Source organism: Pholis gunnellus, assembly GCF_910591455.1.
Source record: "Pholis gunnellus genome assembly, chromosome: 6".
NCBI classification, from domain to species: Eukaryota; Metazoa; Chordata; class Actinopteri; order Perciformes; family Pholidae; genus Pholis; species Pholis gunnellus.
The window spans coordinates 6,043,447-6,176,211 of NC_136532.1; the positions used below are offsets into that span (position 1 = coordinate 6,043,447).

The 132,765-nt window shown below is 42.6% G+C and overlaps 9 protein-coding genes across 11 annotated transcripts; 3 read left to right on the forward strand and 6 right to left on the reverse strand.

Moving 5' to 3' along the window:
- Positions 1-1,845: 1,845 nt before the first annotated feature.
- Positions 1,846-3,441, forward strand: cldn5a (claudin 5a). Its single transcript, XM_079161811.1, has one exon. It carries the CDS (start codon positions 1,894-1,896, stop codon positions 2,539-2,541), a length of 648 nt encoding a protein of 215 aa, XP_079017937.1. The 5' UTR covers positions 1,846-1,893; the 3' UTR covers positions 2,542-3,441.
- A 13,035-nt stretch (positions 3,442-16,476) lies between these two features.
- cdc45 (CDC45 cell division cycle 45 homolog) lies at positions 16,477-21,414 on the reverse strand. The gene is made up of 18 exons (XM_079161150.1): positions 21,261-21,414; positions 21,062-21,121; positions 20,643-20,735; positions 20,374-20,511; positions 20,057-20,206; positions 19,921-19,979; positions 19,781-19,829; positions 19,584-19,645; positions 19,431-19,481; positions 19,186-19,305; positions 18,923-19,054; positions 18,735-18,833; positions 18,468-18,629; positions 18,176-18,314; positions 18,004-18,087; positions 17,765-17,883; positions 17,068-17,144; positions 16,477-16,724 (listed from the first exon to the last, which is right to left on the reverse strand). Exons 1-18 carry the CDS (start codon positions 21,309-21,311, stop codon positions 16,660-16,662), a joined length of 1,710 nt encoding a protein of 569 aa, XP_079017276.1. The 5' UTR covers positions 21,312-21,414; the 3' UTR covers positions 16,477-16,659.
- An 888-nt stretch (positions 21,415-22,302) lies between these two features.
- plpp5 (phospholipid phosphatase 5) lies at positions 22,303-29,130 on the reverse strand. 2 transcript variants are annotated; one of them, XM_079161157.1, is made up of 8 exons: positions 29,021-29,130; positions 27,906-28,046; positions 27,678-27,786; positions 27,383-27,473; positions 27,219-27,282; positions 26,984-27,108; positions 26,529-26,699; positions 22,303-25,318 (listed from the first exon to the last, which is right to left on the reverse strand). In XM_079161157.1, exons 2-8 carry the CDS (start codon positions 27,974-27,976, stop codon positions 25,149-25,151), a joined length of 801 nt encoding a protein of 266 aa, XP_079017283.1. In that variant the 5' UTR covers positions 27,977-28,046; positions 29,021-29,130; the 3' UTR covers positions 22,303-25,148. The 2 variants fall into 2 exon arrangements, with proteins under 2 accessions (XP_079017283.1, XP_079017282.1); XM_079161156.1 differs by having other exon boundaries at positions 28,999-29,124.
- Positions 29,131-34,245: 5,115 nt separating this feature from the next.
- nsd3 (nuclear receptor binding SET domain protein 3) lies at positions 34,246-50,185 on the reverse strand (the record flags this gene model as incomplete). Its single annotated transcript, XM_079160667.1, has 23 exons — positions 34,246-34,523; positions 35,333-35,537; positions 35,630-35,736; positions 35,847-35,988; positions 36,066-36,182; positions 36,995-37,117; positions 37,229-37,375; positions 37,470-37,582; positions 37,707-37,909; positions 38,466-38,622; positions 41,419-41,565; positions 42,497-42,676; positions 43,829-44,029; positions 44,124-44,250; positions 44,374-44,499; positions 44,928-45,058; positions 45,180-45,225; positions 45,717-45,817; positions 45,904-46,732; positions 47,641-47,795; positions 47,893-48,055; positions 48,164-48,418; positions 49,367-50,185. 23 exons carry the CDS (start codon positions 50,183-50,185, stop codon positions 34,246-34,248), a joined length of 4,872 nt encoding a protein of 1,623 aa, XP_079016793.1.
- Positions 50,186-55,079: 4,894 nt separating this feature from the next.
- On the forward strand, positions 55,080-67,486 carry letm2 (leucine zipper-EF-hand containing transmembrane protein 2). The gene is made up of 11 exons (XM_079161688.1): positions 55,080-55,299; positions 56,083-56,151; positions 57,164-57,749; positions 60,267-60,410; positions 61,426-61,569; positions 62,002-62,205; positions 62,401-62,520; positions 62,833-62,952; positions 63,753-63,851; positions 64,089-64,157; positions 65,132-67,486. The coding sequence occupies exons 2-11, from the start codon at positions 56,105-56,107 to the stop codon at positions 65,186-65,188; spliced, it is 1,590 nt and encodes a 529-aa protein (XP_079017814.1). The 5' UTR covers positions 55,080-55,299; positions 56,083-56,104; the 3' UTR covers positions 65,189-67,486.
- Positions 67,487-68,167: 681 nt separating this feature from the next.
- Positions 68,168-75,077, forward strand: LOC306696941 (uncharacterized protein; the record flags this gene model as incomplete). Its single annotated transcript, XM_079160668.1, has 3 exons — positions 68,168-68,254; positions 68,942-70,586; positions 73,868-75,077. The coding sequence occupies exons 2-3, from the start codon at positions 68,950-68,952 to the stop codon at positions 75,075-75,077; spliced, it is 2,847 nt and encodes a 948-aa protein (XP_079016794.1). The 5' UTR covers positions 68,168-68,254; positions 68,942-68,949.
- Positions 75,078-80,114: 5,037 nt separating this feature from the next.
- sprn2 (shadow of prion protein 2) lies at positions 80,115-81,054 on the reverse strand. Its single transcript, XM_079162053.1, has one exon. It carries the CDS (start codon positions 80,762-80,764, stop codon positions 80,261-80,263), a length of 504 nt encoding a protein of 167 aa, XP_079018179.1. The 5' UTR covers positions 80,765-81,054; the 3' UTR covers positions 80,115-80,260.
- Positions 81,055-83,787: 2,733 nt separating this feature from the next.
- On the reverse strand, positions 83,788-91,013 carry rassf2b (Ras association domain family member 2b). 2 transcript variants are annotated; one of them, XM_079160942.1, is made up of 10 exons: positions 90,913-91,013; positions 89,440-89,513; positions 88,568-88,643; positions 88,109-88,260; positions 87,149-87,267; positions 86,385-86,527; positions 86,094-86,247; positions 85,868-85,989; positions 85,669-85,766; positions 83,788-85,491 (listed from the first exon to the last, which is right to left on the reverse strand). In XM_079160942.1, exons 2-10 carry the CDS (start codon positions 89,490-89,492, stop codon positions 85,422-85,424), a joined length of 987 nt encoding a protein of 328 aa, XP_079017068.1. In that variant the 5' UTR covers positions 89,493-89,513; positions 90,913-91,013; the 3' UTR covers positions 83,788-85,421. The 2 variants fall into 2 exon arrangements, with proteins under 2 accessions (XP_079017068.1, XP_079017069.1); XM_079160943.1 differs by lacking the exon at positions 90,913-91,013 and having other exon boundaries at positions 89,440-89,538.
- Positions 91,014-100,714: 9,701 nt separating this feature from the next.
- On the reverse strand, positions 100,715-117,671 carry slc23a2 (solute carrier family 23 member 2; the record flags this gene model as incomplete). The annotated part of the gene is made up of 15 exons (XM_079161603.1): positions 100,715-100,998; positions 101,272-101,367; positions 101,783-102,050; positions 102,633-102,738; positions 102,839-102,986; positions 103,407-103,563; positions 104,072-104,192; positions 104,699-104,880; positions 106,199-106,266; positions 106,533-106,621; positions 109,900-110,057; positions 111,677-111,793; positions 113,016-113,114; positions 114,575-114,795; positions 117,623-117,671. 15 exons carry the CDS (start codon positions 117,669-117,671, stop codon positions 100,715-100,717), a joined length of 2,163 nt encoding a protein of 720 aa, XP_079017729.1.
- Positions 117,672-132,765: the final 15,094 nt, after the last annotated feature.

Sequence of the window (132,765 nt, forward strand, 5' to 3'; positions counted from 1 at the left end):
GGTTTCTATAACTATTCGCCCCAGTAGAAGGCATTTTCCCCCTGTCGACCCATGACTTCGTGGGAATGTTTGAGGTTGAACTATTTTATATAAATTGTACATTTAAAACCGGCAAGCTATATCTGGCTTAGTGAAGAAATATATTTTACTAGATAACACTTTATATATGACCACAAAGTGTACATAGCTACAATATTTAAATGCTCTGGATATCTTATGATATATCCTGGAAATCAAGTCGCCTACTAGGCCTATTGTTAAATATATTACACATTTTGTACTATTTTAGATCCTGGTATTTCCATTCCGTTATTTCATTTTATTCTACTTCACTATTTTCAGAGGAGTAGCCCACTTTATGCATGTGTTTGACAATCACACATTACTTTACAGATAACATTTTGCATACGAAACACAACCAATGATGAGCTTTTAAAAACATAATTATAGATGTTTAATGGATAGGCCTACACAGCTAGCTACCCAATAGTAAATCAAGCATTTAAAATCAATTTAAATGAAATGATTGTTACCAAAGTATGACTTGAATAACAATTTGAATGCAATTACTTTTACTTTTAGCAAAGTATTTTTACATTGTGATAATGCCACGTATATCTCTTGTAATTACATAAAGCATATCCTGGTTTAAATGTGCAGGCTAAGTGGATTGTATTCTGAAATGTATAGGTTGTGCAAAAACACCATCAAGGGCTCGTTATGGGATATTTCCGGTGTAAATTTGAACAAAATATAATTAATAATAAAGTTCCTGACAAGTCATTACATTTCAAATTATTTTTTACTTTGAGTTAAACCCACCCAAATATATATATTCAAAACATAATAATAATAAAAACATATTCAATAGCATGGTAGAAACACATAATACATAAACAATAATCACAAAATCATTTTTATGAATTCTTATATTAAAAAAGCAAGAAACACTTGATTTCAAGAATCTAATAAAGAACATTTTGTATAATCCAAACGTTTTAGTGAATTTAATGTGTGATGGCAAATTGTTGAAGGGATGCCTTGATACTTGTTAAATGTTTCTGTGGGACAGGGACACAGAAGAACAGTGTTTACCAAGAGAGCCCGACCCGGGCTCTCTTGGTAAACACACTGAGATAAAGCTGTTAAGGCTGCTTCAATTTAAAGTGAATAGCCTGCATTTAAAATAAATATGACAGCTTCTTTTCTTTCTTCCCTTTTGTGTCATTTTAAGACAGACAATTAAGAGCCTCTTACATAATTGGGTGTGAAATGACCATTTTAAGCTGCGTGTACACCGCAGAGAAGTGGCATTAGCCTCCATGTCTGAAAAATCAATAACAAGTGCCGTGATTCACCCAACCACTGCATTTCAGCTGCTCCGCAGCCTTAAACCCCCCTCCCACCCCACCGTGCGCCTTCGACCCCTCTCCTGCCCCCCTATTCATTGTAAATAACTGTTCAAACGCACAATGCGCCCTGGACCGCTTTATTCAGCCTCACAACTTCCCTGCGTTTTCATTGGTACCCTGAGGATGCGGCGACAGCTGATTGGATGAAAAGTTTCTCCTCTAGTCCGTACCCCCCCCCCCCCCCCCCCCCCCCCCCCCCCCCGCCCTCCCCCACCCCCCCCCACCACGCAGATATTCGTGATCCGGTGCTACTGTGATTCCAGTTGTTTTCACATCGCCTCAACCAACAAAGAGACCCGGAGCTGCCGTCTCTTACATCTCCAATGTGGTGATTGATGCGCAACTAACGACCGACGCTCCTTCACGTCGAGGCGAGAACTAAGAGATAAAGAGCAGAAATATATCCTTGCACTCCAGAAAATAAATTTGGGAGAGAGTTTTAAAAGTTCCACACGGACTTGACTGAACGCAAAGAGCGAAAATGGTGTCGGCCGGACTGGAGATCCTGGGACTATCGCTGTGCGTATTGGGCTCGCTCCTGGTGATGGTGTCGTGCGGGCTGCCCATGTGGAGGGTGACGGCGTTCATCGAGGCCAACATCGTGGTGGCTCAGACGATCTGGGACGGCTTGTGGATGTCGTGCGTTGTGCAGAGCACCGGCCAGATGCAGTGCAAGGTGCACGACTCCGTCCTCGCGCTCAGCCACGACCTCCAGGCGGCCAGAGCGCTCACCATCATCTCCTCGGTGATGGGCGTGCTAGGGCTCATGGTGGTGATCGCGGGGGCGCAGTGCACCAACTGCATTCGCGCCGAGTACGTCAAAGCCCGGGTAGTGAACGTTGGAGGGGTCATCTACATCGTCAGCGCTCTGTTCGTGCTGGTGCCCCTCTGCTGGATGGCCAACAACATCATATCTGACTTCTACAACCCGCAGGTGCCCGGGTCCAAGAAGAGGGAGATCGGCGCCGCGCTCTACATCGGCTGGGCGGCCACGGCGCTGCTGCTGATCGGGGGATCGATGCTGTGCTGCTCCTGTCCCTCCAGCGGGAACTCTGGATACTCGGTAAAATACGCACCGACCAAGAGAGCCACGCCGAACGGGGACTATGACAAGAGGAATTATGTGTAGCGTATGTGTGGCGCGCGGATGGCGGTGCGTAAAAGTGACCTGCAGCTATTGGAAAAACTTAATCTTTGCACCTGCAGTTGTTGTTTTTGTTTTTTGTTTTAGAAATCTGAACTTTGAAAATCAATGGAGGCACATCTGCTGTTTTTTATACACTGGCCATTCAAAACGCTCGGACCACACATTCACAAATCCTTTTTGTATCTACAAGAGATTTTTTTAATAAAGTCTGTCGACTACAAACCGTGTGCTCTCAACAAAAAGGAGGATCTTTGTTAGGTACCTGCTTTTGTATCTTAGAAATTATTAGTGTTTTGACTTGTTTACCGCTGTAACGGCAACGTTTTTCTTGTCTAGAGGAGCTCTTGCCATCGAATATATACACTCTTCTTCTTTTTTTGCCTTGATGTGCATTGTCAGCACAAACTTGTACAGTAACCGAGAATGATTGCACTCCCACACATTCAAAGACTCATTTCCTCTAGTGGAACTATACGCCGACATGTTGAGGACTCCAACAATGTCTAACAGCAATAAAGAACGAGGAGGAAAAGTGCGTCCCAATGAATCTCGGCCAGGCTTTTTGTGTTGTTTCAGAACTTGATGGCGGTGACTGTGAGGTTTTGCAGTCTATCATTTTGGACCTGTAGATTCGGGGAGAGTGTGGGATCTGTGGGTCACAACATGAAATGTTATTACAGTCCGCTATCCGGCTGCACTGAGCACCTGCGACGTTTTCTTTTTTTTTTGCAACACTGTCACAGGACGTTTTTTCATAAATCTTCCGAATAAACTTCTTGTTTTCTGTTTTGTTCGTTAAACTTTGATGCAATGATTCACTATTCGTGTATATGAAGATGCAATATTGTGTCATTTTATTAAGATTAAACTGAATATATTGTCTTGAAATCTTCCAGTTAAAGTGTGTTCTTGAGTTGTGATGGTCCGCAGACGGCTGCGTATACGAGCCCTCGCGCGGCTGTGCGTAATGCGTGCCGTTCCCACCGTGGATCCATAAACCCCCACGGCGGGAGAAAGTATTTTGGTTAGCCATAGAAATCCAGATGACAATGCCCATTCAGCCAGAGTGGGGCTCTGCTGTTCAACTCACAATACTCCACAACCCCCCCCCCCCCCCCCCCCCCCCCCCACCCGCATGCAGTCAATGAAAGGCGTTCAAATCAGAGCTGTGGAGAAAGTTCCTGGAATCGTCTTCCCGCGAGTCACTTCATTCATCCGTCGTCGCAGCTGCCCATCTCCCTCTATCAGGGCGGTGCCAGGGTGGATAGATGCGGGCTCCACCACAAAAGATTACACGCCATCACTCTTGCTGCAATTAGTTTATCCACTGCTTCATGGGCACCGCGTTTACGCATACACTGAGCGGTAATTTACAATATTGAGATAAAAGCCGTATACAAACATCAATGGAAAAACAATAGGGAAAAAAACCCACAAGATATTTTAGTCTTCCAGTAACAGTCCTCTGATTTAACATTGTGACTGGATTACAGCAGCTTATACATACTTGTTTTGCTGGTCTCTTAAGAATCTTAGCAGGTCATATGCCTTCTTAAAAGATGAAAACAACAGCAGAAAGTCTGATTACAGCCGGGGGAGTGTGTGACTTCACAACAGAACCTCAAATGCAACCAATGCTCAATACGTTTTATTCTACTCTAGGCTCACTGTATTATTTACCAGAGAGTATGCCCCTCATTTCCAACAAATACTCATGCAATAGTGTCCAGAGCTTTCAACCAATTCACACAGTCTTCCTCAGCGGATGGGGTTTGCTCAGTTGTCGTGGAGATGGATCAGTTGACACTGTTAAACTCAACCGTTGTGATTTCAGCACTTCTAGGTCTTCTCATGGGTTTTGGCCAAATAGTAAAAAAAAATGAAAGTTCCTTCTCGACCTTGGAAATAGTTTGACGAAACAATCACAACTCAAGTTCCTCTTACAAGCTTTTTGTAGTCGTGGAATTCTAACGAGCCAACTCCAGGCGCTGATGACCATGGGATTTTGGATGAAAGGTCTGGGGGGAAAAAGTGTCGTAAGGCTTGAGTGTACGCTTGAGTTGGGATTGTTTTGTCAAATCATATCATAATCATAAACAAAATTATTTTGCATTTATAGATAGTGGATTAATCGATCAACAAAAAATGAATCCTTGAAGTCATTTTATAGGGGGAAAAAATGGCAAAAATGTATTTATTCCAGCTTCTAAAATGTGAATATTTGCTGGTTAATCAGTCTTATTTAATATTGAACTGAATATCGTTGGGTTTTGGACAATTGCTTAAACAAAATAATTAAAATATGTTAACCTGGGCTCCAGCATCTGACACAACCAAACAAATAATCGATGAATTGAGCACACAATTGACAGAGTAACTGGTTGTGAAAAAAAATGACTTGTATACTTTCATGCTGGAGTCAACTGAGAGATGATACCGTTTTTAAACTAGTTAGATTGTTGAAACGACTACACAGGGTGATGTCATTAAGAACACTGAGTATGTGATTTTGTCTCCGAGGGCTGCAGTAGGCGTTCCTACTTTGGGGTCTGTATGGGTTTTTCTACACAAAGACACTCCCTGGAAGGTCCAGTCTGGTCCGCCTCACTGAGATGTTTTTGTGGGATTGTTAGTTCCACTCCTCTAGTCACCACACAGAGGGGTGACGAAGTGCAGGGTGTGTGTTTGGGGTGAGGGGTGTGTGTGTGTGTGAGTAAGGGGTTAAGTGAGTGTATGTGTGTGTGGAGAGTTGGGGGGGGGGGGGCACCTTTAAAAAAGGGCCCTCATTCCAATGAGGAGAGAGGCAAATAGGGCCTGCGACGTCACTCAATGGGTGCTCGCCATGGTAACCAGCCAGAACCTGCAGTTGCCTGGTTACGGGAGCCTATAATGTGGTGGTATGGATGAGCCTAATAAAAGGCCTGGCCAGCAGACATTCCTGCAAGCATGGACACACACACACACACACACACACACACACACACACACACACACACACACACACACTATGCACAGCAGTCTAGAAGATGATGGGGGGATTTACTTGAAGCCCGTAATGGTCACCGAAAAAAAAAGAGCTGTGACAGCAGAAACACGTTTGTTTCATTGTGTTGTGTTCCAGTGTTGCCGTAAAATGTTGCACGTTAGAAACACAAACATTTATTCTGGTCGAAGCGAGGAAAACCATGAATGGGAAATAAAAGTGGCTGATATCTCAGAGAGGACTCATAGAACCCCTTTGACCTTTAAACTTGAACCTCCCTGAGCCCGGTGGAGCGGGGGAAACTCGGTTACGGTCATGTCAGAAGAGGGTCAGGTTGCGACGCTGGTTTCAGATTTCTGCTGCAGCCAGTGAGCGTTGTGTGTGTTTTTTGGGAGGTTGGGCCGGGGAGTCCTTTCTCATGACGTGAACTTTCAGCTCTGAATCTGGCCTTAGGTCGGGCGGGTCGAAAGTCACTCCCCTCGACCGACCAGGCATGATCTCATCGAAGCAGAATCCCCCGCATCTGATGGGGGGGGGGGGGGGTCACAACCCTCAACCCCTGGAGCTCGTCACACCAGCGAAGAAGCAGCTACACAGTCTGCTAACGGAAAGTTGGCCAATTTGAAGTTTGAATTTCATTTAATCACAGAGATTCGTCAAAACAACCACAAATGTAGCAGTTAGTCATTATAACGGAGACTGGGTCAGTGTCATTAATGACTGACTGCAGGTGCATACAGTCTGCAGACATCCCAGCTGGATGGAGCTTAGTCACAGATAGCGAAGCCAAGAGTCAGCAGGTGGTTAAACACGGACAAAAAGTGGCTTTGTATACAAAGTTAAAGACCCCATGAGCCGTTTGTTTGAGAAACAATGTAAGAGGTAAGAGATCAGACAAAAAAAAACTCAAAACACCACCACGTTTCTTTTCTCCTGCATGTCCGCAAAGCTTATGGCTCGGTGACTCACACGTTTTTGTTGCAGCCCAGTAGCACGACCAGGCTTCCTGTGCAGCGGACAGCGGAACAGGAAACAGGAAGGAACATGGAGGGGGTGGGAGAGGAGGAGGAGGAGGAGGGGAGTTTGTAAAGTGTGGTGGTTAAAGCACTCCCAAACACACACACACGCACACACACACACAGGTACAAGAGAATTATGTAGGATTCATCATTCATCAGTAGGATTATGAAATGATTCCCAGTCAAATTTTTCTAGGCTGTCTCAGAAAATATGTGATTCAACAAGCCAATCAGGTTTGTCCCCCCCCCCCACCTGGAGATACGTAGTTAGGACATAAACAACATGCAAAATACATATCACCTTTTTATTCTTTTATCACATGTGAATAACCATTTCACATCAGAATAAAAGCTTTTCTGTGAGGGAATGAGGAACATCAAATATTATATATTAAGTGCTTTACACACGTCATTTTTTAAAAGTGGATTTAAGTCGGTTCAAATGAATGATAACACTACGTGCAGTATCTGCCAGATGTGAAAGTGTTTGCTCACAAGTTCGTCATATCCAATTCATATATGTCAACGTGGCTGGTTTCCAAATGACCTGAGAAATCATCGTTATTACATCGTTATACACTTGAACACCCTAACATAACCTTATTATTTATAGACGAATTCTGCCAAATCGCACTTCCCCAAAACTTAACAGAATCCAAGTGTTGATGTGTAACGTGAGACAGGCTAACAGTAACAGACAAGTCTTTTCTCCACAGAGTGATGGAGTGTGCCGTGAAGGTTTTATCTCAGAGATATGAGAGAGGAGTAGTCAAAAACAGGGAGTATCAACTCCTTTCATGCCTGACTGAGTGAGATCATGTTTCCATACAGTACATCATCATCGGGAGGCAATTTCAAATAGATACACACACACACACACACACACACACACACACACACACACACACACACACACACACACACACACACACACACACACACACACACACAGACAAAGAGGTGAATGACAGCCCTCTGCTGAGATGAAGAGGAGGCCTGGCAGCATGAGAGGAATGTCTGGGTGGGATCAGGAGACATTTCTGATTTGGCATGGTTTGCCAAAAATGTATGTGATGTCAGTCAGGACGGAAAAAACCCCTCCTCTAACACCAGTGTTTATACACCAATCACAGTGGCACAGGTGGTGTTGCTTTAAGATAAAGATAAAGATAAAGAGGTTTTTATTGTCATTGCAGTGATACAACGAAATTCCATTTGGTAGCCCTCAGCCAGCAGCAGCGAACAGCAGCAATGATAACAAACAATATACGAGATAAAAATACACAAAAGGGAATAGGGTTGGTTATTTGGAGTCCCATATTAACATAGGATACGGCAATCAGTGGCTAAGCAACCTAACAGCCCGTCTAAAACACACACACACACACACAAACAGGATTTGGAGTTGTACTAAGTGTATTGTTTCCACACTAATTGCATCTTGCAGGAACACTCTTGCTTGTTCTTCTCAGGATTCAACACATGAAATGTGGTAACAGTCACATATACAGCAGAACAAACCCACGTTTTTCTTTTTCTCTGTCTTTGTGCATGGGACCGCAGTGTATTTTTCAAGAATGAAAGTTGCAGTGCATGTCGTCCATTAAAGGGAGTCCAGCATGACTGAGCCACCTACCGCTGAGAGTGAAAGAAAAGTCACCCAGCTGCAGAATGAAGCTGTTGTGTTTTCAGCCTGGCCTCCTTCGCCTCTTCCTCCCTGCCATCCCAGTGTCTGTGTAAGCTTAAATTAAATTTGAGCAACACGCCAGCTCAGGTTTTCCCCCACTGTGGAATAAAAAGCAATCTGTGCAAAACATATTTACGCATAAACATACTCAACTTAAATGAAGAAGAAGCCACTGCCCAGAGCCCAAGGACCCTAAAAGCCTCATATGTGGCAGTGAGTTTATGTTAAAATCATTAACTGTAATGCTCCAGAAGTACGGGGATAGTTTACACAGGAACAGACAGGAACAGCTATTTATTGGGGTCACGGAGCGCGTTAATCCAGCCATTAAATATTAGATATTCACATAGGATTTTCTTTAATTGGCAATAATGACGTTATTGATATAAATGGGAAATGCATCAGGATCACAAAAAAAACATTTGGATTGCCAGCAGGTTGTTAGCATTATATATATATATATATATATATATATATATATATATATATATATATATATATAATGATTAAGGATTGTAAAATATCAATAATAAATCAGTAATAATGGAACTTCCAGGCGGTCTATGTGAGGGATTCTTTTTGATATATTCAAGCCAAGTTACTTTCCCAGAGGATAAACATCAACTAAGGGCGTTACTTCACTTAATGTTGGGGTTGGTAATGTTGAGAAACTAGTCAACTAGATTACAAAGAATTATCCAACCAAAAACCCAACTTAGTTTGGCCAATTGTTTTGCAATGAAAGTAGCTCGCAGCACTAGCTCGAAAAAGTCACTAAATCTAGCGAGAAAGTTGCCAAGTCGGCAACACTGACAACCAGTTGTCATTCCCAGGTCGTCAAATACCGACGTTTTGTCAAGTTCCTCGGCATCTGATACCAACGCACACGACACCCTTTGGCGTCTATATAAGACGCTCGGGTATTTCAAGTAACTACAATGTCAACCGATCTGCCTCATTATTAGACAAGCAGAGAAAATACTCCGTGATAGGGGGAGGGGGGGGGGGTTAAAGCAACACCGGACTTTCACCCAGGAGACCGGCGTTCGCGTTGTTGTGACGTGTTGTCAGTACTTATGTTACGTTGTGTTCGCTTTACTTCGTTTACGTACTTATTTTAAGCCCAACCATGACGTTATTTTTCCTGAACCTAACTAAGTGATTTTGTTGCCTAAAACCTCAGCAAGTGTTTTTGTTTGAATTCCCAACGTTGCCCACTGCGTTTACTGCGTTTACTGCGTTTACTGCGACTGTGCGCTGGGCTACCCAGTGTGTCAGAAAGTGCCGCCAAAGAGTCTGACCAAGCGTCAGTATGTGACGAGTAGGAATGAGAACGTGTTGTTCAGGCCTCTCTCTTAAGCCAACGCCCCCCCAAAACATTATAACTATGAACATACATAATGAACATGGCTATTGTTAGCACTAACAGCAGACAAGCTAGCAGCTAGTGGAAGACTTCTGGGACTCGCAATGAGTGCGTCTCTCTTTTTTTTTAATTCGTCGATTGCTGTCTGGATGTACATGTCACAGCCTGGCCACTCAACATTTATGGATTATAATGGATTATCACTGATCCATAAACCATCATTTGGTCATAATTTATGTACCAGTATTTAAAATAAAACATATATGAAAGGTGGCACAGTATTTGACCCTCTGAGACCCATGGGAATGTGGCATTACTGTCTTTAAGAGGCTGTCTGACGGCTCAGACTTAAAGCTAGAGTGAACATACTGGGATCATATGAAACTACGCGACCAAAGGAATCCATCGTACCAACCAATCAATCAATCATGTCGTGCTAGCTTGTAGGAAATGGGGCCAAATAACACCCCAAAGTCAGGCAAAACTTTAGTGAGGGAAAACTGGCGTGGTGATTTTGGAAGGGGTCCCTTAACCTCTCACCTCAAGATATGTTAATAAATATGGGCGTGTCTTCTTTATAGACATGCCCACTTTAGGATAATCTCATGCATTCATATTTGAATATTTCTTGGAATTGCAAAAGAATACAAAAGAGAATTGTATTCCTGTGTGATGAAGTTAGTCCCAATAGTAGCATTCAACTTGAAGTCACTGTATAAAATGATCTGTTGTGACCTCTAGGATAATCACAGCCTCATGGAACTTTACAACCACAAACTACAGATTTAGGGCATTCAGAGGATGTATTGCTCATCTATGTACATTGACAATGAGGGGGTTTCTGAGCAGTTTCCAAAAAAGAAGTGCTCGCCTTTCAATTGTCAAAAAATGAAATTCTTGCAAAAATCTCTAAATGTCAAAGGTTTTTGATACCAAATCACAGAATGACTTTTTCTTTGGTGTTCCTCGAGGTCTCGGTGTCTTAACGTGGCAATATAAAGAGATCTTTGATCATTTTTATCAATTCATCAAGTGGTAAAAAAAAAAAAAGAAGGTTCACAGCTTTCAGAGGATGTATGTGGCTTCTATGTGGTATCTACTGTTGTCCTGTTATCTCCCCCTAAAGATCCACTCTTCCCCCTAAAAGAAATAAAGAAACGGTCTCCGTGGGTCAGAAAAATCCATAGAGATTACAAGCTTTGCATTTACATGATATAAGTATGCATTTCTGATGGTATTATTATGTATTGGTATTGACACCTACACAACAGCTTTCAGTGGACTTGCGGCATGACGGAATTAAGCCGATTCAGCCACAGAATTCCGTCAACATCAACAAGTGTCAAATTCATGCGATTTTTCCAGGCAATGCTAATCTCTTTTGCATGAAGGCACTTTGTAACAATGGAAGAGAGGAGAGCGATTCGGGGCACAACACCCCAACTGTGAGAGGTCACGAGGGGTTAAAGGTCACAGGGGGTTAGGGATCATTAAGGGCCTCTGTGGGCCGACAGGCTGACATGAAGCTACCAGCAGCAGCAGGTCGGAAGTGGGGATGTTTTTACTGGTTCTAAACGTGCACGGATTTTAGAGAAATGTTTGTAGTTTACCGTTTACTGAGCCTGTGTGTGAGCGTATATATGCGTGTGTGTGTGAGCATCCTCTCACAGCATGACGGGGAGACGGTCAGCTGTAGGTCTTTGTCTCCGGCTGTCCGGTAAATCTAATCCTATCTGGAATCTGGGATTGTTAGAGACGCACGAGAGGAGCAGGACGAAAATAGCTGAGACTGTTGGAGAAGGATGAGAGAGGAAAAAAGGAAGTGGAGCAATTCGGAGTAATTCTTATTTCACGGGACATATTACAAAACTCCAGCTAAGAGATAAACTGAACTGTCCACAGATTGTATACTCACAGGGTGAACATTTTAATAAAGGAGACTGTGTCTTTGTCACCAGCGGCAATAATTACAAGTTGTAATAGCGGCAAACATCTAAGCAGATTGTCAAGCTTAATATAATGTTTTATAATACAAAAACACACTAGTTGCTAAACTCCGTTATTGTTGAACAAGCAGAGATTTTGAGTTTTAGTGCAAATATGTCGAAGATATGTTTTAGGTCATTGAGAAACAAAACTGATTATTTTTAGATTGTTAAAAACATGTTTCCCTTATGACACATTTAGTGTTTTGCTTTTTGTCACTTCAGTGTTTGAGCTTCACAGTGCAAAATGACGTGTGAGCAGATTTTGACACTAGAGGGCTGTTTTTACATTCATCATCTGCTGAGGGAGGAAAGTCTGTGCTCACCTTTTAAAGGAACACTGTGCAGCACTTCAGAGGCGCTCTTTTGGCAGAAATGGAATAGAATATTCTGATTAGTGTATAATCAGAATAGTGTTTTCGTTACCCCAGAATGAGCCGATTATATCTACATACGGAGCGGGGACTCTTCACCTTTAAAAGGACAAATATTTGTTTATCTATAGAGAATAGATTGTTTTCAAAAAGAGATGAAGCTGTTATGTAATTCTGGAATTGTTTTACCAGTTAACTGAACAATTTCTGCAGAAAAAAAACATATATAAATAAATAAATCACACACATTATTATTCAACATGTTTTATGTAATTTTGAAACATGTCTAGAGGGGATCTTTAAGAAATCCTTATCAAACAAGTGTATCGGTTATGCATTTATTAGAAGAAAAAAAAGAATAAAAGCTTCTATATGGTGAGATTTATGTAACTGTCAAATGTCAACATCCGTCTTAACAATCCAGTATCGGCTTTCCAATATTTGTATTTGGGTAAATCGAAGTGATTTTGAAAGGGACGGTTTATGGAAGGTTCAGTGACATACAGTAACTTTTACTCACGCTATCAAAAATGATGACGATGATATACAGTATATATATATATATACACAGTGTATATATATATATATACACAGTGTATATATATATATATATATATATATATTTAAAGATGTATGTATGCTGTAAAAGGAGAAATAAAATCATGTATCCCCTATATAAGACATTTATTGTGTTATGGGAATTGTCAGATTTTTGTGAATATTTATATTATGCAAGGACAAAATCGTAAGTATTAAGCTGCGTTGCAAGTTGCAACTATATAACAATAACATCAGTTGTCATATACGACTGCTGCAGCCTGTGTGAAAGAATATTATAATTAACATTCAATCGCTCTTCATCTTACCCTAAACTAAACCCAACAGGTTTTTATGCAGGTTTCATACAGATCAATATGTATGACAAGTGGCATCTAGCGATGTATGTATGTACAATATCAAAGCGCAGACTGGTAAGTGCATATGGATAACATGGTGAAATACTGCAAAAATAATCATATAAGCCACAACATACTGCATCATTACTTCCCACAAACATCCCCTAGAGCTCCACTCAGCAGCTCACGCTCACCCCTGAGGAGCAAAAGGCAACGCACCCGTTTGAGTGGGAGGCCTTCAGAAATGCCACTCTGCACATCTACACATCGGCTGTATGATCCTGTGCCGGCAGGGGGTGGGGGGTGTGGGGGGGGTATGTTTCCCTCAGTGTGTGTGTGTGTGTGTGCTGGGCCTGTTGCATGCCACATTCCTCCAATGCAGAGCGGCGGAAAGGCCAGCGGCCCCACTTCACCAGAGGTGCAAAAAAAAGGGGGGGGGGGGGGAGCAAAGTGATTGATGGCTGAGGAAAGAAGACCAAATGATGGGCTGAAGAACAGGTGGATCTCCTCACTGGGACACCGACCGACGCTATGTCTGTGCTCACTGGTCAGGCAAGAGTCAGGTTGAAATCAGCAGTCGTTCAGTCAAAGAGAGGACTTGTAAAAACACAGCGCGACACTGAGGAAAACTAAAACATGAGGTTCAAAGTTCACTCTTGACCTCAGAAACTGCATTTGAGAAAACAACCTCCAGACGCCACTGTATTTGTGCTGCTGCCATACGTTTGAACGTGTCACAGATCGACACTTCTCGTTGCGAAAAGTGAATACATTGTGTCAAATTGTACGATGTATTTTGAGATTTATGGCCAGAGTGGCCGCTGTTTAGCAAAAGTTACATCGCCCCAGTTTAAGGATTTCTCACCCGTGTTGGTTTATAAGCTTAGCACGCCCCTAACTGAAGGGACCCTGTTCTCTACTGCAGCTTCATGAACTTTGAACCTCAGATTTTTAGCCAACACAAAAGCCTCAAAAGTGCTCCGAAAAAAAAAAAATCGACTTTAACATCCACAACATTGCGATTCCATCAGCTGATGAAGATCATATAATATGATCAAAAGCTCCAGAACATACTGAACTCCTTTCTAGTCTAGTTGGAGTTAATCCAGGAGTTTGGCCTCCCTGGATCCAGTATTTGGCAGTTACCACTGTGGTGGTCTCTCAGAGAGAAGGCCCTCAACATCCTAGCCTGCTCTCTGATACCATGAACATATTTGGACTGGGTCATGAGTTGGGGAAAACAATCAAATCATGTTGAACCGAGGTTCTGATTATCTAAGATTTTAAATCGATTCGTGACTTCCAAAAATCAATTTTTTTGGAAGTGTTTGATGGACACTTATCCTAGTCACAGTTACAATTTATTTTTGAAACTGGCAAGTTTCTGAGAAATAAAAAGGCAGCTAACTTACCAATTCTATTAATGCCACAGGCCCCGTGTTTATTTTTTGTATAACTTGGGACTCCTGAAGTCACAGAGTTGACAAATACTGGAAAAACCTTTTTCGTGAAAAGTGTTATTGCAGTTGCTTTAACTTTTTCAAATCTAAATATCCTGTAATCTTGTACCCACTTTACTCTACTTTCCTGCCATGATCTGCCACACCGGACTAGATGTCATTATTTGTTTCTATTATATTAGTTTTTCAGAACTGTGTTGTCTTAAAAATTGAAAAATGCCAAAAAAAGCTCCAAAACAGCTCGCAGTGGGATTCTCTCGTCTAACTAAAATGTTCAAATTACAAACTTAGCAGAAACAAAGAAAAAAAATAAGAGGGTTAAAAATAGAAGAGATAAAAGGGGATGAGCAGACACGTTTCTCAGCAATCATGTCTCTAAAAACAACCCTCCTCTCCGCCCTCGTTAATGATATAAATGGGTCTTCCTTTCAGTTGGGGGCATTAATTCTCCTGGATAACATCACGCTGCTGCGACTGTAAACAGCATCATTATGGATGTAAATAGTTCTCAAACTGTTGACCCAGAGGAAGCGACCAGACGCAGGCATTCATACACAATTAAGTGATGATAATGATGATGATGAGGCACACTAACTTGACCTCCCCTTGTCTCGGCTTGACGCGGATCGCGGCACGTTTCAGTCCCGCCGCTGTCGCTCAGTCCAGGACTTTCCCGTAAAAAAACAAACACGCCCCAAAACCCTCCGCTCTGTAAGGTCACCATCGCATCCTGATCCAAGAGTGATAAGGATCTTAAAGACACCCCAGAGAGAGAGAGTGAGCTCAGGCTCCAGCTCTCCAGTCGCTCTCTGGACCGACGGCTAAATCACCACTGGGAGGCCCTCGGACCTGCTTTCTCCAGCGCGCACGAGGGCCCGCGGCCCTCACCTTTGCCCCACATGAGCGGATTGAAGTTAAGTTCATTAAAGCTAAAATAGTTTCACTCGGAGTCTCTCACACACACACCCACACACAATTAATTTTCGTGGAAATACACAAGTCGTGTCAGCAAAACATGAGATTGGCTCCAGATGAAAAGACGGTAATCGGTTTGGATCGCTCTCTGCCACCGCACGCTGTGACTGCCAACAGAGGACACTCACTGCCAGATCTTTGTTTTCACGACGCGAGAGAAAAAGTTCAACCTCACTTATGACTAATAGATTAGGTCCTTTTTGCCCACAAACCAACAATGGTGCTTCTTAACATGGCTCAGTGGGACCATCAAAAAAAAGAAATCTCATTTCCTATAATAGTGTTTTTACTTGTGGAATACTTCCGTCTGGAGGAAATTACCTGGTTCAACAAAAAAACTGGTGTTTTTCTATTTAAGGTATACAGGTTCAGGATTATTGGGTTTAATACATCATATACATATCAAAGCAGCAGCGCTGGTAAGTGTTGGATGCACCGATCAGACACTTCTAATGCTGACTTTAGGAGGGAATAAGGGGAACAACACCGCGACAACTAGGTCTTTTTTTGTCAATATTATTAGAAAACAACATCCTTGTTCTCATGTCACCTAATACAAATGATTATTCCAATTGATGAGGTTTACAGATTTGTATTTGGGGAAGAGAGAGAATACTGAGTTGAGGTATCAGAATCTGTATCGGGAGGAAAAAACTAAATGTCTCGGAAACATGCTTCAGTAACTCTATATTTACATTTTGGATCTCCGTCAGCTCGTCTCACACACCAGGCCATGTTTTACTGACGGGCAGGAGAAACTGTCACCTCATAGTTCCTTCTTACAAAATGTAAGTTTTGCTCTTTTAGCACTATAATTTGTAGGTGACTAGAAGACAGGAAATGAACAAAAGGACATGATTTGGAGTATTTGACATTATAACTTCTGTCCAAAATCTCTACACTGCAAGCCTCATTCAGAGACTGGCCAGCAAAAAAAACACAACTATAAAAGGCGTGTATAAAGAGATGATTAGAGGACCTGCTAACAATATGAATCTAAAAAGCAGAGCTTGAGTCACATTTATACTGGACACGAGAGAAAAAGGTTTTCCACATTTCACAGCTCTCATGTCTCAAAAACTCCAAGAAACAACATTCAAGTAACTAACTAAGATTTATTAAACATGTTTAAAATGTAAAAATGTGACGATCGACTCACATACAGACGGGAATAAAAAAGACAAACGTGACAAGAGTTTAAAAGCAAAAATAAGACTTCCACACATTTACAAAGACTGTACAATATACACACACAAGTTGAAATCATGGAGAAAGTTCTCTTACGGGTGGCCCCGTACATGCCCGACACCAACTCTGTTCAAGACCCAAAGCTAGACTCAGGCTCACGTTCCCTCTCACGACAGGAGGGTGATGAGTGCGTCCAGAAACTTGCTCCGGTCCTCCGTCTTCAGTTCAATTACTGCAGAGAAACAAAACACGGGTCAGAATGAATGAATGCTGAAGGAAACAAGTGTTCACGTATAACAGCAGCCAATAAGGTAGTTTGGGATAAAAGATTCAGACGGGAAGGAGTCGAAATACTCAACAAATCTTATCCTGCATGTGTGAAGTTACATTAACGTTACAACCTCAACTAATGCACATCACAAACATCTCCTTTGTGACATGAGCGATAACTGAAGCTCTGCTTGAATTGAAGACGAGGCTGCCCCCTAGTGTCTGACGAAGAGACAACTCCCCCGTGTAAGGACTTTAATGAGGACCAGGACACGACACATGAGAAAAGTAAATGTCAGTCTTACTTGAGGTGTCGAAGTTGTCGTGAAGAGTTCTGGAGCTGGTGCTCTCTGCGGCTTTCTCGAACGCTCGACCGAAGAAACTGTGAGAGGACGGGGACACAAAGGTGGAGCGTTGAGGGAATGAGGCATTTCAGCCGCACGCTACACAAAGTGAGTCGATTAAATGATTAGTCCATCGCCAGAAACGTCAACTATCGTTTCTGTGATTCTTTTTAAGCAAAAATTCTCTGGTGTCAACTTCTCCGATGTGAAGACTTTCTGCTTTTCTCCATTTTATTTCATTGTATTTCTTTGCGTTTTGGTCTGAAGACGTAACCTTTGGTTCTTTACATCAACAGAACTAACAATCAAAATCTTCATTCTGTCTTGTATTTATTGAAGTCTAAGGAAAGGGAAGGATATTGGGGTGATTTATATTGTTTCATTATTGCAATACCAACTTAAAACACAGAACAAATCAGCAAAAGATGTGAGACAAAAGTATTATTTTATCTCTAAAGCATCACATTACATAGCAGGAACAGAATAGCAAAAACTATACCAGATATGTAATATTTGACTATTTAGTAATCTAAGATTTCGGGGTTATATTTTACACAAAAAAAAAATGAATGATGACAGATATTACCTATTAAGAATATTCCTTGCTCTGCTCACATCCCACATATTTAAAAAGAAAAAAGAAAAAGTGAGGTCTTACTTCTTCTTGTCAGATGTCTCAGACTCTGGCGGGATTCCCACGACAATCACGGAGCCCTTCTCCACGTCCTTGGGAGCAGCCATGATGAGAGGAAGCAGTTTGCAGCGCTTATTCCTCGTCTAGGCCACACAACAAAAAAAATAACACAACGAGTGAGGCCACCAGCGGTGCGTTTTTCAGAGCGAATCAAACCTCCTTCCTTCACAGCGCGATCCAGCCGACGGCAGTAAGACACTCACGGAATGGACAAAAGCCTTCAGGAGGTACTTGCAGAGCAGAGTCAAGGCCATGGGCTTAGAGAAGAGCTTCACGTCCGGTGTTCCCTACACGTGAAAGAGCAGCAGGGGGGAAAAGTGTTGAGTCGAGCAGCACGGATCTGCTGTTACAGTCGCATCATTCGGACACTCGTACCTCCATGAGGTAGCAGTAGAGGAAGGGTCCCTGCGACACGATGAGGTTGGTGCAGATGCAGCTGGCGACCGTCTGCTGGATGGCCATCAGCTTCTTCTTAGCCAGGTCAATGCCCGAGTGTAGACGGTCGAGGTTGCTCCTAAGAGGAAAAACACACCAATAGTTCATCTGACACAAGTATCCCCCCCCCCCCCCCCCCTCCTTCTTATATCAAATCGGGTCATAAACATTTAGACACGTTTACAGCTTTAAACCACTCGTCCTGGTCGTCTTATCAAACGCGGCCACAAACCTGGAAAGAGAGTCCAGAGCCTTGATGAAGTTGTCGCTGGCGCTCTCATCTTTCTCAGTGCTCTCCAGCAAGGCAGCGGTCGCATGCACCATGTCACTGGCCAGGAAGCGGTTCTTGAAGCCAAAGTGAACGCCAAATGTCTGGATGCGGATGTCCTTCATGCTGATGGAGGAGGGGGAAAAAAAAAAAAAAAAAAAAGACTAATCATTTCAGGCTGTCGGTCAATAAATGCTTCAGAGTGTCTTCAGGTAATCTCTGGATTCATACCCGTATTTATTGGAAGACTCCTCAATGACGTCCCTCAGGTTCTCTTTGATCGACATGTCCATGGAGTGGAATTTCTGCCTCACTTGCTTCAGAGGCAGCCTGTTGAAAAGCAAACGTCAGCCATTAAAACAAGCGAGGCAGCGCTACTTCACAAACAACGTACTGATGTCCAGGCAGCGGCCCTTCACCCCATGTCAGCGAGGAACTCCTGGAGCTTCTTTTGGCCGTTTAACGTCCACAGCTTGAAGTTGCACGACGTGTAGCAGGAATTACAGATGCTCTCGTACAGGGACCAGTGCTGGTAGAGGGCGAGACGGAGGCTGAAGAAGAGCGTTAAGGAAAACTACAAAAAATGAAATATAGTGATTTCTGCCACTAGGACACTTGAACGTAAAAAGGTAAACACTATAAAAGATCCACACCGACAACATGTCGGGTGATTTAAGGATACTCGTATTCAAAGGAGATCCTCATACAGTCGATGGAGAGCGAGTTCTCCTCGTCCTCGTTCCGGTGGTTATGTCGGGAAACGTGGCGCTGCATGGTGGCGATGTCCGTTACATACTTCATACTAGAAGATGAACCAGGCGGACAAGAATAACTCACATAAAGCAAATGCATCTTGCGATTCAATTCTAAGGAAAATCGATTGATGTTTTGGAGAACTACGTTTTGAAATATTGAAGATATTCTTACTGTGTGATTTTATCATGAACCCACTGGTCCGTCAGGCCAATGACGGCCCACCTGCAAAGACAAAAAACAACAACAAGATAGTCCACATCTAAAAGTCTGTGCAGTGCGCTTTCACAATTTGTATTACATTTAAAATAAAATCACATAGCTTACCACAGCATGTCCTTGGTGTCTTTGGTCAATACCCACGCCAACTCAAAGAACATCAGAGCAGCCTGACACGTGAAACACACGATTAAAACATCAGTATTAAAGGAATAATAACAGGATATGTAAAACATAAGTCAACATACAGCTGAGCATAATGAACTCTCAATTGTGTACAGAGATATTTAAAAAGGTCTACTCACAGAGGTCCCGTGATATTCATACTGCTCATAGTCAAACAAGATCTCCCTCCTGAGAAATGAGTGAAACATTAGTGTCAATTCAGAAATTGTAACGACTGTAATATGACAAACACCACTCCGCCTCCTTAAAAACACTTCACCTCCGTGCCTCCCACTCCCTCTTCGCTCGCTGCCTGTCGATTCTCCTCTCAACCGCCCCCTGCAACGACAAACGCAGTCACACAACCATTAGAGCCGCGTCGACACCCTTCTGAGTTATGTATTCAAAATACGCACTTCATCAAATCTCCGCCGTTTCCCAGACGGCTCCGAGCCTTCGGCACTCTCATTTCCAGAGTCTCCTCCTTCCTCGTCATCTTCATCTCGAAAGATGTCATCGTACGGAGGAACGCCGAGGTCATCGTCCTGTTTGATTAGCAGCTTGATCTGCGGATGAGATGACGGGGGTTTTCCAACAGAGTAAGCATGAAAGCACGATTTCCTTCCTTTGTTGTATCGCTCACAAAAGATAAAAACGGGAGGACGTGCTTTGCCACCGCACAAGCTAATAAAGACAAACGGCTGTTTGAGCTGAGTCGATCATTATGCATCACCTGGGAGTCATTGTAGACATTGACCACATCTACAGGCCGGTGAGTGTCACAGATGAAGAAGACGGAGTCATCATCCGGCTGCAGCGTCTCCAGAAGGTCAACATTCGCCCCGCAGTTGATGAGAACAAAATAGCGGAACTACAACACAACAAACACCAAGATTATACACTTAACAGTTTAAAGTGACAGTGGGGGGAAAACCTGGGTTCTCCCTTGCCCATCCTTCTGTCGTTTAGTCACACGTATGTTCGGGTCCGACTTGATCTCACCTGCTCTTTGTGTTCGAGGAAGGCCGTGCTGAGGTCCTGCCAGCCTGTCACTGGCACCAGTGTGTACTGGACCTGGTCACAGTGGAACAGCCCCTGGTGAAGAGACAACAACATTCAGCAATCACTCTTTCATTTACCAATTCATATCTGCAGTAGCACCGAGGATAAACTTTTTAACGTGTTTTTTAAGAGCTGCTAAAGTGTCACAAATAACTCATTTAATCTAAATGTATGAAGGGATAATACACTACTAACGTTACTTATCGATGAAGTAAAACGAAATACTAAACCGGTGGTCACTCATACAGCAGGATACATGAGTGACCATGTTATTCAGGGTATAACAGTAATGTTATGTTATCAGTGTGAACAGAGGTAGCAGGAGCTAATGTTTGCTAACAGTTAGCACGTTAGCTTACCTGTAGTATCTTACAGGCGCAGAGAGCGTCGATGTCTGACGCCACCAGGAGAGCGACTCTCTGAAAGCAAATGTTTAGTTAAAGGTAAACTATGAAATATAAATACGTTGCGTCTCAAACGGACTATAAAGTCCGCTGAGTAACGTTAACGCAAACAATACTTCATGGTTCAAGTTTCAGTTACCCTTCAACAACTCACCTGGTTGGCAACAACTTCATAGAATTCCTTCCTTATGTCCGTGATAAACATTTTCAAAAGATAAAAAAAGCTGTTAAGATGAGGACAGACCGGGTAAAATAACGCTAACGCGGCATGAACAGCGGGATGTTTTCGGGTTGCTGTCAGACACTGAGCTTTCTTTGCTGTTCCTTGTTGGAAATGTGGCGCCAAATCTGCACGTCACATCCAGGTCAGATTCCAACCAATCACTGAGAGGAAAGTAACGTACGTCATGTGTTTGAGGCCACGCCCCCCCAACTGAAGTCAACAAAGAGGAGAAACCGAGAAACCTGTAAAAAAAAAACACGCAACCAGTTTGTACTGATTACCGCGACAGTATTCCCGGTACTTGTACTTTACTCAGGTATTTCAAATGTGGTGCTACTTTATATACTGCACAAACATTGTACTCTTTACTCGACTACATTTATCCGACAGCTTTAGTTTGACTTTGTATAATACATTATTAATACAAAAACATAGATCAACTTATAATTATGACATAGAATTATGGGGTAAGCTACACATCAGTATATAAAGTAACTAAAATAGTCTCCACCTTTACCAGCTGCATCAATAGAGTTAAGAACATATGAATGCATCATTAACTATAATCAAGTAATTTAATATGTGCGATTGTGAAATGGGCCGTCCTACAGGAGTACTTTTAGTACTCAAATACTTTAAGTGTATGTTGCTGCTAATACTGTTGTACTTTAACTTAAGTACAATTCAATCAATGCACTTTTACACTGTAGTATTGCTATTTCTACTTTTTAAACTATTGGAATACTTCTTCCAGGACTAGCTAATCCTGATTGTCAACAGTCAGAGGACTCCATCTTCCCCCCAATGCACCCCCACTCCCCTAAGAAATAATCCCACATTAAATGTTAAAACTATTGCTACTGCTTACTTACAAACGTGACATGAAAAAGTTGCCACAGTAAATTTCGTAGTGTCTTAACAGGTGCCTGTAATCATCACACATTTCTGAAAAAAATACGCAAAAGACAAGGTGTATTGCAAGATTATTTAGAAACATCGTTTAGTGTCACCAAAAGAGTCATTAAAAGCATCACAACATGTACAATCAGGGTATGGTTTCAGCACGAGCGGCTGCTATATGGTCCTACAAGCCAAGGCAAATCATGATGAGCGTGATGTAAATGAAGCAAACGGGCGAGTTCTAGCGTCATCCCTCGTCACGAACAGAAGCTCTGAAGGAGTCCAGACATAACTAACAACCCGATGCAGTATTCATCAACTGAAAATCACATCAAATCAATAGAAACCGATGGAAATGTGGGGATTTGGAAGAATTTAATGAAGAAAATATGTTGCTATCGAGCTGTAAAACATGCAGGATTTTTCTAATGGAATTTGTCTGAAAGAGCCCTCTAGAAAGCCAAGTGCCAACGAATATGATTCATTTTTTCATTAAATAACACAACCACATTTAATATAAACAAAGAAATATTCAAAATTCAAGTAAACTCCTACATGCCCCAAGACTAAACACACGTAGACCTGTACATCGTGTCATAAATACCAGTAAGATGGAGCAACTCGATTCAGAGATTAGTTGTCTCAGTTTGTAAAAATGTTTGATTTTTTTTACACTCTCTGTTGTAACTTTTACATGTTTCCACACAGAAATCTTCACATTTGACTCCATCGACTATAACATTTATGGAAACTACAGGTTTTTTTTCTGAGGTAAAGAAAGGCAGCATGCCACATTTAAACATCATGTCGTATCTTCCCAACTGAAAAGAAAAAAAAAAAAAGATGTAAAGATTAAAAACAAAAAGTTGTGTCCGCAACGCGACAGAGCGCTTACACCGTAACCTGCAGTCCACACTTCATTCCTTAACAAAGTCAAGTAGTAAACAAAGGCACGCGGTCATCTGTTTGGTCGGAAACCTCTGTGATCCGGCTGCTCTCAGCCCGACTCACAGCGGTGAGCTAAAGTGCTCAGACCCTGCAAAACCATGTCATGTCTGCGGGACATTTTGATGTTTTCTTTTACAATTGAAAACCAACCTAACAAACACAAAAAATATTAAACAGAAAGGCGAGTTAACATAAAATCATAACTGAATCACAGTTAAGTGTTCACTGCCTTCAATGAAAGTTGATGAAAACTACCAGGAAACTTTACGAGCCAATAAAATGAACAGGATAGAAAACCTGACCAGCAGGAGCACTGAGAGGCTAGCACCATCACCTGGAGAGGTTCCAGTCTGACCTCACTCAGGTTCATCAGAAAGACCCCCCCCCCACCACCACCTTCCTTTCCAGTCATATTGGCTGATGGTGGCAGACGTGCTGTCCAGTCAGAGCAAAGGTGGGATCATTGTTCTCGTTTATCACGACGCAAGTGCACAGCAAAGCAACGCAGAAACCGTGAGAGGAGCTGCTACATCGGCACGATATACTGAGGGCTGAGCATGTGAACCCTGTCCAGATATTAATCAAACAATCTGTGCATGGAAACATTCAGCAGAATATAATACAGGACGACAGACAGTAGAGCGATGCTCAGATCAAAGATATGAAGCTGACCGCGTGGATTTGATCAACCTGCTGAACACATCAAGGTGCTTTCAGAGAGGCGGGGGCCTTACGTTGATACGTGTATTTACATTTCACCAAACATTCTGGTGATATGAAGTATTTCTGTCGTTGTTGTCAACAAGTCAAAAAACAAACCAACGAATGAATTGATCTTTCAAACAAAGCCCGACATGTCTTATTCATCGGCGCCATAGACCTCCATTGTTAATGTCAATGTATATTACTGCGCAGCTGAAACTAGTCCCCAACAAATGCCCTATTTACTCCTGATTGCGTAATGTTTACTCACAACTACAGTGCCCAGCTGGTTTAGTAAATTACGCAGGCTTTTTTGATTTGTTTTTAAGATATGAAATATATCACATTCAGGTCTCGTGATCCCACCTGAACCAGCTCCATCTGCTGAAGAAGACTTGGAGATGCAGCTGGAAGCTCTCAGTCATTAACAAGTGGATATTTTTAAGCTTAGACTAAAATTACAATTATTTTCCTCATCCAATATATCAATTATGTCTTAAATTCATTGATAACTTAATTTAGTCCGTTAAATGTCAGTAAATTATTTAAAAAAACATAATTTTTAAAAGATACAAATTGTTCGTTTTGTGTTACCAACAGTCCAACCCTTGATTATTAAATTCCCAACAATAAAAAAGCAGCACAAATTATTACATTTCAGAAGCTGGAACCACCGAGTGTTTGGCATCATTGGTTGATAAATAAAAAGAATAGAAGAACATAAAAGATCGAACAATCATCAAAAGCATTATCGATTAATCGCCAAATCGTTTTTTCGGCAACAGGTTGAGCTCCGATTCTCTTCTCTCTATATTGTTTCCCCGAAAGGTCTGAACGAACATCAACGCATGGACGTCAAACACTGAAGACTTTCCTTTAACCTGCTTGTTGAAAAAAAGAAAAAGAAAAAACAATCACCAGATAAGTGTCCTTACGCGAGAAAGCCGCTGTTGTGAGTGCGAGTGTGTGTGTGTGTGTGTGTGTGTGTAGGGCCTTATGCAACATAATAAACGTCATGGTATTCACCAGGCCCTCCAATGCTAAGAACCTTTATATGGAATATGACGTCTGTTCTTTATGTAATTGTTAAACTGGGGGCGTTTCTTACAGCAACTCTCAAGTGTTTCACACATCCCCACGATACAGTTAGAATGACGGACGACAAACGATAGATATTGGTGAACTGGCCGGCCGCGGGGCGATAGGATGCAACGATAAGGATTACCAGGTAACCCGGTGTGAGTGACACCAGTAGCGGTTGCGGCTGCTCTAAAGAGGCAGGATGTAGTTGGAGTTGGCCAGCTTGCGCTCCTGCGCGGCGGGAACAGTCTCTCTGTGACGCAGAGGTCTGTGGCAGTCGGCGTCCTGAAGAGGAGGGTAGTGCTGACGGTAACACAACCAGGCGAAGAGGAGGCCCAGCAGAGAACCCACCAACACGTCTGAGAGAGAGAGAGGAGAGGACACACGCGTGTGAGGAGTTTCCTCCCACAGCTTCACAAGAATAGTTCTAAAATATATATATATAAATATTTTCTAGCTAACGTTTTGGGAGAGTATCAACTCTAAGAGAGACGTTTGAGGCTATGAGATTCAGTTTATGTAACACTTAAGACAAGCTTCAAGTTACTTAGTTGTTGTCGTACACACAACAATCTCAGAAAAAGCATTTGTCGTTGGAAACGAAAATCATTGATCTCAATATTCATTAAATATGTATAAAGACAAATTAAAGCAAATAAAAAAAAACTGAATCTAAGACATAAAATAGTGCGAGTTACAATATAGGGATAAGACAATAGATGGACATAGTGTGAGATATACATTGGACTCAGGGGGACAAGTTCAAATCTGAGCCTGCCGCAGACTTTCCCTGAGCTCACAAACCCTGAGATACACAACGTGTAATGAGCATTCAACACATTACATATTCACGTGCAACTAAATGCTGATACAAGAGGAGTTAGATTTCTGAGCGGCAGCGAGGACGCAGAGCTCAGTGACTGGAGGGGCACCGAGGGTTTTATACGGGCTGCCTGTCGGGAGAGAGGTCGTGTGAATACATGGCAGCAGGATACGAGTGTAATAAATCTAAGAACAATGTGGACATTTCAACATTTGACTTTTAGTCCTTCCTGGTTGAGTTAATGTTTTACAGATTTAAAAAGGTAAACACTCTGGTTTCCTTTTCAAAAAGGTATCAAAGTTCAAGAGTTTTCCCATCTGGAATGAATTTCATATTTTAGTAGATGGATATGTGTCGTTACAAAATAATTGCTGCATTAAAGTAAAGCAAACAATGATAATAATAGCAATATTAATAATAACTCAGTATAAATCTTATGTTCAACGCCACAAAGGTTTGTAGCCATAATGAGGCGTTGCATTTGAACTGAGAGCAGTTACCAGAGTCCAGAGACAAGTCGAAAAAATAAAAGGTCACCAGTGTGGATGAGGTAATACTGCCGTACAGGCTGGTGGAAGTCGACTAAAGGAAATAACAACTCTCATTCAAATGATCCCAGCAATCGCCCCCGGTGAATTGTGTTGCCTTTCTTCACACATGCTCTTTCACCGTTTTCCCTTTGAATCATCGTCCTTTTTTTTGTTTTCTGTTGTTTTTACATGACTGACGTTCTCTGTGACTCTGACCTTGCCAGTGGTGTTTGTAGTCGCAGGTTCTGGAGAGGGCGATGACCGTAGCGACGAGTAGCGGCGTGAGGAAGGCACACAGCCGCCACGCTCGGCCTTGGCCCGCTGTGCTGAAGCAGCGAAGCTTTCCCGCGACGTACAGCGCTGTGAAACCCAAACCTGCAAAGGCAACTGGGGGGCCGAGGAGAAAGGAACGAAAGGGGCGATCAGAGCCGGAGGACGTTATTTTACACAGAATCAGGGAGAACACAAAGAGAAAACAACAGAAAAGAGGAGGATTACAGATGGAGATTGGGATTCTCTCATGCTCATGTAACAAGATAAGAGCCTGGAGGATAAAATACACTTATATACATGAACCACTGTCCCTCCCACTTTGTGCTTTCCTCGTTGCCTGCTGATGAAAGCGTAACAGCTACAGTCAGAGGCATTATCGAGCGTAAAAAGGCCCTTACAGGAAGAGTGCCCGCTGGGAAAGCTCTTCCTGCCCTCCATGACAACATCTGGGTCACCGCTGCAGCGCAGCTCCAGGTTCATCTGACCGTCTGGGAAACAGCGATAGAAGAAGTCGGGCCGTGGCCTGATGGAGGAGGGGGGGGGGGGCAAACAGAGAGAGGCCGGATTTAGGCTTTTTATCCCACTGGGTTTCTGTCTCACTGACCCTCTTTTGTGTTTGTGTACAACGATTACCTGCCAACAACGAGTTTGATGACGTTGGTGAAGACTCCGTTCAGCACCAGAGTCAAGGTCACAGCTGGGGGACAAAGGGAGACGGAACGGAATCATGAAAATGACAAAATACAAAAAAAATGTCGACATTTCTTTTAGATGACGTCTGTGTGCAGCTGTCTCACCCAGCGAGGCCTCCTTCAGATCTCCTCGCTCCGTCGTCTTCAGGAAGGTGAAGACCAGGATGATGATCAGCGGGGTGAAAACCGCCACACTCTGACCAAAACAAGAGGAGAGGGTGATCACTTAATGTCCGTCTGGAAGCAGGTGTACACATTAATGTGTTTGTCCGTGATCAATGTTAACCACAGTAAGAGGAAGGATGAGAGTTCAGATACACCCGTTGTCGTCGTCAGGAATGAAATACTAGTGGAACAAACTGAAGCGAGGGATTCATCTGAACTCAGACGGATTACTCACAAACATAAGAGTGGTGGGCACGTGGTCTCTCGCCACACGATGGAACTTATACAACCACATCTCCTCTGGCTGGATCTCCCGGTAGAAAGGAGACAGCTGCTCCGTCACACTGCAACAACATAAAAAAGAGGGCTGTGTTTTATTTTCTCGCGTCATTAAAAACAATGCCCGCCTTCTTGAATAACAGATCCATAAAGCAGGGTTGTAAATGATCGGATGCACACTTACAGGAACACGAGCAACAGCGCCAGCCGGATGGAGACTTCCGACAGGAAGCCACGAAGCAGCCTCCTCTTCATTTTGTTTCTTGGAGTGGACTTCAGTCAACAGCAAACATCGTCACTCCACTTCCATTTAACTTAACTAGGACTAATGAAGATATGAGGTTAAGTTTAAGCCATTAATTAGCTTGTTACAGTAAATCTAATGACTACATATCAGTGAAATAGTACAAATAACTCTCTCTATCATCCTGAAGGAAAGAAAAAAGGCCCTCCACCCCCATTCAGGTTCTCTTTCTGTATTTGTGCCGATCCTTTTTTCAGGATAGTGTAAGAAAGCAGAGACTAAAGTCACCCGACATCTTGCTGACACTTGTGTTATTTTTGTTAGGATGTGATATTTATATAAGCCAGGAACAAGTCATTATTACCCCTTAAACATGGTCTGTAAAGATAAAGTGACGCTCCTGAATTTGACCATTGTGTCAAGTGTCAGTGTAAAACAAAGGGATAATATCCTTGTGGTCTTATGAAACACATCAGAGCCTCCCTAGAATTCAAACCCCGCAGACTTTCTCCATGACCTCCATACAGCCACATCAGCAGTCGTTATTGACCCTTAGTCAATTATTGTCTCAACAAATAAAAGGAAAAAAAAAAAAAAAACGGAACAAAATGAGGAAAATATTCTGCTTTTATAAAGTGTCTCCACTACTTCTACTCTGAGTGTATCTGGTGAAATACTGGTGAAGCTATGTTGAGTTTCTTGAAGCTTTGCCTCTGTGAAGCACCTGCTGTCTGTCTAAAAGCTGCTATAAAGGCCAACATGCTGCACCGGCGCCCTCCTCCTCTAGGTGATGGACAGATTTAAAACTGTTGTTAAATTGCATAAAAACATTAAGTCTGATTTTTATGATAAAAATATTAAATGCACGTCTTCTGACAATACACAGGACAAGGCTAAAGCTAACATTAGGTCCCTGTGTTGTAGAAACGAGATGTTAGCAGACAAAGCTAAGCTAAGCTAGCAACATCTGTCAAACAAGACATCTGGCCCATTTCCGCGTTGTCAAACAGGGGATTCCAGCTCCGTTACTAACCTTTAACGGGTCGTTATTTTACCTCTTCGTGCTCATGTTAACGTGCACCGTTAACGTGAAGCGGGCCTCCACACCCTCTGTTTGTGCCGACGGTCAGAGTCGCATATTTGAGGACTTGAGGGGAAACAGGGATGCCACGGAGGAGATGAGCGCCTCGTAAAGCTAACGGCTACGTCTGAGGTACTTCTGGTTTGGTATTTTCAAAGTAAAAGCATTTAAAACGTAGAAATGTACTGTGAGAAAATAACCTCAATTCAAGATCCACTTTCTCGCTTGTTCTGGTTATCTCGACCGTACCACACTGTTTTAGTCGGTAGATTAAACTAAACATATAAATTGTGTTTTTTATTGGTATTAAATCTTATTTCTAAATACATCATTCAGAGTTTGAATCACGTTACAGATAAAATGCATTTTGATCTCTGTATTAAATGTGTTTGCTACTATATACGGTATAACTCACATTTACAATATTACCTAATAATAATCAGTTATTATTTAGCATAATCAATTTCATTACATGGCATGTACACTTGTAAGAATCAGAATATATATACTAATAATTGTATTAAAAAGGCCCTATAGATTAAACGAGCTTGCTGTGTGACCACAGGGGTTGTAAATACCAAGTCACTTTTTTATTCCGTAAACTCTGGAGTTTATCTAAATTACTAACAAAACTAAAAACATGGTATTTGACTCGGGAGTACAAAACTGGAAAATGTGGGAGGTCTTTATTTTGTATAAACCGGAAATGGTCATGTATGTAATTGTATCTGTCTTGACATGTGGATGCAAAAAGCCACGTCCACTTAAAGCCATCTAGAATGAATGAATTTTATCTTCCCATGAAAAAAAATCTAATGAATTTTTGTGTTTTAAATCACATGCAGTACCAGATCGTTTATTAACTGCATCACTTTTTACTACAGGCAGTACTTTCATTTTGGTAAACACCTAACCATTAACATCCATAATAATAATGAATTGCATTATCTCTAGTACGCTTGGAATCAACATTATTTAAATTGGTCCTAACGTGTTGATTTTTCATCACATATTAATATTATTTCAAAGTAGTTGACTGAATGTTAAAATAAACCCCATACAGCGAGAGTGTTTCACTGAGACAGAGTACAGCTTTATTAAAGTCAAACTTCAGGCATGTCTGAACTCTTCAAACTCAACTTTAGAATGAAAAAGGACAGAATCAATATTCTCAAATAAAAAGACAGTCATGTACAAAAAGAGTGTCGTCTCAACAGTCACACACATTTAGAAGCAGAATTGTACAGGCAAAAAAAAATGAGAGCGCACGCCACAGTAACATGATTCTATGCAAGTTCAATGCAAACTATTTACAAGTTCTTCGACAATATGCAGTATGCAGTAACACAGGTCGAACAGTAATCAACATGGTATTTTGTGTTCATCCACGTTTTAATTGAAGCAACACCAAGAGAGATAGATATGACCCCAGTTAGAGTTACTGTAAGTAATTTTACTACAAGTAAAAAGAGATGAGTGCTTATGAAGGTGAATTATTTATTCATGTATTCAAACACTATTTCTGCTCGGACAGCATGTCAATTAAAGGAGCCAGTCGGCCACATTGCACAAACAAAAGACGTCACAGTGAACTGAAACATACCCGTTGACATACAAGGGAGGGGGGGCTCCATCCTAAATTTAAGTGTATATAAAAAAAAATTATAATAATCCTGGACATTTAAAACAAAACAAAAAAATCCTCCTCGGGTGTATTTAAGGGTCACTTAAATGAGAGCAAACATGCGGTCTCTTTAATAACAAATGTGGGCACTACAATGAGAAGAAACCAACATAAAACGTCCACAAGAAGCATTTTAAGAGAATGAAACGATTCACGCTGTAATACTGCTGCGGGATCAGCTGGGAAGGGCAGGAGAGGACAAACTGGCACAATGATCATGCGATCTGCGGGTGTAAAAAAAAATAGTAAAATAAAGGCTGTCACTAAAAAAATAGACTCTCCAACTGAAGTGGATTAAACCAGTGTCTGATGTTGGAAGCGTGCATTTCTGCTGAACAGGCACCTTGACAGAAAAAAAAAGGCTTTAGGAGCAGTTCTATAATCACAACTCAAGACGTTCTCTCTGAAGCCGCAAAACACAAGAGTCAAGAAAGCCTGCGGTCGAATAATCATACGTGTAAAAAAACAAAACAATAATAAATAATAAAAATGAAGAAAATTCAAGTTTACACACGCAGACCGTTTGTAGTTTGTTGTAAAAGTGACTTAAAGATGCACCTTCCCCGATACTGAACACCTAATTCTTAAAAAGTTTGTCTCTGAATGAGAAGAGTTTGGCAAATCAGACAGCAGCAAGAAATCATCAAGTAGAGTCTTTTTCTTTTGTTCAGGAATCAACGAGAAAAAAAAAAAAAAAAGCAGCTTCCTAAAAAGGGTCAGTAATGACAGAATGAGGAAAGAAGAGCAGCTGTTGAATGCAGAAGAGTGCGCACAAATGAAACCCTCTGAAATACAGACGTTGAAGTACAAGATTAAGTGCCTCTGTTATCCATGTGTGTGTGTGTGTTTAGCATATTAAAGTCCTCCACTCAAAAAACGGTTTTGCTTATTGTTACTTGACTTCAATGTGCAGAACGATGCATGTGCAGCGTGGCCCCAGAAGACTATTCTGCATTCAATGCCCCCCCCCTCCTTTCTTTAGTCCTCTTTCTGAAAGAGTTTCTCTCTGTTTATCAGGTACAATGAGCTAAAACTAATGCAGTCTAACACAACAGTCAACGCAATGAATCCTCCTTCACGAACCTCTACAGACAAGTTTCAGCAACCTGATGTGCTGCAGGGCCGTCGTGTCAGACTGCATCAGTTTGAGCTCATTGATCCTAATAAACTGGAGACTGACTGAATGCGATCGCTGCGTGCGCTGAGAGCCTAAATGTTCTGAAATTATTTGGAAAAATTGGCACAGTTTTACCCTGTAGCTCGACTCTAAAGGCCGACCACGACGACAGGCTTTAAACAAAAAAAAGAAAGGAAAATAATAATTAAGGGCACAAACATACTTTCAGGTAACCGGGGTTGAATCATCAAGCTAATGTCTGAGACATGTTTACAGAGAAACTTCCTTGAGTCCAGGCTTGAAAGAAAAACAACCCCCCCAAAAAAAAGCACAAACACTGCTGTGAAACTGAAACTTTACATTCCTATATTGAACTGCTTCACACTGCTTTAAAACACCAATTACAGTGAGTCACGATACAGGTCGATGAGCAGCGGCTGTCACCAAAGTGTGGAATCATTACACCCAATGTGAAAACAAACTAAAACGTACGCAATGACTAAATACAGATATATTGTGTAAAACTCCCCGTGTTTCCTTTTTTTTTAAATTTCTATTTCACCTACACCGTGGTGGAGGAGGGGAGACAAACTACTGCACTGGTGTTTGAAAAAGAAATTGGTATAAAATGTGGTGCAATAAATACACAAGAATTTGGATTTTGACGGATGAGCGATTAAAAACACTGTACAGAAGTTTGTACATCATACTGGACTGTTGTTATACCATTACGTCTTTACACAAAGCCCAGCCGGGAGGACGTTCTCCGGGTGGGAAAGGAAGAAGTGCGTCTCGAGGACACTGCAGACTTTTTCTGTACGAAGCCGGGCTGGCAGTCACTCCTACTTGTGCCAAAAGAAAGCAGCAGCGCTTAGGCCACTTTCCTTAAAATAAAAAATAAAAAAAAACAGGCCCAGCAACTCGAGAGAAAAAGAAAAGAAAAAGAGTTTCAACACAGTTATAATTCAGACGTTACTACAAGAAGAGGTATCCATTTTGAAACACTTGTCTTATGTTCTTTTAATACACATTTCTGTATATGTACGATCTAGCTAACTTGTGTAAAGACAAGCCGTGTAAAAGTGCTTTTCAGGAAAAGTTTGGCAAAACAAAAAAACAAAATAAAACAAAGAAAGCGGTCACAGTACACGACGTTACTGAAACGGACTGCGTCTGGGCAGTAGTCACTACAGCCAGAATCAAACTTAAGGCTGATCAACAATACTTTTAAGACAGCACCAGTGATCACAAGCTGAGCCCCTTCGTCTACAATACAAATAACAGCAATTTGCAATTGGAGGAAATGTGGGAACAGAACAAAACAAATTAAAATAAAAAAGGGAAAGCGTTTTCCTTCTTCCAGGATCGACCAGAGAGGCGAGGCTCCGCCCCTCCCGATCTTCACGTACTTTACAATACCATGAGCCAATTTATGTACACAATGGCGAGTGAGACTGGCAATATGAAAAATCACAAGTACTTCTGTAATGTCATACCATTACGCTATATACCATTATATTTCACCTTAATAGGACTATGTTCACAAGGAGGTCTGCGCAATGCTTAACACCGAAACAAACAAACGTAATACACCACTCACTGAGATGAAGTGAGAGAATCTGTCTGTAAACATTAACAAACATAGATACTGTATATAATTATATTCATCTATACCCAGAAGTATATTAAAAACCATGTCTAAGGAAGGTTGGAATGTAGTGTGGTCCTGAAAAGAATTGCACAAAAATCAGCCACCCCCGCCCTCTAGAAGACGAGAGAAATACGATCAGGTCTTGAGTGATGATCGGCTGTGGAGGAAGAGGAGGAGGAAGAGGAAGAGGAGGAAGGCCGGCTCGTTTCTAGACGGCCATCCTGTGTGTGGAATAAATGCCGACCGCAGCTTAAAGCAAGTAAACGAGGAGAGGAGCAGCGTGACGATGGAGAAGTTCAGCTCCTCCTCCTCCTCCTCCTCCTCCTCCTCCTCATCATCCTCTTCCTCTTCCTCTTCGTTGAGTCCATCAAAGTTCCAGTATCTGACGACGTGACAACACTCACAATTTCCACAGCTGTAAAAAACAAAAAACAAAAGGAAACATAATGAGGTGGTGGTCTGGTCTGTGGAGAGCATTAGTGGTGGTGTTTGTGGCAAAGAGAGGAGGGAAAACGGCGCTCTATGATCCCTGGTCACTTCCCCCTGCCGACACTCCAGTCGCTCTGCTCTCGCAACAAACGGCATCGAGGTGTTCGTCGGCGTGTCTCGGGCTCGGGCCGTGGCACCGTTCCAAAAAATAATAAAGAAAAAGCACTGTATTCCCTTTCGTCAGAGCGGGATCGGAGCCCAGGAGGCCAAACGGGAGCTCACTTTACAGGGAATGAGGTATTGAGGGGAGCCGCGGTGTCACTCTGAAGCCGGCCGATCCGCCTCCACCTCCGGCTCGGGCTCCTCCTTGACGCTGGCAGGGCTCAGGGCGGAGCGGCGCGGCTGGGTGGAGCCGGAGTTGGAGCCCAGGGGGCTGACGGGGTCGTGGCTGGAGCAGCAGGGGCGGCCTTCGAGGGCGGAGGAGGTGAGCGCCCCCGCCTCGTGATCCCGGCAGAAGGAGCGCGGGCAGAAGTCACAGAGAGACGAGGCCGGGGCGCCGCACACGCTGCAGTCGTGCCAGGGACACTCCCAACGTCCTGCGGACAGACACAGAGGTCATTACGGGTTTCAGACCGTGGGGGGGGGGGGGGGGGGGGGGGGGGGGGGGGGTCGAGGCCCCACCAAGATGAAAGTGAGGGGTCATGAGGGTCGGCAGGATAGGAGAATAGAAAACACACATTTCTGCTACTCGAATTCACGTTTGTTTCAGATTTCAGAAGTTCATATCTCTGCTTCCTTGTGGGAATCACTGAATATTTTTTGTTGTTGTTTTTAAATGTTTTAAATTACACGTGTGTGTGTGTGTGTGTGTGTGTGTGTGTGTGTGTGTGTGTGTGTGTGTGTGTGTGTGTGTGTGTGTGTGTGTGTGTGTGTGTGTGTGTGCCAACAATGCTAAGTGTTCAGACCACTGAAACATCACATTCAGTTCAATAGAAACAACATTGTTGCTTTAATATCTAAAAAACCTCAGCAGATGAGCGAGAGGACAGTTGTTCCCAACCTGGGTGATCTCCACAAGAGGTCTCAAACAAATCTGAGGGGTTGTGTGAGATTATTAGAATGACAAAAAATGTTGTTTGTAAAAAAATATTGTTGTTTTGAAGACCTGGCTGTAATATTAGCTTTTTACTTATGAAATACTAAATATGTTTCAGGCCTCTAAAATGATTCAGATAAAAGAAGGAAAACATGACCTGTTGTTAAAAGATGTTCGTTTGTGGTAATAAGTCAGGATAGGTACCAATAAAGTGTTTTTCCCCAAAAGGATTGTTATGCTGCTGACATCAGCTGAGATTGTTATCACGCGTCTACAGATTCTTCTCACACAAGCTCAGTGTGTCATTACCGTATGGCGGCTTGGTGAGGTTGAGACACAGCAGGTGGTACGCCTTCGGACACTCCTTCCTGTCGCACATCACCAGCTCGCCTCCCTCTCCGCAGCAGAAGCAGAAGTACTCGTGCGTGTGCTTGCCCTCCGGCCGCAGCTTCCGCTTCTTCGGCTTCAGCTTGGCGTTCCTGGCCTTCTCCTCCTTCTCCATCACCACGGCGCTCTGGAGGAAACAATCGGGAGAGAACAAAAAAAGTGGTATCAAAAAGCCAGGGTTGCTCGAGAAACCGCACGACGAGAGGTCAACGTCCTCACCGTTGGCTGCACCCCGAGGAATCCGGAGCAGTTGTCTGATCCGCAGTGACAAGACGACCTCCGGTTGCCCACGCAGTGCAGGTTGTAGTTGAACGTCAGCTCCGTGTCTGCGGGAACACCACAGACAGATTTCACGAATCGCCCGGGTCTCGCTCTGAGAGCACGTAAAACAGAACATACACTCGTGTGTGTGTCTTATGTTTCCGCGTGAACTCACCGGCCTCGATGTCACAAAGGGTGAAGAGTCCGATGCGAACGTCCCCGTTTACCGTCCACTTCTGGGTCTCACAGTTTGGGCTACAGCTGTGGTTCATAAAGCGAGCGGAGTTTCCCTTCGGGCCGGCGTCGATCACGCGATCCTGCGAAGGAAAGAGGGACAATTGAGACACCGGGTGTGTCAGGAGCGAGCAACGTTCACCAGCGTCACTGGCGTTACCTTGGTGAGGGTGAGCATGTAGAAGTTGGCCATGTGATTCTCGTGGGCGCGTTTGATTCGCTGCTGGCACTCCTCCGAGTCGATCACCTCGCCCACGTACTCCGTCACAAAGTCGCCCTGGAGGGAAGAACAAGCGTCGCGTTTCAGCACAGACACCCTTAATTAAAACCACTCGCAATTAGTGAGAAGGGCGGGAATCATCCCGTCATCAAGCAATGTGTTTCAAAGCCTTTTTAATTGACAGTCTGATCATAAGGTCATTAGGTCATTTACTTGTCATTTCAAACTTGAAAGTCTTCTCTTAGAAAACGTGTTTTTGTGACTCACACCTTTGCAAACCTTGACTGAGTGTTTCCAATACAAGAAATTGAAGAAAACTAAAAAGCAGGAGGGTCATATTAAACACTTATACGCATTGAAAGCACCTGACGCGCGCATTTTCAAGTAAAACTATTGTAATAAGTGGCTGAACACACAACAAAAGCGTGTCAAACTCCCCCACTCAGACCTTGTTTTGATTTGAGTGTCAAATGAGGATCCAACGACCAAACTGTTTTTGTTTTTTTACAGTACCTGTTTGTAGAGCGCTAGAAAGGAATCAAAAGCTATGGAAAGTTTCCCCAGAGGACGACAGATTACTAAATATAGCATGATCAATTATTATTGTTAGTTATTATGAATATATAAAAATAAAAATAGCTTCAGCAATCTTCTCCTAAAACACTACTGGATCTGTGGTGTAGGCATTTCAACTCTGATGCCTGCATCAATGGACGCTGGTCATTTATCACTTCCAGTGCGTTTGGGGCCTTTAGTTTCCATTCAAGGTGGATCCTGATATCCTGATGTGTCCGTTATGTAATCTGATGACCCATTGATGTAGTTTTGGATAAAAAAAAATAAAAAAAAGGACTGAGCTCAACACCCACCTTCCTGAGAGCCTGGTTGGTCCTGAGGCCCCAGCCGCGGCCGTCTGTCTTTGTCACTTCCGTCTCTGCATACAGCCGCTTGGAGAAACACTGGTTCTCACAGCTGTCTCCTGCAGGACACACCTGACGACGGCAACACAGGAAAAAAAAGAAGGTAAGGTGCCCCTTCAGAGGGCTGTCTCGCTGGTTTTTAAAGTTAAAGAGGTGAGCTAAATAACAGATATGCGTTCAGACCTGCGGGTGACACTCGTACTGCAACATGCGGTTGAGACACTGAGAGTGGAGGCTGCAAGGGTGCTCGTCCGCTGGTCTGCAGTTGCATCGCGGGATTTCCGACAAGTCAGCTACGTGCACCTGCACTTTCCCCACTGGTTTGTTGGACTGATACAAAAAGACACCAAAAAAGTAAAGAAACAGAACTTATACAATTCTGGGCTTATTTGTCTGAAGTGGGATATTTTTAAAATGACGTCACCTTGATGATTTTGTAGGGCGGAGGTTTGCGAGAGTTGCGTTCCTGCTCCAGAGCCTCCCTGCTCTCCCTCTGCGCCTTGAGCTCTTGAAACCGCCGGGCCGCTTCTTCCAGAGCTGAAACACACCAACAACCTCTCAGATCTCAGACAACTCATCCTTGCGTCAAAAAAAGGATGAGAACCACAGAATATTTGGCCCAAAAGTATGGGGGGGGGGGACCTTTCTGGGAAGAAGTTACCTTTCTTGAAAGTTTTGTTGATGTTGATCTGACCCGTGACGAAGTTCTTGTCGTTCTCCACGTAAGGGAAGACGCGGCCCTGGTTGATCCAGTAGTAGTCGTGGGAGCCAAAGAAGAAGACGGGGAAGTCGCCGACGTCGTGGCGGAGGCTCTGAATGTTGGACGGCACCAGGCGAGGGTTGCAGATCTCCGCTGGCCACCACCTGCGAGGGAAGCGGGACGGGGACGTTGAAAAGTGAAGAAGAGTGCGGTGAAAAAACAAAAATAAAGATGATCATAGTCACACTTGCAAACATTTACTTTGCTCGTAATTCGTTCCCATTGAGACTTACTATGTGAATGATAATTCATTGGTTTCTGGCAACAAACATTGATTTATCAATCTGAGATCACTGACCTATAAGATCTACATGTTTGGCCAATAGAAAGGCAGGATTTAGGGCACATGATGCTTTTTCTTACATGGAGGAGACATTTGTGTCCCCTGCGTCTAAAATATCACAACACGCAAATTTGTTGCACTGAACTTCTACAAGAAGACTATATTTTTACATATCTAATGTTAATGCTAGTCTGTTGCTAGCCTGTCTGTGGTTCTCAGCCCAAAGCCAGTTTGTTCCTACCGAGGACATAAATCTGTGGTTGGTTTTGGCATTTTTTTTAAAAATGACATAAACACAGAACATCACCAGACATATCCTTTAAAAGTCACCGTACCACAAACTGACAGCAGTCCCATGACCGGTGCTCTGTGCGTACCTGTAGTTGCCCAGTTTGACCCAGACAATTTGTTTGTAGTGCGGTTTCTTCCCCGCCCTGCAATCGCTGCAGGACCACGCCCCCGCCGGCGTCTCCATCTCCAGACACTCCGGGTGGAAGGAAGCCGGGCATGTGTCGCAGCACAGCAACTTGCCTCCTACATTTGTAAGATGTATGCGTGTGTGTGTGTGTGTGTGTGTGTGTATTTTGTGTGGGTGTGGGTGTGTGTATGTGTGCATGCGTTGTGGGAAATGGGTATGCAAAGAGAGGAGGAGTGTATGATTAGGTGATGCACCTTAAAACCTGGACAAACTCTGAATCTCATTTGCAGACAAGCCTGAGAAAAAGTACAAATACTACAAACACATCTGGTGCGATATGAAAATAGTGTCCATGTAGGGAAAATATTTATATCCATAAGCTATCATAATTACATCTGGGCATTATTCTGAAGTAAAAAAAAAGAATGCCAGGAGTTTTTTTGTTTGAGTGGAGGCTCCTTTGAGAGCCACCGCTGCACGAATAAGACCGAAGGCGGTTGGAAACACCTGCGTGTTCTCAGCTCGGTTGCACTAACTTTTCATTGCAGCAGTTCCGGCATGTCTGGCAATCAGATTCAGAGCAATGTACCAAGACCAGTCTAAGGGAAACACATGCGGCAGCACAGGAATACAAAAATAAAAAAAAATAAAAAAATCAGCCAGCGAGTTAACAATGAATCAGGGTTATACTTAAAAAGCAGGCATGCAGTCCTGCTAGTAAAGCAAACTGTTCTCATCACACAAACCGCATCCTGCACAGACCAGCTTGCATGGAATCATGTATCTTGTGCTTTGCGCAACTTTGAAAGAGAGCAATCTCACTATTCTTGCGCTGATCTTTGCTCGACTGGGATCAGATCTCGTCCCGATTGAGATTATATTCCATCCAAGGCAGGTCAAAGCTCGAGGAAATGAGGTGAGCAGAATTTTGTTTTCGTCTGAGAATTTCAGTCGAAAATAATAAAAATAAAAAAAAAAAACTTAGTTGCAGTCAGCATAAAAATAAGGTGTGAGGCCTTCCAAATTAAAAAAAATTAAAAAAGCCCAGAGTGCTGAAGCAGAGAAGCAATGTATGCCTCTCCAGCAGCGATAAGCTCCACAAACCACAGACAGGACCTGAACTAGTCCACGGCATCCTACAGTAGTTTAAGTACTGGAGGTTTGGTGACCAATTCTGTTTTTTTCCAAGCAAAGAAATTTCACATGTTGAAAATTAAAAGAACGTTTGATTTAACTTGTTTATAAACAGCTTTATTGCAGAGATTGTTCATGCACAGCGCGAAATAATCTCACAATGGGCCTCGTGCAAGAACCACGCACACGAACAGACTTGTTGTTAAGCGGCACGTACGAGTGATTTAAGAGAACTTGTCGCAGTAACTTCTCCCTGGGTACAAAGACAATTCAAAACAAGTCATGTACAGTCAGTCGGCTTTCCTCCACAGGAAGAAAAAACTAGACTTTCAAAACGTATAATGAGAATAATAATGCTATAATAAATTAATTATATATATATATATATATATATATATATATATATATATATATATATATCAATAACTAAATAAAAATGTATTTCTACAGTAGACCAAATTATCATGGCGTGCCAATTTACTAGAAAAAGAAATGTGCTGAATCATAATTTTTTTAGCATCTAAGGTCAGGTCAAACAGTTTCTTCTTTGAACATGGAGGTTCATTCTGGACTTTAGAATAAAACCTACCGTATGCTGTGATACAAATTCTCAACTCAAGCTTCTCCTCCAACAGGACGTCCCATTGGACGCCAACAGAGAGAGACAGAGGTTATATCCACCTGTTGTCACGTGACCAGGGACGCACCAATCGGACTTTTTGTAAATCCCAACACCGATAGCGATACCTGGGCTTTGGGTATCGGCTGATACCAGTGTTTAAAAAGTGCTTTCTTAGCTTTGTAAAACAAAATGTATCAAGTAAATATATAGTAATGTCGTTTATTATTAAATTAAGAATTGTCCAGCAGCAACTTGGTAAAAAAAATAAAATGAAATTGCATCAACAAATTTGTCAATTTTAATTTTGTAATGTAAATAGTATACAAATGAAGAATTCAATTGAATACTGGCGCTTGCTTACATGTGACCAAGATAAACGTTCCCCCTGCCGAAGAAGGCCTTGGCCACAGGAAGTGAACTTAGAGCGTATCATTTATTTTAACACATCGTCATTATTTCTGCGTCAGTACAGAGCTGCTCTGATGACACATCGCTGTCCGCTGTATTCATATTGTCTAAACTTTGTCTGCTGTTCTCCTACAGCATATCTTTTTACTCTTGAATTAAAGCATTACAGCATATATTGCAATTCTGGGGGCATCAATTACATTAACTATGATTGCAATGAGCCTTTTTTCCTCCCCAACAGACATTATAACTTGCCATAGTGGGACAGGTGTTAATAACATTATTAACATTTTCTGTGTTCTATTCTAACATGTTCTAACCGGACACTGAAAACTGCAGCTAAGTTGGATTGATTCTGTTATTTACACCTGTGTTTGTCCTACTGTGACAAGTCAAAAATGCCCGCTGTGGAAACGGTTCAACACACATCGAGCTCCGTTTGGTGAATCCGACTTCTCATACGCCCTTCAGAAAAGAGAGGTTTGGAATACGAATAGAAAGTTGTTCTTGCATGAGGCCCATTGTCTTCTGTTAATGTGTTAGGGAACTTGGCTGAAGTTACTTTGCGCCACTCTGCGTTGCAATTAACTGCATCTTTTTTTTAACCAGTTAATTAACTTTGCACCTCAAGGCTTTGAAATGAAAGATGCTTACAAAAGAAAAAAAAAGGGGGGGGGGGGGGGGTGCAGGCACGACACAAACACAGACCAGTGGGACAAAAGGAGAAAGAGAAAAACGGTTCAGTTACCTTTCCCAACATTCTTTTTGGTAGCTGACGAAGGAGAGGGAATCATAGGTAATTTCAACTCAGCACGATTTGACTCAGTCAGAAGGTAGTGGGACTTATAGGCATATGAACTTAATATGGTGTCAGTAAGGTCTTGCACTAACAGTCCTACACAAGACACACAGGAAGAGACGGGGGTGAGCCGCAGTCAAAACTCGAAATTACCCAAAATTCACAGAAAAGAGAAAGAGCAAACACTCACAGTCTCTCTCTCTCTCTCTCTCTCTCTCTCTCTCTCTCTCTCTCTCTCTCTCTCTCTCTCTCTCTCTCTCTCTCTCTCTCTCTCTCTCTCTCTCTCTCTCTCTCTCTCTCTCTCTCTCTCTCTCTCTCTCTCTCTCTCTCTCTCTCTCTCTCTCTCTCTCTCTCTCTCTCTCTCTCACACACACACACACACACACACACACACACACACACACACACACACACACACACACACACACACACACACACACACACACACACACACACACACACACACACACACACACACACACACACACACACACGTAAAATAAAGTTTGTTCCGACACAAAGAGGCTAAACAGTGCACTCAACTTGGACAGGAAAAAACATCAGCTCTAAACTGGTTGAAAGTCATTTAAATAAAATAAAATAAAATAAAAGGGTGAATCCTGTGTTTTCTCACTGGTCACCATCCAGGACCGATGGGACCGTTCTAAGCAGAGTGCAGTGTAACAGCCCGGATCATTCAGAGTATTAGTATCGTGATGGAAAACAAACATTACATTTCATGAAACATGTAATATTAAAAGATTAAAATGATCTTAATGTTTATGAGGTTTCCGGTTTTCACTCATGAGATGTTCCTGCCGCTGTGACTTCATTTATATATAAAGAAAGGTTGTATTCCTGAAAAGAAACGATGGGCGATCACGTCCTGTTGATGCCCCAATGTGAAGTGCAAGACAGAAGAACTGATTTTGCAGTTTGTGGCAAGACAAAATGTTTGTTTTTTAAATAAAATAAACACGGCTGCAGGAGAGGCAGGCCAGTGGCGTGTGCAGTGGTGAGAGCTTACCTCGGGCACACAGGAAGCACCAGCCCACGTTGATGGGGGAGGTGAGGAGGCCGTTCCGCTTGGCGCCGCCGTGGCTGCTGCAGATCATGATGTGATGGGTGAGGGCCACGCTGCCCGCCGCCACGCAGCTGTCCCCCGTGTGATAGGCCAACGGACAGCGGATGCAGCGCATCAGGCGACCTGGAAGGAGGGGGAGGGGGGGGGGGGGGGGGGACAGCTGAGTTCAGCGGCCACTTTACAGCAGTCTGGAGCTGGGAAATTATTCACTCCCTATCACTGCAGAGTTTCTATAATGAATTAGGTCAGACTCCTTTACGGGTTTCAGCTGTAATTAAAAGGGATTCGGAACGTTAAAATACAACCACTTGGTGCTTTCTCTCCTGGCTAAAACAATCAAGTCCTCAACTATTAAAATGTACTTGGAACAAAAGAAACGTGAAACATGATCCGACATTAAACATTCACACTTAATGTTTTGGACCAGTGGGTCCCAACCGAGGGGTCTAAAGAGTCACACGATAAATCCGGAGGGTTGTGAGGTGTCTCATGGGGTTAGAAGAAGAAGAAACTAAGTTCTGCTACACAAGTATGCATTTGATTATGGACGTTATTTGAGGCCCTGAAAGGTTTTCAGAAAACATAGATAACTTCCTCTCCATCACTATGTCAAAATGCACCCACGCTATCCAAACAGACACAAACATTAATCCTGCCACGTGTCAAAAGGTACAAATTGTAGCCACTGGTGTCACAATGTGACTTTTTCTCTGCGCATTTTTGGCACCTCAGCATCTGGGGGTCGTGTTTAAACCAAAATATATCTGAACTTTGTTGCAAACGCGGTGCATCTCCTCCCCTTATGTTTTTTTTTGCAGATGGGTGATTTCCAGCAAACATAATGCACCATCGTCTAAAAAGACATTTCCAGGAACATTACTTTGTTTTTCTCCAATTGGTCTGCATCCTCCAGATGCCACTCACTTTAAAAAACAAATTGAGCACTTTTAAGTTTCAGGTGAAACCGGATGTTTGCAGCAACAATTGTGTCGCCAACTCCTCTGCAGGATGTGCAGTGCAAGATTTCTAAAGTCCTCTCTTTCTCAATCTGATTTCCCTCGAGAAAAACACTATTTCTTCCTTGCACTTCATCTCTCTCCCATATACAAGGAAGTACACGTTTTCTATTACTATTGGTCAATAACATCAGCAAGAGGCCCGAAAGCTTGGTTTTTCATTCACTTTGCTGATGTAACACCGGCTCATTACCCCAAAGCTTCCACTGCAGCCTCAAAGAGGAAGTCAGAGGAGAAAGCAAAGCGGAGGCTGCTTTACCTTTACTGACCCGCTGCAGGTCTCTCTCCAGGCAGCAGGTAGAGCAGCTGTGCTGAGGGCAGCAGAAGCCTCCGTCCGAACCGCCGGTTGTGCCCGGGAGCTTGCGGACACAGTCCTCGTGGTAATAACAACCGCATCCGGACACGGAGCAGCGCGTCACCTCCCGGCCCGCCGTTTTACAGCTAAAACAAGTATGATTGCCTGGAGGAAAAAAAAGAAAGGAAAAGTCGATGAACGCACGGAGCCCGAACACAACGGCTGCGACGGTAAAGGTTGTGTTGCCAAACTGGCTCACCGTTTCTGCATTCCAGGCAGGTAAATCTGCCTTCGGGCAGGGACGTCAGGCTGAGACAGTCCAGGTGAAACTGTCTGCCGCAGTCGCCTTCGCACACCGCCAAGCCATCTCCGTACACCTCACAGATCTACGCACAAACAACGCAGAGAGAGACGGCTCGTGTAAAAATAAATAAAAAAGGACAACTGGAAGCTCGTTGAGTGAGAGAGTACGACACGAGAGAGACGGTGAATCGTGAGCGGGCCCTGACCTGGCAGACGGTGTCCCTCTTGCCGGTGCTGCCGTCCTGACGGGACAAGCCGGAGTCCACGGACTGAGTGTCTGAAGCGTCTGCGTCGGCTGCTGCTGGACTATCGAGGCTCTTCCCGAACAGACCCTGCGAGACGGAGAAAGAGTGAGCGCGGTGGTGCGTTTAGTGTGAAGAAGCACAGGTGTGACCGCATTGTGTACCCCCCCCTAATTATTAATGAATGAATCATTTGATTCAGGGTTTGGTCCATTCCCATCGCAACTTTCAAGAGCCCCTGATGATGTTTTCAGGTACAGAACCCAGAAATATTCAGATCACAATCAAGAATAAAAAATACTCTAAAATATTCATATCTAAGTACATCTTTACTGCTGATTCAACTGTTCGGCTGAGTTGTGTAAAAAAAAGAAGCATTGGTGAAAATGCACAAATAAAAAATATGCAAATAGGCAAAGACTTGCATGTGGAGGTATGTGTATTGATACTGCAGTATTTTCCTCATTGTGTGTGTGTGTGTGTGTGTGTGTGTGTGTATTTCTGTACTTGTTGTCTACCTGTGGGTCGTTGAGGCCTCTAGAGTCGGAGTCAGAGGTGTCTCTGTACTGAGAAGAAGCCATCTCCACGTCTGTCGACGCTCTGCTTCTCTTCTTCAGGGGCTTGCAGGCATCCGAGATCTCACTGGCTCCTTGAGGGTCGCGAAAAAAAATGTCAAAAAAGATGTTTCACTTTTCTTTTTTTCTTTAAAGTCTAAAGAGTTCCCACAGCAGAGGTTTTTAAAAAGGAGCCATGACAGAAGGATCCCCTACCTTTCTGTGAACCGGTCCTCAGCGTGGTCTCAGGAGCCATCTCAGCCTGTGAGGGGGTTAAACGAGGAAGTTCAGGTCAACGTGGTGCTGATTTTTATTCAGATAGCAGCAAGTTAGTTTCCCCAAACTAACTTCCCCAAGTTAGTTTGGGGAAAGGCCAAGTTCAAACCGACATTAACACTGCATAAAATCATGAAGACTCTCACAATGACGTTACACACGTTCAAACACACAAGTGGCAGATTAGTCTGTAAAGCGGAAAAGATTAACACCACCGTTTACCTGAGAAGTGGCGCGATGTGTTTTACTATCTGACTTAATAGTCATGAATCTGTTACTTCAACCAGAGTTCGCGGATAGTTTTTTTTTTATTGTCTCATCTGTACCTGAAGTACGACCCTTTTTGCACCCCTTGTATTTTTTTTTACAGCTGACAGAGTTGAAAAAGAGTGTTCAGGAAATGTGGGGAGGGAAAGATATGATATGCAACAAAGGTGCAGCGCTTTTTAATTGTTTTATTCTGCGCGGGACGGATACCTGTTCTTTTTTGGTTTTCTTCTTCGGGATGGGATCGCTGCCTCTCTCCGACTCAGACCTGCTCCTGACTGACCGCCGCTGCAGCTTCCTCTCCTGAGAACCTGAAAAACAAAAAAATCTCTTATTGACCTGACAAACACGTCAAATATTTGACAAAACACATCCTCTGTGTCGGTGTATTACCAACCGTGTGGACTGCTGTGGTGTGATCCAGGAGAGGAGGTCTGCTGTGTTCCTCCCTCCTCACTCCTTCGACTGGCGGGGGAGCCTCTCCTCTCCTCCCCCTCTTCCTCCCCCTCGTCCCCGTCCTCCTCTTCCTCTGGACTGGGCTCGGGTTTAGCTCGGCTGTCCTCGGGCGAGCAGTATCCCAGGTCGGGCTGCCGGGCTTCCCGCGTCCCTGTCTCCTCCTCCTTCTCCTCCTCTTCTTCCTCCTCTTCTTCTTCTTCCTCTTCTTCTTCCGGCTCCTTTTTCGGAGACGGCGCGGCTTTTTTCTGCAGGAGAGGCCAGTCGCACTTTGTGATCTCAACGTTCAGCCTCTTCATGGTGATGGAGAGAGGCAGCAGCTTCCTGGCGGCCGCTGTTTTCCAGGCCCTGACCGGCGGCGGCGATGAGTCCTGCCGGGTGTCGCTGCCGGCGTTCGGCTTCGGGGAGCCGCCCTTACGCTGGTCCCCCCTCTGGCTCTTGTCTTCCTGCGAGGCCTGGGAGTTCGCGCCGTCGTCCGTGTTCGAAATGCTACACTGCCGGCGCGGGAGCAGCCGGCGCGGCGGCTGCTCTCTCTCCGGCGACTTCACTCCCCCCTCTTCCTTCTTACCGACCGAGCCGCTGGAGCGCCGGTTTCGCTTCTCGGCTCGGATGCCGGGTTTCTTGCTGGACGGGCCTTCGATAGGGTCTGGGTCGACGTAGATGAAGGTGTAGTTGTCGATGCGCTCCTGCCGCGACATCGCGAGGGCGTCCTCGGCGTGGCCCACACCCACCTCCCACTGAGAACGCTCCCGCTGAGGGATGGGCTTCAGGAGCTGGAGGAGGAAACATGAATTAAATACCAAACAGCTGATGAACTTTATTTCTGAATGGAACCTGATATTATCAATATTGGCTTACCCAAATATGTATCGATACATGATGGTTCAAAAATGAAAAAAAAAAAAACATACATGGGATCATTCAGTGTCATCTACATAGTTTGCTCAAATTTTCAATAGAATGTACTTAAAATGGTAACTTCATTTTACTGATTTTCACACCGATTGAATGGTTGTGTTTTGCAAGTTATTAAGTGAATGCATGAGAGTTTAGGGAAAGAAATTGTTGAACTATAAATATTAATTTTTGTTTCGAATGGATGAGCCATGTGATGGTATTACATAAATAAAAGTAAATTCAGTCATTTATACAGTAACTAAGAAAAATCTAAAGAAAATGCAAAAGAGCCCCAAATAATTATTTCCAAATAAGTTGAATTTGAGACTTAAATTCTCTAAAATATGTGATTGGTTTATACAAATAAAGAGATATTTTTCCAAATAAAAACACTAACAAATGTAAATAACGGGCCCTAATAGTTCAATGCATTGAGTAGAACTGTGAAATAATCCTCTGACTTTTGTCTTTCTGACAGCTGCACTTGAGGAATTCTTTATGATCCTATCCTGAAAATCAATAAACATATAAACAAAAGGAGGAGCAGCTAACATGTTGTCACTCCTAAATATTTGCATCAGCTCTCAGAAGTCCAGTATCAAATCGGGTTTTACTTATACCAAAATGTTCATCTTTCTCTATATGTTATATTCAGTATATACTCTTTACTAAGAGCACTGGACTCCTGGAATCATAATACTGAAAGTTGACAAAACATCTGAAAAGACTCTGGTCTTCATACTGGATCAGGCTGAGAACACTTCTTAGATGGATCCGTACGTACTTTGTGTTTCTCTACAGGGTTCGAGGCCTTGCGCAGAGTCTCGGCCTGGAGGTCCTCATACTGCTGCTTCCCCTGGTACAGGACTATCCTCTTCTCGTGGATCCACGCTCGCTCGGCGACGCTGCCGAAGAACTGGACGTGGTACTCCCTGTGACCTGCACAGAGACACAGAGAGGAAGACGAGCGCGTTCAAACGTACGTTAGAGGAAACGGGAAGATCCCGTTGAGTGATTTCTTTTTTCGTGCACGGACCTCTGGTGTTGATGCGAGTGTGGACCTTCATCTGTGGGTCAGAGGAGACCATGCAGGGCCACCAGGGATAGGTGCCCACCTTGGACCACACCAGATCTCCGATCACAAACTCCTTACAGAAGCCCGTCTCCTGGATCACTGACGGATGGTGGACCTTCGGAACCTAAAACGGGGAAACAGGAGCGGGTCACCGACTGTTCGCTACGAGCTGCAGGGATTTGTGTGGACAGAATATCAAACGGCTGCGGAGGGTGAACCGACGCGCTCTTGCCTTCGGCGTCTTTGGTTCAGTTTTGATAACGGTCTTCGGGGGCTTCTCCGTCTGGGCCGGGGGCGTCTCTGTCGGCCGGGGCTGGACGTGGGTGTCCTCCGTCTGCTCCGTGGTACCTGCCTGTGCCTGCGCTGGGCTCTGGTCCAGGTTCTGTTCCTCGCCCAGCAGCTGCAGCCGCGCGCTCTTTTTCCTCTTCTCCTTCTTCCTCTCGTGGCGGCGCTGAATGGGAGTGGCCTCGTTCTTCTGAGACTCCTTCTGAAGAGCAGAAAATAGAAAAACTAAACGGTGCTGATGAGACATCGGTTGACTTTTTTTCTTTTTACATAAAAGGCAGCTCAAAAATTGATCCGTGTGTCTGCTGAAATTACAAGTCCCTCAGAGCTCCACGAAGTAAAAGAAAACAGTGTAACAATTCCATATGAATATTAATGGGACAGATTAGACTTGTATTTAGGACGTGACGCAATCTTTCTGTGGTTCAATATACACTGCCTTGTGATTTTATACAAGGTAAGCTGTTGAGCTTAAACATTTAGAAAATTAAACAGAAACCTTTTTGATAGTGGATTTAACCATTTAAGTATTTTCTGAAGAAATGAATGTGAAACAATTAAGTTTCATTATTTGCAGACATTGATCATAATATGCAAAGATAAAAGCAAGTACATGCCGAGATCAATATTGTTGATGGCAGACTGAGAGATGTGGTTAAGATGTTCAAGATCAATACAAACGTTCACACTGAAGAGGCTCATCGTCTTACAATAACAGTTATTTTCATTATGGATGTATCTGCAGATTATTTTCTGGAATTTTCATTATTCAGAAAATGTTTGTTTTCCTGTTACAGTTTCCCAGAATCCAATCTGACGTCTTCAAAACATGAAGATATTACATTTACAGTGAAATAAAACAGAGATAAATAGATAATCCTCTCGTTTGAGAAGCTGGAGACAGCACTGTATTATTTTAATGAACAATCACATCAACAATTAACAAGTCAAGTGTCATGTTTGTTAAATGTCATTCCTCTCCTAAGTGAATAACATCTTTGGAGTAAACAACTCCTTTGTTTGGAGTAAAATGTAAAAAAAGGATACGACAGCCATGTCTTCAGAGATAGATAGATATCTGTATATAAGTGTGTGTGTGTGTGTGTGTGTGCGCGTGTGTGTGTAACTAGCTCGGACACACAGACATTACCTGCAGTTCTTGCAGCAGGTCTCCGCACAGCGCAGACTCAAACAGCTCTTTCCCGTTCTGATACGTCTTTATGATCTTCAGCTTGATCTCTGGAGAGCTGGTCTTCTTCAGCACCCCACCGGGGGTGTTGGACAGACCGTGGGGGGGTAGAGAGGAAGGGGTGCTGTCCACAAGGGAGGGCGGGGGACTGGAGGAAGGCAGGAGCAACGGCGGAGGAGGGGGAAGAGTGTGGGTCATGATGTGAGGCGTGTGGGGCAGGTGGTGCTGGGAGGGCGGCAGCGGCGGCGGGGGACTCTGCGTGTGCGGCTGGGTTTGTATGTGAGGCGGGTTCGAGTGGAAGTGGTGCGCGCCGTGGTGGTGGGGGTGGGGGTGGTGATGGGGGTGATGGTGATGGTGGTGGAGGTGCGGGTGCAGAGGCGGGGACACGGGGGACAAAGGCCTCTCCTGGAGACCCGGGCCCCTCAGGACCGTCCCCTCCCCCGGCATGAGGCCGTGATCGCCGTAGCTCCGTATGGCCCCGTAGCCGTTGGCCGAGCCGTTGGGGAACTGCGAGTACATGGAGAACTTGGCCTGCGGCTCGTACATGCCCAGGCCGGGCGGGTAGCCGTTGGAGACATGCGACATGTCCTCCGAGGCCGACGGCGGGTAGGAGAACTCTGCATCCAGGGCAGCATCGTAGGAGGGACCACCATCCTCGCCGGGGTCACTGCCGGTGTCGCAGGTGCCTTCCTGTCTGATGTTGGCTGAGTCAATGAGCTGAGGGGGTTGCTGAATTGTATTTCCCATGATCCCTTGCATGAAAGAGAAGGAGAAATCCATTGTTGGGCTCCTGCATCCTTAACTGTCTTTTTCTTTGACTGGACCTGATGACACAGACGTATGCAGTTAGAAGAGGCTCTGATTAAATCCTCGTCACTGTTCATCACAGACGGACAAATACCTCGTTCAGGATCATCTCATTTATCCTGTAAGAAGCCCTGAGAAATGATACGACATGCAGGACACACGTCAATCTGCTCTCTGCATGACCCTTTGAGGGCCCCTGTTGACCCCCTGGCTCCTGTCACATTCTATTCATTAAGTACGTATACACGGGATGCACAATTTCATCTGAACTGTAATATGGCCTACTGCAATTTTCAAATGGCAGAATAGCATTTTAGATTAAATAGTGTCGTCCTGGTCTACGCATCCTATTCTACAGACTTAAGAAGACATCTTTGTTCGGTACAGATCCACGCAAATATCACACCACAATCATTTAAATGAAAATGAGAATGATGATGGAAAATGTATAATTTCCCCTTGTATCGCAAATCATAAAGCACTTGCAATACCAATCAAAAATGATCGTAATTATATATTTTCTTTAAATCGTTCGGCACTAGTGTATGCATGCATCACATAAGTGGCAGCTCCATAACATCAAGCCCAGAGGACCAGAAACCTACCAGCGCTCCTATTGTGGGATACTATCCTGAACCTGGTTTGCAGTGTGTCAGTCAGTTTGTGGTCATCTTATTAAACACAAATGGATTTAGCAACACGCACCATGAAGGCATAATAGAATCAGAACGTTAAAACTAGATTTTGACATAGGGAACTAAACTTCGAGATAAGGTGAAACTACTAGGACCATTTCAGCTAATATGGTGCATATTTGCAAACAAATGTGCATGTGGCGCAAACAAAATAATTGCCAACCAGGGGACCTGGGGGGCCTTCGGGGGGGACCTGGGGGCCTTCGGGGGGGCCCCAGAGCAGTGTCACACTTTGCCTGGCGGGTAATCCAGCATTGATGCTTTATGAAGCCATAGCATATTATGTGACATGGAGCACCATCCTGAGAATACATACGGTACCGCTCAGCTACCAATACACTGAAGAGCTGAAAATCACATATCACTGTTGATTTTTGTTGTTTTCTATGATAATAAACTGAATTATCTCTTGAGTTGTTGACTTTAAGACAAAACTGGAATTTAGTTATGTTTACTCGGGCTCGGACTTGAAAAAATCTGCAGATATATTAATAAAAACGGTTGTTAGTTGAAGCACTGATACACTCACAGGGCTCTCTGGATGTTAGGAGACAATAAGAGGACCTGTGTCAAGTCCAATCATGATCCACAAATCACCGTCAATTATCTTAAACGTGTCTCCATAAATACACAAACTAATTCCAGGCAGCTCGTACTTCTAATTAAGAAGTTTTTCTCTCTGACAGCCATTAACCATCTGTGCAGTGCCTCTTCTCAAGAGATCAGTTAGTGTTTCACCAACACATGGTGGCCTGTGATCACAAAACAAAACAAAGAGCAGCTACCTGCGCCCGCTTAGCCCTCTTATACTCAACACTTTTACATAAATATATATAACTAATGACTAACTCATCAGGTTAAACGTGTCGGCGCGTACATGCTCACGGTGAATCGACTCATTCCACTGATCGTGGTTCCGTTTGTGAACACGCTCGGGTTTTGCCCAGCGGTTGGCAAAGGTGGATAACGGTGATGTAAACATCCATAAAGGTGTCAACTAAGGGCCACTACCTCCCTATAACGTTTCGTGTTACTATTTTAGGGTCCGTGTGTGTTGTGGGAAACATTAATACCCGCTCACAAATGTGACAAAAACGACTGCGCACACAGAAAAAAAAAACGTTTCTCTGAATGTTCTTATAGCTTTCTGCGATGTTAGCCTAAAGCTACCTGCCCTCAAAAGAGGCTAGTCTTGGGAAAAAAAGATGTGGACCGTTTGTACCCGTTATAAAACAACCACGACACAGAGGGGGGCCACCATTTATATCGGTTTGTCCTCAGGCACACACGAATAAGCGTTGACAGTTATTATTTATCAGTTTGTGAGCACCACACATGGAAGAAGATGAAAGGGGAAGCTAATGTTGCTAAGCTAACGGTCCGCTGCCAATATGGCTGCCTTTGCCCCTTTAAATCAAATTGTCTGGCGTTGATTATACCTCCATCACTGGCGGATTTGGTGAGAAATGTGCCCGAAAATAAGCTAGCTACGTCCCCAAACAAATGGTCCGAGCGGACGGAGACACGGAGAGAGAGAGGAGGGGGGGACAACAACATGCAGCAGCGATGGCCAACACGCTTATCGCTAAAGAGGAGAGCGAAGGAGCAGCACAGATTTAGATGCCGAGCAGAGAGATGCAGGGAAATATATATATATATATATTAGAAAAATATCAATACCTTCAGCGTGTCCCATTCTAAACACATACACCAGCCAGCAACGGTTCCTCGTATAATATATAAGGAGAAAAAAAATCAAAAAAATGTCCTGTTATATAGATAAAGCTCAGGCCTTTTCCTTTCTCGATTTAACGCAATTCTCCACAGAGAGGAGGAGGGGGTGTTACGCTATCTGGTCTCTGCCCAATCCCAAAGCTGGGCTCTTCTTCAATGTAGGGACTGGAGCCTTTAGTAGAAACACTGCTGCAGACAGATGTGTGTTCAGTTCTCGTCGCCCTCCTGTAGTCTTCTTATTAATAATAATCTCTAGCTCCCTCTTCCTCTGGTTCAACAATAGCACCCAGGTTCTTTTTCTTTTTTTAGTCCAGGCCTAGTGGTCGGTTTCTCCTGCAGCTCAGCGCCAAAATCCCACAGATCCGGACCCGACGGGGTTATGAGGAGCACTCCGGGATGTGTAGTTTACTTCTGAAGGCATCTGCTTTCATAGGAAAGAATGTGGGCCAGTAAAAAAAAGGAGGTAGAGGAGCAAATGTAATATAAGTCACACACACACACACACACACACTGAAATGAAAGGAGGAGTCTTTTTAGGAGGGGATAGTGTAAAAAAAGAAAGAAAAAAAATCGAAACTGTTTAAAATATATAGTTCAATACTGTCACATAATTCACATAAAATATTAAAATATTTGTTTTGATTCTTTTTATTTCATGCTGACCACAACGTGATGCAGATCCCGTAATTACGTTTGCACCAACGTCCAGTCGAGTCTGATTGGCTTTTATACGCCTCCTCTCCTGATCTGTAGCTGAGAGGAGCGGGACATGAAAGACCTCTCACTTTGCCTCTAAATCCTGCACCACAAATGGTGTGTAGTCCACAGATTATTGGCACCACGGAAACCTGTTGGACAATATAAACAGAAAGCAGTTCTACTATAGCTTGATATATGATTGTACTACTTAGATTAAAATTAACTCAAAACCCACATACGTGTTTATTCTGAGGATTTCAACCTTTTCTGTTGCATCCTCCTTTTATGTCGGACCATGACTGCACATTAAAGCCCATCTCAAACTCACTTACCCATACGAATGACATGTCAATTTATCTTGATATTTGGCCTAATAAAAACAGATTTTCAAAAAGTACTGGGCCGAACGGTCGCTGTTTGAAGAGGGTGATTTACATTTGAGCGATGCTCAACAAACTTTTCTCACAGCAAAAAGCATTTCAAAACCAGAGGAAGTCTGGCTAAAGTGTAAACTGCAGGTGACATCGATTATATCTGTAGACTAAATTAGATTCCTGACGTGTTATCTTTGTAAAGATGAACTGCATTAAGTAAAGTTTGGGACAAGGGGCAAAAAGACTCAGAAGGGAGCTTACAAACAGCACGTGTAATGGGAGCAACTAAGGGTTTCGTATGGGGGTCAAATAGGACTTTTGATGAGATGAGAAAACACAAACACAGGTGAAACTGGTGTGTATTTATTAATATATATTAAGCTAATGGTTATTATTATACAGGGTCTCAAAGCTGAAGAGCAGTTGCCTCTCTTGCAAAGCCAGTCTACAGGACGACTTAACATCTCAAAATATTGTGAACAACTTCTAAAACTAGACATTATAACATGGGTGTAAAATGAAGCATGATTCAGCATGGCTCACTTTTTTGCTTAAAATGTATTTGGTCTGGTTTAAATGTAAGTACAGGACATCTGTCATAAGCTAAATTATATCATTTATGTCTCTCTTGGTATTGTATTCCATGTGGTATTTGATATTATATTATTGCTGTACTACACTACATATCATATTATGTTGTTATACTATGCTATGTTGTTGTACAATACTATGTATTATGGTATACTATACTACTATGTTACTACACTATATACTAGTTCTCTACCCATACTATATCATAATGTACCATATTATGCAACAGTATGTTACATTGACTCACTATTTTCTTTTATATTCATACAGACACTGATTTCATAGACTTGTTGACCCTGTTAATATTAATCACACCACTGTCACTTTATCAGCACCACTCGCTTTGTCTCCAAATGCTGTAGTGTAGTCTCTATTTTCATTTTATTCTAGTTTATGTACCTCAGAGTATTTATTTATGTCACTTTATATACGCATCTGTTCTTATTTCAGGACTTGTAAAGCTACAACAACCACATTTAAACCACAATCAATAGAGGTTTGTCCTTTCCAACTCAAGCATTTTGCCATAAGAGGAGGAAAATTATGTGAATTACAATTCTGTCAAGCTTAAAGGTATTATTTATAATATTTCTGATTGATTTTCCAATGATATATTCCGATTTCAAGATGCTCTGAGGCGAAATAACAACGGGGACGTTCTTATTTTTAACCAGAGAGTAATTCATCCTTCAACAATATAGACGATCTTCGGTGGGACCGCACACAACATTCACGCATGTACAGTGTGACCTTTCAGTGCAGCTGCCTGGGAAGGCTGCACATGACGAGGGGACGACGAGCAGCCGAAACACGACGAATTTAGAAGTGTAAACCCACCGTAAATGGGTTTATCAGCTCATCAGCCGTTACTTTCGTCACTCCCGTTTACCTCGACCGATTTTTGTGGATGGATTATTCTTATTCACGTCTCACCGAGAAGCCTTACAACGCCCAGTCAGCAGCGGCAGCCATAGCTCCGTCATTGACGCTGGAGGTTAGTGAGCTCGTCATCCGCCGACTACCATTTCAGTAGCTAACGTTAGCTTAGCCAGCAGCAAGCTAACGAGCTAGGATAGCCGAGGTGTCCTAGCTAGCGTTAATGGTTGAATCTGCCAGCACGATGCTAATGTGAATCTTACCGTACCGGCAACTGTCAAAGGTTTCGAGAGTAATACTCTTTATTTTGTATTTATTTTTAGATATTTGGGTTGTACACCAGTCACCTTAGCTAACATTAGTGGTCAATTATCAAATGATTGAGGATTTCCTCCAGAGTTTAGCATTATGTAAACGTTACGTCCATTTAGCACAACAGACGCTGCAACACTCACACTGACGTTAGACAGTAAGCACGGTCCGTGTAACTCGTGTGAGGTTATTTCCAAATATATATGATCCATTAAGAGTATTGGTGGATTTTAACAGTGGATTAATCTGTTGGATGTTACAGTGACCGGGTTGATATCTGTCAGCTAAGCAGCGACCAGTGTTGCTGTTACATAATATTGAGCTAACCTGCTGTCCGGTTGCGCTCATGCTAATGTTAGCTCGGTCATATTATTTCATTCATAGTTAGCTCGCTTGCACCGCACAATAGCTGTCATGTGTTCCCTGTGGCAGGTGTGTGTGTGTTTGTGTGTGATCTGGCATATGTTGCTCGTGTTATGCTTGTTGTATTTTTCAATGTTTGCCTGTTGCTGCAGTGAGTTGCAACCAGACACCTAACATTACTCTCTGTCTGTCTGTCTGTCTGTCTGTCTCCTGTGTGCTTCAACAGAGTACTGTAATCTGCCCCTGAAATGGCAGTCTTTAGTCACCAGGTGCTCCTTGCAGTCACAAGATCACGGTAAGTAAGCAGCACGTGGCTACATTTACATTCTGTAAGTTAGTAAAACACGAATTCTAGCAATGCAAAGCAGGCTGAGTTACTAATTGATTTACAAAACGCAGAACTGGTTCTCTTCACTAAGTTCAACAGTATCTAGGAGCTCTTACGCTCTCTGTTGTGTCTAAGGAGAGTCACAAGCTGTCTTTGTTTACCTACTGGCTGCTGCAGAGAAGCCTATTCAGTGTCTCTCATGACACACATGAGGTAAACACACCACTGCTGTGGCTTCCACTGATGATGCAAGATCACAAACTGGCAGCTGATAGGCCAGCTTTGTGTCACTGTCACTACCCTAACTTGTCATGACACCCCTGCAACTTTAGTTATCAGATTGGTACACAATGTAACTCAGTTGTACATCAGGGTTTGGCCACATGGCAATATATAGCATGAGAAGATCTACCAATTTGTCAACTTAACCATACCACGTATGCTAAGGTAGCTCTGCTTTTAATATCTCTAGATCGATAAGGCCACGTGGCATCAACATTATTTAAGTTACAGTTATTTGATCAGCCATTCCTATGTGGGTATTTTATCTGTTTTTAGATACATGATAGAAGATTTCTATCCATATTGCTCAACCTTTGGACACATTTGCGTCCCATCAAAGGTTCCATGTGGAGTTTTTGACGTTTTTGTAGTAGTGCTGTGGAGCCGTTCGCTATAAATGGCTCCCTGGTTTGTTTGCATTTCACACTATTCCACTGATCTATAGGTGGTAGGAAATCTCCAAGAGACGTAGCCAGGGTGGGAAAAAAAAGACTGAAATTAACTATTAAAATATACCCCAATTTAAGTATTTGTCATCGACTAATTGTTGCAGCTCTATTATCTGAATTAATACATTTTCCAAATTGTAGTTGTGTATTTTAAATACATGTTTGAGCTCCATCGTATTCTTTCTTTGCTTTTTAAAATGCATAATATTATGCAATAACTAACCAGTCTCTCTTGTTGTGGTCAACAGGGGATCCTATTTGTTATCCAAGAGGAACAGCTGCTCCTCTCTGTCTTCCAAAGCCTATCTCCACGTAGACCCTCCTCGTCAGGTCTCGTCCCCGCTCACACTCAGGCACTCCCGCTACGGCTCCCCCCACTGTTACCGAGGCCACGCCATCGGCCGCGGCCACAACCCGGCCCTGCTCGCTCGCTCTCTGCACAGCTCGGGCGTTTGGCTCCAAGAAATAAAGCAGGAGGACAATAAAACTTCACCAGCCGCTACCCAGGATGCTTCGCCGGAAGCTAAAAAGTCCCAGCCTCCGTCGGCAGCCACGTCGGCAGCCACGTCGGCAGCCACGTCGGCAGCCACGTCGGCAGCCACGTCGGCAGCCACGCCGGCGTCCGCCAGCACCGCCAGCACCGCCACAACAGCCGCCGTCCCTCCAGTGCAGGAGAGGGCAGTCGTGAAAAAGTCTCTGTATCAGAAGATTGTGGATGAGTTGAAGCACTACTACAACGGCTTCCGGTTGCTCGGCATCGACATCAAGATCGCGGGCAGGATGGTGTGGAGGCTGCTGCACGGACAACTGCTCACACGCAGGGAGAGGAGACGGGTAAGAGAAGCTTCATCGACTCATCACAAACGCATGATGCTTCACTCAAAAGTGTCATCAGTTAATAAACGGTACACCATTAAACCTCCTTTGGTAATGCACCTGAATGTAATTAAACTCATGGAGATCTTTGGGCTTCTGAGATATTATAATTCAGACTTCCCACACCTGTTTCCCAAGTTTCTTAGTTGTTCTTTGTCTTGGCCCAGCCTCCTGCACGGATCCTCCTCTGTTGCCCTCTGGTCACAGCAGCACTGTCTGTCTTGTTTCCTTTACAATCCTCTGGTGTCTTTTTTTTTTTTTATCTTGACCAAAAGACTCCAGGAGTAGTCGTTCCGGTTCTTCCTCTGAGTTGTTATCAGCGAGAAGTATATTTTATGGCCTCAGGGTTCAGTTGAATGTATCACACCTTCGCATGTCAAGCAGTAATGTGTATGTACAGCGTGTTCCCGAAGTCGTAACCTCGCGTGAGGAACAGCAGGTATGCAGCCGTGTGGTGCAGCGGTGCGACAGACATTCCTGTAAATAATCATTCACAAGAGTTGTGACGGTGTATTTTAAGTCACAATACTTCAAATACACTATGACAACTCCTTAATAATCCTGAAATAGGTTTAATCTGAGACATTCAGCTGTAGTGCTGGTCTGTACAGTCTGCTGTGTTTTGTTAAGAACTGTGTTGCAGACTATTTGCTTTGTGATATGTGGGGTTGAGCTGTGTGCTGCACAAATACATGACGTTGAATCATTTTCACTGTCTGCAGTATTTTACCTTAACTTCACATTCACATTAGATCGAAGCTAAACGCATCAATACGATATTTGATGGCAGAAAGTTCGTCTGCAAATAATTCTATCAGTTATTAAGTGTTTTTTTTAACATAAATGTAGAAAATCAGTGTCAGATTTGCCCCTGTGCTTTGTCTTATCTTAGAGTAAACTGAATATTGTTTGGTTTTGGACCGATTGGTGTTTTCCCTCTTTTTCACATTTCATAAATCAAACGACTAATAAAGTTATTGTCAGTTGTAGCCTTAGTCACTGTGGTTTGCTCCTGAGCCCAATCGGAGATCTTTAATATTGATCTTCTACTGATGCTCAGTCTGAATTGATATTTTTTCTCACATCTTTAATAACTATCTCTGGTAATGGAGCCGGACACGACAGGAAGGCACTCTTCTTATACAACAATAACAAAATACTAATGCTGTTTATAACTAAGAGCCTCCCTGCAGAGGAAAGCTTTGCTGGAATATATCCAATATAGATGTGTTTATTAAAACTCAACCATTACTGAACTTTTCAGGCAGATATTAATATTTTGAGAGTCTAAATCATCTGATATCTGTCAGTATTCATTGTTTTACATCAATGCAATTTATTCTTTTTTTTTTAATTCAAATTCAAAGATGTGTACTGAGCGGGACACTTAACAGTATCGGTGCTCTTTGGTGGACAAACTATATAACGGAGACATTTCTGTTTTAAATTCCTGAAACATCTTTGCTGCTTCTTGTCACTTATTGGTCGACTCACACGCTCCTACTGATCATATCTGTGATCAGCTAGTCAGACGATCAGTTATGAAAAGTGATGGCTGTGTTTTTAATCCGTGCCGTTTACTGGATCACAACGCTGAGCAGTTCAAATGTCAGCAGTTATCGGTCAGCTGCAGGTACTGCTGTGAAGCAGCGGATCACATGACGTGGTCAGCTGAGCCGGTCTCTGTTGTGTTCAACAAACCGGAACAAGAATTGTTAATACCTGCTGGAATGGTCTCTGCTGAGACGTTCTGTCTTCATATTAGGAGCTCTTCCCTGAACTTAAGTCTATGCACATGTCAGACGAGCTCCATGTAGAGAAGACTCTGGTAGATGGCGTTGTTTGAATAGAGGAGATATAGCTACTCAATACATTTTCTTTAACATTTGAATATTTTAAATAAAATGTTCACAATCTTTTGTAAATGTTTATTAAAAAAAAGCTTAAAGGTTTGATTATTTCAAAGCGACGCCAGATGCAGAAACACGCGCACGATGATTATTCAAAGTCTTTAATCTCAATTAAATTCCAACATCAATAATATCAATAAAAAAAACAAAATGCTTTGGAAATGTATTGAAAATAAATATACGACGAGGACTAAGAATGTTATTGTTAACATAATATTTGCACAGTAGAAATGTTTTAAATATAAGCTCTTTGGCACTAAGTCCCCCCCCCCCCCTCCCCCCCTGATCTCGCCGCCCTCTGGCAATCGGATCTCCTATTGCCGATCTCGAGTAACCACGATGGGACGACGTGAAAATAGAAACGATCTCCTAACCCTAAGACAACACATGCACCCTCAGGGTCCCAAGTTGTGCACCGTGGTAAAACTATATTTCTGCTATTTAAAGACGCACGTGTAATGGATCTCACATGCACAACTCGAAGACGACTGCGTCGCGGCGACGCCCATGCCGCCGTCCACATTTCCCCTTCGCTGACCTCCTTTTCTGTCTCTTGTGTTTCCAGCTGTTGCGGACCTGCGCTGACCTGTTCCGCCTGGTGCCCTTCACGGTGTTCATCATCGTCCCTTTCATGGAGTTCCTCCTTCCCGTCTTCCTCAAACTCTTCCCAGAGATGTTGCCCTCCACCTTCGAGACAGAGTCCAAAAAGGCATGTGTTCATGTACACACACACACCCACACATACACACACACACACACACACACACACCCACACCCTGCTGCCTGCATGACCTCGCCAAAGGGTTCATTGTAATTATATAACTGCTCGGATATGTCTGCTGAACTAAGAGCCTCAGGTAACTCAGGCAGCAGACTTTATCTAATCTTCCTTTACTTGAGGAGCTGTAACATACATGTGTTCTGTATCCTTTTGTAAAAAGCTATTGTTCCTGTAACTATAAGGATACCACATTCCCTTTGTTAGCTTCTCCTCTCCTGTAAAAGGAAAGCAGCAGGTGTCTGTACGTGGCCTGTCCTCTCTGGTGGTTCTGGAGCACGGTTCAGTGATTCACTGAAATGCTCTCGTGCTCCTGGACGGTGCAGACGTGTCCGGCCTTTAAAAATGTGACTGAACATCAAAACAATAAACGGCACAAAACGGGAGTTCTGAGAGACAAACGTATGAGCTATGACAGAGTCAAAACTATGTTGGTGTAAGTACAATACTATGATTTGTGTAGTTTTTTTGTATCTACACTGTACTAGGTGCAAATGGTGTAACAGTTCAAACAGTTACAGATAGATAAATACCCTTTCATGAATTGTAAAAATCCTTTTTGGGGCACCAGCCTCTCTATTCTTATTCTTATTAGGAGCAACATCGCTCTTTTAGCACAAGAGAAAACAGGGTGCTTTTGAAAGCAGGGTTAATAATAATAATCTGGAAAACATTATCAGGAAATAAGCAAAGAAATAAAGACCTGAACAGGCAACCTGTATTCAAAATAGTTTGTAAAGTCCGCTTTTTGTACTCGAGCCAATGGCTGCATCTTTTATTAATCCAGCTACCTCAGTGAAAAGCTTTCTGTGATGTTTAACTGTAGAGAACCTGTAATCAACACAGTGTTCTGAAGCGGAGAAAACAGTCCGTGACGATCAATCTACAGCTGTATATGAAGTTATAATTTGGTTCAAACTAACCTGCCTCTCCCTCCTTCATGCAGGAGGAGAAGCAGAAGAAAGGTCTGGCGGCGAAGCTGGAGCTGGCCAAGTTCCTCCAAGAGACCATCGCTGAGATGGCTCGACGGAATAAAGCCAAAGCTCAAACGGAAGACGAGACGCAGCGCTTCTCCACATACGTTCAGAAGGTAAACTGCAAGATAACGATAGCGTCAACATCTTGTGCATCAGTGGCAGCCCGGCCATACACGGCTCACGTCAAGACCCCTTGATGGGAGGAGCCTGTTTTCTTTTTAACGCTGCTCGTTTAGCGGTATTTAACTACAATGAACTATATGATTCAACTGCGCAGCAAGAGCTTGACGTTGGCTTGAATCCATCTTTTCCCCTTTTTTAAAAAATCTCATTTGATTGCCGGTTTGCGGACGCAGCCGTGCTTCGAAAGTAATGGAGCAGAGCGTCTCCCACAGTTTTGAATGTAGTGTTAATAACATAGTGCGTTCCATGACATGCTGTAATTGTCCAGTGAACGTGTTCTGAAACTGCTGACACAGCTTGTCTGGACAGTATTTGCTCCGCCTGGTTTCGCCCCCCAGTGACTCTGTGTGTGTCCTCGCCAGGTCCGGGGCACAGGCGAGCAGCCCACCACGAAGGACATCGTCCGGTTTTCGAAGCTGTTCGAGGACGAGCTGACGCTGGAGCACCTGGAGCGTCCCCAGCTGGTGGCTCTGTGTAAACTGCTGGAGCTGCAGCCCATCGGCACAAACAACTTGCTGCGTTTCCAGCTGATGATGCAACTCCGAACCATCAAGTCAGACGATGAGGTGAGATAGAGGACCGGGACGTGGCGGGTTTTTTTACGGTTTTAAGGGACCGTTTACTTTTATATCTTAGCGAATAAAGACATTTTCTTTCGGTAAAACCACTGGAAAGTTTCAGATTGAGTTCTTCCAGTCCCTCTTAGTGTGTAACTTTTTCCCAAGCTTGTGTGATGGACTTCCCTCTCCGTCTCTTCACAGATGATTGCAGCGGAGGGTGTGGCAGCTATGAGTGTGTCAGAATTACAGGCCGCGTGCCGCAGTCGAGGGATGAGGTCTCTGGGTCTCACCACCGAGCAGCTCCATCAGCAGATGCAGCAGGTGAGCAAAGCAGCGCTAGGTTTGTAGCTTTAGTTTGTTGATGGTTTTACAATTGTATGATTTCCCCAGATTAACATACCCGGGGGATGTATGTGTATGAACGATAACGTGGCTGCCGTATTTATGACGCTATTTTGAGCGTGGATAGAGCACGTACAATGTTAGCAAAGCATAGCACGAATCAATCAACAACAACAAAAATAAGTGCAAATAGTGTTTTTTGGTTCATGCAGAACTGACTTAATGATGAAATATGACGCTTTCTATGTTTTGTCATTTGTTCCCTAAATAATAAATGTTCCTCTCATCTAGTGGCTGGACCTGCACCTGAAGGAGAACGTTCCTCCGTCGCTGCTGCTGCTCTCCAGAGCCATGTACCTGACGGACGTCAAACCAAAACCTCCAGTCATCCCGCCTGTTCCCAAGCTAGAGGTTCGGCCTGCACGACCTACTTCACATCTTATTACGTGTTCACTTGAATGTACAGATTAGAGAAAGCTTAACATTCATGCTGGTAAATCGCTAGCGTGCAGCTCACTGACGTTTGGTACCGTTCAGTGTTTGCTCTGCTTATGGAAAGCACCAGGTGTTTCATAACTCTTTGTGTTTCTGGTGCCTGGGCTGCAACTAACAATCATATTCATTGATAATTGTTTAGTCTATCAAATCTAAAGTCTATCTATTTAGACATTTTCTGTCTGTATGTGTGTATGTCCTTTGTATATCTCAAGAAGTGTTCGTCCGATCTACTTCACACGTGGTGGGTGTATTGCTGGGGACCCAAAGGGAGTGCAGGGATGACTTTGGTGCAATTTGTATCTTGCGACACAATATGAATACATTTTGAATAAACAAGCGAGCAGCGGCTTCAGGGCTCTGCAGACTGTGTGGCGCATGTCGTCCGTACGCAGCGGGCCTTTGTAGTTAACCTTCGCTGCTTGATTTACTAACGTTAGAACCAAACTCTGCACTCTTCAGCAGCTCCAAACTCTGCACTACACTAGTGAAATATTTAAAAGCACGGTTAAACGGCCATCTCAACTTCCTCGACCCAGAAGAGGAGTCTTCAAACTACTTTGTCTCACCAACAGTGAATATGCAAATGTTGAACTGCTGGACACCAGACATCTCCTACTTAAAGGACTTTAACACGGGTCGAACAATAACCCAGAGCATGCAGTTACTTGTGCGATGTTTTCGTCTTATCAGCTGTTTGTTGTTGTTTTCTGCAGAAATCCACTCCCCCTCCAGCGGAGAACACAGGAGCAAACACGACCTCAGTCAGCACGGACATGTTGGCGGACCCTGCTCTCATCATCAAAGACAGAGCGGTCAGTAAAACACACAGCGGCGTCAGATAACATCAGCTGTATTGATGACAGAGAGGAAATCAGGTCATCGCTGCAGAATAGATTTCTGTTAACACAATAGGTGTACTTGTGGTACTGCATCTCACGATCGTCCAGTCCTGGGATATTTTCACATACCAAGACGCTCATACTGAAGAACCTTAAAATCCTGCAGTAACCCTCATCTTATAAATGTTTTTTTTCATCCGTCTGTCGTAGGTGGAGGAGATGAGAGACAAGGCTCCGATTGTGTCGGACAAACCTCTGACTCCTGCTGAAGTCCTTCAGGTGAGCACCCGTTGTTGCTTGGACCTGTGGAATCCACAGAAACCAGTATGAGACGTTATGCAACACGGGGTTTCATAATCCAGTTAGTTCCTCCTGGCTCTGATCTTTCTCACATGACATGCTAAATCTCTACACTTCTAGAAAGTGCTTGAATACAGTAGAGACTTGTTCGGGAATCTGTTCAGTTTAGATGTATAGAAGTAATGACGGGAGGTTTGACAGAATCACAAATACAAAAAAAAGCTCTAAAGTTAATCTGTGGGATGTTTAAAAATAGCTGATAAATATAGAGCTGCCACGCACACTCTTAACAGATTCTTTTTTTAAACCAACCAGTCACTTAAAGAGACACTACGTCTCTCTTTCTCACACTCGATCTGACACTTTTCTGTCTCTGTTTTAACACTACTGGGTTCACACAAGTGCTGTTTAAATGTCTGTACCATTTAACCATCTGTTAACACATTCCTAAACTATTATTTCCCTATTCTAACATTGATCAAATAAATCACATTTTAAGGACGCTGAAGCATAATTTCAGTTTCTGTCAAGGTAACTGCTGATTAGACCTGCAGGTTTGCTTTCATGTTCATTTAGAGAGGAATGTAGGCACTGAGCTCTGTCAGCGGAGCACAAACTCATAGTTTTGTAATTCTATTCACCTGCTGTTGACTGTACTCATCTTGTTATTGAGGCTGTGCTTCAGAATGTCATTATAGATCAGTGAAGTGTAATAATCAGTACTGCATGGAAAGTCCTAGTATCTCAGCTGTCTGAGACGCTGACCATGTGACCATGTGAGGACCACGGATCATGTCTGGCTGGGGACCGTTGTCACGTCCTATATCCCATGATTCCTGTCACCTAACGGCTGAATGCTGTACACATTAAAAAAGACTAATCCGATTTAATGTTATTAATGCGGGGAAAACGGAGTATTACAGTTGTACTGACCTCTGCGACCTCTTCCGCAGGCTAAAGCAGCAACAGAGGTGTCCCAGAAGAGCAAGATGAGTGCCAACGGTGTGTAAAGTGGAGCGGGAGACTCTGGACTGGAGAGAGGAGTGACTCAGCTCTGTGTCCTCAGGGCGGAGGGGGGGGGGGGGGGGTGTGACAGGGACACGGTGGTCAAATGACATCTAGGAGTCCTGTCCTCTGCTCGTCCCTCTCTCTGTCCACACCCACAGGAAGGTCTGCTGCCTCTCCCCTGTTGTCCCCGCAGGTTTGTCGTCGCACCGTCAAACCCTCTTGCGTTCACATTTGTGCACTCCGTTCTCCGTCGGTCTCCGTTCAGAGCTGGACGAACCAGCCCGACGCCTCACCGGACAGGCAGACCATTGAATGGCGCAATAACTTTGGACCCGACGTCCTGGAATTGACGCCCCACGGCAGAGCCGGGTCAACAGTCTGTCTGACGGGAGAGTCCCCTCACAGTCTAGACGGTCTCCTCCTCCTGTACATTTGTAAATATCCTGTATATTTGCGTCTCCGTCTTGCATCGCAGCGGCAGCGGCTCTGTACATTTTGCTGTGCAAAGGCAAACGCTCATCTCTCTCAGCAGTTTTACTTTTGTTTTTATCTGGATACCTATTTTGCTCATCTTTGGGTTTTCATCTTTTTTTTTTTTTTGAGATATGTTGCTGAACTTTTTGGTTCAGTAGCTGCCCCCCCCCCCCCCCCCCCCCCAGCGTAGCTGCTTGCTGCTGCATTTAACAAATGAAGACTGGTGTATTATTAAAGAGAGAGGTCACTCCTAAAAGCCAGAGGTGACCGTGGTAACGTGCAGACCGCCTCCACTGGTAAACCACTAAACGGACAATCTGTATAAAAAGAAAAAGTGATTTTATTTGCAAATACAGTACATGTATTGAGTTTTAACACTATGATACTAAGATTTCTTTAAACTGAAAAGAAAAAATACTTGATGTTGTCCATAGAGAGATATTATTAATATGGGGGAGCAGCTTAAATCCTCAAGCCACAACTGAGATACATGTTTTATTTGGCGTTGTGGCTCCAGAAGACACTGATTCTCCCAGCTATCCGACTGCATTATAAGACCCTGACCGCTGTAATCGGAAGGTTTACCACATTGTCGTGTGCTGCATAAATACAGGGTTGTGTGTGTTTGACAGTGCTTAACATTTCCCATCCCTCTTTATACATTTTGACATTGTTGGAGTAACTTTCTGTCTCCACACACTTATTTCCTCTTTGCTATTTATCCATCGACACATCCCACAAGCGGATGCAACAAGTGAAAGGATATTTTTTAAACAAATAAAAGATTGCTCATGAAGATTTATATTATTGGTTTTTACATATGTGCCTATGGTTTAAGGGTGATTGTGTTTGCATTTTTCATCAGAGTTTCTATATTGCACCATTGTCAGTTTTTGTGACTTTTGTGTGTTTAAAGCGCCCAGTTAAACGTTTTCCTTTTAGTGGAATGTCTCCTTTTTTCCTCCCATATTTGATCAAAATTTTTAATTTCCTTATCAACTGTGTTGATACTGATGAAAAAGCAATCACCTTTTCAATCAGCTCTGCACAATATAAATTAAATGAATCACAACAGTTGCTTTATCATATCTGGTTTGTAATCTGCTGCCATATTACAACAAAAAGTGAGCAGAGTCATAAAACATTAACATTTATTTTTGTAAACAAAGGGGTCGGTACTGTTCAAACACAAGGCCTGCCTGGATGTGTCATGTTGATGTTCTGCTGCTCAGACTGTTTTGGGAGTTTCTGACGATGATGAGTGGTACCGCCTCCTGCGACATTTCTGCTGTGCCTCTGAGACCCTGAAACTGAAGAAAAAAAAAAGTGTAAATTTCTGTCCCAGTTGTTGAAGAGAATGAATTATTCTGCATCCACGATTACGTTCATCCACAGATACTAAATCTCATCCTAGATGATCTTCCCTGTGTCACCTCTTTTTAATGATATTGTGTTAACAACACAACGCCTGTGTGGAAACCTACTGCCGTCTCACTTGGTACATCAATGCCATCAGGATGTGTCCTCTGTCTTTAAGGATTGTTTCTTTTAGTTTAAAAAAATGCACTGCTGTCCAGTTCCATCTTACCCTGCATTGATTGTATGCATCACTTGACCGGGGCAAATGGGGGCAAATGAGTGCGTGTGTGATGGAAAAAACAAATTCACACAATTAAAATCATTAAACCCTTTGCAGACAGTGTCCTATCTCTCTTTGTTGACAATACAGATGAAGTCCAATTTATTTGGGTTATCACTAGGTAACCACTGTAAACTCCACATATAGTTTATTGCTTTGCTAGACCTGCTTAATGATTTTGTTAATGTTTTTTTGGCCACATGTTAAGGTCACGTGGTTACCTGTGTTCAGCGAAAGACTCACGTGAGGATTTCTAAATGTATTTCTTATCCTGGCCAGCAGGTGGCACTATCTGCACAATAATCCAAGTCTACGGCTGCAGTCACAGGAGTCTATAACATCTATAAATCAAAATATAATGTATCATAAAATGTAAATACTGAAAGTGCAGTGACTTCAGTTAATGTAGCCGACTTAGTTACATACCACCACTGTCTATTATGTTGTAAGAAATACTTTCATGTTATAAGATGTGTCGTGTCATTTTGGGGTGCTTTTTTAACATGTGGCCAGGGACAACAGGCAGAAATTAACCACACACTGTAACTCATTTACAGTTATGTTTTTTTTGCTATTGATTTAATAAACGAATGAAAAATAATAATAAACAAATATTCACCTCTATTGTATTGGAATAAAAGTTGGAACGAGACATTTCAGAGCCAGACAGACATCTCAAGTGTGAAATGACCCTTTAACTCACACCATCACCTGTGCTGCGTTCAAATCCCACGGAATATGAAAAGTTAGGAAATACAACTCTCAATCTCGTTACTTTTACCCCCAAAACTCAAATATGTCCGACTTTGACACACATAACACTAAGTAACGAGAAGAAGAATGAGGAGGAGGAGGAAGAGGAGGAGGAGGAGGAGGGGGGTCGTATAGAAAGTTCGGGAGGCACCGTCTCTTAAAGAGAGAGAGACGTCGGTGGAGTGGACACTGACGTGACAAGGTCAGTATTATGTGTCCACGTTGTCAAGAATATGCAGTTTTTCAGTTAAAAGTTGTCTCGTAACTTTTTCCACAGCTGGTGTTTTCTAGAAAACAACATTATATCATTAAAAACAAGCGTGTAAAGAGCAACTCTTAGCCGCCTCCCTGTGCTATTTTAAGGCTGGCAGCTCACGTCATGTTGCTTCATGTTTAACTACCTAAAAGGACAACAAGCTAACAGGTGCACAAAGAAGTGGTGCGCAATAATACAATGTGTTCAGCGACCATGAACATCAAATGAAATACACTAAAAACCCGGCGCTGCTAGTCACCTGATACACGACAACCCTTTAGTCCTCTAATGCAAACATTGACTTGCTGTTCTTGTTACGTTTGTGATACAACGACGGAAAAAGCCAGAAAACACCTGCTGTGGAATAAGTCACACTGCAAAAACACTTCAAGGTTGTTAATGTAAGTGTAAATAATGAAATGGAGTGTGGTGAACATGATTTAGGTCAATATATCCTCTCCAAAGAGAAACGTTGCCATGTGATGTGGTAATGTATTCTATTTTAATGTAGATAATATGCTGTGTGCTCAACAGGAAGACTTCTTACATTTGAAATAGTACAATCTATCTTCTCCTTCTATTTTCTCTACCTCTTGTTCTCTTTATGTGTCCTTCCATGGATCCTCTCTGCAGCTCAGAAGATGAAGCTGACTGTAGCACATCTGTTGTGTCTTTCCCTTCTTTTGGGTCATACGAATGTTTCGTTGGCCAAGAAAATAAATCTCTTTAAGAAGACCCCCAAAACACATCTGGACACGAAGTCCAAGGGTGGAACCCTCAAACAACCTAAACAACCTGAACAGTTCAACCAGGGAGGCCAGCCTCAGCAACCAGGCCGACCAGTGGGTTACCCTAATCAAGGAAGCTACCCCAATCAAGGAGGTTACCCTAATCAAGGAAGCTACCCTAATCAAGGAAGCTACCCTAATCAAGGAGGTTACCCTAATCAAGGAAACTACCCTCAGCAACCAGGCCGACCAGTGGGTTACCCTAATCAAGGAAGCTACCCCAATCAAGGAGGTTACCCTAATCAAGGAAGCTACCCTAATCAAGGAAGCTACCCTAATCAAGGAGGTTACCCTAATCAAGGAAACTACCCTCAGCAACCAGGCCGACCAGTGGGTTACCCTAATCAAGGAAGCTACCCCAATCAAGGGGGTTACCCTAATCAAGGAAGCTACCCTAATCAGGGAGGTTACCCTAATCAAGGAAGCTACCCTAATCAAGGAGGTTACCCTAATCAAGGAGTCAGACCAGGATTCCCAGCTGGAGGTTATCCAGCACAGGGCTCCCCATACGGAGGAGGTTACGGCAGTTATGGTGGTCAGGGCGGATATGGTGGTTATGGAGGTTATCCAGGTGGACACATGAACTACAACCCGAACAACAAAGTCCTGAGCCCTCACTACGGGGGCAGCTATGGATATGGGGGCCACGGTGCTGGTGGCGGCTCTCCCTTTTCCCACTCGGTTCAGGCAATGGGCATGCGTCCCTCTGACAAATCCAGAGGGTTCGGACGCGGTGCGGTGATGGCAGCAGCTGGAGGGGCTGTGGCAGGGATGGCCCTGGGCTACGGGTTAGGGAGGTTCCCCCGTCCTCCCTTCAGCTTCCACAACCCCCAGGAGGAGTATTACTACAACCACTACATGTACAGGAGGTATGGGGCCAAGTCCACCGATGCCAACGACTTTAGCAGAGACTACCGGTACAGCCAGCCCCCTCAAACCTACGATAGCTACATGGACTCCTGCATGAAGAGGACCGACCTTCTGCCGGCGGAGAACCCAAAGCCAAACAACAACAACCCGGCTGCTGCTACCACAACTACAATTACAACCACCACAACTACAGGTACTCCTGTAACTAACACAACTACTTCCGCTGCCCCAGACGCTGGCATCGGCAGCAACACAACAAAGAGCAACGGCACTGCAGCAGAAAACTCCTCGACCTCCACACCTTCGACTCCGCGCCCTCTAAATGAGTCTAAAGCCGACCCTGTGCCTCCAGCTTCACGGGTTCTCAGACAAACTGCTACTGATGATGATGATGAGGGTGACACAGTCAGCATCATGGAGATCGGCTACCCGGCACTGATCGAGCAGGTGAAGGCCAGGAGATGTGTGGAGCTGTACATGGTGTACTCTGACAGGTACCTGAAGAAAGCGACGAAGCCCAGCCCCACCGGTGGGGTGCAGGGACTGAAGACGGGTTTGGGAGGTCTAATAGCTGTGATCACCAGTTCTACACTGATGCTGCTGAATAGCAACATAATGCTGCTGAGCTGAGTCCTTCATTAAGAGTTAAAGTGATGGAGTGTGTTTGGAAATGAGGTGTACAATAAAGAATGTGTTAAAGATATATTAATATATATATATTTAATTAATTAAAGAGTAAAATGCTCTCAAATACCTCTGATTTACTAATGACATCCGATGTACAAATGAAAGTCAAATCCTGTTAATTTAGTTTAATTTATCTGTGAAAGTATTGCTTTTGTCCTGCATGTGTTTCTTATAAGAGTAGTAAAAATATATATTCATATGAGAATGTAGCATTATAACAGCAAGAAAGACACCATAACCACATAACTATGGGCTTTGTTGGTCTGAATTATTAACTGAATAAAGAGTTTTTTTAATGTCATGACTGATTTTTATTTTATAGAAACTGGTGGTTATGGCTTCACAGAATACGTTAATTATTAGAGTTTTGAATGTTGTACTTCCAGCAGTTGGCGTCAGCTGTATTCTGGCACCTGAAGCAACCATTACGAGCTCAGCTACCTCTATTGAAATTCTTTGCACTCTGCTTTTAAGACGAAAACACAATGCTGCTAACCAGCAGCTGAGAGCTTCTGAGTTGAACAGCAAGTGGATAAAAGCTTTAGTCTGCATCGTGTCAGTGGGTCTCCTTTTACAGAGTACATTAAAGATGAATGAAACCTGCATGTGTGTAATGAGACTCTGGGGTTTTCCTTTTCTGAGGGTCATCGCTAATTTAAGCATGAAGCATTTACATCTTTTATGTCTATAAATATGTCAATGCCACAATACCACAATACCACAGTAAATAAGTATGTCCCGTGTACACGTCCTGCATGAAAGTACAGAGGTATTATCATCACTTTTTACCTCAAGTAAAACACACATTATATGTTCCCTTTCAGGTATATTGGCTTGTTTTTGTACAATAACATGCAAGCAGCAGTTTAATGTTTAATCTGAATCTTGCACTATCTTGTTCTGTAATGCCTTGCATCACATTTTAAAATGTTTTATATCAATCTGCACGGCTTAGCTTTCACATTAAGGTAGTGGAGTTCAAAGCGTCCTGAAATGTACAGGATAAGTGGATTAAATGTGCATGTAAAGTACTTCATAGTTGTAATTAAGTACAGTAAATGTAGTTAATTTGAACGTAATTTGCCAAATTGATTACATTTTACCACCACGTTTTGCTCCATACTACTAATTTCCGTGTGGTGATTTTCCGAATGTAATCGCCATCATCACAGGTTTGAGGATGCTGGGAAATGTGTCAGGTGAAACCCCGCCCCTACCTTCTGTGTCTATGCACGAGACAGTTCAGAACCTACCGTCTACGTTCAGAACCGGTTCAGAACAGACACCCCACCAGAGTCTGTTCACAGCCGGGTTCAAACGAGCTTGTTTACGTTTTTTATGACCTTTTATTTTGACAAGCAGTGCTATAAACATTTAACAAAAACATAAAATGCCAGGGAGTCAAAACACTGAGAGCAATCTTAAATCAATAAATACAAGTGTTTTATGTTTCTATTCTTACAATCTAGGATTGATGAAAGACATTGTTTGAATCCATTTTTTTCTGTGATGAAATATCGATGGTTCATTGGCGGAGATTGTGCGACCACGTCCCTCGTGCCACGTGACGTCATACGGATTTAACCAGTTTCCAAACTCGAGCAGCGTGAGCTCGCGCTACATCAACACTCGAGTGGAGGAGAGGACCCGGGACGCTGCTGAGGCTCAATAACACGGACCAATCCACACGGTCACCATCACGGTAATGCTGCTCCTTTATCTACAGACACTGCAGCTTCTGCGTGTAATGCTGCTCTGAGGAATGAAATACACATTGTTGTTTACCTCACGCGACCATCTCTGTCTGTAATGTAAAAAAAAAAACGTAGTAGCTAAATTACTCGATAGTTTATTGAAGCCATGTTGTACCGGAATAAAGGACATTGTCGTCATTAACAGGTCAGATGAAAGTGATGCTCTGTCTACACGCGGTCTGGTCCGAACACAGCGGGTACTGATAGATAATCCCGATCTGGGCCGCTTCTGATCGGAGCTGGTCTCCGGAGCGGACTGGTTATTGTCGCATCAGCATGCATCACCGCGACACCTTGAGGTCCCGCTGTGTCCGGTCGCTGCTACACCGGGTTTAGACGACCGACATCCAGAGACAAGTCGTTATTTTCAGTCACGAAAATGACCAAATTCTACGTCCCAAAGATGAAGGTCGAAATGAACGATAACTAACAGCTGATTGGATTTACAGAAGGAAAACGCTGCCAAATGACGCGTGTATCGCGTGGTTATTAATGAGCATCTCATTGATCACGATTATTAAAACCTAATCTCACGAGGACAAGACACGGATCTCGTTATATTGATAATGATTTAATATCGTTTATCGCGGTGATTTGACGACTCACAGCCTGGAGAGATGAGAGGACATTTCAACATTCAGCAGATCAGCCACAGCCGGTGCTCACGTTGCTATGGAAACTGCGCGAGTTTACTCGCTGCCACCGCTTGACATCACAACACTGAAACTGCACGAGCCATTCTTAAACTCCATGCTCATGTTTGAAACTGTGAAATCATCCAACGAGCTGGTGGACAGTTCACAAACGTGTCAGACATTAAGAGGAGTGATGGACTCTGGGAAATTATGATGGACGTTTAAATAAAATAATAAAATCCTCACGGCATGTCTTATAGTTTGATGTCGATACACAGTATATTGTGATGGATACAAGAGAGGCCGATGAAAATCATGTTCATCTAAAATGACTACAGTTTTGCATCATTGCCCACAATAGTCCTATAAATATATTGAAGCGATAGCTTCTCTAATATAAACAAGATTGAATAAACCTCTGACGATAGACATATTTCTATATTTTCTATATTTGTATGAAGGAGATCTTTCTCACGAACATGAGATACTCGTCACCTGCAGTAACACAGCACTGAGCTATTTGAAGCCAACCTCGAAACCTCATTTTGTGGCCCCACAGCTCTGTGTTCCCTGTGGGGAACTAGGTGGGCAAAAACATGTTGAGGCTGTCATGACAATGAGGTGAACATGATAATGTGGTGTGTTGCTTCTACTGGCTCGAGTTAGCAGAAGACGAGGCCAAAACGGTAGCCAAAATACAGAGGGGTTGTTTCCAGTACATGTGCAACTCAACGATAAGACTATTTAAGGGTCCATTGATAAATCCAAGTATAATTATTATCTCATGTTTTCCTCACCGTTTTCTCCCTTTTCCTCTCCCCACAGAGCGAAGATGAAGCTGGAGGCACTCTCTGTGCTGTGTCTGTCGCTCCTGTTGTTTCATTCGTCACTGGCCAAGAGAGGAGGCGGCGGCTTCGGGAAGGGCTTCGGCTCCAGGAAGTCCTCCACGTCCAACCGAGGCAGCACCAACAGTAACAGGAATAATGCGGGCTCTCAGGGTGGATACCCCAAGCAGCCTGGACAACCCAATCAGGGAGGCTACCCTCCGCAGTCAGGCAGACCTGGGAATCCGGCTGGAGGCTACCCTAACCAGTATCCAGCGCGGGGCTCCCCATACGGAGGAGGCTATGGCGGCTATGGCGGTTACGGTGGTCATGGTGGTCATGGAGGTGGATTCATCAACCAAAACCCGAACAACAAAGTCCTGAGCCCTCAATACGGGGGCAGCTATGGATATGGGGGCCATGGTGCTGGTGGCGGCTCTCCCTTTTCCCACTCGGTTCAGGCAATGGGCATGCGTCCCTCTGACAGATCCAGAGGGTTCGGACGCGGCGCGGTGATGGCAGCAGCTGGAGGGGCTATGGCAGGGATGGCCCTGGGCTACGGGTTAGGGAGGTTCCCCCGTCCTCCCTTCAGCTTCCACAACCCCCAGGAGGAGCATTACTACAACCACTACATGTACAGGAGGTATGGGGCCAAGTCCACCGATGAAAACGACTACAGCAGAGACTACCGGTACAGCCAGCCCCCTCAAACCTACGACAGCTACATGGACTCCTGCATGAAGAGGACCGACCTTCTGCCGGCGGAGAACCCAAAGCCAAACAACAACAACCCGGCTGCTGCTACCACAAATACAACCACTGCTGTCACCTCAGGTCCAGACGCCGGCTCAGGCAGCAACACAACGGAGACCAACGGCACTGCAGCAGATAACTCCTCGACCTCCGCACCTTCGCCCCCGCGTCCCCTAAATCGGCCTTCAGCCGATCCCGAGCCTCCGGCGTCACAGGATGTCAGCAGCGCCGAAGATGACGACACGGTCAGCATCGTGGAGATCGGCTACCCGGCTCTGATCGAGCAGGTGAAGGCCAGGAGATGCATGGAGCTGTACATGGTGTACTCTGAAAGGTACCTGAAGGGGCCGACCGATGGGGTGCAGCGACCGGAGACGGGCTGGCTGGGGTTTGTAGCCGTGGTCACCAGTACTACACTGATGCTGCTGAATAGCAACATGCTAATGTCGCTCCACTGAGGCTTTTGGTAATGGAGCCCTTATTAAAGGGATGGAAAATGATTGGGGAGAGAGGACTTTCTTTATCATGTGTGGATTTTCTACATTTTTCTTAATCATAAGGCATCACATCCATATCCATAGTGCCTCATCGTGGAACTATGTTTTCAAAGAAAGGAGTGGAAATGGTTCGACCAGACAGCCAGTGATGGAACAGATTGCTCTTGTGTTTTCCTCTTCTGAGAGACAAAGGGGCCCATTTACTGTTTTCTGACCGAGGAGAAATCCGGCTCATTAATGTCCATATAGATCCAAACATGCTCTCTCACCAGGACAGATTCAATTACAACAAACTACAAGTGTTTAACACTCCTCACAGTGTGCACCTCTTGCCATAGAAATAAAGAGTGGCACTCCCGCTGCTCATCTCTCTGTGTTTGTGATGTGTTCATCAGAAAAAAACATTGAATTCTTTTTTATATTTATTCAAGGAAACTGGGTCTGTTTTGCATCGGAGGGAAAAGCACCCAGAGACAGTTAGTTTGTAGCTGCGGCGCTGGTACAGACGGTTATGGTGACGATCTGTGTACAGACATTGGCTTCTTAAATACTATCATTTTAACTCCAGGGATGTTGGTGTCGGAGGACAGTCTAAAGAATTGGAAAACAGTGAATAGTGGTCTAAATCTATCAATTGATACTGGACTTTAACCTGTCTAATATCCCATTACTCTACTAGTACAGAAAAAATATCACTGCTTTTGAACGGGGAGTTTTACATTCAGAGCAATACTATTTGTAATGATTCATGTCTACTCATTCCTTTGTAGCTTAAAACATAAATGGACTTTTATCATACTAAAAAAGGTCTGAGATATACATAAAGTCAAACCAGAAAGACTGATTATTGAATCTGTCCGTACCTATTATTATATGTAAACACAGACAGTAGCATGCATGCTGTTGTACTAACACAATTACTTTGGAACCAATGCAAAACAAAGTGCGCTTTTCCTGAGTATGTATGTAACTGTTTTCCTCGTGTACTGCTTAGTACAGTGTGTCGTATATTTTCCAGATACTTTTTATACACTGGCTTCCTCCGTCCTTTCTGTCCATTGTTCGGTCTTCCTCCGCTGTCTTAAGTACTTAATCCTGAGCCGGAGAGTCATCTCCAAATCCTCCTGAATGTTATCTTGCAATATCAGCTGAGTTTATAATTGTTAAGGCCGCGTGTCAAGATGTGTGATTTTCTCTCTCACAGAAGCTAATTACTTAAAAAAAACTATTTATAAAAAGGTACACTCTGGAGTTTTTAATTGAAAACCAACAGTTCCAATTCAAAATGCCTCTACAAACCCATTTTAAATGAGAATTATGAGTTCAATAAAAACAGTGCCACCTCCGTGTTGGTGTATAATCCTCGCTTCACTATTATATCTGATGTTTTGGGGTTAATACTTCAGGTACATTAAAGTGTATGTTGGATTTAGCTTTCACGTTATGTTACTTTGAACTGTTTGGTAGTTTAATCTAGAGCAATGCATCATGTTCAATAAGATCATTATTGTCGGGTCACTGTCCAAATAGTCTATTTAGATTAAAAAGTCAGAGACTTTTCTGAACCCACAGAGGAGCTTAACTCTTCAGTTTATCAGAACAAAATAATCTATTTGAAAATGTGGAGAGACGTGGTTTTCACTGGACAGGAAGGTTTTGATGGATTGTAATCTGAAAAGGAACAAATGCAGTGGAGTAAAAAGTACAATATTTGCCTCTGAGATGCAGTGGAGTAGAAGTAGAAAACTAGCATAACATGGAAATACTCAAGTGAAGTACAAGTACCTTAAATGTGTAGAAGTATTTAGTGACTTTCCAACTCTAAAACCAGGAGATTCACATTTCAACCACTGAACTGCAATTACAACCGACAGGTTTCATAGATTGACTGATAAAAACCCCACAGTGTACCTTTAATGTGCCGTTTCATGTGTCCTGTGAACTTTGAATGTGTTTGAAAATGCTGATGTGCCGCTTTTAAAAAGCCCTGTAAGCCTTTTAACCGTGAGGAGCCCCATGTCCTGCTGGAGCTCCTACTGAATACTGAGGGTTGACTCACACCTTTTGCATTTGTTCTTGTCAAATAAACTTTAACTTTACTAATGTGCACTTGCAGACGTTTGTTCTATGGCTTTCAGAGTTGGCTGAGTGTGGGAACTTTACAAAATGTGGCGATTTCATCTGAATTTCGTTTTTTCAGAAACACTGCAGGGAAGCTACTCAGACAGAGGAAACATATCAAGTCTGTCTCGTATAATGAAGGACTAACTGAGGACGGGGTCGCCTCCTCTCAGTGTTTCAGGTCTGAGCGTGCGGTGAAGCGTGATTATTGAATGTGAGCGGTGCAAAGAACACGGCTGGATGTTGCTTTAGGACAGCAAACAGGAGCAATGGTGTGATCTGATTGGCTGTGAGCTCATGAAGCCGAGACAAGTCATGCAAGCACTTCAAGGCCCCATCAGAGTTTCCATTTGTTCATCAAATACCACGCTTATTGGAACTGATATATTTTATAATATGATATAATAATATCCAGTGTTGGAAATGACATTACTGGACTTTTTAATTTGTCCCTATATTTCATAGTTTCCAGTTGCGAGTATTAGAATATTATACTCAAGTAAAAGTACTGTTACTTAAAAGACATTTCACATTTCAGTAAAATGACTTATGATAAAAGTAGGTCAGTGAAATGACGTTACTGTGTTAGTTTTAAAAAGGTGGCGTGAAGAACATCTTTTATATGATGATATGTGATAAATGACACGAGTGTTCAGTCAAAATCACCTTTTGGATAAAAAGAAAGGATGCATTCAATGTCAAAGTAGCCTTGACTGTAACCAACTAGTTGAATAACATCAACAACATAACCTCTTTGTAGGTTCAAACAAAGATAGTATTAGCAGTCTGTGCATAGAGCCGATTTAACTCCAGGGACTTAACTCAGTGCAGCCTCACAAGAATTAAGCAGAAAATACACAAAACTCAGACAATTAAACAAAAACAACCCTCAATAAATTGGACACTGCGATGGGTGTAATGAGCGTTATCAAGCAACATTAATGTAATAACCTGATACTTATTCCAAAATCCACAGCAGAATAAAACATCAGCAAAGCACACATGGTTCTGTGTGAACAATATGAACTCAGCAGCAGCTGCGGCCTTAAACTCACGTTAAAGAAAACCAGAGAGCTGCACGGTGTTTTTGTGTGTTAGATGAGTGTTTTACTCACGTGAACGTCATTCTGTGAGAGTTGTGCACCGCAAAATCCTTGTACATCTCATCCAGGTTCCACTTCTCTGCTGCTGGAGCTCCCTTTCAAAGTAGCCTCTCTGTCCCAGTATAACCAGTCCACTCTCTGTCCCAGTATAACCGGTCCACTCATCCTCTCTGTCCCAGTATAACCGGTCCACTCATCCTCTCTGTCCCATTATAACCGGTCCACTCATCCTCTCTGTCCCAGTATAACCGGTCCACTCATCCTCTCTGTCCCATTATAACCAGTCCACTCTCTGTCCCAGTATAACCGGTCCACTCATCCTCTCTGTCCCAGTATAACCAGTCCACTCTCTGTCCCAGTATAACCGGTCCACTCATCCTCTCTGTCCCAGTATAACCGGTCCACTCATCCTCTCTGTCCCAGTATAACCGGTCCACTCATCCTCTCTGTCCCAGTATAACCAGTCCACTCATCCTCTCTGTCCCAGTATAACCGGTCCACTCAACAGAGCTGAATGAGGCTCCACCGACAGAAAAGCGTCCCACTCTGCACATTTTAGCATTTAGCATGTTCGCTGGATCCAGCGTGCACCTGTTGATGACGCGACATCATCGGAGTTGCGTTTGATTTGAGTCATGTGAGCTTGCTGACCAGGTGGTAGAGTACATTAGACCAATGGCTGATTAGGGAAGAACACATTACTGCTAATCACTCCGTAATGACGTAATCCTCAATTTTATTGCATTGGAGTTGCAAATCCAAAGCAGTGGATTTAGTAAGTTGTTGACTAACTAAAGACCGTGGTCCAGGTGTGGCCCTAGTCCAGATGTGGCCCTGCCTCCCCTGAAGCCAGTGAAGCGACACATTGAACAGCTGAGCGTCTCCTTTGTGGAGCTCTGCTCTTCTACAGATGCTTCTTCTCTGCTGCTGATAATTGGACTCACGTGACTAAAATGACCTATTTTAAAACAATTCTGTTCATCTGTCTTCCTATCTAGGATTTGGCCTCCCACATAAAATCTATTGCATGTATTGTAGTAATACATTGTTTTGTTTTTTACATCATTAAAGGGTGGACTTGAAACAGCAGCAGAGACCAATGTGCTGATTAAAGACCATGAGATACAGCTGAAAGCTCTGGAACCAGAAAGGCAGTGGTGCTTGTGTTGAGAGGTCTTCAGCTCTTTAGAATACAGCTTCCCCCTAAAGTCTGATTTATCCGTGGTCAACAAACACGTAAACACGATCTCACAATAACGTAGACAATAAAATTCAACACAAAAGTTTGTCCTAAGTTATCTTTTATTGTTTTAACAATAATTAACATGGAAGCACATTTAGCTCTTTTTTTTTTTTTTTTTTACATAAAAGTCTACAAAATGGCATAAACATGTACTTTAATTAGGTAAAGTATACATAAACAAGCAAAGTACTAAAAACAAGTCTGGAATACACCGTTTAATATGCAGAGTTAGAGAATATAAACTGATAAGAAGGTAAAATAAGAAGGTACAATGAAATACAGTGAGAAATGGCATTATCATAGCTGCTCTTAAACTCTTGTCCTGACATGACTTGTTGAGGTAGACTTAACCTAATTACACATCCAATCTGTTCTATCTTCACAGAGACATATCGATCATAAAACAATCATCAAAAGTATAAAAAACAGCCATATTCCTGACATATTTCTACAGGAGGTTCATCAGCTGCAGATCGAAGCTCGGTGTCATGCTGTGGAGGTCAGAAGTCCTCACAGACTCACTGAGGAGTAGAAGGGAAACACACTCAATCCGTCATTCAAAAGGTCATATCTTAGGTCACATTGGACTATTTTAGGTCAGGTTGAGGGTTGTTTTCTTTAGTCAGGGTTTGTTCGGACCCGTTTGTGTTTTTGGGATCCCAGCTCTGGCTCCAGCTCTACATGAAGGCCCCCCAGTGGCCCATCAGCAGGGCCGTCAGGGAGCCGATGACCACGATGATGCTGTTGTAGATGGGCCCGCTGGACGCTCCAGTGTAGTACCCCATGTCTCCGGAGCCCTCGGCATCGTAGCCGGGCCTTGGGCCGTAGCCTCCACCGCCTCCGTATCGCGGGTAGCTTCCATATCCTCCATAACCACCTCCATATCCTCCATAACCACCTCCATACCCTCCACCGTACCCAGGGCGGCTCAGGGCAGACCCGATCACGGCTCCTCCTATGGCGCCCGCTGCAGCTGCCCCGGCCATTTTCCCCACACTGGAGCCACCGCTCTGGACCGGCCTGTAGCCTCCACCCCGGCCGAAGCCTCCACCCCGGCCAAAGCCTCCACCTCGGCCGCCTCCGAAGCCTCCGCGACCACGTGCCTCCGAGCTGGGCAACAGCGTGACGAGGAGCAGCAGGCAGAGAGCTGCTGTGAGGGGGACTTTATGCAGGACACACATTATTGTTTTATCCTGGAACAATAAGACAAAGGAAACATTATTAGGAGGAGGGAATGTGTCTCTTTTCTGTTTCTGTTGTTCTTGTTGCTGGACAGTTAACGGAAGAAGTATTTAGTTGCAACACCACAGTACATCACTACCCTGTAATAACAATTCATTTAAAGAGAACTTATCAAGCAAGAAGCACAACATGTTTCTCAGAGTTTCTCAAATAAAGACAATCACAGGATAAAGATGCAGCATTAAAAAAGCTTCAGGAGGTAGAAAACTAAAATCATTATAAAAAAAGAACACATACATAGCTATACATTAAAAAAGGGTAATCTGACAATAAAAGATGTTGTACACAAAGATGCTGAGAAACAGCATCTGTAAATACTTTAAGTTAGTAATAAGTGAACTTGCAGTGAAGTCCTGCAAGTACCAATGAAGTATTATCAGCAAAATATACTTTAAGTATCAATAGTACAAGTATTCATGATGCAAAAAGGCCAATTTAAGGGTGTAATATTATTATATAAATTATATTAAATATATACCATTTGGCCATAGCTGGTTGAGGTGATGATCTGTGTTTACAAATGTCAACACTGTTTAGTAGATTCATCTACAAAAATACTTCATAGTTTTAGAAGTTGATCACATACTTTAAATGTGAAGTCTTGATTTACAAAGGAACGAGTAATGTAGCTGTCAAACCAGAGTACTGGAGTAAAAAGTACAATGTTTGCCTCACAAATGCTGCAGATAATGATACTAGTGTATGTGTTTGTACTTGGTTGTACTTGGTTGTAGGCTACTGGTCCCTGAAGGCACACGGTGCTCATGAACGGCCTGATGGGGAGATGTTCTCTTTGCCGCTTTAGTCCGGCTGCGTGTTATTTTTACGTCGCTGATAAATTAAGAGCAGGACAGATCACAGCTCGTAATCCAGCTTTGAGAAACACAAGCGGCGTCACTGCTGCGACACAATTTAACACCGCGGCTGACCTGGGATCAGATGGCTTTCATAATCTCTAACACCCTTTCATTAGGATCTACTGGAGGAGATGAGATCTGGTTCTATAGATCTGTGGGGAAAGACCTGCTGCAATAATGAGCCCCAATATACAACGTCTGTCAGCAATAAATACATGTTGTCTCAGTGTTTAAACCCAGCGAACAGAGAGAATAACATAGAACTGTAGGGGAGTGACAGAAAGTTAAACAGATAGAGAACTAATCGAATGAAAGAAATATATATTTCTTGTATAGTATTGTAATCCATATATTGTATATAACTTTTTAATATCATCATTTCCCTAATTTCTCTCAGATATTTGTGCAGAAGAAATCCAGTAGTCCAACTCCAGCAGCCACTATATATAGTGCAAGTATAAACAAAACATAAAAGTATTAAAGTAGTTTTATATATTATACTATGTTTATGTATTATAGAATATGTGTGCAAAATATGTAATGTATGTAATAACAGTCCTATGAAACAGTTGAAAGTAACTACAGTAAGTACAGGTAATTTATACTTATATTCCACCATATTTAAGACAGAAATATTGTATTTATTTAACAGCTATAGTCATGAGTGACTTTTGTGATTGACGTATGCAAACACAAACAAAACATATAATAAAACATAATGCATTGTTATAGATTAAAGTGCCCAAAAGTATGAAGCAGTTAAAACCGCCAACACCAAAGTGCTGCGTGTGTATTAAAACATGGTGCTTAAGTAAACAATGAGATTATTTCTTCCACCACTGAGCAGCATGACATCATCTGCTCCGCCATCAACAAACAGTACGCAGTCTAATCTGTGTCCTCTAAAAAGATGAGTTGAGCTATAATTACACGAGGTCACTTAGTTTGACAATAATCCAGTGACTCCCAGATTAAAGCTGCAGCAGCACCGACTCACAAAGGAGGATTAAAAACCTTTCATTGTGAAATTTGGAGCCCTCTGATCTGTTTACCAGCATATTACTCGCGTCTACACAATTTGAGCGGCGGAGGACAAATTCAATAACAAGAGAAATATATTCACAAAAGCAGCTGAGGAAACTAAGCGGTGGTGGGAGAAGTGATCAGATCCTGAAGTACTGAATTCAAAATGTTACAGAAGTAAAAAAGTACAGAAGTATAATCACCAGAATAAAGCTAAAATATCAAAAGTACAAATACTTACAGCTCAGAATGGCTCCTTTCATAGTGTTAAACATTATATTATGATATAGTATCACTAATGAATACATGTAAAGCTTTTTAATGTGGAGCCACTTTCTGATACTTTGTGTACTATTGGGTAGATTAGGAGTACGGTGCTGCTTCATGTCATGATTTTATTTTGCCAAATAAATGTAGTGGAGTAAACAGTACAAGACAAAACTGTGTTTAAGTACAACACTTAGTAAATGTACTGTGTTACATTCCACCACTGAAAAACATTGTTAAAACCCGCTGAACTCAACAGAAGCGTGTATGAAATAAGTATAAATGTGAATGAACAGCCTCACCTGTCGACTGCCTGTGACGGACACAAAGACGAGGATCCTCTTCCACACGGTGTTCGCTGGCCGCTCAGACTCTTCTGACAGAGAGAAGCGGGTTTCAGAACCAGCCTGTGATCCTCCAGACAATCTCCATCAGGTGAGTGGATCACTGTCTCACACCTGCTCATTGGCTGGGTGTGCAGTAAGCTGCTGTAGCACCGACATCACACATAAATACCTCTGTGGGTGTACATGTGTGTGTCCTAATTTAGTCTGAATTATTTAACCACTTAGTGAATAAACCAGAACACTTAACGAACTCTCCCGAAGCTTTGACTCGTGTTTTTTCTCCTCTGTCATTTTGAATTATACAACAAGATTTAAACCTCATTATATAACATGCTGGGCTTTACACTGGCCTGAACCTGACCTGAAGGGAGATTACAGATTATATCTATCCATCTATCAGGATGACTTTTCTTTTATAACATCATTGTATGAGAAAAAAACAACAACTACATTTTCCAAGTCGTGGCATGAGTTCTTAACATCTTTAAAGATCATTATTTTGTAAAAGACACAATACAAAAGCAGGCAAGTCTTCAAAGAGTCACTAAAAATAGAACATGCTCTCTCTCTGTACTGTACTGTACAGACTTTGAATGACGACGCTGGGACACGTTGAGCGGACGGAAGCGAAGAGCTGTACACGTGGAGGCAACTTGTGCTGCTTTGAAATGCTCACTCATGCATTTACAACATTCTTCCAACAGAGACGGTCGGCATAATTCACAGTCTTGTGGGATTTCACTCGTGTCATTCTCTGTTGGATGTGAAAAAAAAAAAAAAGGCCAGTCCAACGCCTACCAGGAGTCATGGTGTGAAGAATGATGTTGAATATTGTTCGTGGATCAACCAGTACATTACTGTGCTTGTTAACTTGTCAACATGACTTCTTCTTGTCATGTTAAATAAGGCAGGAATACAAGTGAGGACGACTCGCACGTCTGGTTTCTTTCTTCAAAGGAATAGTTTTGGGGGAATCAGCGTATTTTTACTTCTTGATGAGAGTTTGATGAGTGGATCAATACCATACAGTAAATAAGAAGCTATCACAAGCAGCTGGTTAGCTTAGCTTAGCACAAGGACTGGTAGCAGCTAGCTAGCCTCGCTGTTTCTAAAGATAACAACATCTGCCCACCAGCACCTCTGAAGCTCACGAACACTTTATTTGTTTCGTCTGCACAAAAACCAAAGTGTAACATGACACACTTTGGTTTTTGAAGAGATTCAAATGAGATATGACATATTAATACGTGAGCTTTAGTGGTGCTGGTGGGCAGATTTTGTTCACTTCAGAAAGAGCCAGACTTGCTAGCAGTTACCAGTCGTTGTGCTATGCTAAGCTAACCGGCTGCTGTTATACAAATACACAACAGACAGCTAACTCTCGGCGAGAAAATGTTTCCCAAAATGTCAAACTATTCCTGTGACCTCAACAGTTGTCTCCTGATGGCCACAACATGAACAGATTATCTGCTCAGACAACCTTCAATAATCCCGGCGGTGAACTTCTCAGCCCAGATAATATTGAGAGGGTCTATTCAATTCCTTCAATCACAATATTTAGTAAAAAAAACTCTCAAACAGAGAGGAACACAAAAGGAGCACGACTGTGTGGTCTGATGTTGTACTTTCTTACTTTTATAACTTCAAAACACGGGATCATCGTGTGTGTCTTTGTGCTTGGAGAAACCTTTTAACAGGCACTTAATTAGGATCATATTATACGATGTCTGTGCTTTAAATAGGTTTTGGGTCATCAGCTGGCAAACTGAAGGGTCGAGACAGAAGACACAAGGCGTCTCGTTGTCGGCTCATCCTGCACGGGAACGTCTTTCTGTGCGCCCTGTACGTGATGACAAGGAGATAAGAAGGTCTGAAGACTGCTGCTAACATGCAAACAACACGGCATGTCAACGCTTTGTCTGTAGGATCCATTGATTGGATCATTTGGAGAAAAAAAAAAAGGCTCCATGCAGAGGCAGGAGTTCAGGAGGTGCAGGATAATCGCTGAAACGCACACATTGGTGTTCTCGTCAGCTGATCCTGGGTCAGCGTCTCGGTCACAGCTGGGCAGATGTGGTGCTTCCGACGGTCCGATGAGCAGATCACATACACGTCGCTCCCTCTGGAAGACAACCGAGCTCCTTCTCAATTCTACAGCGCAGGTATGTATACCTGCAGGTACAGGCAGACAAATGCAGACGGAGGAAGAATTAATGTATTACAATGCTATGTTCTGTAAGCTCATAACAGCTGGGGAACATGTGGAAGACTTTGTCCGTTAGAGGCAAAACAGAAAGGAGACACAAGATGCTTTCGTGGAGAATATAAAGTATTACTATTCTCTTGTACCTTCTCCTGAGTTTCACCACCTCTCTGTCCTCCTCCTCCTTCAGTTTGGTGATGAAACTCTTCAGCACGGGCATTTCAAACTTGATATACTGCGCCACCTGGTGGAAGGGAGGAGAAATGAGCACATAAATATAGGAGACACAGAAGAGAGGAGTAAGACATGTTCATATCTCCCGTCACAGTGAATATGGTGATTTACATCATACGTGACTTCTTCTCCGAGGTCTTCCTCCATGAGGAACACCTTGCAGACCTGCTCACACGGGCCCTGCATGATTCTCAGCACCAGAGGATAGTCACTCCGCTTCAGCTTCACACGCTCTGAAAACATGGACACGTCCATCAAAAAGGTATCGATTAACAGGGTTTACTTCGTCGACATTTCTTTCTCTTCACAGGAAACAAACTGAATAATTCACACTCACCTCCGCTTGTGTGGACGAGGTAGAGCGCAAAATCATCGGGGCTGTTTTCGATTTTGAACTTGTTGAGGAGAACTCGAAGCACCTGCGGTGTCCTCATGCAGCTGTTGATCCGGACATTCGTCACTGAGCCGAATGCAGGGGTAAACACCGACGTCTGAGAACAGCAAAAGACAGGAATTTATTTTCCTCTATTACTGTACGTGTCCAGATACACACACATCGCTGCTGCCACATCCAGCACGCGTTTAAACGTAGCACACAGACTCTCTGAATATGTTTTTCAGACTTCACCTTGTGGTTGTAGAAGTGTCCGTTGATGGAGAAGCGATGGCGTCTGATCTTCCTCTGGTCGCTGGGTGAGCGCCTCTGGCCCCGTCTCAAGATGCCGGCATCGCTCTTCGTCCTGAGCAGCTGAGCGGAGCTCTCGCTGTCCTCTGTCCAATCAGACATAACATCAGCTATTATTCAGTGATATTTAGACTCATCTTTAAATGAAGTTGTGGTGGAAGCAGTGCTCAGATCTTTTAATGAAGTAAAAGTAGTGATACCACAGTGAAGGAACACTCTGTGGCAAATACAAGTCTGTCAATTAAAGTTTTATTTGAGTGAAAGTACATAAGTATTCCCATCAAAAAAAAAACCTAGTACCAAAAGTAAAAAGCAGGACGGTCATTTTCAGAATATGTACTTTTAAAAGTGGAGCAAAAAGGAGTATTTCTAACATTCAGGTAAAAACAGGATGAAGCAAATATGAGAGACCGATCACTTCTTATCTCACTGTTGTCAGACGCAAACCCTCTGGACCATCTAAAGATAAGGCTTTAATTCCTCTCCACCTTACAGTGATGTCATGCTTATACAAAGCAGCTGAGGGTTAATTAGAGATTTGGTCCACAGTGTTTATTTTAAACCTAAAGTTAATTTGATCTTAACACAACGTTTCTTTTTTTGTCTTGGGAGCTGATGAGCCAACACAAATAAAAGAAGTGAAAAGGTATTACTTAATGACTCAGCGGTTTCGGCGTTGGTATTGATGTATGCATGTTGTGACTCACCTTCTTCTGCCTGTTCTTCCATCACATCCGAGTCCTCTGGTTGGCTGTCAGGTGGCGTCACTTCCACTGTGGGCGGGCTCTGCTGTGTCGTCTGTTGATCATCTGTGCTGTTGGGGGAACTTAAAAAAAAACAAAAAAGACAGACGAAGAGACTGTAAAGATACAACCAAAATACTTTCAAACTGTTATTCTGGCTTAAGATACATATTTTTCTTTGTTTTAGACAAAAGTTACAGTGGAGTCATAAGGTCAACAGCGTAAGAGTGGAGGAACAACATCTCCATAAAAACACTGTTACGCTGTTATTATTATTAGACCTCGTTAAGCAGCAGACGTTTGTTAACCACTTACGCACCACACACACGTCTCCGTTGGTCAGTTTCAGCTTGTGACAGCTGTTCCTCATTATTGATGCAGTTTTTCATGATATGTGAAAGTATTTCCTTTCATATGTAAAGTAATGTTACTTTATTTTCAGACTGAAGCATCAGCAACACCAGCACGGATAATTTGGCCTCTTTGGGAGCTCTGTGTTTGAGAGGTTGTCTGTATGTTGCTTTCAAAACTTGCAGTATCAAAACCTGATAGCCGGAACTTTTTAGTTGCTGCAAACTGTTGTCCAACCTGAGAAAAAGCAACTTCACAGCTGTGTGAAGGCGATTTAGATACTTTCATGAAGTGTTGATGTTATTTTGTCCCTACATGTCCGTGAGGCCTGTTTTTAATGGAACAAGAATACTTCTCCTGATGAATGAATACAGAAAGGGGCTTCAAGCCTATCGACGCTAATTGATCTGCGGTCCCCTTTGTCTCTGGACCGTTGCCAATAGGATTTAGCAAACTGTGGAAATCAATTATCTAATTCAACCTAGACATAATCCATATCTGACCCCTGCTGACCCGCTGTGCATCACCATTTCCGGTCATCGAGGCGTAACTGGATCCGTCCGGACCTCTTACCCTTGACTGTCCAGATTGCAACCCGAGTGCCAGGACGTGGAGGAGGGGGGCGGGCGGATCCGCTCGTGGTCATCCTGCATCTGAAGCCTGATTGGTCGCCGCAGGCCCCAAAAGATATTCAGCAAGCCCTCGACGATCAGCTCCCCCTCTTCCTGTTGGGAGAGAGGAGCCGTGGTCAATACACACACACACACAGAAATATATATATACATCAACACACACTCAATGGGCCGTTATTACCCCTCTGGGATACAGAGCATAGGGCACATTAAATTACAATTGACAGAGTAAATTGGTGACAGGAAGGCAGACAGACAGACGGTAGTGAAAGTGCTTCTGTTGAAGAAACATTAAAATACACACACACACACACACACACACACACACACACACACACACACACACACACACACACACACACACACACACACACACACACACACACACACACACACACACCTCTCTGTGTCGGAGCTGTAGGTTCTGTCCTTCATAGTAGAGGTTGTACGTCTTCAGATGTGAGAGGACTGTTGCCCTGGAGACAGAGAGGAGGAAATGCTGATTTCACATATTTGTAGCCCACTTATGTAAATACATGTGTGTATCATGTGAACTACATTCTACAAAGCATCAGATGTGGGTTGATTGATGCTGTCAAGGCAGCCTTTGAAATAAAAAATAAATCTTCTTTTAGAGACTAGAAATATGCTCGAAAAAGGCGACAGTGTGAAAGAAATGAAAGAATCCCGATTTGTCTGGCTGTCTGACGGTAACATGCTGAGTTGGCTTTTTAATGTGTTTCAGACAGAGAACACAGTATCTTCACAACAGGACTGTCGAGTCAATTACATCTTTTGAAATGTTCTCTTTTGGTGATCATCTTGGTCGTTTTATAGCGAGCTGTAGTACTCACGTATACTCAAGTCAAGTACTGACATACTACATCCTTAAAGGTTCTCTACGAGGTATTCAGAGCATAACTACTGACTCCACGCGGCTCTCAACATGGCGACGGCTCACAGCTAACGTCGGTAACCGCGCTAACGGTGCGAATTGCGGCAAAAGTGCTGACAGAGCCAACAGTGTTGACGTGAGGGGGAACCGGAGGACGGGCGTTGTGCTTCCGCGACGACTGCTGGGGGGCGTTTTCAGCAGTAACCGTATATTAATGCTCTGAATATTGTACGAGAAGCTTTAAATAGATCAATAAATGCTTGTATGCCTCGTAAAAGGTCAGCAGTGAAGCAAAGCACGCACACGTTTGCAGATAGACGATAAAAGTTAATACAGGGTAAGAAGACAGTTCTATGCAGATGGTTTTGAATCCTTACTTCCTGATGAACTTGTTCTCTCCAATCTGAACCCCGTACTCTGGATCATCCATTCTCAGTCAGCATGAGAGGAGCTGGGACACAAACAAGCAACACAGAGAGTTAACACAGTTTCTCCCTCTGTCTCATGACTCCTCATGACCGGCCGGCTGGAGAGGAGGAGGTGAGGAGAGGGACCGCAGGAAGAGGAGGAGGAGGTAACGCACACAGTAAACAACGATCACAGATCATATCTAGTTTCCTGTCGATGCTTTTTTTTCCGTTCAAGAGACAGATCAACTCACAGTGAACAGTTAAACCAACGCTACGCAGTCACAACATCTGGTGTGTGATGGAGGAGAACAGCTGCTCTCTTGCTCCTCTTTCCTACAGTAAATCTTCTTTCCTGTCACCCCTTTGACTCTCTTGCCTCACGTCTGTGTCTCTCCGCACACATGCAGCTGTTTAAAAAAATGGCACCCGGCCATCACCACGGAGGCCTTTTCCTTCGCTCTTTGCTGAATGTTGGTGTGTTTGTCCTTGTGTATCAGCAGAGGAGGAGGGGAAGAAGCCCCCCCCCCCCCCCCCCGACAAGGAGACGAACAGGTGGAGGACACATGTGCCACCCGCACAGCCTAATCATTACAGCTGCTTAAACATTCATCTGTGAGCACACTATCATATGTGTTTATCTAGCCATCATAGATGTGTCTATACACACAGACGTGCTTCATAGCTGATCCAGGAGGATTTAACAAACTCTATAAACTTAGGATGCGTTTTCAAGTTCAGCTCCTAAACAACACATCATTTACATTTGTTGTGGACCATCTTTGAAGGTAGCCGTTGCATTATTCCACCACTTTGTTCCAGACTGAAATATGTAACAGAAATATTGAATGGATTGCCATGAAATGACATGGTCATGGTCCCCACAAGATGAATCCCACTGACTTTCATCTGTCGCCAACATGTGGTTGAACATTTTACAAATTTTAGTGAAATATCTCAACAACTACTTGATGGATAGTTGTGGAATGGTGTTAATGAGTTTGCTGATCCTGACTTTTGCTGTAAATGTTTAACTTATCCAGTGAAACATCTCAACAACAGCTGGACGGACATTCAGACATTCATGGTCCCCTGACAATATATCCAAATCAATTTTGTGATCTCCAGACTTCAGAGGCCCTCTAGGGGCGTCATCAGATCAAAACCCGTCCGGTGCTTTGTTGGGTTTATGACCTGATACCTGCAAACACGAACTACAATCCAATCAGCCTGCATTTTGTGCTTAATGCTAATCAGCGATTGTTAGCATGTTAGCAGGCTGAAGCTGTTAGTGCCGCGTATTCCACCACAGAGAACATCCAGTCTGCATTCATCTTTCAATGTTATATTATTGTTGGAGCAGAGCACATTCAGCGCCTCATAACATAACTCACAAAAGTAACGTGGTATAAATGTCAGTTACAAGAGTACAAAAGATCATACCGTAGTGAAGACTGTGTGATGTTGTTGAGTCACCAGAGACAGCTGCAGATGTGGAGAGAGAGAGAGAAAGGTTAAGAGAGGTAGACTCTGTATGTATCCTCAGGTATTAGCAGTTTTGTCACTCAGGTGTCGGTATCAAACGACTTTTCTTGTGAGTCTGACAGCGAACAGACGATGAAGAATCGGAGGCGTTTAAAAGGAAATGCTCCCCTTCCGTTGAATCACTTCCTCCTTTGCTCAGTCAGTCACACAGGAAACTGACACTGGCCCTGACACGGCCCGAAACTTCCTCAATTCAAGCAGCGCGGCAGTACTAACATGCACACCCAAGCAAAGAGTTCACACACACACACACACACACACACACACACACACACACACACACACACACACACACACACACACACACACACACACACACACACACACACACACACACACACACACACACACACACACACACACACACACACACACACACACACACACACACACACAAAATTGTAATGTAGCAGCTTTAAACACACAGTGCTGATAAATAAACCGAGCCTGTCAATCACTGATATAAATGTGTTCAGCTGTTGTGGGCGAATTAAATATTAAACACCAATCAGCCCAGCCCCATCAATATTTCAGCGGCTGTATTAGCCCTGTCAAGCGCTCGAAAAGATCAAGCGTTCAGCTGCACAATGGAGACCATTAGTCTTTAATACGGCGGCCGTGGTCACTGGCTGGCGATGCCGGCGGTCGCAGACGGACATGTGGCCGACTGTCAAACCGAAACAATGTCGTAATTGTGTCTTACAAGACCAACGGGAATTTTAAGTCAACTACCTCGACAACTGATAATGAAATCGACCGCTTCCTGACGTTACCACAGGAACCGAAGATCAAATCTGACATTTAACCTTTAAAGCTGCTGCTGGAGTATCAATGGCTGATGTACTAAATGTGAACCCTGTTCAGTGTGTGCGGTTGGGGAAAGTTTGCAGAAAAAAAGGCTTGATGAGTGTGTGTGTTTTTGACTTTGTTCTGAGGGGATTTTAGAGGTTTTCTTCAGCTCAAGATCTCAGTCTTCTCACTCGCCTTGAAATGTTTCAAGAAAGACTAGTGCCAATACGATAATAATATTTGTTTCTTAGCAACATCTCAAATGTTAGATGTTGTACAAACAAGCAGCTGTTCAAAATACCTTCAGGAACTCTCTGAAGAAAGAATAAGCAAGAGACCATGAATCTGAGCAAACATTCGATGCCAAAACAAAAGAAGTATTGAGAAAATGACAAGAACTTCAGAGATACTGCTGTCATGAGCCACACGGCCTCCTATGCAACCCCCCCTTTACCAAACACCTCCACCGTGACCTTTTACCTCCACCATGACCTTTTACCTCCACCATGACCTTTTGTACACCATGTTCAGCGTCTCCTCCAGAATCGAGCCCGTAGAATCGTTAGAATTACCTTGACGCTTCACCAAAACGGTTCCAAACCAGTGAAAGCTGTTAGTCCGTTATCACCAGAACACCTCGTCTGTGTGCAAATTATTTCCGTGACATTTAGACTGCAGAAAGAGCCTCCGTCTCTCTTTGTTTTGAAGCTAACAGCAGCATCTGAATGCAGTGAGACTGACCCCGTCCTGTCTCCGATCAGGGAGCTCTTCTGCTCATAATGTAGACCTCATTGACTCCCTGAATCCCCCCGTGTCTCATTACAACATCAGCAAATACTCAGCCTTCGTCTTCCCCTCTGCCTCATTCGCCTTCATCTGCTCAGTTTTTTTTCATAACACAGTAACTCCATTTATTCAAATTTTTTCTGATTAGGGAATTCTTTCCTCTCTGCTGTCTGGACTGTTTTTACCATTTAGCTTTCTCCTTCATGATTCCCTTGTGGAAGACTAGAAACTATCCACCATGCTATTAAAACTCATGACCACAACTTCCTGACCCCCCCCTCTCTCTTTCATTGACACACATGCACGCTTGTTTTCTGCCCTCTTGCCCTGTTGTCTCTGAACCTCCTCTGTCAAAGTCTTTGGCTGAAATAGACGATGAATAGCTCCAAACCTCCTTCCGTCTGCTTTCAAACCCACCACCTCCTCCTCCTCCTCCTCCGCCTCCAGCCTCCACATTACTACAGCTCTGCCTCACTATTGTCACCATTGTCATAGCAACACCGAAAACATCTGAGTTCCCAGAAACCAAAAATAGTGTGTGTGTGTGTGTGTGTGTGTGTGTGTGTGTGTCTCCTGCTCCTCATTAGGCATACAGTACTGGGGTTGTGTAAAAAAAAAATAACACGTTGCAAGAATCTAAATATGGCGTCCAGATTCTCCAGATCAAGCAGAAACTATTCGTGCCTCTTTGTTGACTGTGGAGCTGCAGAGATTAGTCGATCCACGACACACCAGCAACTATTATGATAATCGATTAATCGTCATTCCTGTCATTTTGCCAAAAAACAGAAAGGTGTAAGCTATTTAAAGATGAATCCTTTTCTAGTTTGTTTTTTTAACTGAATACATTTGTGCTTTGAGCTGGTCGGTCAGACTCAACACGACGTTCACAGAGCTCACCATGGACTCTTCTGTGCTATTGATGGCAGCTCATGTTGACCGGATACTTCATTAAAGAGGAAGAGTTCACTCAGTTGATAGTTCATCAGACCCACGAACCTAAAACTAATGCAGTCTGGTATAAAGATCCTACACACAATGTTCAGTTTAAGGGGTGTTGATTCCACTTTGTGAACATGTTGAAAGGTGCTGTTGAATTGTATCGTTTTTTAATAAATGGTCCACCCTAATGCAGGTAGACAGAAACTACCATACAGCTGAATTACAGCATCAATACAAACTGAGCATAAGCTTCATGAAGGTAGGATACATTCTACCTTCTTCCAACTAAATCCAAGCTTTCCTGAAAGGCTGTTGAAGTATTATTAATATAGCAAAGTGTACTAAATAAACTGGCAGCTGAATGTACATTTAAAAGACACTCATTTCATGTCTAGCCAGCCTTATGTGCGTGGAGAGGAATCTCAACTTACTATTGCTTGTTATGTAACCTTTTATACTAACTCACAGCTGTGTGCACACTCCCTGCTAGAGACCAAACGTGGATAAATAGGGCATGCGTTATCATTTTCTGCTCAACGTGCATGCCCATTACCGCTGCATGTGATTTAAATACACCACACGGCCCGTATTCGAGATTTTTAGTCCATAAATGTGTCGCCCCTGCTTTTATACAATAAATGAATGTCGCTGTTGTGCATTCAATGTCTACGTCTTCTTTAGCAGGCTAACGTTACAAACAATCACGCTATCAAACTACACGCAGTCCATGTCCCACGTGAACCCGCAGACAGCATCACGAGCAGCCCGCTACAGCGACGCTTCTGTCTGATTCCTGCCGACTTTTGGAGATCTATCTCGGCTCACCAAACCCGGCGGAAGCAGGCTGTCCGGTTGTCCTCGTCCACCGGCTCCTTCTCCCGTCTTTCCTCTTCTTGCCCGTGACGGCTGAACTATCCGTTAACGGTAAACTCCTCGGTCAACTCGCTCGCCCTCCTGCCGCTGGAAACAATCGCTGGGGCGCGTGCATCCAGGAGTAGGAGGAGGAGAGCGCGAGAGGTCCATCTGCTGTGGCGGAGCTCGCGGAACGGCGGCGTCTGGGGGCCCCGACGGGAGCCAATCAGAAGGCGAGCCTCACGCCCCTTTGTTCGCGCTGCGTGCAGAGATGAATGAAAACACCGAAACAATAGGAGAGCCGAGCATGCGCACACCGTCTCACTGATGAATTAATATTCAGTGGAAAGAAACCATAATTTACTTAAGTTATAAATGTAAATAACTGGTTTCTAAACCAATTTCAAACTCTGTCGACCAATATAAAAAACAAATAAATGGTGAGTATTGAGATAGTCACGACATTTTTGTTATTTGCAGTATTTTTCACCCAAAAATGATAAATATTTGCTGGTTCCATATTGATTGGATATGATGCATCTCAAATGATGATGTTTGTTTTTTCAAATATCGTGGTAAATGATTTTTCGACCAAACAAGCAATTTGAGGACATACTTTTGGTCTCTAGGTAGTTTTGAGAGGCGATTTTCACTACTTTAGTTTTTCATAGACAAATGATTACTATGATTAATGTATATAATCTATAGTTGCAGCCCTCATATTTAACTAATGTAACACTGAAATTTAATCTTCAGCCGAAACCGTGTAGCATTCAAGTCTTCACTAAAATTGCTCTCTCACAATTAATACATTTCCTAAAACTAGATTTTACTTCAAGAGAAGGACTCAACATTCGGAAAAAACAACAACCTTACTGCATCAGTTGATATCATCAGTAGTGCATATTATCAAACAAAATTAGATTTAATTACATTACTAAAAAAACAAGGAAGCTGGGGAAATTTCTGCTTTGCCTGGATTATAATCCATTTTTAGCTGCACGATAAATCTGTGCCTGTAATCTAATAATTTTAATATAACTTTGATAGTTTTCATATCAGGGAACTTGCTTTGGTATTTGATGGCAACATTAAAAAACATTTACAGCTATTTATCTAAAAATACTAGTTTGCCCACCTGCCTGTATGCTTCAATTAGAAGTAGATGTATTGGTGGTGAACACCATGGTTACACAGGCAGAACTGTAATTAAATAGACGGGAAATAGCGTCATATTTTCATAACTTTCATACTGATGGAAGAAACTGTTGGTCAATAGCGTGTAGATCTTTCTGTACAGCACATCAATATACTCCATCACAGTTGAACTGGTTAAATATTTCACTGGTTAAATATGGTTAAATATTTCAGTTTTACCAATAAAGACAAAAGACTGCATTCATTCAGTAACATCTTATTAAATAGCTTTAGGAACAAAGATTAAAACATTTTGTTGCTACAATTAGTTTACACAATTTGTCTTCCAGAAGGTTTAGCAAACTTTACTCTGTTAAATATACATTTATTTTTGTCTGTTTTGTTTTTACATCTATTTCAAGTTTCTCAGCTTGTTCTTGTAATGTGTTAACATGGACATGAAAGCAAAGTTAGAGTAAAAAAATACAATATGAAAAAGGTCCAAACAAAAACACACAAAAGGATTCCACCAAACCACAGATTCATAAAGGATCAAAATGTATTTACTTTTAAATAAAAAAAGTACAACAGAATGGTGCGATTTCCAGCATGGTTTATGATTAAAAGTTATAATTCGTTTCTTACAAATATTTGCTTGAAAAAAAACACAACATAAAAATGTATATAAAAAAAATAAACATTGAAAAAGATAAAACACACAATAGTATATTCTTCAGGTAGCTCCCCCTTCAAAATAACTGAAAGGGATTGATGTCTTTGTGTCACGTAAGAACCGAGGCCACCTTCTTAAGAGCTGTTGGTCATAAACAGGGAAGAGAGTCTGTGCTTGTGAAGTCGTGTTTACTGTAACAACTATGTCCCAAACACAGATGCACTAACAGCTCAAACCAGGAGGAGGCTGCCTGTAGGTGCAAAGACGTCCCCCCCCCCGTTCGTCCTGCCGTTCAGTGATAAGGCAGATTCACTCAGCTCACGATGAAAAACGTGATCTTAATAAGGTGGCCGGCTGGTGTCTTCTTCTGCATCCAGAAACGCCGACAGTGAAGATTTCCTTTGGAGGAAACCGGGTACAAGAAACACGAGAGGACACCAATATGTTTTCACCGCAGGACCGACGGGTTCAACAGAGAGAGAGGATGTGACGGGAGACGTAAGTGCTGGTTGCATGAATGTCCTACACAGACCACGAGGTCACACGATGTGTACGTGATTATTGTGTCGTTCTAATAAAGAATTCACTACGAGACGCCAAGAAAACCCTCCCAAACCACCTCCATTCACTCTCTTCTCTACGAGAAGGTGTAGGAGGAGGCCACTGCTCTCTGACCTTTGACCCGATCTTCACCTGCTCCTGGAGCGAGGTCAGGCAGCGTGGGCGAGGACGTCACAAAAAAAAAGAAAAGAAAAACATCAGCTGGTGTGCCAATGACATGCTGCTAATTCTACTGACCACCCAGTAACACTGCTCGTTATCTACAAGCCGTCCAGCTGGTGACGTTAAGATGCGAATGATGAGGTTTGGGAGTTTGTGCACACGTCACCGGTCCGAGCCTCTTTCGTCTTCAGCACCGCGTGATTCGGATTACAGATGGATACAATATTTCAAACATTTCCACAGACCCTTCATCAATTTCTACCGTTAAAAAACAAATTTTTGTCTTACTTTATTACATGATGCATTTTGACAGGTGGAACTATGAATTAAGGCTCTATAGTATTTAAACAGGGCCACACATTTTTACAGCTGGGATTCTGTAACACTACCGAATCAACAACAGGAAAACGATCGGTCACTGCCAGTACGAACATCCGGCACAGTAGAAGAGTCTGTGGAAATACAAGATTTTAACTTTACTCGTGTCCGAGGGTCAAACACTTAAATCATCCCGAGCTGACAGTAGACATCTGTTGCATCATTCAAATACCTTTGAAGACGCAACCTTCCCACCGCTGGGTTTGATTGTTGTGGTGACGTACAGAGTGCGGAGGTCATAAATGGGGCTATAGCCCACCACGGCATCACACATGAAGGCCCAAAAACGTCCAATCACAACCAGCCACTTGTCCTCGAGTCATCAAACAAGACAAAGTTCTTACTTGATAGGTTATAGATCCTGCACATGTTAGGTTCTGTTCTTGGCACCATTACATGTGCAAACAGTACTTGTAGCAAAAAGGCCCTGATTATGAACTTTGACAAAACTATTCAGTTCCCAACGTAGTTTTTTCAGTGTTTTTCTCTTGTTTCTAAAAACAACATGACAAAAATGGAATGACACAGAAGCAGGTCACATGAGAAACTGTCTCTAGAAGACGCTGCTGTTTCCAGGTGAGTTTCTAAAAGCACCGACTGTAGCTTAGCGTGGTCCTTCATCATCGTCATACAGATCTTTACACGGCACGAAGGAGTAAACTAATATATATACTTTCAACATTTGCAAGAGACACATAGACCTGCAAGCAATCACTAATCGTCTGGTCATAAATAAATAAATAGCTTTAACAAAAGAGATTAAAAAGCGAGGGAATATGGGATGTCAAACTTATTTTTTTAAGTTTCTTAATAGCGACAAATGCCAATGTTTTTGGTTTGTGGTAACAGATCAATAAGAAATTTAAATAAAGAACTTTTCAGCATTTTGGTTTAGTTAAAATCTCAGCTGGCTAAATATTTAGTAGTTGTCATTTAGCTAATACTTTTCTTATTGTGCTAATTTTATCTAGACATTTATCAAGATTATAATGTTGCAAACCTTTTTCCATGGTGTTTTTAGAAGTATTTATTTAAAATAGCTGTTTTCTAATTGAAAGAGGCACACATTGTGGTCAAATTAGAGACTCGCTCTTCAGGGTCACGCTAGTTACGTTAGTAAGTCACAGGCTGCTGATGCTACCAAACTGCTAAATGTGCCGCCTGAACTACAACAGACACAGAGAGTAACAAACACCAGCAGCTATTTAAAGTGGGATAAGAGTGAAGGGGGACGGGTGGCCGAGAATGGGAGGAGGAGGAATGTTAAGGAATCAATCAACATCATTAAATAAAGAGAAAATTGTTCATGACATCTGCATCGCTTGTAAGTCCATAAGAACAAAATAACTACATTTAAATACTCCACGTCCAGACAAAAACCCACCAACTTTACTTCTTAGTGTGTTCAGTTGGCTCCTACATAACAGTACTGATAGAGTGGGTTTGGATACGCAGAGGCGTTTCATTGATGTGAGAGTCCCACAATAACACACATTACTGCTGAAAGCAGAGCACAAGTGACACCAGTGAGAGGAGATCCAGAGAGGATCAGAGCCTCTCTGACAACGACACACGTCTCAGTTACTGTGCGCCACTGCTGTCATCAAAGCGTCTAACCAAACTGGGAGGAGTCTGTCTGTCCGTGCTCCGATTTTCTCAACAACCGTTCATCCGATCAACTTCACACTTGGTGGGTGCTTTGCTGAGGAGCCGAGGGAGCGCAGTGTTCGAGCGCGAGCTCTTAAGACATTAGTAGGGTGTAATGTACATAGTGTAGTGTATTGAGAGGGGGCCCCTATTAACTGTTACACCGCCGAACGGCATGCTGGGTACAGCTTGCTGGATTCTGAATCTGAAACTTTTTCTTTTTACCTTTAGTACATGCTGCAGCTGCCCTTTAAAAAGTACGTACTGTTGCATGCAGTACGCATTCAATTTGGGACGCACTACTTCGTCACATTGCACTTTGACCCTCTTGGTCATGTATCTGCTGCACAGAGGATTGTGGGTCAGAATAGCCAGAAAAGCATGCTGGCTTGCATACATATATATTTAATAATATACTTGTTTTAATATACTCTTCTGATTCTGATAATGCAAAATGAGACCGGATGCAGTCAGACATCCCGGTATTTCTAGCATACTGCATTTGAGATACTATGTATTGGGACATACTAAATCTTTTTCTGGCTTACTAAATAGTGTGGCAGTATGGGTATTGGAACACACGGTAACTGTTATACCGCCAAACGGCATGCTGGGTACACCTTGCTATGGAAGCACAGTGTTGTGTGTGAAGTTGTTGAGATGAGCGGTTCTCCAGAGAGCTTCAAGCAGCAAAAACGGAGGCTGAGCAGTCGAACCGTTACCGACAGTGTTTCATTCAAAGCTTGTTTTGCGTTGTAAGTGCCCTTGTGTTAGAGGAGGATGTAAAAATAAGCAAATCAAGGTAATCAAATAAAAATAAATACTGATTTAGTTCCATTTGACGGAAAAATGGGACAACGGTGTGTCCAGGAAAAGTCTTGTTGGTAACCGATGCATAATACGACACGTTAAAGAGCTGTAAACCGGTTCGTTACACTGGAGATCTTTGAGAAGAGGGAAGAGAAACGGGGATGGGAGTTTGTTTAGCGTGAGATGAGCGAATGTGATGTGCTGCTAAACGGGTCTCTGAGGAGGTTTCACTGAAGGAATGGGGGCGCGAGCTTCAGAGTGACATTCTGCTTTTAAACAGAAGTGCAGATAGTGCAAAAACAAATATTTAAATTTCACAATCACTTTGCACGGCTAAGGGGGGCCCTGACCAACCACGTCCATCAATCTGCATGACCCCCGATGTGCATTGTGGCGCTCAAGCAATTCTGGTGAGGCTGTTGGTGTGTGTGTTGGTGTGGCTGCATAACGAGCCCAGGGGCGAACGCTCCTCAACACAAATTTTTTGCATAATCCTCGACTGATATAATCACATTTACTTTGAATAGAGAATATCTTTTATAAAAGTTGGGCAGTATATGTTTGCAAGTTATCATCAAACATTCAGCTTCGATTGTTTGACGTCCATCCGTCTCCTTCTAGATTAAAGTGCATATAGATTAATGCACACACCCGTTATTCTCTTGCTGCAAACACACATGCACACACACACACCAACTAACCTCCACATGGTGACGTCTTTTATAGCATGCTGTGACTTGCTATAGCATGCTTAAAATAGCATAGTAGGAAGTGGGAAAAGACGAGCTAAAGAAAATGCTGACAAGGGGGGGTTGGGGGGGGTAGCGTTGGTGCATCACAATTTCTTCCACACAATCCCAAATCCTGCACCGCTTCGGTCCTCGACTCTTCCATCCTTTTATCTTAGTGTACCATCCCTTGCTCCCCAAATTCATCCACATTTAAGATCTTGCACCTCGTCGGCTATACCCCACTCTCCCCCGCTGTTGCTGCTGCATCTCCCTCCCCTCCCGCTCCTCCCCCCTTCACCGCATCCCCATGTCCCAGTCTGCTCCTGCAGACTTCCTGTATCCTCCCCCACTGGTAGCCTTGGAAGGTGGGGCTGATCGGGATGTACTTGAAGACGGGGTGTCTGCGGATGAAGTCCATTCCAAACGGCAGGTCGTAGGATCTCATCCCCTCCAGCTCTGCTGCACCGAGACCAGTGCCACGTTTCAGCTTCCTGACGCCTCGTTCTTCGAGGGTGCCTGTGGAGAACAGGAAGAACAATCAGAGTCATGAGACCGGATATACCTCGGCATGTTCTGACTTTGTATCTACACCTGTACCTGCTCCCCATTCACAGCCACGTTTTTTTTACGATTTTCTTCCTTTAAAAATGTTTTGTGCACTCTTAACTACCATCACATTGTTATTTATCAAGATCACTCTGAAGCATAAAGTACATATATTTTTAGAGTGGACCTCTTTTTAAATCATCAGTTTGACACATGTGGAAAAGAGAGGATTAAACACCTTACCAGGGATAGTATTGTCCAAAATGAAGGCGACGGAGCCTCCGACGAACATGGCAGTGGTGAGGAGCACGTTCAATACTTGGTCAACCCCGACGATGCCTGAGAAAGATAGAGACGGGGCTTAATAACGGACTTTATTATGGCTTAGTTTTCAGTTTTACAGACACTGTGAATCTCTAACCGACCTCATTTCAGTGATGTTAGTGTGTTCAGCAAATGAATTCCCTCAGAAGGGTTGTCAACAACTTAATTAGTGAAGCTAACAGAAGCCATATATGTGTTAATCAGCTCTCTGTTTTCTCTTTAAAATGCATGAACGGGCTCTTACCAACTGAATGTGTTAAACAAAAGTTTAATCTCATTTATGTTACTCCTGTTTATTGCCCAGTACAAATTACGAATGAAGACAAGTCCACTGCAAGGACAGAGAATCTTCAGCTCCATTAATCGTTATTGCTGAGGTAAATCTGACAAGTAGTATGTAAACATGTTGTGATCTCTCCCCTCCACTCACCGGTGACCAGCGGGTTCTCTTTGAGGTAGCTCGGCAGCATCAGACCGAAGAAGATGGAGAAACCCAGAACAAAGAGGTTCCTGGAGGAGTTGAGGTCGACAAACTGCAGGTTGGAGAGTCCCACCGCTGTGATCATACCGAACAGGGTGCAGAACAGAGCTCCCAGCACAGGGTCGGGCAGAGAGGCAAACAGGGCGCTAAATTTACCCACGAGCCCCAGCAGCAGCATCATGGCGGCTCCGTACTGAATCACACGTCGGCTGCCCACCTGGAAGACCAGTCAGAGATCAGAGGAAAGCCAGTTAGGGAGTGTGACGTGTGGTCTCACAGTTTATTCATACCTACATCTCAACAGAATGACACTCGTAGGAAGGGACAATGGGTAAGGATGAGCCTATTATTTGATCTATAAATGTCAGCAAATCGTGAAAAATGTAATTACAATTAAATTTAAAATAATTACGAGGTGACTTTTTCAAGTTGCTAAATTTGTTGAACCAACAGCCCCGAACCAGAACATATTTAACTCTAAATGATATAAAACAGTGAAAATAGGATAATCCTTACATTAAGTACGTACAATGTTTGGGTTTTTGCACTTGAAAAGCGACTCAAACGACTGAAAGACTATTAAAATAGTTGCCAATTCATTTTCTAACGACTGATTTTCATTTCGGCTCCCGTTTGATTATTTGCACAATTAAACCATCACGGTAAAAAGAAATATAACACCTAAATGAGAGTGTGCAGGAAGAGAAGGAAACTAAGAGAATTACACAAAGTCTACCTGACTGTAAAACAAACAAACATAAAAAGAAATGAAATGAAATAAAGTGCAGGTGTGTGTTACCTTTGTGATTCCCAGGACGCCTATATTTGGACTGGAGGAGGTGGAGCCATTTCCTGTCCCAAAAAGACCATCCAGCACACAGGAAATACCTTCTACAAATATCCCCCTACCGAGACGGCAGAAAAACAAGCTCATTGAAGTGTCTTTCGGGAAGTGAATTCACAAACAAACATCAGAAAGAAGGAGACGCTAAACTGAAGCGTTACCTATTGATGGCGTGGATTGGCGGTGGCGGAGCGCATGAGAGACGTGCGCAGGCGTAGTAATCTCCGATGGACTCGATGATGCTGGCCACCACCGCGCTCATCATGCCGATCACACCTGCAGTCGTCACCGTTGGAAGGCCCCACTGGACTGTCGAAGTAAAAACACAGAGCGGGTCAGAGGTGAGAAACAGCTGCATTCAAAACAGAAAATATCTTTGTGTACATTTTATGTTCATTTGATATTTTTCAGTTTATTCTCTAAATTGGTTCTGAGGATTTTTTTGTGCCATACATTTTATTGTTTTGTTTATTTTGTGCATCACCGTTTCACCTCTTCCTACAAAAACAATTCCCTTTATCTATATTTCTGTCTTCACAGACTTTTGATCTGATTAGATAGTAAATAGCATTCCATTGTAAGAGTACTTAGTGGGTGTGAATACATGAATGATGACAAACTTAAATTTATCTTAAACTGTCACAACGCAGAGATTATTATTCCTCACTACTCGACTGATCAGTGCCTCCTCCTCCTCCTCCTCCTCCTCCTCCTCCTCCTCACACTTACATGGATATGGGACCTTAAACCAGGGTGCAGCTGCGACGATCCCTTGACGAGCGTCGGTGCGGGCGTAGTAGCCATACTTGCCTACCTCCGGCGGGAAAACGTCAGTCACAGTGAAAATGAAACACAGCAGCCATGACACCAGGATGGCCATGATGATCTGTGTGAAAAGAAACCAAATCAGACATTCGCATTAAAAATGAACTGAAATCAAAAAATCTAAAAAAGAACTCAGTAATCCTGCATCCTTGTGACAAAAATGTAATTTATTGAGAATTGTTGTATACAAATTTATTTTCTCTTCCTGCAAAATGTTGAAAATATATTGCATATTATATATATATATATATATGACTCATGTGAAAATGTGAAATTGTAGAAGCTACTAATACTATTCAACACATCACCAGCAGAGGGCAGGAAAACACTGATTTATACACTGCACAGAGGCAGGCGGAGGGAGAACCTCTTAACCTCCCAGGGAGAGATAGATTAAACTGGAACCTAGTTTGCGGTGGAGGTAGGGGGTCAGTTGTAAAGGAACCAAAGTTAATTCATTAAAAGAGAGCAGAGTTTTTGGGAATCTAAACATGAAGACCAGCCACAGTTTGTGCAAAAAGCAACACACTGGGGTATGTATATACTTGTAGAATTAGTTGTTTACTTACAGGAAACATTTTGAAGATCTGCAGCCTGTAGAAAGTCCAGCCTTTCTTGGCTTTGTAGACCGGGAGAGGGAAGTGAACGTTCCTGGCATACTGAGAGAAGAGCAGCACCAAGAAGATAGTCCTGCAGACAGAAACAATCTCCCTCAGTTTGGTGGATCGGAGAACAAATCCCGTCATGACATGTTCCATTTACTCCCGTCTACGGCTTGGACCCCAGAGGCCCCACAACTGCCCGAAGAAGAAGCAAATCAGCGGCAAATAACAGGCACATGTCCTCTGTCCCTGCGGAGCGAGAGGAGGAAGCCTCCAGCTACAGTGTGAACAGTCGTGAGACAGCAGGAACTGCTGCTCACGCCACATGATTATCACAGCTTTGAAGGGGATCTTCCCCCATGAGTCAATCCTCTGTGTCATAACACGATCCAGTGTGATCTTTCCATGAATAAAAAGAAGTGCTTTCCTCATTATTTTCCAAAACATCTTCCTATCTGCTTCATTTTTAGCTGGGAATATCTCTAGGAAGTTGATTCTGCTGTACATCAGTTCAGTGAATGACCCACAAGCTATGAAAACATGTTTTTGTTGACACATGACTTTGCATTTCTTTGCGTGAGAGTCTGAACTTACAGCATAGCAACGCCCCAGTGTTTTCCAGCCCTCTCCCCCGCGGCCTGGAAACCAGACAGGCCGATGAGGGTCACGGTGGGGGTGATGGTCAGAGGTCCGATGAACTTCAGCAGGAGCCCGGGCAGACCCAGCGCTCCGATACACACCTCGACCAGGGACGACACGATGATGGCCCCTTGGATCTGACAGAACGCAGACATTGTAGAGAATAGAAGAAAAAATAGTTCATGAAACAAAGAACAAAAATGATGAATCAGAACATGAAACTACCCACTTAAACACTGACGCAGTTTTAAATGATGTTCACTATGAATCAACTCTTAAAGCACAGGTGCCGGCTCAGAGGGATACAAGATGATGTTGACTGATGCAACTGAAAAAAGATTTGATCTCAACATTGAAATCTAAATGATTACACCCTGAAATAAAGAGTATTTTCACTAACGGCAAAAGAAATGAATACATTTTACAAAATATAATATTTGGTTTATTAAAGCTACTACAAGGCTCCCTGTGGACGACAGCGGTCGTGTTTCTTCAAGCACCAGACTCCCGTTAGAAAACCTCTTTACTGCAGCGAGGTCCTGCTGCCCTGCGCAATTAACTACACTTTACTATTATTAATAACTACATAGAGATCGTCCATCCTCTCGCTGATGGTCTCGTTTACTTATGCGGGTCACATAGAGGCATCAGTGGTAAATTGACCGTTTCATAACCAGTTAAAAGTATCTCACAGTAACTAAGTTTTAGATAATGAGCAGTGGCTCTAAAATTACAAAGTGAAGTCAACATATTTGATCAATGAGGTCATTATTAGAACACACGCTCTATCAATTGATCATAAGAAAATAATCTGTCTGATTCAGCTGAGGACCGATCAATCACGCCGTGCGTTGGCTTTGCAGTTATTAAACGAGCACGTCTGCTGAATCCTGTTCATAACTAAATAATGTGAAATGAACTGAATGAATCCTTTAGTTTGCGTCACGGTTGGAGGAGACGAGGTTACAGAATAATAACCCGATTTGCCTCGTCTTCATCCGTCTCTGTGTTCTCTGCGGTCAAACACACGTTCCTCCTGCTCAGCCCATCGATGTCCCGTTCCACAATTTGATTCAGTGTGATTGAGTTTAGCCTCATTCGTGCGTTACATAAAAAACATTTACACAACTGGCTTACGCAAACGGAAAAGGTTAATACAAATGAACAGCTTCTGTCACAGAGAACAGAACCCTGCAGCCATTTACAGACAGCGTTGCCATTTAGCAGCTGGGAGAAAAAGATCCTGTCGCTTAAGTAACGTCAATAATCCAACTACAGTTGTGTAAGAAGTTGCGCAATATCTTATGCAAGTATTTTTTCAGTTTCAAACAATCTGCCTTTCCACAAGAAGGCGTTTTAGAGCAATTTGATCCCATCTATCTAGTTTATCTTTCTCCTTCTTAAGCTCCCCCCCGCTCCGTTACCATCTCTTTTATTTGTCTTTCTAAACCTCACCTCTCGTATCCTGGGGTGCCAGATGTGCTCTGTGTTGAGTAGCTCGGTGCTGTTGAATAGTGAAACCTCTGGTCATGGAAAAACAAAGGATGGAGGAGAATACGAGACAACTCAATTAGATCACTATCTGAATCATAACTCTTAGAATTCATTTGGAGCGGCAAATCCCATTTGGGGACGCTTAATTCTCTGCTTCGTAGGCTTTGATGCAAACAACATTTGGAGATGGAATCACGGTAAACAAAGATACAATAACCCGGCGCATGATATCAGATAAGAGCGTCTGTATTGAATGAGTCGAGAGTGGGAGACAAAGGGAGAGAGGGGAGTTTACCTGTGTTATTACACTTCCATTTATCCAGGGACAGGATGGCTCGAGCCGGCGCGAGGAAGGCGAAAGCGCTGGCCTGGAACAGGGGCAACCTGAACACAAGGAAGGCACAGTTTTAAAATGAGGTTACACGAGTCTGAAAAATCACATTAATGTACAACAAAAGGAGCATTAAAATTGAGTAGAAAGCAAGGTGATTTACTGTGTAGAGCCACCAGGTGACAGCATTTCAGTTACACAGAGTTCATGCTATTCTTGCTTATTTGAATATCGGTCATTGTGTGGAGTGTGAGAATCGCCCTGGTGGTTTTTTGGGTAATCTACAGGTCAGTCAAACACAGGACGGGGTTGTTAGTTCAGCTATCGATGCCAAAGATTCACCTCCTTCCTGCATTTTCTTCCTCTTTTACGCAAACAATCCCCCCCCCCCCCCCCCCCGCCACACGCACACACACTCATAAAACATATTTCCTGTCATGGTCTTTTTGTGATTCAGGCAATGGTCATGAGTGACCTTTAAAAATGACAACTGTAATACGTGTTCATGACAGCAGAGGGATATCAAAAGATCCTAACGGTGATAACAATATAATACATAAACTGTTATGACATCATATTAGTGGAAATGCCAAGGGCAGAAATGAAAGGTTGCTTTCTTAAGAAAGAGGAAGTGAACATTCATAAAATCAGATTCAGATGTACACCTGCACACTGGCTTCAGACCAAATCCCCCTCCTCCCTCCAAAAAAGGATGACATGACAAAGATCAAATTTGGATTGACCCATTGTTTATCGAAAAGTGATTTGTGATTCCCTGTACTGAGTGACAAAACCTAAGCGGGAAACATCTTCTCGGTCTTCCAGGAATTTACTCCAACAAATATTTAGACATCTATGAGGATGTGCGTATATCTTGCAGTGCGCACAGATTATATCTGTAGCAGGGTATGACCAAGTATTGACTTCCTTATGAAACTGAGGTCCTTTGAAGCAAACACACAGATCCTGTTATTGTTATTTCTGATCTATAATACAGAGTGTTATGCAGTATGGAATCAGGCCAAAGCTGGGTAAAGCTTTCAAACTGCATATGGCTCAGATCACCCTCATGTGTGCTTGAAGAATAACAGCAAACAACACAATTTAGAGTTCAAACAGATTAAAGAACGGTCAAACTGCTGAATCAGTAAATCACATCGGACTTTGTGTTCTAAGCAGGCCTCTCTGCTCCTGTGTGGACTAAGCAGTGAATGTCAAAGGGAGCGATTCTACCGATTGCACTGACTGTAGACACTTTTTAATAATATCTGTAGTAATTTAAGTGTGTAGTATTTGTTGCATTGTGTTTTGTTGTTTCTGTGAAAGTTTTGGGACGCAAGCACTTCAGCCAGGAGAGCCTGTGGTCATGCTGGGCAGATTTGAAGTAAAACTAAAAGGAAAACAAAGAGGCTTTACTTTTTAATAATGAAAGTAAACTAGATTGATTATGTGTCTATTTCAGCAAACAAAACAGAATGATAAGAGAAGAGAGACGGTTAATAAAATATGCTAGAAGAGAGTAAATCCACATTGAATCATCTTAAATTACAAAAATGTCTGCAGGTGGCAGCTGCTCAGAAGCACAATTCACCTTTCCTGGAAAAGCATTTGCTTTTTTTCCCTCTCAACTTCACTTGGCAGCATAACTTATTACCCCCTCCACTCTCTCCACCTCTTCTTTCTATCCTCCTCACTGTATTTCTCCCGGGTTTTTGACTCTTGAATGACCACTTGTGACCAGATTAAAATGCTAAACCAAAAGCAAATGTTTAAAATAAATATATGAAATAGGAAAGAGCGAGCAGCGACTGAGTAAGAGATGGACGGACAGACTCCTTTCTGGAGGCTACGCTGAACAGGAACCTTCCCTGTTGTTGCTGTGACAAGGCAAATATTAGGAATCATCTAAGCGTTGAATATTAAATGTTTGTAGAAAATCTGTCTACAGCTGAGCTGAGCTCGGGGGGAGCTTTTTCAGGTGTGAAAAAGTAACCAGATGTGTGGAGCCTGTGTAGAGTTAGAAAGACATTTATCAGGCTAATGGCAGAGGCTATTGTGTTGCATTATGGGAAGTGTAGGATCCTGCGTTTTTGAAGCTCGAGTCAGGGACTAAAGAGCATTATATCTTGGCCTCTTTTGGTCAATATTGACAATTCTTTTTTTATTGAGTCTCTTGCAAGCCCCGCCCCCCCCCTACCCCACACACCACACCTTTACGGAAGAGCAATAAAAAAATCGGTGGAATTCCTCTTTAACCCTAATGTCCATTGCCTGTGGTGGAGGAGGAAAAGGCTAAAGATGACACTGTAGAGAGCAAGATTTCTTTTTTGCTGGTACCAGTATTTGCAGGTAGTGACCTAACAAACCTGCTCACTATGAGCAGAGCTGTGATACTGAAAGGAAACAAAGTAAATATCTTGCATTAGTAAAGCCCATCAGTATTGAAAATGTTCTGTATGAAGTACTGGACAGTCTCTGGTCTGGTGACATTGGAATGTAGCCGGAAACTCAGTTTCCGCACATGTATTAGTTCTTTATTTGGACACTGAGGAAGTACCTAATCAAAGCTTGAAAGGCAAACGACACATGGCTTTTCACAGTAAATCAAAAAAGTTTGAAGATCCTAAAACTACAAAAATCCACACTAGTGAGTTAAAGTCCTCTTCCATGAGGTGTTAACAGCGAGTATCAGTGTCACCGTAGCTCGCCCAGAAGTGCTGCATTAGTTGGACTACATGTAGGTCACTCCTCTGGTCTGCAGTCACACGTCTCTAGTTTCTGGCTTTCCTTCATATTCTTTTCTGTCGTCTCAACTCGGAAAATATAAGCGTCTAAGGAAGTTCACCTTCTACTCAAAGTAAAACTGCAGTCACATGAACGAAACAAGGAAGTTGAAATGTTATCAACTCATCACATTCTAGTGGACAATATGCATAAAGACAACTGCTAGAGAATTAAAAATCCTCCTGTAAAAAAAGTCAGAAACATTATATATCCCTGCTTCAATGTATCTTTTTTTTAATAACAGACTGTTGTGGGAACCTACCATAACAAAAAAAAAAGGACATGTAAGCATCTGCTTTAATGTGCACACACACGCGAAGAGGAAGGATGGGGAAAGAGGAACTTCATGTCAACAATGACCCTTGACATTAGATGGCACTTAGAGATGAGAGGTAGTTGAGAAGGGGAGGAATAAAAAGGGAAGAGGTGAGGAAGTGAAAGACAGAATAAAGCGGGCAGCTGACAGAAAAGCTGCAGTGTAGAGTGTGTGTGAGGGCATGGACCTACTGTCTGACTGGCGGTATGTGAGAAAGTATTGTGAGTGTACCTGCAGCCCAGTGTGGTCTGGAGCAGGGTGGTGATCCCCACACAGAAGAAGATGGTTCCAATGAGCTGACTGGTGGCCCACTGATCAAAGCCGACGCACATCGCCTCGGCGAGGAGGAACGGCACGGCGATAGTTCCACTGAAACAGGTCAAGTAGTGCTGCAAATACAAGAGGCCACAGAGTCAGAGTGTGTGTGCGTGCGTGTGCGTGTGTGTGTGCGTCTATTGTTAGACGGTCCATACCTGACACCATAGTTACTAGCTTAGTTACTTTAGCTTTTAGGACGTTCCCAGAAAACAACAGATCATCATTATGAACCATTTTCTTTAGGATCATTATCTCTCAGAAAGAAAACATTACCCTCCCTTCTGTTTTGGATATTTGTGTTTGTCTTTTACTTGTCATGAGTTATGTTGCGGGCCAAGGAGCCAGTGACTTGTTTTTGGATTATGTAGCCGTGTATAAACTACTTTACCTTTTGGCTCATGACTCTTCAATCTTGAGAAATAGAAGCAGTTCTAACCTCTGACCTCGGTTGAGTTGAATCCTTTGGGCCCATTTTGGACTAAACTTCTGCTACAAAACTCTTTTACACTACATTTGGTACTTTGGTGGACAACACAGCAAAAACAAGAAGAAGTCATGCCTGACAAACTCTTGAATGAATTGTGCAACTGCAACCAAATTTACTGCTCGAAGCAAATGTTAACCAACTCTCTGGGCTACATTACATTTTAAATATATTTATTCAGCTTTAATCTGACAGGGACAAAACACAGTGAAGATGAAAAAAATATTTTAAGATTTAAAAAAAAGATATAGATTAAATACAGTGACATGATTGTAATCTCACAGTCTGATCCAGTGACATGTTTGGTGATTTAAAAGTTAACATAGAGTGAATTTTAAATGATTAACATCTCTTTGGATCTTGGCTCAGCAGCATTCAGTGGCTTTATTTCAGCTATGTCAAGAATGTAGTAAAGTTAAATACTGTCACTATAATTATGTTAAAACGCGTTCAGACTATACGCAGCCTATTAAAAATAAATAAATAACTCAAACTCCATTCTGCAGCTGCACCAGGATCCTGCTCAATCAGAAACATTGACACATAATCTCCAAAATAACAGGAATTAGTGACAGCTGTCATTCACTGGGCACAGAGTCACAGCGTTATACATTTGTGAGCTATAAAAATAACTTCCTGTTCTTTTCTGAGCCGGCGGTGACTTGAAGCTGTGGAATATTTTAAAGTGAAGGCCCGAGGAAAAAAAAAAAACCCCACTGTTCAAAGACAGTTCCTGCTTGACATGAAAGCAGGAACTTAGTATTTCTTCAGGCGTTGTAGAAAATGCCATTAGGAGAGATGAAAGGAGGTTGTTTTTCACCTCGAGGATCTAGTGACAGTTCGAGCTAATATGACTAAACTATTTGTAGAATAGTTACCAACTCTGACTTAAACCAAAACAACCACCAACATGACGACCACTGTGAGCAAAACCCTATGTCTGTGACTAGCGTCTAGTTGCGTGATGAGTCTTGCGGACGGTCGGATGAAAAATACTGCACCAGGATGACAAGTACAACCACGGTGAAGAAGATGACGCACCGTGATTATACAGGGCACGAGGGAGTGCTCGCTTTTCAGCTCATATGGCGAAACATTGTCAGTTTAAAACACATCCGTGAGTCAGCTACTTAAAAACATATTCATGACCGATAACACGCACTGTAAATCGGCCATGAAACAACACGGTTATGTGTGGAGATCTACCTGTAAGCCCAAGAACACACACAGGTACCAGGGTGGGGTGTCTTCGATGGTATAGATCATGTCATTCCTCCTCGCGTCCATACTGTCTGTGCTGTCCAACGTCTCAGACATTGAGCTCTACACACACACACACACACACACACACACACACACACACACACACACACACACACACACACACACACACACACACACACACACACACACACACACACACACACACACACACACACACACACACACACACACACAAACAGATTAAAACAGAGCTCAGTGTAATTCATTTTCACTTTGTGTAAAGGGTCAAAATAATATATTTTAGTGGAAAGTATAGGACTATAACTGCAGATCACACTGATCCCGTCAAATGTGAACAGCAACGGTCTGAGCAGACGTGACTTTTACGAATGATCGGATAGGGGGGGGGGGGGCGCGAGAGCGAGAGAGACACTTCACTCTCTCAGCAAAGCAAAGTCAGTGTTTGATGAGTCAGCACTTTGTTTTTGCGCTAGCTTGAGTGGAAATGAGTTTGTGCTTCACTATTTTAAATACAGAGAATCAGGTAAGAAGTGAAACATCAAAAGCAAACAGAGTTTAACAATCCCGTTATTTTAACTAAACATTTTAGGTAATAGTGTCAAAATGTTAATAAATACCACGATATGGATTTCTTTCTTTTTTCTTTAAATCGCTGGTTGTCACACATTGTAACCCAGATTTAAAAAATATCAGCCTCACTGTTCACTCTCCTCTCAGCTGTATCAGAGTTTTATTGAGTGTATTAAGTTACTGATGACGCAAACTGACCATTTCCTACTTATGCTTCTTCACAATAAAGCACTCGGCTGGAAAAAGAAAATCAAGGTGACATTTATTGCGGAACAGCCACGGGAAACGCAATGTGCTAGAGCTGATCGAAATCATTCATCAAAAATGCATCTTCAGAGGAAGAAAGCAGATCAGTTCTGATTCTTTGCAAGAACTCAAGAAACGAGGAGGAACAGCCACAGGGAGCTGATACATGGAGGGTTGTGCTCTGTGATCTGTCGACTAACTGAACTGTACCGACAAGCTGTCCAAGTGTGCGTTTGCTGTATCAAACCACATGGGTTATAAATCTAATAAGACTGAAATCTGAAGGATTACATCTTTAAGAATGCCGGGTAAAGGTGAGGAAGGAAAAGGAAAGTGATTGAAACTGTGGTTATGAGTAAGCTTTTGGAACCATGTGAGTATGTGTCGGTCTGATTAAAATCGAGGCTTATTTGGGAGAGATCTTGCCCTTCGGATCACGTATTAAACACGGGGCTTGTGTTTCACTTCCATTGCTCCATGTTACCTTTTCTGCTCCATGATTCTCTTTAGTGTAGATGGCCATCAGCTCGGTGTTCTCGGTGTCCTGGTCTCCGCTGGCACCGCCCACGCCGTTTACCACCACCTTAACACACAGACCGATTCACGGTTAAGATCTTTAATGCCGCCCTTTTGTCCTTTCATGAGGAAACAGAGCAGCTTAATCTTAATTACAGTTTGCTAAATCCTGCTGGCCCAGACAGCTGGCTGATGATGACGCTTACAAAACCAAGTGAAAACACACGTGAGGTTGTGTAACTATGTGTCTGCTGCCCTGTCGTGTGAAACCTCTGAAATGTAAAGAGCACGTAACAAAGCTGATGAACAGACTCGCCCACCTGCACGTGGACACGTGTTTCCTACCGCATGCAAACTGGTCACTTTACAAACAAATTCATTCCACCCAGAATGAGTGCGAGTGCATGTGATGCATGTGATGCGTGTGCTTTTCCTGTGAATGTGCCGAGAGCATCACGTCAATTCACAAAGGGAGGGGCACTATAAAAAAGGGACACATTAAAATATATTTTCAAATTTGATCTAATATCTTTTGGACGTTTGCATGTCTGAAGCACACAATGCAAAGACGTCATCATCTGCCAGTTTTACTGTAAAGTCCTGAGTTTCTAAGGAAAACAGCAGCTTCATGGTCACTGCCACAGCTCTGTGGAAAGTCCTGTCTTCATTTTGTTCTGTGGTGGAGGCAGATTCTCTACTTAAACCTGCTTTAACTGATTGTTGGGGCACTTGGGGAATATGGAAAACAAGCTGGAAGTACATTGCAAACCTATTGAGCTGAGATGTTGAATGTGTTAGCAGACAGTTATCCATTAACACATCCAGCAGACTTGACTCCGTTAGCATTCATGTAGAGTTGGGTTTCTGAACACCGGACAAATGCAAGTTGGTTGGTTCTTTAGATCTGGTATGATCTCCTGAGAGAAACATCTGGCTCTTTAGCTGCTAAATGTTCCACTGAGTTCAGATAGCTGCTAACTTTGTCAGTTTGCCAAGTTCATGACTATGAGATTCTTCTTTCACACCAGTCATTTGAGCCAATGCTAATATAAAAAAAATGTCGATCACAGGTTAAAGATCAGAGGTACTCTGTATGCAGAGAGGTTCCTTTTCATGAAGGAGCAGAAAATAGTACTTAAGTACAGAACTTTGTTTTAAGAACAAAATTCTATTGTTCTCATTTTGCCTTTTGACCTACAGGAAGCTCTCGCCTGGTGCAAAAAAGACGAACAAAGGATATCGACTGACTGAGTGGTAGCAGCATGCACCACTGTCTCTGAAGTAAACAGTTTGTGTGTACTCAGGTTGTCCACTCACACCTATACATTACAAGCTAAACACGCTGCCAAATCTGATCCAAAGAAAGAAAGAAAGAGGAGACGGAAAGGAATGGAAATGTTTAGGCTACGTGCATAGCGACCACACCCTGTCATTGTTTCAGTATGTGACCTTGTTCGTGATGCGTCTGTGGCTTTGTTTTCAGCGTTTCCTAATTTCATAACTGAGACATTAAACATGTTTGTATACCGGGATAGGGTAGAAATCCGCGGCATGCTTGCTCTCCTCTTCAAGTTTCCCTCCCTCACTGTTACTGTCCATCGCTTTGGAATTTGTGTTCTGCCCCACGCCCATCCTCGTGTCCTCGATCTCCTCGATCTCCTCGTCTGTCCCTCCTCTGTCTCTTTCCGGTGTGAACGCTGCAGATGAATCTTTCAGTCCGATTACATCATCCAGGACCGCCTCACCTGCTTGGGAAGAAAAAGAGACAGACAAACGGAGAGATTAATATCTTGATTTATAACTGTAAGCGTTCCAATAGCCCAACTTCATTGTTAAGGTCTTATCACATCAGAGGTTCAGAGAGGCTGCCAGGCCGCACTTCTTGATTAGAAACTGATCTCTTGTTGTTGATTTTTTTTGTCCCATCTATTTTGGGTGACAAAAGTATGTTTAATTGCAACCATTTATCAAGTAAAAGAGAAGAGAGAAAATATGCAGGTTAAAGCGTTAGTTTTGGTTTAAAACATCTCAGCTCTGTCTAGTTTCGGTTCCAGTAACTTGACTACTGCAGGTGACAGAAGTCTGAGTGAAGCTGAAGTTAGGGCGTCTTTATGGTCTGTACTGTGTCGTATTCCCTCCTGTGAAACAGACTATTTCAGTGGTGTACAGTCACAAGAGGGATGTAAATCAAATTCTTTGCATTTGATCGGAGCACTAAAAAGTGGTGGACTTATAACTTGTTCCACACACACACCTCCCTTGTTGATGGAAGTCATGATATTATTGGTCGAAATTAGTTGGTGCTGGTGAGCACATAACATATTTTGTTTTACAGGAAGAAAAGACTGGATTTTGATATAAAAATAAAGAGATTGTATTTTGTACATTTTTGCCTATATTGCTAAATAGGTGCACAATACCATCAGGATGTGATCTATAAAAAGATTAAAGACTTTTTTGATTTTAACCACAGCTGAAACAGCTAATCAATTATTTTGATAATTGTCAAATTCAAGCATAAATGCCAAGAAGAAGTTGTTCTAGGTTCTTAACTGTGAGGATCGGTGGATTTTCTTTGTCCAATGTGACGTAACCTGAACATCTTCGTCGAAAAAAAACTAACAATCTAGGCTTTTAAGAAATTTGAATGGTCATTTTAATGGAAGTATTTTCTGACATTTAATAGACTTAATTTACAGAACAATAATTCAAATGATCTAAATAATTAAAGCAAAGGTTAGTTGCAGCCCTGCACCAATTCTTAACAACTACTCAACTTGCGAAATAATAAGTTGCCTTGGACAGAACTATTGCTACATTCAGTTAATCCATGTTGCCAACTGGTCCGACAGACACAAGAGGAGAAAGCAGATGTACAGAGAGGTGAGATGATGCCAGGAGTTGAGAAAAGAGTGAAACATGAGCACACGTTCGATGGAGAGGAGGAACAGAGCAATCAGAGTTGAGAGAAGATGGAAAAGGAGCATGAGGCAGAGAGAGGAGATGTCAGTTTGTCTAGCAGGGGTGGAGCAATATTTTACTATTTCTGGTGTCGCGTCGACCTGTTTGTGTAAAACAAACCTCGAGTCACGTCGTTCTGTCCCACCCCGGATTTATTTCATAACCTTTTATAACAGTTGGTGCCTTTTGTTCATCATGTCATGAACTGTCCCACACTTAGTGCTTTTGTAACCGTTTCTACTTCCTCATACGTTTGGCTCAGAGACCTCTGGGTTGAGAGCCGTCTCTCAGCTACCTGCTAAACCACATTCAAAAACAAAAACACCACATCAACCAAGTGTTCCTGCATCTGGTCTTCTCTGAACTGAAATGGCTGAGAAACCTTTCCCTTCACACATGTACAAGTGAAATCATAATATTTTAGAGAACTTAAAGCTAAAAAAGTTGAACTGCAAAACAAACGAGAGTTCATTCCTCTGAGGGACATGCTGTCCTTGCTCATTTTATCAACAAGAATATTTGGGGTTAGTAATCACTGTGTGTGTGAGGGGTGACTGCTTTGTGAGACCGAATTGACCTGTTGAGTTGTATTGTGACCTCATGTCTCTCGTGACTTTATGATTAAATGAAGGCTAACTTACAACTAATCTCCGACGAGAACAGTTCAGGAGGGTTTGGTGTACAATGTGTGAAAAGAATAAATATTCGGCCACACAGTCGATGAATCGAGCCTTGGACGTCAAACATTTACGTGATGTCTCGGGTTACTAATCTCAGACAAAGCTGTGAGAAACAAACAAAACTATAAGGATGTTTTCACATTTACAGTGCTTGGAGCTTTTCTCTTCCCGTTGAGGCTCAGTTTGTGAACCGTGTTCCACTGTAAATGAAACTACACCCCACAAGGATACTGTACTAGATCATCAGGGTCCATTGACAGGTAGTGTTGCAACACAAAAGCCCGTAATAATGGAAGTCTTCAAATATTGACCTCCAGTGCATGTAAGCCTTTAAACATCTTAGACGAGAGAAGAGTGAATGAAATATCCTGTTTCCTTCCTCCCACTCGACACCAATACAAAGCCGTTTCATTATTTAAAATGGTCCCTTTATTCATTACTTGTAAACCAAGTTACCAAACCAGTTCTATACTTTAAGGGGAAAAGAACAATGGTTTCTTAAAGTAAAACATACTTGTTTGTTAGACTTTCCTTTCTTATTCCTCAGCTTCCCATTTTTCAGGCGTGTCGAGAGTGTGACGTCTTCCGATTTTCATACTCTGGTGATTTATGCTAAATATTTGGTTTTTAAAAAGAGTTGCATGTGAAAAAAAAAAAAAACAAGCCTGAACAAGTAGGCCGAATATATCGAGAGTGCGGCTTGTTAACAAGCTGTAAGAAAGTTAACGGCAAAGGTTCGTCTGCCACCGTTGACTTTGTTCGCTACAAACCATGCCTGGTAAATAAAAGTAAACATGTCAACTAGCAGCCGATGCGTACCTAGGGTCATCTTCCCTTTCCACAAGTATTTCCAAATTGTTGTATCCCAAAATATCCTTTCCCACCCAGCCAGTCTCCCTGCTTGCAGTGTAAAATGTTGGGATAGGTGCAATACCTAGTTGACACATCCCATCACTCCTGTCAAGCTGGGCGGCTGGGAGCATCTGTGTGGAAGGGGCAAGAGAGAGGGGAAAGGAGGCGGTAGAAGAAGGAGGAGAGCGAAGAAGGCATAGAGGAGAGGCAGGGGGTTCAAGGATAAGGAGGAGGAGGTGAGACATAAGTTAATTTGACAGACAGCATTTTAATCACAAGCAAAAGTTAGTGTGACTGATGTGTTGATTGTCAGACTTAATTTTGAGATAAATAAATATGACTTAAGGAAGGCAGTTAGAGTGAATTATGTTGCAATCAAGTCTTCCACCTATAGAGGGTGCATATATATATATATATATATATATATATATATATATATATATATATATATATATATATATATATATATATATATATATATATATATATATATATATATATATATATATATATATATATATATATATATATATATATATATATAAATGAGAGAGCGAGAGCGAGAGCGAGAGAGAGAGAGAGAGAGATGAGCATTCTATTAGTATTTTCTAACGCCACAGTCAAGACACTCTCCCAGTCATGATTGACATGCTACTATATGAAAATGAGCCTTTAATGGTCACATTTTCATGTTCTTGTTGAGTGATGTTATGAGTTATTGTTGTTCAGACGATTACATAAAGACAGCGAATATGCGCTGACGGCCGCTTGCTGATAACGGTAAATAATCAAGTATTTACATTCCAATGTCTGAATAATCAATGCTCTTTAAAAAAGGGTGTACTTGCATTATTATGCTATTATATCATCATTACGTCAGTGGCATAAAATGGTCTTAAAATGACAATAATATAGTTTATCACAATTATTTCTGGGACAACACATCTCCCAACAAAGAAGTTATGGGAATCTAAATTATCAAACAAATAAGAATGTGGAAAAATGAGAAAAAAATATAAAATACAATCTTGAAAATAATTTGTAAACCGGATATCATGATAAATTCTTATGTTACTGTATAGTGGGACATATTTTGGAGCAGTTTGATTTCGTTATACCTTCCAAATACATTGTATTTGGGTAATAAAACTTGACAAATGGTAGAGTCAATAACCAAACTGTCCATAGTAAACATCTATCACATTTTACAGACTGACCTACTTCAACTTACCTACCTGCTTGGAGTAGTGATCCTGTTCATTGAAGGATTAATAACATTTTGCCTCTGGAGGTTCATCCAAATAGAATTGTCTTACATATCTTGATTAAACCGCTTTCCTGTTAACTTGTCACATTGTCTGAACGCTCATATTTCTCGTCCCACACACACACACACACACACACACACACACACACACACACACACACACACACACACACACACACACACACACACACACACACACACACACACACACACACACACACACACACACACACACACGGTGAAAAACAAGAGACTGGGAACTGACGCGAGAGAAGAGAGAACAGAAACTGAGCTTATATGATTATCTAACAGACGGAAAATCTGCAGTTGCACAAACATAAAAAACAAACGGGCAAAGCGTTTGTGTGATTGTGTTAAAAAGCACTGAATAAAAACCAGAGCGAGGAGGAACAAAGACACCCGCGGCGGTAATTTGACTCATCCCAGAATAAGCAGACCGGTGGACCGAGTCACCGCCCGGAGCTATAACCATGGTAACCTGGTCCGTGAATCCTGTGCAGGCTTGTGTCTCGTTGTGTGGGACTCCACCGGAGGAGGAACACCTCACACCAGATGTTTGTGTTGGCGGCTTCATCTCTAGGGCCAAATGTGTGCATGTGTGTGCGCGTATCAACTCCATCCCCTCCAGATGGTGGTCTGAAGTTCAGTCATAACTTCTGGACCAGGCTATAATAAACCACAGTTAGTTTAGTGTAATGTAGGAGTAGGAAGGAGTTTTCATGTCTCGTGTCCTTAAAGGATTTATATCGGGGGTCACGAAAACCAAAGGAATTTGTGGATTTTTCTCAGACTTGTTCAATTTAACAAAAGAAGTGTTGAATTCTCAGCCACCATTAGCACTACGGTCAGTCAGAACTCAATTCACAATATAAAACAGTCTCTTGACACTACTGCTACAATTAAGGATTATTTTCATGACAGATCAATGTGATTATATCACCGATTCGCAAAAGAATGTAATTAATGTAAAGAAAAAAAATCACAATTTCCCAAAGTCCAAGATGACTTCCTCAAATTACTTGTTTTATTTAACCTACAGGTATTCAGTTAAAAACGTTGATGTAAAACACAGAAAAACATGACACTTTAAGAGCGGTAACTAGTGAATATTTGGCTCTTTTGCTTGCAAAATGACAATTTATTGATTATTAGAATAATTGCATTCATTTTCCGTCAATGATCTCATCAATAAATCGACACATTTTTTCAGCTTTAAGTCAATAATACTTAAAAAAAGAGTAAAATCTCAAATGCCCGAGACATCAATAACTGACAAATTCCCCCCTAAAATGAGACAAACAATACATGGAGGTCAACAGAATAGGATCAGGTGTGCTTCACATGAGCCTGCAAAGACTTTGTCATCGTTACTTGGACAACGTCGCGTGAACGTCTCACAATGAACAATGCAGACACACAAAGAGTATCACTCGGTGTTATGCCAACAGTTTGTCACTACACAGCTTGGCCAGTTGCCAACCTGTCATGTATCATATGAAACTTCCATGACTGCTAAAATGTGTCGCGTGTGTGCAGCCATGCTCTCTCACACACACACACAGTGTGGGGGGGGGGGGGGGGGGGGCCGATGGCGGGGGAGTGTAAAAGTTTGCAAGGTCATGTTTACATTGTCTACCGTCAGTGGAGCAGAGGGGAATGGAGATAAGAGAGCCACAGGGGCCACAGGCCGACTCACTGTAAATGTTTTAACCGAGGAAGGCCACACGTGTGCTGGTTTCTTCCAGCAGGTCTCACTGATGATCAGAGGAGACTGGATGGAACAGAATGTATTCTGTCTCAACACCACAAAAAGTCTGTTTCTATGTGATAAGAATTAAAGCTGTGCTCTCTCCAAGGATTATTTTCACACTTTGTCTTTTTTTATTGTTTAGTCTATAAAAGATACTTTAAAATTCCCACAGCCCAAGGTTGACATCTTAATACTGAATTTATACCAATAATTAAAAAAATCTTCACATTTGAGAAACTGGATCCCACAAAAGTTTGGAGGTTTGTCTCGACAAATGACTTAAATACAACGGTTGATTCATATTCTGGTGATGGGACCGATGACAAATCCTTTTAGCACTAGTTCAAATGTTTTTGTATAAACATTATTATTTTTAGTTAATTATATTAATTCTTGTTGCTCAATGCTTATTTCTTGAGGTTGTACATAGTCACATTTAGAAGGCCATCTCACACCTGGCCAGACATTATTGGTTGTAGCTGTGCAGTGTCTCGGTGTACATCTAGTCCATAATCTAAGTTTAGGTTAAAACCATCAGCATGCCTTTAAAAAGAAAAGAGGAACTGGAAAATGCAGTCACCTGTTGAGGTTTGTGGTTGGAACACGAACTGTCAGACACTTGGCTATTCATGTTACATGATTCCACTTCAGATACATGTGCAGTACACATCGTGTACACATGAACTAAAATGTTGTAAACGTCAAATTATGGTGGCAGCTGTCAGTGGAAATACCAATCAACACTGAGCAGTCACTCAGAAACAACCAAAGCTCTTTGCAAGACCCACTTTACACAACTAACAGGAAAGACCACAGATGTCAGAACATACTTGCTGAGTCATGCAACCAGGAGACAAAAAAAAAAAAAAAACTTAAGGGAAATTTTCAGTCTGCCGCTGACTACAAAACACATCTTGACTTCTGAAATATTTGTCTTTACTAATTCCTATTTTTGGTTGCAGTTTATTTATTCAATTTCATATTCACTACCGTTTTGCCTAAATATTCTCTTTCATTGATCTGCTCTGTTCCAGTATTTATTTACAGTATTGTTTTTGAGTTAAATCAATTCTGTGCATTTTATCAAGATGTTTGCCCCAGTGGGGATGAATAAAATAACTGAAGAATAATGGTAAAGAAGCATAACAATATAAAAACAGAACATGCATGGTAATAGGTTAAAGGGCAGCATCTTTTCAGGACCTCTGATGCTCCCAAATCTTTCAGCACACTAAAGCTCACGTGGGGATCTTCAGTATCTTCATTTCAAACGGAGACCATATAGTTGTAGAACTCCTGCTATACATTTGTACTGATTTACATTTGTTCCCACTCATCATGCCTTTTAATCTTAAAACACAGGCGGACGTCTGATGAAAGCAGTAAGGAAGAAAGAGCTGGCAAAGACCAGCAGGGGTTGTGATGATATAATGGGACAAAAGTACTAATAAGATGATACAGTGACATATGCGGTTCATTATAGCACAGGACATTTAGTCGACTTCCAGATATGAATTAACTTCTACGCTGCCGTCTTTTCTTATCTAAAGTAATGGTGCTTTCTTTGGTACTTACCAGTTTAACAGCAGGTGGACTCCCATGCTGTGCTATACAAACACATTCCACGGTTTAAGAAACTAAAGCAGCAGGGGAGACGGTTACATGTAGATCAGGGAGCAGAGATGTTGAACTTCTAAATGCATTTCCAACCCCCCCTATCAAATCAACACCTACACAGCATGCCATCAGCAGTGCATGAATGGGCGTTGAAGGTTAGATAAAAAGGAAAAAGTTTCCCACATTTGTGTTCAGACAAAAGAAAAGCCATGTACGTCAACTGTACACATTTCTTATATCCACCACCCACAGCTGCAGGCATTATTTCTTTAAATGTCTAACGGGTGTATTTAAGACTAAAAGGAATCCATTGTTGCTCGAAGTTGATGAAATCCCAGACTCAAGCTGTTGCTCCAAGTGGGGCAGCCGGTGTTATTAGCTTGTACCGTAACTGTGGAGACAGATTACCTTCATTCAGCCCCATTATGGTTTCTAAATGATCAGATAAAAAGCTGAGATGTTGAAGCAGATACAAACAGGGTATAGTTTAGCGCTTTAGTGATGCTCAACACACTTGTGCTCAGAGAGATAAGGAGACACACTGGGTGAGGCTCCTCACACCCAGACCTGATAGCAGAGCGATGGAGGCCGAGAACAAGACTTTTAGAACAAGTTTACACTGTTCTACAAAATATCAGCCCGCACAACGAAGGGGACAAGCAAGGACCGACCGCAGCTCAACCAGATTTAACACAAAAGACTTTACACTTTACTTTACTGAGGAACGCATACAGAACGAGTAGGCAGTCAATCCAGTGTTTCATGAGCGACCGAGGAAATGTTGATCATAGTTTCTTAATGAATTTAAAGAGTTTTTAAAGAGTTGAAGATTATGTTTTTGGCGATTAACAATTCACACAATACAATTCCAAATAAATGAATAAAAATTGCTATTTTGTAAAACACGTTTTGAGGAAAAATACATATATTTATGTAGTGTAAAATCTGACATTTGAGAAAATTGAAGGGGTCACCACCTATTTTGATCTTTTCACAGATATTTTTGGAACATTTTCACTGAACTGTCAGCCTTTCAAAACTCTTGAAAATTAAACCAAATGAAGATGAGTGATGGTTAGAGCTCCTTTAATGCATTACTCAACTGTTTATTGGATAATATTTTGAGATAAAAAATATTTTGGTTGCATTTTGTGTTTTAGGGTTACTTATTGTGATAACCCTACGGTTATAAGCACTCAATTATTCATTTATTATAAAAAATAGTCAACTAATAAATTGATTAGCTTGTTATTCACCAATGTTAATAAAACTTTGTGTAAGCCGTACTTTCAACAAAGGGTTCAGTCACTCAGTATGTTACTGAAACTCTTCATGACCTTGAACGGGGTCTTTCAACGAAATGAAGTTGTCCATTGTATTGCCCAATTTAAATCTGGACATGGTGTCCCACTGGAGGACATGGTTTACACAAAATGTATCGAGTTACTATGCTTTCAGAAATACATGGATTCTTTTTTTTTTTAATACCTCGGGTATAATTTTACAAGTGTTGAAAACACTATTCCATACCTGAGGTATTTGTCACCATTCTTATGCTTTTCTTTCCCCTTTAGAGAAGTTTTACTTCATTGAACAAAGCTTGAGCCAGTCAGACCATAGGACAATTTTGAGATTTGGCTCAAAAATAAAAAAGCTGTTCCATGTAAAACAAAGACCCGTTTAACCCTTTACGCATTTTAAGTGATGACAATACTAATTTATTGTTATCTTGTGCAACTGTGAAAATGTCAGCTCATATCAACAACCACCATATTCATCAGTAATGTGGATTTAATGACTAAGTGTGGCCTTTAAAACCAGGAAAAAACAACACTTATGCCGTATTACTATATCCAAAATCTAAGATGATATCTCGTCTCATATCATGATATTACCCAGCCCGAATGGAAAGTGTGCATAAAGGGCTCAAAATGTGTGCGAAGGAGCCCTCAAGCACTTGACGATCTGCCGGTGGGACAGCCCTAAACCCTCACAGCTTTTGAAGGTACACGCTTCCAAGTCCGTGAGTCCATGAGTGTAGACTTTGGGATCGCGCCATAGACCTCAAATGGACCACTGACACTGGAACAAAATACAGTGGGTAAGTCAATCAATTAGAAATGCTCTTTAGTCTGCTGCTACCAGTCCATCCACCAGCTCTCATGCTGCCGATTACATTTTTATGAAACATGCGGTGTGGGTCCTTGCTCGGTTATAGTATTATCAAACTGCACTCATTGAAATAGAGAAAAATACAGATTATAGTTTCCTAAGTTGTCTGATCAACACTTAGAATCTTAAAAGGTTCTTTATATAATATTCAGAGCATTCATAGCCTTTGGTACGATGTGACATTACGGTTATCACCTTCATAAAATGCTGATCAACATATACCGGAGTATGTGCTTCAGGGTTCAAGTCACATTCAACGGTCAAACACTTCTTTGAATTCTAACCATAGCAGGGTAGGAGCAATATCAAAATAGGATTCTCCCACACACTTGAAACCAACAGAAGCTTAACACACTCAGTTAAATCCTAGAAAAGAACATGTATTTGCTAATCAAACAGTAGCATCTGCACCAAAGTTTGTTTAGCCTAGTTAGTCAGCTACTGTCTCTCATCAACACCCCCCATCACGCTCAGAGGGAATCTTTACAATGCAAAGAAAAATCCATTGAATGCTCATTTATTCACTTACTCGTTACACCAGGCCACACATGTGACCAAGCTAAATCATTGACCCTTTTGTCTAATGTAAAAAAAGTGCACATAGACAGCCATTGAATTCAGCTATAACAGCAGCCACACACACACACACACACACACACACACACACACACACAAACAAAGAGGACTTTCCTCTGTAATGGGTGGCTGGTTGAGGGCTATTGTATCTTTTACACGGGACACATCCTCAACAAAGAGCTGATGTCGTCCTGAAAACGTGACCTGACAAAACATCACCTCACTGACAATAAATGATCCTCTGGATACTGTTACAGTGATTAACAATGTAATGCTGTGGGCCATGTAGTTCAGCCCTTGCTATGTGAGAATCATATGGTGTGCCTAATGCTGATGCATCCTACAGTAAGTGTACACTAGTTAACAAGTAGCCTCTGTATCTTCTTTGATTTACTTTATTTTTAACATCTCTTATCATTTAGTATGCGTTAGAATAAAACTAGTCCATTTTACCAATGGCCATTTGATCGCATGTATTGTAAGCTGCTTTATTTTATATGTAGACACAAGGTTTGTTTTGGGTGGATGGGAGGTGATGGGGGGGGGGGGTAAAGGGAGACGGAGATTCTGCTGCTAATGTAATCATATAAACCTTTACACAGCAGGGCATGGCACAGCATGACGGTGTAATCTTAGTCACAGGTGCCAAGAATCCAGTTCTGTGACCCAGATCCCCTCACTGCGCTCGCTCTTGGCCCGACTTCTGGTGAGGTGATCCTCTCTCCACTTACTGAAAGTCAGAGTGACTAAGCTATTCTTGAGAAACTAGTTTTCAAATAACGACACTGTGACAGTTACTAGATTTACGTTAGGAAACTGGTTATTGTCCGCATGGTGCCTTTCTCCTCACTCTGGGTGCTTCTGTGCGACTCATGAAATGCAGATTTATCCTCTGCTTTGGGATATTTTTTTGTGCAATAACTCTGTCCAGAAATGCATCAAACCGATAGATTGCCAGTTGTAGCGTTGACCAAAGAAATGATCCCCGCCTCTTTGCGGGTGCGTTGGCTTTACTATAGCCTTGGAGGACCCGGTTAATGAGTAGCCGCCTGTCAGGGACGCTCTAGTAGGTAAAACGAACGCACCCGCTACAAGGCACTGAACGCACCCGCTACAAGGCAGAGATCATTTCATTGGCCAACACTACACCTTGCATTCTATTGGTTGGGGAATTTTGTCAGGGTTGTAAGCTTATACTAAACAGAATATATTTGGGTTTTAGACAGATTGTCAGATAAAATGGGAAGGGAGGAATTTGAAGACGTAATGAGAGAAGATTTCACCAAATTGGATGTTATCTCTTGATCCACATTCTTCATGGGTTGCTAGTAAGGAACACTCTTTCCATCAAATATCCTTGTGTGGTTTTGGGAACAAACATACCATCTCATCTGTAAACAACTTTCTTCCTCCTCTTGCACAAAACACCTGTTCCACACAGCCGGTGACGCTGCTTTCTTTTTCAGGTGATCCACCTTCACACTAGTCCCCAAATGAAACAGTCATCACAGGTCTAAATTACCAAAAAGGCCTGTCACCCAGACATCTGTGGCCACACAGGCTTTTGATGCACGAATCGTTGTGTCATCAACTTCCTCACGGATTGGAAGCAACCTTACATCGAGCACCTGAACAGTCAGCAGCACTGGCACCACCTAGGGATTTCAACAGCCACTACAGCCTTCCTCCTTTTACATCACAGCTGCACCTTTGGGGTCCGCTCTGACAGATTCCACAACTCCCATCGGCCGTCCAGCACGTACAACAAGGTGGCTGACGAGTCAGTTACCAAGTAAAAAAATGGTATGCTTTTATGCTGTTTTTTTGGCGCAGCAGTACATATGTGCGTTGCGAGCTACAAGGACTTACTTGTATGCACAACTAATAAAACGTATTATTCTTTGCTTGGGTCCAAGAGTGACTCGACACCAATTCGGCTACAAAACGATTTGCCTCGGGATAAATAAAGTTCTATCTCATCTAAATCTAGAGTTCAAACAACCAGCTCCTCTACAGTACAGATTAAAGGCTCGATGTTGTGCACAAATATTGCTTTTAGATACTGCCGATTGACTTTGTTTACAACGGAAAAGTAGATTTCAATCAGGCAGAGACAGAGTATTAAAAATAAACCCCTGGTTGAGAGTAACTGGCACAAACCTTGTTCTGGCTCTCTCACACGCACACCAGCGTGCCACAAGGCAAGATTGAATGTACAAAGTCGCGAGTCAGGTCAAATGCAAAAATACTCCGCATGCAAGCACAGTGTTGTGTAAAAAGGACTGTAGTGGCACCAATAACACTTCGCAGGTGCTCAAAAGCACTTGACTTCATTGAAAAAGAAACTGACTACTTACTTGCTTACAAGTGGAACGTTAACCTCTGAACCTCGAGCAGTTGTGTGGCTTTCTTTGCTCTGGTTACATTTTACTCATTGTGGTCTCATTTTCACTGCAATATCCTACATCTCAAAATGTGTCTTTTGTGCAGTATAACACAGTTATAATGCCATAAATCATTAAAAAATATATATTAAAAAAGCAAGTTGAATTTCCTTGATCATTTCTTTTTTATGGAAAACAATGGAATCTATATATCCAACAAACCCCATGATGGATGATATTTTCAAACTATAGCGTGAAAGTTCAAGTTTGCTTTTATTGTCCCAGAAAAAACTGAATTGCCTTGTTTTAACAAAAAGAAAACACACACAGAAGAATAGAAGACACTTAATTGATAAAAAACACTGGCCTAAACTGAACGCCTTGATAAACTACAAGCATGCAAACACACGCCACCTGCGTGCCTAAGCCCAAGCACTGAACAGTGAGAACCATCTCAATACAAGGTCCTCTTACCAGAATCCACACAGTGTAGATTCAACACATGAGTAGAGTCAGATACATTCCTACAGTTGAATAGTTCACTGCAGTAGGGGTGGGCAATGTGATAATGTATCTTCTTTCAATGGAAACGTATCACGATGAATTAATGTATCATGATACACAATTATGTTGTCTAAATTGATAATAAGCACACACTCACTAAAATTTTTTAGAAAATCTGATGTAAAACATTTTGAGGAAATATAATTGAAGATTGCGGTTTGGTTTTACATCGGACTTTATATTAGCACTCAGTTCACTGCGATTAACCAACTGGAGTCTAACTGGCAACCTTCCAGTCACAAGCTTCTTCAACCTTTAAGCTTCATTACTGCACAATACAATAGTGCATACAGCTCAGGACAGGGCTCTCTCTGTATAGTGATGGTGGAAAACAGCGTGTAGAGGTCCACTTGGAACACAAGTGTTGGTGGAATCTATTTTTTCCTCTACACTTTCACTTAAAGCGTTCGTTCATTTTGCACTTAAGTTCTTAATTAATTGAGAAACACTCAGTGAACTTGATCCCCAAGGTTTCCAAAGCCAGCATGATGTAGGATGGACTCTATGGTAGCTCTAGAAAACCATTCAATGAATTAACGAAGACAACAAAAGCTCTGAATCACCGAAAGAATTTTAAATACAAGAAGTCCAATATCATAACATAGTTTGGCTAAAGGGCTTTGATCGCTAACTGAACAGAGATCTCACACAATAAAAACACTTTATAGCTGCTAATGTCAGTATTGCTAGAAAGGAGAAACGTAAAGGAAGGGGCAAAATCAAAGCAACACTTGTAGCATAAAGAACAACTTTGTCGGCTCAAGCTACATTTATAATAGGGTTGTCCTCGACCAAAGAATCTCTTAGTCAACTACCACTCATGCCATTTTGCTGACCAATCGATTAGTTGATGTAAACGACAGATCTGTTGAACAGAGTCTCCACAAAGAATCACACAAATGAATGTTGTGTATACCAGAGATGTACTCATAAATTTCTTAGAAACAAGTCATTCAGCATGAAAAAGCATTAAAAAAATCTTAGTTGACAAACACTAAAACAACCAATTAATTTACTGGGGAAAAAAGGGAGCAGCCCTAATTTATAGCATAAAGAACAACTTTATTGTGGCCTTACTCAGCTTAACATGGCTTGATGGCCCGGATTATGAAAAGTGTTGGTATCAAAATAAGTTTTATGCTTCATACTAAAACAACTATTTTTGTTCTCCATGAACCTCGGAAGCAGGTGAATTTGTGCCTGAAGTCTCATAGTGTGAATAAATTGAGAAAAGCAGAGTCATGTTTACAAAGAGCCACAAACTCATTAGATTGTTAGCAGACAGTCAAAAGTTATCTTTGTCATCAGGGGTTAATAAAGACTGATGATATATCTTTATGGATCATCATGTCATGACTATTACCATACTATGCATTTCAACCTGTTTCATAGTGCGTATTTGCCTATGACAGACGCGCATGCGCGTGGACACGCGCACACGCGCACACACACACACACACCTGCCAGCATAGCCACGTTTCCAGGACAACCCCATCATCAAGAGCCAATAAACCTTAATGGACAGATACGCTCCGGTATGCCAGTGAGAGCGGCCTGGTAGTTGTAGTTTAATCAAATGGTACAGGGCCATGTAGATTAGGGATGCGTGTTTATTCGCTCTATAATGTCTTTTATGTTTTAAAGACACAATAAAGCTCTCATATCTAGAAACATTGAGACTTCTAGCCTCAGTCGCCGTCATAAAAATAAGTAGCCTCATAGCTCCTGCGTGAAATGTGATTGTTTGCTATGTTTTGTCGTGCTGAAGAGGGATACGGTAAAGAGTGACTAATGGGCCTTGGGATTCACGGTCACACTTCAGCATCAGCAGACAGGCGGTCACACCGGCCCACTGAGTCGTCTCGCGTTAGCTACGTTACATATCCAACCGTTACTCGTTAACCGCTGCCAGCTCGAGACCTACGGTTAGCATAGAGCCAGGGGTTCTAAACGTCCCGCTTCCTAACGTCCACGTGTGTGCTGAGAGTGTCTCGTGGGATTTAAAATGGCAGGTTTTGTCCTTACCTGCCTGATGAAAGAGAAGAAGGAGCCCACTTCCCTTCTCGGTTCCGTCCGTTGGCTCGTCCCCGTGGGTCTGTGTTGTTAAAGCGGTGTGCGCACGAGGAGGAGGGGGGTAACGTTAACGCTTGTAGCCGGAAGATAACCCGAGCCGGAAGGAAGGACCGTAGTGGAGAGTCTTTGAGGTTCTTCCGAGACGAGCTCCTTCTGTTCCACCGACGGGGTTTTAGACAGGTCCTCTGCTCATGGAGGGATTTCGCCTTTCATAGAGCAACGGGGTTGACGTCCGTCATCACGCATGCTCACATCCATCGTGAAGTTGAGCGCCTTCCCCTCTCGCCTTGTCATGGAGCGGCTCAGCCAATCAGAGGTGGCCTTGCGGTGACGCATCCCTCCCTCCTCCCTCTGTGAAGATGCTCAGTGACAGCCCCTTCAACATATTCTGTAATAGGCTAATAACCTTTCTTGCATAAGCTGCGGCTTTTTTTTTTTTTTTTTTCCACCGTATAACAGTTTCTCAACCAGCACGTTCACCACCTCCTAAAATATTAAAATGGGGTACTTTCTGCTTGCTATCCACTGTGTTGTCTTCAGGCTGATGTGTTCCACCACACCGCCATCTGATGGTTGTTTATTGGTATACATTCACACACTTTGTTTCGGTAGTTATCGTGACGTAACCCAGTTGGCAAAATGTTGGGTAACAGGGCTAAACCGCCATGTGGCAAACCATTTGCTTTTTTTTAGGTATTTAAGCTCATATTGTTTTTAAATAAAAAGGTTTTGGACTTTTTTGAGGTTTGCAGAAGTTGGCATTTTGATAAAATTAGGTATTTAGTACTGGTATTTGATACATGACATCCATAATTGACATATATCAGGACCAAACCATCTACCCCAGATCCCCATAACCCAAACCGAGCATGATCTTACTAAAGTACATTTTCATTTAATATATAGGAAAATTCCTACTTTTATTAAGTGACCGCTCAAATGTAGTGGGCCTTTAGTATTGCAATATGTATGTTGCGGTTGTTGTGCTTCGATGAAATGCAACTTTGGAATATCAACAAGCTGAGTATTACCTGAAAATAAAAGGGCACTGACGTCTTTATTACTGTAAATTAATAAGATTATTTCCTCTCTTGGAAAATTGTGACTCATGAAATTGTAACTTGACTTTAATGAATGTTCTGTAAATGCACTGCTTTTTATATACTTGGATTCAACTTGGTTGACTAGGTGTAAACACATAATATGATTTGCAGAGTAACCTGTTTACTTGCTGTAAGTACAAACCATCCCCCAGAAATCCCATGACACACCTTGTGAGACCTGAACTTTTGATCCTAGTCAAGTCATCAAAAGTCAAGTGCCTCAGTAAACAAGGAGCTGCATCAGCAAACCGTGTTGTCAAATTAAATAATTAAAGAAATTATTATATCACCACAGTAGGGGTCGCCAACCTTTTTGATAGTGAATCTAAATCCTACATATACTGTACTTTGACAGGTTTTGGGTTGTGTGTTCAATCAATCAACTAACACCCTGGCCTGCATGCATATGACACTATCGTGAATCTTTACAGAAGTAAAAAAGTTTTAAAGAAAATGTTTGACATTATAGGAAATATGCTTTTACTCTTTATTGCTGTGAGTCACATTTCCCCTCAGTTAAGTCATGCTGCAGCTGATGTCTCAGATAAGACTTAAAGCATAAACTAATTCCGTCAGCAGATGTTGGGATGCTGCCAGCTTCCAGCAAAGTTTACACGCAGTCTGTTGACACGAGACACTGAAGTGGCGTCCACTGCAGGCTCCCTGCAACTCTGCAGTCCTTTACTCCGTTCAGTTCCAGAGATAAGTCATACACATACAAAACAAAACTTATTTCACATCCCACACACACCGTCCTGCTGCCCCAAATACAAAGCAGTGCACTAAATGTGGATTCATCTGCAGTTGAAAATAGTCCCCAAAAAATGGAATATTTCCTCCTGTATGTTTGATAAAAAAACTACAGTTTTGGGAAATTACTGATGAAGCAATTTGTGTTTTTAAAGATTAACGTCTTCAGTAGGAACCGGTGGGATTGGAGCTGAGAGCCACAGCCAGGAAGTCAGACAGTATTTATAGACGGACTAACACCGTGTTGGTTCTGAACCTGCTGACAAAAAGAAAAACATAGTTCATCAAACTTATCTTTTAGTTTTTACTCTTTGACAACTAATGATTACTTTCATTATAGATTAATCTGCTGATCATTTTCTATATTAACTGATTCATCATTTGCTCTATGAAATTTATGAAGATATAGTCAAAGTTGATGAAATTAAATCTGTCGTTTTATTTTACTTGACAGTACAAAACATAACGATATTCAGTTTGGTATCATTAGAAACTATTCATATTCATGAGGTGGAGTTGAGTTTTTTGGGGTGGGAAGTTTTGTCTATTAATAAAATGAATTTTCTGTCAATTGACCAAGTACTGTTTTCAATCATTTACAATGTGTTTGTAATAATAGCTGCACTGCAGTAAGGTAGCTAAAGTCAGCCAAACAATGTCCGATACTGACAATAATTGAAGGGTTTGCTCAAGGAAGACTCCACCTGTCAGCAGTCAATCACAGAGAAGACACATTAATTAAAGCACTGCTCCATTTACGAGGCAAGCATAGTGAGCAGAGTTCAAGGTTTTTAAAAGTTGAACGTTATCTGTAACGTTATCTTATCTGAAGTTTAGTGCACACATTCATTCTCCCCTCACAATTCTTCCTACGGACTTTGTGGATCCTCTGACTTTTCCTCTAGCACCATCACGAGGCTTATGGTCAGCTAGCTCACAAGAGGCTTG

Coding starts and splice junctions, on each gene's coding strand:
- cldn5a (XM_079161811.1), top strand. CDS start 1,894: ATGGTGTCGGCCGGACTGGAGATCCTGGGACTATCGCTGTGCGTATTG.
- letm2 (XM_079161688.1), top strand. CDS start 56,105: ATGGCAGTCTTTAGTCACCAGGTGCTCCTTGCAGTCACAAGATCACG. Junction 56,152..57,163: donor CTTGCAGTCACAAGATCACG/GTAAGTAAGCAG, acceptor TGTGGTCAACAG/GGGATCCTATTTGTTATCCA. Junction 57,750..60,266: donor CACGCAGGGAGAGGAGACGG/GTAAGAGAAGCT, acceptor TTGTGTTTCCAG/CTGTTGCGGACCTGCGCTGA.
- rassf2b (XM_079160942.1), bottom strand. CDS start 89,492: ATGGATGATCCAGAGTACGGGGTTCAGATTGGAGAGAACAAGTTCATC. Junction 88,644..89,439: donor GAGAACAAGTTCATCAGGAA/GTAAGGATTCAA, acceptor CTCTGTCTCCAG/GGCAACAGTCCTCTCACATC. Junction 85,767..85,867: donor GAGAAGAAGTCACGTATGAT/GTAAATCACCAT, acceptor CCCTTCCACCAG/GTGGCGCAGTATATCAAGTT.
- plpp5 (XM_079161157.1), bottom strand. CDS start 27,976: ATGAAGAGGAGGCTGCTTCGTGGCTTCCTGTCGGAAGTCTCCATCCGG. Junction 27,787..27,905: donor GCGCTGTTGCTCGTGTTCCT/GTAAGTGTGCAT, acceptor ATGTTGTTGCAG/TGTGACGGAGCAGCTGTCTC. Junction 27,474..27,677: donor TGCCCACCACTCTTATGTTT/GTGAGTAATCCG, acceptor TGTTTTGGTCAG/AGTGTGGCGGTTTTCACCCC.
- cdc45 (XM_079161150.1), bottom strand. CDS start 21,311: ATGTTTATCACGGACATAAGGAAGGAATTCTATGAAGTTGTTGCCAAC. Junction 20,736..21,061: donor GCGCCTGTAAGATACTACAG/GTAAGCTAACGT, acceptor TCTCTTCACCAG/GGGCTGTTCCACTGTGACCA. Junction 19,482..19,583: donor GACACCAAGGACATGCTGTG/GTAAGCTATGTG, acceptor TTGTCTTTGCAG/GTGGGCCGTCATTGGCCTGA.
- sprn2 (XM_079162053.1), bottom strand. CDS start 80,764: ATGTGTGTCCTGCATAAAGTCCCCCTCACAGCAGCTCTCTGCCTGCTG.